Source organism: Drosophila subpulchrella, chromosome 3R (genome assembly GCF_014743375.2).
Source record: "Drosophila subpulchrella strain 33 F10 #4 breed RU33 chromosome 3R, RU_Dsub_v1.1 Primary Assembly, whole genome shotgun sequence".
NCBI classification, from domain to species: Eukaryota; Metazoa; Arthropoda; class Insecta; order Diptera; family Drosophilidae; genus Drosophila; species Drosophila subpulchrella.
In genome coordinates, this window is record NC_050609.1 from 2,436,612 (window position 1) to 2,568,812 (window position 132,201).

Here is a 132,201-nt window from a genome sequence, read left to right on the forward strand (position 1 = left end):
TTGTTGCAGGCAAAGGTGGCTTTAAAGCAATGGGGAAATTTACAAAATATTTTTTTTGGGTAATTTTACCATGTAAGGAGGTATTCTTTTATCATATTTAAATATTTTACCCAATTTTATTGGAAGCCCTAGAGCATCTAAGCTTCGTTTGTGGGCCTTAACCATTTTGCCATCTTCATTTTTAATGTTACTTTGCCAAGCGAAATGCTTAGCATTTCTTCTGGTCCTTCGGTTTTGACCTTCGGCCTGTCTCTTTTGGCTTTGCGCGGTTTCAGCCGCCTGCAGAATAATTAAAATTCAAAAGTTGGCAGCGGCATTTGTGCATTAATAAATTAGTTGAGCCGGTCTTCTTGGAGGCGGTCTATGGGCACTTAAAAGTCATGAAAATAACCAAATATGCAGATGAAGTTTGTAACAAATGGACGAGAGCAAGGGACCAAGTTTTGTTTTCGGCTTTCAGTTGGCCATTTTATGGCTGCTTTGGGACAGGATGCATTTGCATGCCTAATAATTGAGCTGGCCTTCCAGACTCTCCAGCCATTTAAGACCTTCATCTCCATCTCCTTCGAAGCATATTCCCTCTTAAACCATTTCATTCATTTTTGATGGCACCGAAATGGATTTGGTTATCATAAAAAATTTCGACGGCAACAATAAAGCGAAGCGAAACAATTGAAATCTGAGAGGCTTCAAACTGCTTATCGATTCGAATGCTGCCGTTGTCATAAAAAGCTGAAATTTGTGGCAACCCCTTTTTTCCCATCGGTGGGGAAAACCTGAACGGCGTCCAGGCGTGCGACCCATAAAGGAAACCCATTACATTTTTTATACTTAATGCGGGGCATTTAAAAAATAGCACACAATTTCCACCGAACCGAACCAGTGGGGGGAAAATGTGTGAAAGGATGTTTGAAGGTCACGCCTTGATGACCCCGCCTGCTCCACCTCGATAAGCAGATGCTCCCACTTATTGATTGACTAGGGAAATTAAGCATTGGTCTCGATAATTGAATAATTTAGGCAGAAAGACGTGTATATTTCACTTTGATAGGGCCATAAACATCATTATCGATGCAGTGCACCGGCAAGCGGAAGTTTCAGGTCCTTATTTTCAGGTATTTTTTTTCTTCTTACCTTTCGGGCCAGCCACGTTAAAATGAACATCAGGTGGGCCCTACCTTCACCTGTTCCGAACCCGCCGTTCTGGGGATCACATTAAATGATTTATTGGTCCTTGGTCTGGTCTGCGTGAGTCCCTAAAATTTCATAAATTTCAACCTGCTGGCAGCCTGCGCTTTATGGCAAGGAAAGTTTCTCGAGTTCCCCGAGTGGAGGTCGGGGATAAAGTCAATAAATGGAGCTGCTGTATTATATATTGTTTACTACAACAACATTGTTGCTTTTGCTGCTGTCCACCGCCGCGCCGGTGAAATGCGCTGCTTGGGTCTGTTTAACTTTGCAAATTGCTCCGAAATCAAACATCAAAGTAAAAAGTGCTTACTGTTGCCTTTTCTCTGTTTATTTTTCGCTTCAGCTTCACATTGTTGTGCCGGGCCAACGCTACGTATACTTCTTTTAACCGGTGGCCACTTTTTAAAGTCGGTCAACTGATTGAATATATGTATGCATGACCGTTGGCAGCGCTTTCCGGCATTTCATTTGATAACTGCGGATGGAAAATTTCATTATACTCTCAACCGGACGGAAACGAACGAATTTAATTAAATATTTGCGAGATATAATCGAATTTCAATTCGAACGCAGCATAAATTCCATTACCGTATTCACATGCCGATAATTGAATGTATATCAATTGTTTGCGGTAGCAAATGGTATTTTAATTACGTTATCATCTACGGAAACCAAGTGCGACAAGTATTTGTAAGCTGAGTTACAATGGCAAACCGTAATGCAACGTGTGGAAAATTGCAAATGCGATTCCATTCCCAGGAAAGGAGGGAGAACTATACTATATTTACTAGAAGTCAGGTATTCTATTGTGAGAAAGTGCAGCAGGCACTTTTCTGTAGATGGGGGCACTCCACCCCATCCTATCTTTCCCATCTTCTTTTATATTTTTAGAGCAATCAGACCTCTTTCTCGGCTTTTCTCCAGCGTCCTTCAGTCGGAAAGTTCGTTTCGCAACTGACCTGAGCAGCATGGTAAATTTAACGAAATACGAAAAGTTTGGCAGAAGCAATTCAAACTGGAATGCAGGTGGTCCAGATTCTTTCCAACTGATTTTATATTGTTTATATTTGTTGAGAATTCAAGATAGAAATTCATTTTATTGGAAAAACAAGTGATTGCAATCAGTGCCTTACAGATTAAATTCATTTATTACTCGACATTTAAAGCGATTAGTTCGCCTTCGTTTGATTAACTTGCACTTTCAAGAATTAGAATACACTGTTTACTCATGATAAGCCCGGGGATTACGATGCCTTAGTTTCCAGGGAGAACCGGGCTCAACATTACTCATACGCCCCGTTGAAGGTCTTAATAATTTTCCCTATAACACCCTCACTCTTTCGGTGTTTTTAAGCCTGCCTTCAGTCTCTGTGATTTATTTTCATTTGCCAGCTCCAAAACACCGTTAAAGCGGCTAACAGAGCAACATTTCTTGTGACAAATTCGTAATTTATGTGTTTTACGTTATAAATTGTAGAGCACAAGGAGATTGCGGTTTCTTTTTAATGCCCTGTTTTCTTTTTTCTTGGTTTTGGTGTGTGTGTGTTTGAGTTTCTGGCTTCCTGGATTTTCATTTTGTGCGAAAGATTTCCCCAGGCTTCATGACTTTCGTTTTGGTTTTCTCACTTTAATTTGCTTTGATTTTTCCTGAATTTTCATGCCAATTGGCAGTTAGGTAGCAACGCCCCCGCCCTCCGCGGCACTCCTCTTTTTCGGGCCCCAAAAACTAATTTGCTCGCTGCTAACACAACAGCGTTCTTTCTTTTTCTTTTCCTTCCTTTTTGACAAATTTAAATGCGGCTGATTTCCGCTTCCGTTTCCTGCGGCAGCCATTTTATTTAGACCTGCGGTTTTGCCCGTGTGTTCATTTAAGTCTGCAATTTCGGTTGTTATTTACTTTTATATTTCATTTAGAGAAAGCCACTGCCTTTTTGAGGTTTTTCACATTGTCATTTGGGCATTTATTCCGATTGAATTTCATTCAGTTCCGCGCCAAAGAACAAACGCTTTGCTGCCAATGGCATTTTTCCGGGGCTTAAAGTCGATTACGCTTCGGTTTTTCATTAAATTTCCGCTCGCAGCTCTTGTTTCAATATCAAGGTTTCCCTTTTTTTAAATGCCATCGAGAAATTATTAATGAAGCTATGAGAGCCGAAGGACGAATCAATAATTCACGTCCGATACGTGAGTGTGTGCTCGTGAGGGAGAAACTAATCGAATTTATTAGAACGGCAGCAGAGTCGTCTTACGGAATCGCCAGCGGCTGCGTTCTCTGTGTTCTCGGGTTAGTTATAGCAATGCCGGGCGATATGACCTGGCATGGTCCTCAACATTATTGCCAATATTTATGTTCGCCCCCAGTATGCGAAGCAATTTTCCGACTGCTGCGGCAGGATGGCCTTTGCCGACCTTAACCTCGTCATCATTATCATGGGTGAATGTAGCCATTCCACTTGCATTTCGACGCATGTACGTATTTTCCACGAAAACCCATTAAAGTTTGTCGACAAATTTAGTTTTCAGTTGAGAGTTAAGAGTTGGAAAGAAGTATTCTGAAGGGGACGGCAAAATAGAAACATTTATTATCAGTTTTGTTCTTTTGCCAGGGGTTAATGAGTTTTAAGTTATAGTTTATTGAAACCTTAAAATTTAGATGAATCAATACTTTTACTATAAATCGAAGTAGTGTGTAAAATAGTTTTTTAGATCATTGTTTAGGATATTTATCTAAGCCAATATAGTTTTACAGAGATAAAATCCATTCTGATTTAAAAAAAGCTTATGAAGCCAAATGCTAAAAAGTCCACCACAATCTATTTATTCTAAAATTAAATGATAAACGAAAAGCGAATCAAATTTATTTATACATATGACTACGGTCTAAAAAATGAACCGAATGAAACCGATTTATTAAAAAAACTAAGAAAACTTTGGCAGTTTCATCTATCGTGAAAAAATATATGACTTTGGGCTAATAAGACATGAAACTGTTCCACGTTGAACCTGAATTTTCACCAATTTTTCCTTGACGGATAAATATGAGAGCTTGGAAATCAAAGGAAATTAGTTTGTAGCTTGAGCCAGCGAGTTAGCACCGCATCCTTTGTTCTGTTATCCATTGAAAACTGAAAAACTAAATTGTCACAAGTGCCGCTCACACACACACACGCCCAGCCACTCACCAACACCAGCGCACACTCGCTGACACAGGCACAAAGCCATTGCCGTTCGTTGGCACAAAGCAAAACCACAATGGCCGAAAGGAGGGACATGGTGTGCTGTGGTGTGGGTTGGTGTTAGTTAGTGGGTCCTGTGGCGCGTCCATCACACACCGGGCATGTCCTGCCGTTCCATTGGTATTGCTTGTTTGGCGCTTTGTTCTTTTTGTGCCGCCGCACAAAAAGGACAAAAACTGGTGAAAGCATCCCAGGTAATTTCATTATTCAAATATGTGTATGTGAGAGCCGTGCTGACTGATTGACTGGCTGACTGAGTGACGGGCGACTTTTTGTCCTATGACTGAAGCACTTTGGAGGAAACAAAAAACCTAGAACCAAAACCAGAAGCAGGTCCAAAAACAAAGACCACTTCCGTTCATTTCGACTTCCGTGCCTTGTTTATTTGCACTTCAATTAATTACGCCTCCATTTCCCCCTCTATCTTCTCTATTAATGGCAAATTTCATGCATTCTTTATGGTAATTTGGCTTGGCCAGTTTCCGCAGCTTTTGTCAAATTGTTTTTCGTGCCTCATTAAGTGAGGCGGCCAATATTGCTATCTCTGTTCACGGACAGCCTGCGGCGAGGGCGTTTAATTTGTTTCAGATGACTTTTGATTATTTTAGCAATGGGATTTACGGCCGGCCATAAATAAATATATATTAGGTGCCACCAGCGCATTGTATTGGCTGTTGAAAGGCGTTTAATTTCGAATTTAACCATCTGGAAGTTGGAATAATTAATGTCAATAAAAAATGTAAATAAGCCCTACTATGGAGGTTGCCCCTATCTGTGAATTTTTCCCTAATTCAAGGACATGGCCTAACCATCCTGCCTAACCAATCGTAGCTGCTCACAAACCGCAAATATTTTAATCAGGAATGGGTCTTGCCGCTTGAGGAATTTCCTCGGCTTGGCCAGATCTCAAAAAATCAAACCCCAAATAAAGATGCAAACCCACTGAGTAGTTGAGGGCGGCGGGTCACTTCTCAAGGCATATGCCAAAGGTCACAACTCGTTGGGCAGCTTGCAATAAATTAGCTTCTTGGCCCAACGATTTTGGGCGTGCTTCTCGGGCCATTTTCTTTAATTTTCGCCTGCTGTTTTTGGCTGTAAGTTTGGTTATAAATTCTGCCGTTTAGCTTCATTTATCACAGATGTACATAATATGTCTGTAAGTTGCTTTGTGCGGGTTGAAAATCAATAAACATGTGGCAGTTTCCAAGTTCTCTTCCTAATTCCAGTTTTGACAGCAATTAATCAGGACCCGCGCTTGCGTGCAATTAGTGCTGCCATCAAACACCATAAATTGCTTTCTGCTGCCTACTAATGGGAACTCGAAGAAGAACCGGGGAACCCCTTTTACGAGGCGCGTGCATGAAAAATTCAAATCACTTGATTAGTGGCAATTAATTTGGCCAACGCCGTTGCGTAAATCACTTAGCCAGCGAACGTTAACAGTACCTACATATATGGCAACGGGCCTATCCGGTAAAGTCCCAAGGGAGGGGCGAAATACCATGTTTATGCGGGCTAAACACTGTGACTTTTGGTTACCTAGAACAAGTTAATAGTTCTTATCAACTGAGACAAAAAGGAAACTACCCTTATCAACGCTGTGATATATTGTTCCCAGGTCGAGAATTACCTTTGCCATATCGCGATATTATCATTGTATATTATTGCTGTTCCCCGACATTCTGTTTCAGAAACTCTTGTTTATGGTTCTAGTTATGGCGGGTGTTAATGGCTCGTTTGCGTGCCCCAACGCCACTTGTTTTGACCTTGCCCAAGTTCTGACTTTACACCATGAAATATATTTATTTTTTCCTTTAAAAATGTATTTTTAAAATGTTAGCATAAATATTATTTTTTTTAACATTATATAAAAATATTCAATTGATTTATTATCAAAGTATAAACTAAAATTAAATAAAATAGCCACTTTCCAAATTTACTTGTTTAAAATATATAACATTATTGAATAAAAAATCATTAATAACGTGAAATAGAATAATTATTTGAATAGAATAATACCTAGTTGAAGCAAATTAATAAAATCATATTTTTGTGGATCTACAAAATGGTAAGAAATTAGGCGCAAAATTACTAATATAAACTCATTCCGGTGTATCTTTGGGTATGGCTTGGCCGGTTCAATTTGTTACTAATAGGATTGTCACTCACATATCGCAGACATCTGTTGGATAGCGTTCTCCACTGCCATCCCATCCAGCTAGGGTTGGGAAAAGGTGCCATCACTCACCGCAACTGTGTTGTGTGACAAGTGAATTTGTCATGGGCTGCTCAAGTTGAAACAAAGCCAAGGCCGGGCAACAGAAAATGGCTTGTATTTTGTCCTCGAAAAGGAGTCTGCGGTCTGCGGAGAAATTTGAATTTATGTTAGGGGCCGCAAAAAGGGAAATACTTTCATTTGGAGCTGCCACAAAGCATTTCCGCTTTGTGGCACTCACATAATGCAGAATGTGTGTTTGTCCTTTTGACAATGAGTGATGTTTCTGTGAGTCTTGGTCAACACCAGCAGACACTGCAAACAAAAACAGCATGTGGCCGGGCATCGTGATGGATAGCCACATATTAACTGTCTAATGCATATTGCAATTACAAAATAGGTCGTCTATTAGTTAATAGCCTCTCTGTGTGTTTGCTGAAAATGATACTACTTCTGCAGAAGAAATTCAAAGGTTTTCAGCTAATTACTGGACTATCTTATCTTAAAATACCAAGCAGATAACGTAGTAAGATAAATTATTAATTAATTTTCATTGGCTGTTGAATTTTAAGTTTACATGTTCTACTTATTTCAATTTGTTTACATTTTAGTAGAATGATTTTAAATGAAGTTATAGAATAAAGTCAGAATTAATACATTCTCACTGCGCATGCGCTCCTGCGTCACTTCCTCTCATTCTCTCTCTCACTCGGCGTTCATTTCGAATGTGCCATTTGGCGGCGGCAAGAACGTGGCCTCTTTAGCTCAGTGGTAGAGCGTTGGTCTCGTAAACCAAAGGCCGTGAGTTCAACCCTCACAGGAGGCAACTTGGAATGATAAATTTTTTTTTTATATTAAGGAATTTTAAGCTTATCACTTTTTTAAAATAAGGTTTTGTTTGAGTCGCCTGCTTAGTTGTTGTTAAACTGTTTTTGCCAGTACAAAACCGCAAAGAACAAACACGCTTTGGTGTGATAAAGCTCAAATGCCAAATGGGAAAAATTCTAATCTAAACTGAATAAAACAAAATAATTTTGTTTTGTTTCTTCACTTTAATGTGCGATCACTGTATTTAGTATAACCATTTATTCATTTTAGTGAAATACAACACTTATTAAAATAAGCAAATGACTCACGATCGGTCACTGAAAATTCTAACAGCATGCTATCTCTTTCTTTAAACCGCTCACAGTGTTATAATGTTCAAGCTATTTGGCGGCGATCCCCTCGTCGCCTCTTTAGCTCAGTGGTAGAGCGTTGGTCTCGTAAACCAAAGGCCGTGAGTTCAACCCTCACAGGAGGCAACATCAATAAACCGATTTTTTTTTTTGAAAACCAAGGACAATAAATATTATGAACTAAATATTAAATGTATTAACAATAGGTAAGTATGTTAAACTAAAAGTAGGTTCTAAGATCTAGGCTTTCATTCGTTTCCTAGGACTAAAACCTAATTTTAAGTTTAACATTGAAAGAGAAGTCGATCCTGAATGGCTTTAGTTTAGTTTTATTATGTACTTATCTAATTCCTTAATTTGATTCCATCTTAATATCACCCGTTTGCGCAACAACATTTAATATAATCAATATAATGGTGCTACTTAATAATTTAAAATTTTTTATTGTTTTACGTTTCGAGCATTCACTGTATTGAGCACTTAAATGTTATAACAAAACACTCTTTTTATTTTTAAAAGAAACAATCTCACGATCTGTTCGCCTGATATTTCTAACAACCCTCTTTTGTTATCTTCACTTGCCGCTCACAACACAGCGTTGTTACCTATAAGCCATTTGGCGGCGCTCTCCGCATCGCCTCTTTAGCTCAGTGGTAGAGCGTTGGTCTCGTAAACCAAAGGCCGTGAGTTCAACCCTCACAGGAGGCAGCTGAACAAGGAAATTTTTTTTTTTTCCTTTTATTTATTATGTTTTAATGAGTTTATCCTGTATTTTATATATTAACTCTTTAAGTAGGTATACCGAGGAGAAAGGTTAAGTTTGTTTGATTTAAAGGGGCCTTTCATTTGGCTTTCAGGGTAGTAACTTGCGTGAAAGGCATGACTATAGTTACGTTGCTTTTCTTGGGCCCAAGTGATATTTTATGACTGTCGTACTAACACATTGCACTGTTCACACGCACGTGTGGGCCTTTAAAACTAACGGCAGTACGAGTTGTAAATAGGGTTTCGGGGCCTGTATGGTGAATGATGCGGTCATTATGGCCATGTATCTGCGTGGGATGCTGGGAGGGCGAACATATGTGGACGTGCAATGATTATGTACTGGTTCACACTTATGTACGTACGAAGCTTACTTGCCTGTTTGTGTTTGAGCGTTATTAGGGGAAATGTTTGCCAGGACATAAAATGCGGAAATAAAAATAAATTTAAGCAAATTGCAAATATGGCAGCCAATACACACGTCCATTGACCATAAGCACGCTCAACTTAATTACACTTATCTTCATTCGAGTTCCATTATTGGCACAGTATATCATTAGGAGCTCAAGATAACCGTAAATCAATAAATTGATTTAATCGACGCTACTTATTATGAACTGATAACTATGAACTTATGAACTTTGTTTATCTTCACCCATAAAACTGTCTGATAATACTCTTAATGACATAAGCTTTCCGCTCTTTGCCTAATGAATTTATGGGGCAGTACGTCTGTCGTATTTTATTATTATTAAAAGGGCAGCATTTGTATTTGTATTGAGCTCTGTGGTCTTAGAGGGGTTACAAATTAAAACTTCCCACTTAAATTATTTAAAGAAATGTGTGTTTGCTAAAGCATTTCTGTGGGAATCGTCCTGGTGGCCCTTTAACCTGAGTTAAATAACCCTTAAATAATACTCCCATTTAGCCAACCTGTGCTATGGTAATTAAGGTGTAAATTGGGCCCCATTAAAGTGAGCCACACTTTCCATTTCGCTCGGCAATAAAGGTAACCGTCGTGCACGAAACCGAGTTAAGCCTGAGAAGCTCAAACTTTTGCAACTTTTTGCATATTCGTCAGCAGACAGGATGCCTTATTGAGGACGGCTTTAAGTAATCTCGTCGCGACCTATGCTAAATTTATATTTATGAATTAATAAAGCACGCAGATGACACTTTTGTTGTATAGCCGCCAGCTGAGGACGGCTGGTTTGGGTACCGCCTTCCCACTTCGTTTCGGGACTAATTGAAAATGACAGGGTGCCTGCGCTTTTTGTTGCTGCCGGCGGCTGAGCACCGGGAAAATGTTAATCAACGGGGCATCTTGCCTATGGAAAAATCAAATCAAGGTAATTTACCGTAAGAGACAAAAAGGCATCATTTCATTTCCCAGGCTCAGAAATCGACAACACATCCGTCGCCTTTTCCACTCTGTCTTCGGGTGTGAGTAAGTGTTTCTGTCTGTGTGTATTTTGAGAAAAATGTAGATTATTTTATTTTAAATTAAAAAAAAAAAACAATTGAGTTTCCTTAAATAAATATTCTATACAAAACATTAGTTTGTTATCATACGCTTAAGTTCAACATCTAATATTTATTGATTCAAAAACAAAAGATGGATAAAGCAGGAAAACTATATAATTTGTGAAAGATTTCTTTTCTGACCAAAAATGTTACCCTATTTCTTTAAAATATTTATATTTTTCTCAGTGCAGTGTGGAGTTAGGAGGGCCAAGTATTTGCCCTGTAATTTATATGCGCACAGCAGATACGAAAAATTCACCGTCGAGTTGGCTGCTATCTTACCTCATTCTGGACCCCCAATTTGCATATTGTGTACATCTTGAGTTCGCACAGTCAATAACCGTCTTCCCCACGTCCTCCACGCAGACACTCCCCCACACAAAATGATATCCTCGCTGTTGCTTAGTATGCAGGTGGCACGTCAGCTCATCTTGGGGTCTTTATTCTGGGTCTGCTTTTGGGCACTGCATTTCCGATTGGCGCCAACTTTCGCCTCCATTTTATTGGTATACCTTTTCGGGCTCTGAAGCACACACTTCAACACGCTGAGCCCCACAAAACAGGGAAATTGCAAAATACAAGAAAGCATTTTTCCTTTTAATTTCAGCATTTCACGCAGCCACTCCCCCATTTTTGTGTTTTTTGTGTTTTGTGAGGCAGGTCCTAAGAGTCGAGTGAAATGACTGTTGCCTGCTTTGAGTTTAAACAAATGCGGAATTGTTGCTGCCGCTTTAATGCCGCCTTCATTCATCTACCCGATTTTCAGCTATTTATATTTAGACTTTTATTCCAGCCAACTTTTGGAGGCTGTTTTTTCCATGCTAACCCCCTTGCGCAAAAGTTCTGTTTGCCATTGTTTGTCCTCTTATTTTTGTTGGCTCGACTGGGTTGTTTGTTTTATTTTCAATGTATATTTGATTCCTTTATGATTGTGTTGGCATTTTTGTTTTTATTTGTTTAGCCGTCAATTTTAATGAGCTGTCGCTAGATGGGAGCTGGCAGCTCATAAATTTTACATTCCGCTATCAATGTCAGCGAATTTGGTTGGCAAAAAACCCATAATTTATTCATCGGATTTAATAATGCAGCGCACAAATTTCGTAGGCCACGGCCTATTAATTAGCGAAGGATAAGCAAATAAAAATAAGCAATTTACCCTAAAAAGGATCATAAAATGCACCTGCACCCAAATTAACTTCATTCGTTTTTGGTTTCTTTAATTTATTGTTTGGTTTTCGCTTTTCGCAAGTTATACCTCTTTACATACATATGCTTGCTTAGTCGCACTTTGATAGGCTATTTTAGCAGTTTTACTTTGCGCTTCTCTAAATACATTTTACATTTCGTTTTAGTTAATTTAAATTAGTTTCAGTTTAATTTAATTAATGATACAATACATTTCCGTCGCCTTGCCTCTGCAATTTGGATTCAATTACATATAATACTAAACATTTATAAGATACTTTCAATATCGACAATTGTTTTAATATATAATTAGGTATATATATATAGATATATGTGTATAACGATTCATATTATCTGTGTAAGAGCCGTGAACTCACATCGAGTCAGTAGTCGGTATATAATGGAGCCTAATAGTTTTCTCATGAATATTACCACGTTATTGCTGATGATTACATATATGTGTGTTTGCAGCACGCTTCCTTACACACGATTTAAAGAATTTATAGATTTATACAAATTTGTTCGTATAATTCATGGCTGTTTTGTTTCAATGTTGCGCATCGGCATTTTCATTTCAAATTTCCGCCCATAAATTCCCCTTCATGTGGACATGAATTCAGCAACAAACCTGCGGAAATGTCGAAAACGCGATGCGAGATATGTCAGCGAAAAACATTTTCATGAATTCGCTCCGTAAATGGATAAAATCAATAATAACAGAGGGGTTCCAAAAGTTCAGCAAATTTAGTTTCGTATGTGGTGTCGTATTCCCAACTTGATTCTGGAAGTCCTTGTGACCATTTGGTTTTTGGTTTTTGGCATTTCTCATTACAGTTTACTAATAAATCATACAATCGAATGGGGATAGTATCAATGAGTTTTCTCATTTGGCTTCGTCAAGTGATGAGTGGTAAATGATGATTGCTTTTCTGGCAGATGAAGGGGGTTATTTTATGAGTGGCTCAGCTATTTTCTAAAATTCACTATTGAATCATTTCCAATTGTTGCGCCAGGACTCTAGGTTTATCGCTCCTCAAAAAATGCCAGGCCAAATGTGGCCTACAAATCCGGCCATATGCTTGTCCCAAGCCATTTTGTTGAATCGGAAACGATTCAAGAGTTATTGCAAAAGGGCATATCTTATGACAGCCGTTGTTTGGTTTGTATTCATATTTGTATAGGGTACTTCACTAATATCGATTTGTGTTTGAGTTTTATGGATTGCAGGCTGCTTTTCAGCTTCGGTCAACATATATTTGGGGCCACATGTTGTTCGCCATTATCCTATTTCGCTATTTGTATATTCTTTACTTCAAGTTTCGACTTTTATTAGACTAATAAAACTTTAGATTTAGCATTTGCTTGAGTTGTTTGCTTGTGGTATCTGTTGCTACTATATTTCGTTAGTTTTCAAAGAGTAACCCGTATTTCAAATTGTTCAGTGTGATTTCAGTGTGATTGATTGACCACAAATACGTTTATCCAGCTGGCGAGGTTGCCCTTGCCTCGTTTGAGTTTATTTCATTGGATCTGATCTGTTTTATGTCTTCCTCTCATCTTGTTTACACTGCACTGCATCAACAAAAGTTGGGGCTAATAAAATGTTGGCATTGTTTTTGTTATTTTGTTATCTGCACTTGCCAAATTGTTTTCACTTGTTGTCAGCCAGTAAATCCAAACTCGTTTTTATTCATCAAAGAGCTGCTCGTAATATCCAATTTAATGGGGGCCCACCGTGATTTATAGATAAACGTAAAGCAAATAATTAAATACACACTCCCTCATTAAGTTATCCATGTATGTCAACAATTTTCTAGACTTAAGTGTGGATTGTTAGTTCAATTGTACATTTGAAATGTTCCCATTTGTATATCAAGAGGTGGGTTGAAACTCAAGCCATTGAATTCTGTGCGGCCTCCTTGTCTCGGCCATTAATAAAGGTTAATCCGTGGAATACTGATGGGTATGGCAAAGGAGGCTTATGTCGAAATGAGTTCCGCACAAATGAAAAATAACGATACAGAGCTGGGGTGTTGGGTGGGGTGCTCTCAAGTCGTAGTTCCCTAATCCCGGATGAAGACGAACTCGTTGTAGTGGTTCCAGCGATTCTCCTCGGTGTCCACACCCGGTTTGGGTTCCGCCGCCGAGCCGGCGGTTCCGGATCCGCAGCTTCCGGCCAGGCGGTAACCATGATCGTGCAGATTGTCGAAGGCCTGCTCGATATAGCAGTGCTTCAGGAAGAACCTCGAGGTATATCGATCCGTACCGCCATGATCGGGATCCCGAGACTCATTGAGAGTATCGCCAAAGACCTCGCGGCACTGGGCCACCCGTCCGCATACCAGGATGCGCGACAACTTCCGGAACTTCACATCGGCCAGGCCATCCTTGCCGAACTGGAAGCTGCCGCGGTAGCCGATGGTGATGCAGCCTGGCGGCCGGGCGTCCCGCTCCCCGCGGATGCACTCCAGCATGGCGGCCAGCTTGAAGTGCTCCGCCTCGCGCAACAGCCGCTGGCGCTCGCGGAATCCCTCGGGCAGGTGCAGCGCCTTGTCGCGCAGGAAGTCCAGGATGTAGCGGAAGAGGACGCCGTCACGGTCCAGGAAGTAGCGACCCTTGCTGTCCTTGGCCAGCGAATCGCGACCCTCGCCAAAGAGCTCGGCCAGCAGCGTGGTCTTGTCCGCCAGCAGAGTGGCCATTGTGGTCGTGTAGCTCACGCCGCCCACATTTAGCTCCACGATTTCGGGCATGATTTATAGGGTTTTACCACGGATCGGTTATAATGCCAATTTGATCTAAGCACACATACGGACCAGCACTCGCGCACACAGAGCTATCTGGGTTTGTTTACAGGCTCTTTTAAGGCTGCTTGTGTCCTTAAACGCGTCCGCACTCGTTCAGGTCTCGTGTCGAACTGAAAGGGGAACTTCTGGCCAGGCCAAAAGCAAAAGCCAAAACGCTTTTCACTCGCCCGTTGGTGTACATCTGTGTGTATGCATTGGGGAAGAGGCGAGATTTTCCTGAAAACTCTCTCTCTATATCTCTCAGTTTCTGTGGCCTGCGCACTCGCTGGCCATGTTATGATATTGGATATTATTGTTTAACAAGTGGTTAAATTTCTAAAATGTGCACGGTTACTTCTGGCAATATGTAGACGCTCGAAGGATTGCCCTTCTTTTGCCGCCCGCATGTTATTAATTTGACGAGGGTCCGCAGTGCGTATGCTTAATGGCCAATATGCTGGATTACTCGGTTCGAAACGGTTGTTTAATGCCAGTGATGCTGCCTTAATTTTGCAGCATTAGCATTCAGCTGGCGTAAAGTGGGTTCCCGCTTTCAGGGGGCAAAGTTCGCCAGTCATGTCATAACAAATTATGGCACATGGCATGCTTTAAGGCGTCGCACATACTTTGTGCCCCGGCATGCCAACTATCCTGGTTTATATTTTTTTAGGGCATGTGGTGGGGGGTGAAAGGCTGCGCCGAGTGGCAACAGGCGCTGACAATTTGACACCGTGACACTGACATTAACATGCCACAGCAAGCAATGCAACTGGTTGGGCTGGGCTGCCTTGGCCAGTTTTGGCCTCGTGCCAAATGGGCCACTCAGCCCTCGGTTTGGGCCACACCAGAATACCATAGTACCCGAATACCAGAATGCCAGACTGCCTGGCGGAGGGCTCACCTGTTTGCTGTTGCTGTGGCTGCCGCCCTTCGCTGTTAACATTTCGCAAAAAGTCCTGTTTGCCAGGCCCATGCGTGCCACTCGCTGCAATTGAATCAACAACAGCGGCAATAACGAATTCGCAGCTCTCTGGCCTACTCCCCCTTATAAACCCCTTCCTCAACAACTGCGTTAGCCCTTTGACACGGCCGAGAAGAGCTGGGGATACACACAGACACAGGCTGCGAAAAAATAACAACAACATGCGAAGTTTCCAACTCAATCCTTTTCTTGAGGTATCTGCGTTTATAATTGTGCGTTACTCATGAATAAGAATTATACTTCATTATCCAGAAAATTAAAAAATTTTATATTTTTAAAGGACTTATCGCTCGACATCTTTTGTTTACTGCCTAAAAATATTGTTCTTATAATATTATAATCTTGAACAAAATAATTATTTTCTAATTATATGAATTAAAACTCTAATAAAAATATAACTTAATGTTCTTATATAAGATGGTTTAGTTATTTGTATTTAGGTCTATTTATAAATCGATCCATCTACACCTTTCTTTCGAAATCTTCCCTTAATAAATCTTCAGGAGAAGTCATCATCGAGCAAGTATACCATGATTTTGCAATATATCTTTGATTTATATAATTTTAAGAAGCATACAACTTGAGTGAAGCTTCTATTATCTTTTAGGGACACGGATCTATTTAGCTTGGGAAATATAAGCATAAGTAAATGTAAGATAATTTGTTCTCTGTGTGCATACCAATACACAAGTCTACTGCTAATTGCAATGAAAACTTGGCTGTCGTGGGTTGGGGTATGGCTTTTAGAGCGTTTAACCCGCCCGAACCCCTTGAGTTTGCCGCCATTCGCTTGCTTACTCCGCTCATTTCCGTATCCGGTTGCGGCTGCTGCGGTCTCTCGCTCCCTCTCGCTTTCTCCCCCGCCGAGTATATATACCCGTCTCACTATCCAGCTAATGCTGCTCCTGCTTATCAGACCCCCGCCCTTTTTGCCTGCCCTTTAAGGCTTTCGCGGCCATGAATTGCGGTTTTTGGCACGCATTAAGATGGCGCAACACTTTACGCGCCATTACGCGCTGCATCCGTGTGTGTGTGTATCTGTGTGTGATTGTGAGTGCTTGTTCGTGTGAGTGGGAGATGGCATTACTCTCTGGCGGATTCCGTAGTTCCTTTCCGTTTCTGTCCATGCCGTGAATGCCCCTTGTTTGTCTGGCTGACTGGCGCGATTTAAATTGATTTTGTCTGGCGACCACCTTCACCCACACAAACACGCGCTTGCCACTTTGTATCTGTGTGTGTGGGGCTGTTTGTATCTATGTGTGCTGGGGCTGGAGCACTTTGTTTTGACAACGCGCCAAATTGTCGCCCCTCACTTAGCCAAAGCAGTTTGCATGCTATTTCTGGTTTGTTTGCCTGTTTACCTTTGGGGACTGTCAGATCCTCGGAACGCCAAGATGGGTTCTAATGGGTTGGGTGAGCCACCTAAGCGATAAGGTCTGAATGGAAGCCCTTCTAGGTATTGTGCCTTTTGAAGCCGCACACTTACGAACCTGTTATGACCTCGTCGCTACCATTTAGGGTTCTCGAGTTCCCAAAATAAACTTTCGCACTCCAAGGCTTTCCTCGTGCCAATCAGATTTCCAGTGCAAATTGTGCATTTGATTTCCCTGGATAAATTTGGCACATTGGCATTGACAGAGCAAACAAAATTGGCATGCCCCAAAATGCAAAACAAATGAAGTCAAATCAGCAAAAGCTTCAATCAACAACAATCGAAACATTTCACACCACCACCCCACCCAAAATTGGCGGTTTTAAACTGATAATCATATTAGGAGAATGGCCAATAATCATGTAGGTCAAGGAAAAATAAATCAACTGCCCTTATCAGCTATTGGAAATGCAGATACTCGATGAGGCTGAGATATTACATCATTAATAAATAAAATATAATACGTGTATGAGTTTAAGTTATAAATGCTGATTAATATTAATGATTATTTTGTAAGTTGTATGTAAATATCTATAAGATATTAATTTGGGAGAGACTTTATCTTTATAGGTTGTGAAGATATGTCACAATTAAAAAGTTGTAGAGGTTTTTACTTACTTTTAACTTTACTTACTTTTTAAAATGGACTCCCGAAGAACATTTATGATATAAAGACATTTATTTAATGATTTTTTCCACATGTTATATTGGTATGTTTCAAAAATCCTTTAACCAACGTTGGTCTATAGATTGGCCGCGTGTCTGAAATGGATTTGCGAAAGACTTGCACTAATTGCCACTAGAGTACTCAGCCCGAGCACTTATGCAAATGCACGCAGTAGTGCCCGTGTGGTTAAGTGAGCCCCAGGATGTGGGTCCTGGTATGCGTGTGCATAATGCCAGCGATTTGCCTAGCTTAAAATGCACGGCCAGGCACGCGGCGAGTGCCAGAATGTAGAATGCGGAGTGCAGAATGCATGCGTATCCTCAAGATACATTGACGCCGGCACACGGTTATGTAAATGCAAATGCGAGCGCATGGCTGCTGGGCAATTTAACACCACGCAGGTGGCAAAATTCAAGCTGCAGTGAGTGCAGGTTATAAACAGAAGCCCCAGAGATACCCTTACATATTCATCTATCATGGATATTCAACACGCTAAGAACTAATAAAGAGATTACTGAAAAGACTAAAGATAAAGTTAAAAGATCTTATCAATGAGGTTTCCTGGACCTAATATTATAGACACTATAGTCGTGTAAGCAATTGAAGTATAAGTATCCATCTTAACACCCAACCTTTTTAGCATCTTTTCAAAAAGAATGTGCAATCAAAATCCCTTGGCAACTGCTGCAAATTTTCAGCTTGACTTCAGAGTATAAATTCAAGTGGTGGCTTTAGTTTGAGTTGTCAAGCGATCGGGGATTCCCAGCAGCTTGGCAGGCGGGACTAGAGGTCGTTAATTTTAAATGCGCAGCTCGGGGATAAATGCATCCTGGGCGGCAGTCACGACAGGTGCCTGCTGTTGACGTAGACGTTGATTTTATTCACTGCTGACAGCAACAGTTTGCTGCTGGCGAACATGCCCGACCACGCCCCTCTTCCTTTCAGCCTTCGTCCTTCGACGGCATTTTATGTGTGTGTGAAGGACATGCCCGAAAGTGGGAAACACAAAAACCTTCCGGCATGGCATCGCAGTGTGTGTGCAAGAGCTGCTTTTTGTAGCAATTTTTACATTTCAACCCTACCATCATTATTAAAAATAAGAGATGCCTCCCCTGCTTTGCATGCTCTAAATGGATTATTCAAAGCCTGGCCCATAAATCGTGCTGGGCCTTCAAAAATCCACAAGTGGGTCGTACGTCCCTGGTTGAAGCAATAGCACTTTCAGATGGCATCCAACCATTTTACCACCCAACTATCCAAGTGAAATGCAATGAATTTGTTTACAACCATTGCGACAGACCCTCTTTCTCCCCCAAAAATTTCCTTTTATTTTTCCACCACTTATCGATGCTTGTTGCACGTCCATGGAGCCACAACAATTTCGGTGGAAAGCTGTTTTCAATCCCTCGGCCCCACTGCATTTGGCTATTTTCGTTTTCGCCTTGTTTATTTATGTTTCTTGCCACCCTATATACCCATTGCCATTCATTCGGCTATCTGGCATTCAGGGTCCAGTTCCATTAGCCATAGGAATTGTATGCTGCGCACGTTTTGTTGCCACGGCGGATTTATTTTCCAGTTACAGCACTGTCAGGTTTTTTTGTTCGTTTGGATCCATTTCAGGCTGCCCTGTTAAATTGGCGCTAAAAAGGTGGAGCTTATCTAATTAATCTGGCTAACCAGTGGCTCAGAGATTCAACTTCAATGAAGCTGAAGTAAGATTCAATTAGAGAAAGTTAAAGAAAACTTTTTGCCTCCGCCAAAAAAGACTTTCATTCAAGAAAACCTCTAAGAGGTTAAAAATACCTAAGGCGAATTTATCAGCTGATGCCGCATCTGCAGCAGATTGCTTTTGGCCGTATTTTTGTGCTCTTAGCCATTTCAATTCGCGTTCCCGGTCGCGACGTACAGCCTGCAGAAATATGCAAATTTAGTTCGGCAAACAATCGCGCAATTAATTGGAAATAATTGCGAAATTCTTAGTGAAGGCAAGCGGAGAAAATATTTATGAATTTTTGATTACATTTTGTGGTGAAGGCGTTGCGGGAAATGCAATTTCGGAGAATGATTCCAGCAGGAGCTAGTTTTCCACTTCAATTCATCCTAACGAGCTTGCTATTGGTTTTCCTAGAATGCCAGGGAGAAAGGACGAATGTGGGTGAGTGAAGTGCACTTTTCTTGGCATTACATAAGCAGGAATTTTGCAGCGCGGCATGCAAATGTGTCATGTATTTTTATGCCGCATACGCGCCGTTTGCCGATGGCAGCGGCGAATTTGCGAAATAAAAATATAAACAGAACCCGCTGAGCAAAACAGAGAGCGGAAGAATCGTGTCACTCTCACAAATGGATTCTTCTGCTTTCAGGCCTCGTCTACGAGAACACCGAACCGGATCTCGAGAAGATCTTTCATTTGGCCATAAGCAAGGCCAATGAGGAGAACGAAGACTTGCAGCTGCACGGAGTGTCCGTCACCATCGAGCCGGGAAACTCCTTCGAGACCTCCAAGAAGCTCTGCAAAATGCTAAGGGTGAGTTGGGATAGTAAGTTCTATTAATTACACACTGAAAAAAGAGTGTAATAGTATACAAAACAAGAATTTGAACAATATTAAGTTTCCTAGGATACTCTCAGCTTTAGGCACAGTATCTTTGTTTAATATCTAATTTTTGATAGCAGTCTAAAACCTACAAGGGAAATTGGGGATATAACTTAAGTTCCTGAAATTAGTATTTGTTAGGCTAGTATTCTAACAAAATATTATAAATCTTAAATGTTGACTATTTTCATAAAAATAGTCACTTCATTGAGAGTTTTAAAATAATAAGTTCTGATGACCAGAGTCATCTGAATATACCTTAAGTAAGTCAAGTTTTAAGATTGGGTGTTTGAATGAAATACGAAAATGTATAATCTAATAAAACATGTTTCATTTTGACTATTAATTGACATATTGCAGCTCGATGTAAATATGGAATATTTGCCCATATAAGTATTACAGAGTATTTTGTAAGTTTTTTTTCGAATCTCAATTAAAGGTGGTGTATAATAAAGCTACTTTTTCGCGTGTATTAAAATCATTACTTTTCACTTATCCCCAGCAAAATCTGGTGGCCGTGTTTGGGCCCACCTCGAACCTGGCCGCCCGTCACGCGATGAGCATCTGCGACGCCAAGGAGCTGCCCTTTCTGGACACGCGCTGGGACTTCGAGGCCCAGCTGCCCACCATCAATCTGCATCCACACCCGGCCGCCCTGGGCGTGGCCCTGCGGGACATGGTGGTGGCCCTGGGCTGGGAGAGCTTCACCATCATCTACGAGACGGGTGAGTATTTGGCCACCGTGCGCGAGCTGCTGCAGATGTACGGCACCGCTGGACCCACGGTCACGGTGCGGCGTTATGAGCTGGATCTGAATGGGAACTACCGGAATGTACTGCGACGTATACGTAATGCGGATGATTTCTCCTTCGTGGTCGTGGGCTCGATGGCCACTCTGCCGGAGCTGTTTAAGCAGGCCCAGCAGGTGGGTCTGGTGACCAGCGACTACCGCTATATCATCGGCAACCTGGACTGGCACACCATGGACCTGGAGCCGTATCAACATGCCGGAACCAACATCACGGGTCTGCGCCTCGTTTCACCGGAGAATGAACAGGTGCAGGAGGTGGCCAAGGCGTTGTACGAGAGCGAGGAGCCATTCCAGAATGGTAAATCAAAAAAAATATTAAAAAGAATAATGACAGTCAGACCCACCTGAAAGTGTCGTCGTGGCCCTGGGATCTAGACAATTTATGCAAATCCGAAATCCATTCGCATGAGTGAATTTAAATAATTGAATTGCACTGCCATGGCCCCGACGGAAAGGGAGGGGTGGCTGCGGGGCGGAAATGATAAACGACGTTATCCTTTATGGCTCTCGCCCACCCACAGTGTCCTGCCCCCTGACCAACAGCATGGCCCTGGTCTACGATGGCGTCCAGCTGCTGGCCGAGACCTACAAGCATGTGAACTTCCGGCCCGTGGCCCTCAGCTGTGGCGATGACAGCGCCTGGGACAAGGGCTACACTCTCGTCAACTACATGAAGTCGGTGAGTCGCTGCATCAAGAGAAAATATAATAAGAGATAAATATATTTCACACTAGAAAATATGAATTTGTTTGTCTAAACTTAACCATATTATTTAATATTCTTAGTTTATTAAGAGATCTGATTTAACTGCAGCGTAAAAAACTAGTTGTTCAAGGTGATTTTAACGAAAATACATGTAATATTGCTAAATACATAGATTATATTATTTTTTATGATACATCTTTACAATTCAATGAAGTATTTATATATCCTAATTGGTTTTTTTTATATATTTATTAAATACATAATATTTTAAGTATTTAAAACAAGTGAACTTCTGGAATACATTTAAACTAGTTATTTTCAAATACTTCAGCTGTAATTCATTTATTTATGTACACCCTTTTCTAAAGTATTATGTCTCTGAGTATTTTAATGTTTTTGATTTTTTTTGGTATCTATATAAGGTGTACATCTTGATTTTTAAAATATTTGATAAAGATATGCCTAAGATTTTACTGTGTATGAATAACTGGCTGGTTCTGAATAACCCATGCAACGAGTCTCGCTCCACAGCTAACGCTGAATGGCCTCACGGGTCCCATTCGCTTTGACTACGAGGGACTGCGCACGGATTTCGAGCTGGAAGTCATCGAGCTGGCCGTTTCGGGGATGCAGAAAATTGGCCAATGGAGCGGCGAGGATGGCTTTCAGGAGAATCGCCCGGCCCCGGCGCACTCCTTGGAGCCGGATATGCGTTCGCTGGTGAACAAAAGCTTCGTCGTCATCACGGCCATTGTGAGTGGAGGGCAAACGCCAGGGGCTAAGCTCCGACCTTGACTTTCTTTCTGTACTATTTCTTTTAATACCCAAAACACACAGAGTGAACCCTATGGCATGCTGAAGGAGACCTCCGAGAAGCTGGAGGGCAACGATCAGTTCGAGGGCTTTGGCATCGAGCTAATCGACGAGTTGTCCAAGAAGCTGGGATTCACCTACACTTGGCGCCTCCAGGTGGACAACAAGTATGGAGGAATGGATCCCAAAACGAAGGAATGGAATGGCATGTTAAGGGAGATAATAGACGGTGTAAGTTCGGTTCTGTTGAGAACATAAATCTAATCCACATCCTCTGCTCTGCGGCCATTTAAATCAGTTAGGCTATCCCCTGTTCGTCGTGTGTGGATATTGATTTACATTGAATGGCCATAAATGCTGTCATCATCGTTAACGCTATCGTCAGTACTCCCATAAACGGCAGACTTTTTTTCGAGTGCCTGTGGCTTCAATTGACTCAAATTAATATGGTTTATAGTTAACCGATTATTCTGCTTATGTCCTTGGGGAACAAGATAAATATCTTAATTTCATTTAAAAGCAAACTTTTAAAACATCAAGTCTAATAGGTACTTTTAACACATCATATTTATATTTATTAAGTTTGCTGGGCGTTACAGCAGTATGTTATGAATTCTTCATGGCAAGACAGTTGAGTTGGTGCCCCGGTTTGCTTGACCTTCCTGCTTTTGATTGAACAGAGATAATACATATCGGGAGCCGACTCTGCCCAAGAAATTTCCGAATATAGATCCAATTGTTCCTCCCTGTGGCGGTACTCCATCTATCAAAACAGTCCGGAATTCTTGGTAGTTATGGATGAATCTGTCAAATTGTTGCTTATCGCTATCGGACAGAGAAACAGCATTGGGGTAGCGACGATAAAAGGAAATCAGATCCGGAATATTTCTTTCTTTAGTTAAGTCATTCACAATCGGATTATGATAGATATCGAGTATACGATTTCTTTGGGCGTCATAATTTGGACAGTCTATGTCAGCACTGACTGAACAAACGATACTCAACATTACAACTAGCAGTATGCTAAAGTAAAACCCCATAGCTTGACTGATTGGTAAGAACTGAAATTTTGTTTCCCGAGAAATTAAATTTATAGGAAGTCTGGAATTTTTTCTAGAATTAATACAACATGAGGCATTTAAAAGTAAACAATTCCTCATAATTTAAAGTGATTAACAAATGCCATTTCATTTTATTTAATTACGATTTCCTGGAACAATAATTCAATAATTCAAGGCATTCAATCTTAATCAATATAGTGAATTTCCCATCTGAAGTGAGGCAATCATTGTGACTTTATTGAAAGCTTAAAATATATAACATTTTGTATTTTCTCTTTGTATATAAAAATGCATAATTCAAAGATTGCTCTATTACTACGCTCAATCGGGCGTATGCGCAATATTTACATATGCATTTAAATTTCTATTTATAAATGCATGCGTTCGTGCATGTAAAAAGGCCATACAATAATCTTTCATATTTAATTAGCGTGCTGACATGGGCATTACGGACCTGACCATGACATCGGAGCGGGAAGGTGGCGTGGACTTCACCATACCCTTTATGAGCCTGGGTAAGCGCACTAATAATACCGATGTTAGTTGACTAATTAAATAAATATTATACAAATTTAATATTAGCTTATCACAAATTTAAATAATAAAATGACTAAAAATGACTAAACCATTTTACAAAATATAAAATGATATTATCAAGACCAAATGCATTATATGAATGAATAGTTTATTCATATTTTCTGTTTCACAACAAATATTAAGTGGCTCCCAAATAGGCTAAGCATACGCAATCCCATTTTGAAATAATATTTATTATTTCCAGGAATTGGCATTCTGTTCCGCAAACCCATGAAGGAACCCCCAAAGCTGTTCTCGTTCATGTCACCGTTTTCGGGAGAAGTGTGGCTCTGGCTGGGCCTGGCCTACATGGGTGTATCGATCAGTATGTTTGTGCTGGGACGTCTTTCTCCGGCAGAGTGGGATAATCCGTATCCCTGCATCGAGGAGCCAACGGAACTGGAGAATCAGTTCAGCTTCGCCAACTGTCTGTGGTTCTCCATTGGAGCACTGCTGCAACAGGGCTCTGAACTGGCCCCCAAGTGAGCAATACATATATATATGGTTTTTATTATTTTTAATATTCCTTAATTATAGGGCTTATTCAACTCGGGCTGTGGCCGCTTCCTGGTGGTTCTTCACTTTGATTCTGGTCTCCTCTTACACGGCTAATCTGGCGGCTTTTCTCACAGTGGAGTCCTTGGTAACCCCGATTAATGATGCCGATGATTTGTCAAAGAACAAGGGTGGTGTCAACTATGGCGCTAAAATTGGAGGAGCCACTTTTAACTTTTTTAAGGTGAGATTAAACTTACAAAGTTATATATTATAGTAAGGGAACTGTCATATTTTAGGAATCCAATTATCCCACCTATCAGCGAATGTACGAATTCATGAGGGATAACCCCCAGTACATGACCAACACCAATCAGGAGGGCGTGGATCGCGTGGAGAACTCCAACTATGCCTTTCTTATGGAGTCCACCACCATCGAGTACATCACAGAGCGTCGATGCACACTCACACAGGTGGGAGCGTTGCTGGACGAGAAGGGCTACGGCATAGCCATGCGGAAGAGTAGGAAGATTAATATATAATGTAAATCTACTTGCTATAGAGATCCCCCATTCCAGACTGGCCGTACAGGGACACACTTAGCCAGGCCGTCCTGGAGATGCAGGAGCAGGGTCTGCTGACTAAGATGAAGACCAAGTGGTGGCAGGAGAAGCGCGGCGGGGGAGCCTGTTCGGTAAGTGACTTGGTTGATCCCAATCTCTGGCAGCTGGTGCATGTGTGGGTGTGTGCAGGATTCGGACGAGGACTCCGGCGCCGTGGCCCTGGAGATTAGCAACCTGGGCGGCGTTTTCCTGGTGATGGGAGTGGGCTCCTTCTTTGGCATCTTTGTCTCCCTGCTCGAGATGGTGTTGGGCGTCAAGGAGCGCAGCGATGAGAACCAGGTATCGGCCAGGATAAATTTCAGCTTCCCCGCCTTGCGATCCGATTAGATGGCCTGCTCACATAGCACAAACACACATGTACAGTGTACACTCGAAAACTTGCACTTAGATTTAGCTTGCCACATATCCTTCGAAAACCCACAGGAAGCCCCCGACTCGGATGCCTCCTCGCTGGGATTCGCCAACTTGGGCGGCGTCTACCTGGTCATGTTCGTGGGCAGCTGCTTTGGCAGCTTTTACGGCCTGGTCAACGTCGTGGTCAGCGTCTTCTTGCGTGCGCGGGAGAACAAGGTAACGCGGCAGGTGCTCTATAAATATTTACACCTGTGTCGTGACTAAAAATGGCGCTGAAAAGGTCGCCCTAATCAGAATAACGGATTCGTTTCATCAGCTCCCCAAAATCGACAGCTCGGAGCCAAAAATACATATACTACCTAATCAACTGTGTCGTCTTTAATATTTAATTCTTCTAATGTCATAATACTCAGTCTAACAATACCTTACTCACGAATGCTTTATGATAGATATCTTCTGCATGTTATTTTTTGTTATTTCTGCCTATAAAGAGTTATTTTAATTATATCGCTATTGTTTGGGCAGGTGAACTTCAAGACCGAGCTTATAGACGAGATTCGCTTTATATTACAATGCTCGGGCAATACCAAAGCGGTCAAGTATCCGAAGAACTCTTCGCGATCCAATGCGAGTTCCAAATCAAAGGGCTCTTCCATGTCCGTGGATTCGTTGCCCGAGGATCCTTCAGAGGATGAGGCTTCTGGCAAGCATAGCCATGCTAAGAAGTAGTTTCACAAAAAAGTAATCAACAAATAAAACCTATTATACCCGATATTATACGTTTTATAAAATAAAATTTTTAAGTTCAATAAACTTTGAATAGATCACGCAATGTGGGGTCTTAAGTGCTGGGCTATGGCTTCCCAAAGTTAACTTTACATGCAGAAAATATATTTTAGAGAGACATTTTCAATAATCAGCTTATCAGTTATTCGTTAGAGATGGATATTTCAAAAATCCTCGCCAAGGGCTGCCAGACCGTCAAAGTTTTTCTTCAATTCGCCGCGCCTCGTTTGAATTCGCTGGATACACCAGATGGCGTGTTGGTAAACGCTAGTTAGTGCTACCAGATCGTTAAAATTATAACAAGAGGAAGAAGAAGATGGAAGGCGCCTTTATTCAAGAATTTGAAAAATTTTGAGCTATTATAGCTTGATAATAATGGGAGAACGAGAAGGAATAATAAAAGAAAAGAAAGAAAACCACAGTTTATTTTCCTTTTGCATATCAGTATATTTATCGATTTTGCTCATATTATCGGGTGTCTTGACACATATTTTTACTGATACATCCAATATATTGGTAACTTCCTTGCGGAAATACATTTAATGCTTTTTGTTAGACACTGAGATGTTGAAAAGGTAAAATTGTACGAAGTTTTTGGTTTGTAGGAGTACGGACTGCCCATGTTTCCTCATGTGGGTCTGTATATGTTGTTTATCGTGTATAAGTTGTATAATAATACGAATACCATTGCCTCCGCAAGTTTTGCAGCAATATTGCCCCGACTTTTTTCATCCTGTATCCTATATTGCAATGCGCTAGTATTGGCCACATTCACGCACACACGCACATGCACACCTTTGTTAATTTATTTTGATTAAACTTCATAACTTTAATACCTGATCATTACAGTTTAGTTTTAATTAGTTTAGCTATAATTGCATAGTTGTATATTATCTGTTTTCATATTATATATCGAGTGTTTCGATTTTTTTTATCCCCTCGTCATACGCAAATTACGACAACATTTTCAAATTCAAATTTAATGCTCAACATTTAACTACACAAACAACGGAACTCATCGCTTAGACTTAACCATCTAAATGAAATTTTGTTAATTCACTCTAGAGTATGGATTTGCATAATTAATTTGCTATTTTACCAACAATTATCTATTTTTATTTATATATTATAAATGTTTTGCTGCTGATGCAGTTCTTTTTTTTTGGTTTGTGGTTGTTGAAAGGCTAGCGTTATCAAATGTTTGTAATACCTTCGCGATACTAAACGCTGGGGAAGGCAGGCAGATAAATAATATATATTTAAAAGCGTTCGTAATGACTGGGGTTAGGGGTAAATTAACCGGCAATCGGAGGCTGTGAAGCATATAATGGACAGGCAAACAATTGTTCGACTAATTTATGCACTCAATTGCACTTTCATTGATAGCTGCGGCTTTTCGAATCTGTTTCTGATTTGCCTATATTCAGATATGTATGCACTGTGTATCGGTGGGTGTGTCAGTAGAGTTACAGTGGAAAAGAAGGGCTTCTCCCTTTCAAATTGCCACCTTTTGGAGCAGTAAATAAAATAGATTTCCCATCGAAAAAGAACATAAATGAAAATTGTGGGTTTCTAGCTCTCGTAAAAAGTTGTAAGCTCGTCTAGGTTTTCCTTTGGTCTTTTGTATTCGAGTGTTTGCATTATGTCCTTGAGTCGGGGGATTACAAAGCTACAAGGTATGCACAACAACAAATCCATGAATACACACATCTCAACTGAATTTATGAAATACACATTTGCATTTCGGTTTGTTTGCGCGTTGCAGAGGACTTAAAGCTGAACGTTTCGATACACACATAAAGCATTTACTTCTTACGAATAGTAATGGTAATACTGGCCGAACTGGAAATCAACAATAGGTTGTAGGATATGGCATTTGGTGTTTGCTTAAAAGGTGTTGAGAGTTCTCGTATTTGCTCACATCGATTGGGAATATTTCCCGAATATTGTCTAACTAGGTAAGTAATACATCTAGGCGTGGGTCTATTTAATATAATCTGATACACTTTGGTAATTAGTATAATATTCCGCTAGTGGCTAATCGACCAGTTCTTTACTTCGGAAATTAATAAAAAATTGGTGGCAAAGTCAAGCCAAAACAGGGAGTTATCATTTTGTCATTAGCCATTTACATTCAATGCTCCCTATCAACTGCTGTAGATTAGTGTGGTTATTTCACTTTATATGTATATATATTTCTTGGTTTATATTGTAAGTAGTACATACAAATTACACAAAGTTTGATTTTCATTTGATATTTGTTCATCGTTCTTGAGCGCTTCGTTCACTATTTTACTTTTATAGGTAAATATCTTGTGTCTTGTATTTTGTATTTTGTAGGTTTTATATTGTATTCATCTCAAAAGTTCATTAAAATAAATGCCTTTTAGTTTGTTTTCTGGCATTTTAGTGCCGGAGAGTATTCAAGTGTTTGTATCTGATAATGTAGTGTAAATAGTTCCTTGTTCAGTTGGTGGTGGTAGGTGGGTGGTGGTAAGTTGTTGGGTTCTGGGTGTAGTTAGTTAGTTAGTTGATTAGTTTGTCTTGGCTTGCCGTTGAGTGTTGGCTAGAAGAAGGGCCGAAAGAGATTTGTGAAAGACACTGCCATCCACTTGCCGCGGAGGAGCTGCGAAGAAGCTGTTCGGAAATTTCTAAATCACTCCGGAACCACTCGGAAATTCGCATGCGAATTCAGCATACATGCATACACATGTCGAGGTCCCAGGTCCTTAGTCCTAGGTCCCAGGACCTGCCTTCGTGTACGCCGCTGTTTGTATTGGTATTGCTATTAGTTTTTGGGCCCTCTTAAATGACACTCATGCGACGCCTGCCATTTCCGGTGCCCTCGGCTCAGTTGGCGTTGGCCAGCGTTTCGTGGCACACCTCCATGTAGTCCGGATCGTGCATGATGCCCTTTATCATGTCCTTCAGCATTGTGTAGCGAGGAAATATCGGATACATCTTCGAGCTGCCGTACTCTTCCTGCGGGTTCGGATGGGAATAAGCAGATACAATGCAAAGTTTTCGTCGCTTTCACTCACCTTCAGCACTCGGATGAGGTGCCGCAAGCCCAGATACTTTTTTAGCAAGCGGTACAAGTCGTTTATAAGCTGCGTGTTCTCATGCTCGATTTGGGCAGTAGTCATATCTGTGTGTCATATTTTTAAAATGTTATATTAATTTTAAATATGACTAACATCTTATCTTAAAATGTAGTTGGCTTTAAATATTTGTAAACTAAATCATGCAACCTAATGTGCTTTTTCATGATAAGCCTTAAGTACAGTGTTTTAAGTATTATGTATTCGTATTTTATATTTATTTTTATATTTATATTTAATATTCAAAATTTTTGTGGGTGGTCAGCTGATTGCACTCACGTTCCAGTCTCTCCATCCGCTCCCGCCGCTCGGCCGCCTCCTCTGCCAGGCGGGCGGAAGTCTTCACCCCCTCGCCGGACTTCTGGGTCTTCTCCATGATCGAGCAGGCGCGCATAACGTAGGAGGGCACCGTTTCCTGCTTCTCCTGCCGCGGTATGTCCACCAGGGTCCAGTACTGGGTCTCCAGGCGGATGACTTCCTGTAGGCGATATGGAACTAAGTTATACAGATCCAACAATTTGAGGTACAATTTGATTTTTAACTAGTTAGCCCATTGAGTTCTAAGGATTTTCTACAAATAGGTTGAGGACATGAAATATCATAAGCTGAGCTAAAGAAACTTAAATAAGGTTAATTAAAATTTTGTGTTGCATTGAATAACAGTTCCTATCAGCTTAAAAATAAGCAAAAAACCATAAAAAACATAATAAACATCACAAGCACGAGGGATTATCAATAGATTGTCTTGCTTCCTCAAAATCGTATTTTTTCACAGTATCAATCCATCCGTGTACCTGAATGTGTCTTCAATCTGCTGGAGGTTTTTATTTACTGTGGTAAGCTTACGATTTTTATTGCATTTTAAAACGTCTACCTTACGTAAATTATTTTACAGAGCATGAGTTCTGTTCTTTCGAGTAATCATATTTATGTGAATGTTTTGAACATTTTGATAATGACAAGAGTGAAACAGACTGACAGCAGTGTCTACATTGACTAAAAATATAATTATGTATATTTCATATACCATAAATATAATAATGCTTATCAAAAGCTTTAGTATACAGTATTGATAAAAAGTTTTCTTTGTTTAAGAAGACAATTTTGAATACAGAAATGTTTCACCCACCTTTATCATCAGCTTGAGCATGGGATAGCGCTGGAAGATGTTGCGCTGGCTCTTCGAGTCGCCGTACTTGTTCATGAGGTTGATCAGGGCCTTCTTGGCAGTTTCGTAGGACTCCTCGAGACGCAGTCGCAGGGATCGCAGGCGCTCGTTGGTCTCGATCACCTCGTCCCGCGTCATTCCACTGGGCGCCCCCTCGTCCTTCACATCCTGCACGATTCGCCGCACACTCTGCGTGAATTTGCCCACAAAGTTTGTGGTTGCTGGGCGGCAAATGAAAAAAAAAACAATACAAATTAAACGATAAAATAATTATAATTGTACGGAAATTGCACGAAACACTGTCATTCATTATTCGAAATGTCAGTAGACACGCGCATTAACCCTTAATCAATCTGCGATTCATGCGGAAATTATTCGACTATGGGAAAGTCAAACTATTATGCCTTGATGAAATCGCATCGAGCAAGCCCTGCTCTACTCATCTTTATAAAAATTACATTTTCATATCGCCGACCGCGCTGGGACTCGAACTCACGACCGATTTTCGTTGCTGATTACGGGCGCAACGCGCTACCCGCAGCACCACGGCCTCTATCAGAAAATGGCTGTCTTATGTTCGGTTTGGTTGCGTCGCTGTTGATACATTTTTTTTTTGATTTAATTATTTTTAAAAATTATATAAATGGTATAAAATTTATCTGTTTTATTCAGAATATATTAGTATGGATATCATTTTGACAAATTTACTTATAAGTTCATTATTCAAAAGTCTAATTTAATTTTTAACTTATTAAATTTTTTTAAGATGATTACGTTTCATTTTAAACTAGAAGTTTCAATTCATTGTTATGTAATTAAAGTAAGTCCTTTCTAAGAATTTTTCTATCTCATTCTTAAAATTATGTTAAACAGTTTACGAATGTCTGCATATTCATAAAAAATTATAGGGTTAATAACAAAATTTAGTAAGAACCTAAGAAAATTTGCAGAAGTTTTTTAAGCCCCAATGGCATCATAAATTCTTTTCGAAAATTTTCATTTTAAACAGACAACAAAGTATGTAGGTTAATTTGCCTTTAAGTTTTTATTGGTCGATGGGTCTTCATTTTCACGACGCCAATAATTTCGTACCCTTAATGAATGGGAAAACTCCAGCATCAATTGAGCGCTGTTTAATGGCCTTTTCGTTGAGATGTTGAAAAGTGCAATTAGCATTCGTCATTGTCAGTCCGTTTCTGCGTCCGTAAAGTCATGGAAACGTGACATATTTCTGTTCCCGATTTGAGCTGTGGGTCGTGCCTTCAGAAGAGGCTCGCAGATGGCTTTTTCTGGCGGTGACTTAAAACACTGCGAATTAGTCGAGCGCTACATGTAAATGAACATTGTCTTTCAAGAGCGCCAATTCATAATTAGAAACCCAACCATCTGTGGATTCTGACAGAGACATTCCCTTGTGAGGAAACTGCACTGTCAGTTTCCTGCTGTGATTCATAAACGGGCACAAAGTACCCGCATTGTGGGTGTCTGGAAAGCTTTAATTGGTAGTGGAATTCCAACGCTCAAGGACCTTGCCCCCTGACGATGATCGTGACGTACTATTTGCAAACTTTGATCTTTCTGATAATGTTTTTTTAGATATTACATTGAGTTTCTTAAGAGAACTGCAAAGAGAAACGCCTGTAAACTCTCTCTTAGCTTGTTTTATTGTTTACCCAGTTCGGTTCGAAGTTTATACATATACTGCTATACCAGAGAATCTCTCATCAGTTGTATGTCGAAAATCTCTCGGTAAGCATTGCTCTGTGCCGATCCGCGGAAAAGCATAAAAGTCACTCAAAAATAAAATAAAAAAAGCCAAAAACTCATAAAACGTGAGCACAACAAATGAGAAATTCAAACAAAGAGGCGAATATATAAACTAAGCATATACACACCGCGCCAAAAAAGAATCGGGAAAGGCAAAGCGGCAATTGAACTGAAAATTATTCTGTTTGATTGCTGAAATTAACAGAAAAGAAAAAAGCTCTTTACGAACTGTTATATCGAGTGGATTTTAAAGTGAAAAGTGGGATCGTGAGATCGTGAAAAGGGGTTTCCATCTCCTCAGTCGGATTTATTGGCTGGGGCATGAGCATTATGTTGCTGTGCTCCTAATTGGTTTATTGGCTGGGCAAATTTAGCCGATGGCCATCGACTGGCTCTCAACCAGTTGGCCTTTTGCTCGACTGGACTTTTAGCCAATGCAGCAAAATTCCAGATAAAAATCGCAATTAATCCAATCCATGTTTGTTTTTTATCCCCCTGCTCGCCCGCCTGTGGTTTTTTCAAGTACGTCTTCATTTACCCTCCGTTTTTGCCCGGCTTGCATAAAATTTCGAATTTCAAAGAATTTTTTTTGTTCATGATAACATTAATTGCACTTTTACCCCCTGGAATTTCGCTCGCGCTTTTAATCTTATAAATATTTTTGTGTTTCTTGATAACAGTTCTTTAAGAACAACAAAGATTACCGGAATACGTTATCGAATAACCCATAAAGTCTTTTAATGAGAAAATTAATGGAGTTGAAAAAATATTTTAATTACTCTTTAGAAAAAGTTCTTATCTCTTTAAAGTGAACTTATAATATTTTTCAAAATGCTGTCATTCTTTAGTAATCTTAAAACACATAAATCATTTTTTTAAATATCATACATATATCTCAATTTATAATCTGGGGATTTTTTAAAATGCTTTCGTTCTTTATTATATTAAGTTTTAACAATTTAAAAAAAATTTAAATTAAAAAAAAAAAAAGGGCAAACGTTTTGGACATTTTTAAAAGCTTGACATTTTGAAATCAACTTATATAATGGTTATCGTTTCTTAATGGGAGTACAATGGCCATAAAACGGGTTTAAAAGTTATACAATAATTGATCTATTTACTCAGCTTCGCCTTAGTCTAGACAAAAGAACAAGTAACTGATGATCAAACAGCTCCCCAACAAAGTGCATACGTTCAAAGCTAACAAGGCGATATGCAAAGCAATCAACAATTGCATTTAAGTTTTTCACTTTTTATCACGATTGTCATTGATCAGAAAAGTCGTTTATAAGGGAAAAACGCCTTTTAGCCAGTTAAACTCGTTTCGTGGACCGTGAAAGTGCAGAGCTCAAGCTCCTGAGACAGAGTGTGGATCAAAAACTGGATCTGTCTCAGATCTTTACCCATATCCACTGGCAAAGGCAACCAGACAGAGAACCCTCCATAAATAAGCCGCTTGCTCTGCCTCACTTGATGGCCGACTGAACAGATGACAGTTCATACCGTAATACATCAGTGTTTAGTGGTATATGGGTTGATGGGTGGCTGGTTGGCTGGTTGGGTTGGGTTAAAAACTCTCTCGACCTTCCCGCTCATCCCACTGATATCAGCCAAAACGACAAGCACAGTTTGTTTGACTGCCGAGCGGCGGAGAGGCGACTAATGAGCAAAACGGCTTTTGTTTGTCTTTTTGGCCCCAAAGTTCCCCAGTCGACGCTCTTCGGGCTTCCAGCTAAGCAGAGTACCTGCGTAAACCAGTTTTTTGTTAATTTGACAAAACCCATAAGCAAAAAAAGCGTCGACATATGTAAGCTTTTTTTCGGCTCGAATATGCTGTTTGTCTTTGGGCTCTGGCTGCTTCTTTGAGAATGAGAGTGAGAATGGGACTAAGAGCGAGGCAAAACATCACATAATTTGGCCAACAGCAAACGAAACGTGTCGTTGCCGCTCATTGTTTTCATTGGAGCTGAAAGAGACTAAAAGTATCTGAAAGATACTTTTCGCTTCGCACATAATTAAAGCTCTGCACGTGTGATTGACCCGCGTGTGTGTGCCCTTTTGGTGCACAAATATTTCAAGTTCAACATTTCTTGAGCATGAGAAACCCCGGTTTTTGTTTGTTCTTGAGCCCCTATTTACTTCGGTCTTAATTGTTGATTTCCTTTTTCTCTTAATTTTGCCATTCTGCTGTTGGCCCACAAAGCCTGTTCTTTATTCTGTTTATCTGTTGTATTTGTTCGCATTCAGTCAGTGACGTCGTAGAACCCTTATCGGTTGTAGACTTAGGGAATTCCAAGATACCTGGTTTTACACCAAAAATTACTCATTGTGAAAACACTGGTCATGAATCCTAAGTTGAATGACTTGCCCATTGCTCATTGTGGCCACTTTCTAGAATGCCAGCGGTATTTATCAAGAAAATATTCATTTCCTAGGGCAGAGTGCGAAATACATTTTATAGCAACAATTTGCCCTGCAGTCTGACTGGGATTGAATTTCTCCAAGCCCAAAACCACAGGCACGCGCCGAGTATTAAGGTTGGGTGATCACATACTACATATACATTTCCCACGACTGTTGCGGTTTGTCACTCTTACTCTTACTCACTGTCTTAGAATTGCGGTTAGTGAAATCATAATTCCCATGATATACGGAAGCCAGGAAATTCCTAGTTTTATGCACTCTGAGTTCATTAAAAGGTTACTTTGCATGCAGTAAATAGTAATAACTATCAAACTATGAAGCATGATTTAAGCCAAGCAGTTGCTACTTTAGCTCTGACGTAATTGCATTCAAAACCAGTTCGGTTATTTGTATAGACCATTTAATGGCTAATTCTTGTTCATCTTTTTTAAGCTCTAAACATCACACTGTCTGTCAGCGACCTTCAGTTTTCAATCAAAAGATACAAGCCGTTTTCAAGCACCTTTGAAAATCGTCAATTAAAACTGGAGTCTCGCTTTTGTATGAGAGTAATTTAAACCAAGCATTGAAACAAATTACTGTAATTAAAACGACAAATTAATGGTTTTGAATGGGTGTTGAGTTAAAAGCTCAAGTTACGTCAGTAAGTTACTAAGTCGATCAACCGCAGGGTTAATACCCTAACACCTTGAAAATAAAAATTATGTATTCTCTGCTAGGCAATACACTCGTCTTATTTTTGAGCAATTAAAATTTGGTTTCCCACTTTAAGATCTTTTATATTTTTTTGTAGGTTTTGTTTCAGATTTTTTTTTCAGGTTTTTTTTATTGTATAATTATAATATCATTCAGCAAAGAGTAAAACCACTAATGAACTTCATTAAATTTCAATAGCATGTGCCATTTCAAAGTCAGATCTAGGTAGCGATTTATATATCCGCTGGCTAATGAGCATCAGTAATTGGATGTACATTGTACAGATATAAAAATGATTAATGGGTACAGAGTTCCAGAGTGCTCAAGAAAAAGATCATACACTTTTTGGTCATGCCCAGTGGGCACGATGGTTTTGAGGCGTGAATATGTCACGAGCATGAGATCATATTATATAATTTCCAAGAACAATAACTTTGCCAGCCTCTCTCTCAATTTTTCTTGCCAACCAAGCTCGTCGCAATTACCATAAGCCATTAGCCATTGTCTGCATTGGGAATCCTGGTGGCTAATCACACTAAATTAAGCTGAAATGCGAATGAATCATTCGGGAGCTTGAATTTATTTACCGATTTTTGGCAAACGCAATGCCTGCAAATATTTGACTTGTTTGTCACACTCGATTACCGCTGACCTTCCGCCAACGGACGTGGATTTGTATGCAAAGGGCGTGGCACCGCCTCGTCCATCAATAACCCGAACTAAATGTCTCGACCTCGCTAATCCTAGTGGCACGTGCTTATTACCACTCCCCATGGAAACCCGAAACCCCAAACCCCAAAACGCCCATCCCAAAGACCCCCAACCCATTCGCAATCCCTCATCCCAAAAACCATCGAGTTTGCTCAGCGTGTTTTAATTAGTTCGGGTTTTGGCAAGGACTAGCTTCGCAGTGAAAACGCTTTCTGTTTGACTAATTGGCCGCATTTTGTGAGCGCGTGTCTGTGGGTGCCTCGACCACGCCCCCTGCCACGCCTCCACCCTGCCTCCTTGCCTCCCCGTCAACGCCCCCATCAATCATCGAAAAGTCGAAAATTTCGACACGCCCCAGATTTATTGAAACCGTGCAACGTGCCCGTGCATTTCGGGCCAAGTTAAATGACAATTGCCAACTGCATTTCCCAGTTCACGGGGATGCGTCATTTGCATTCGGACACCTAATCTCTAGGTGTGGTCCATAATAAATGGATGTTAATTTAAGACACGACCTGACAATAATCCGCATTAGTCACCTCTATGATGTTGAGACAAATGTCACCTTAAATGGAGCATTGTTTATTGATATATTGTGGCTAATGAATGGGGGAAATTAGAAATGTTAAAGCTGTGTAAATGTTTTCCATGTAGGAAACAATTGGAATTACGCAATGTTTTTTACTCGAAAAGTAAATGAGTGAGTCTCACCTGGTCCTAATCCACCTTGAAACTCCAAGCTAAGTAGATTTTAAGCCAGCATTTTTAGCTGGTCATTCGGACAAGACCGCAAGTTGGCCGAAACACATCAGAATTGTGGGAGACTGGTGAAAAGTTTGTGGTCATCCGACATTGGACCACAAATACCAACTGAGTTCTGTGGCCCCTCTAAATGGCTCAATCAATAAGCAGCCACAATTCCAGGATATTTCCGGTCAAGTTTGGGGACTTTGATTTGCCCCATAAATTCCAGGGCCCAAATGGCAGCTAAAGTTTCTGTACAAAATGCCAATTTGTTGTGCTGTTAAATTGAATTGAAGCGTCGAATTGAATTAATATTTGAAAATCATCAGCCAGAAGTTTAATGGCGATGCCGGATGGCAGTCTTTTTTTATGCCCCAAAATTTAATATGCACTACGGGGCAATGCTATATAAGGCCACTTAATATTTAATGTATGAATGTTTTGGGGGCTGGGGGCGTTGTTTGCCAGAGCCTGGCATTTTCATTAAAACTTTAAGTCACTTTTGGTGCCGTTATTTGATGCTACTATTTTGCATTATTCAAGAAACTGCCGCCAACGCCGCAGTTGGGCAAACACAAGAGCTCAAAGAGGCAGGCCCAAACACACACGCACAAGCACATGAGGAGGCTGCAAATCCTTCGGATCCAGACTCGCATTCGTAGCCGTCCTTGTCCTTGGCAGGATTGTAGGCCCGAAAGGCAACACAAATAGACGTGTGCCAAAATACACAAACAAATGCGGGGCAAACCAAGCGAGATACTCGCAGGGCACACACATGGGACCCGAAAACCGGAGACAGGAAGATGGAATCGGGATGGTATGGATGGTATGGCATGGGATGAGATGGTATCCAGGAAAGCGGATCCACTTTACTTGGGTGGCTGAGCCACCGTTTGAACTTTGCCATTCAAAGCAGCCCGAAAAATGTGCCCGAATAGCGAACGAACTGAACCGACTAAACAAATGCGTAGGGACTTATCCCATATACAGGATAGTATGTATATGGAGGGAGTCCAATTGAAGCCGCAGTTTGGCAGCCGCACAAATGCGGAAGCGTGCGGCATCAGCAATAAGTAGTGGCCAACAGTGAGTAACGGCAACAGCGGCCATGATAATGGCAATCTGTCAGTTCTGGCCAAACTAAACAATGGCCACAACACAACACTATTACGAAACACCATACACACACGGAACGGACAGGATAACGCATTCAGCCAGCGAGACAAATTGACAGACAATTTAGCTGTCAATTGTGCGTTGCCAGCTCGGTCGACAGTTGAGCCAACATCCTGGCATTCGGCGAATGACATTATTAGTTTAGCCCCGAGGCCAGACAAAGGCTAGACCTGAGACATTAGTCCCGACCGAAAAAACCCGAATTTTATAATATACTCGCAATGCTAAAATGATTTACAAGGAATTTATCCCGAAAAAAATTATAACTCATGGTAACAGACTTTGTAAACAATTTTTAAGGATTCTGAAAAATATATTAACTCAAATGAAACTTTATATGAAAACTTAACAAACATATATAATATATTATTTCCGAATTTTGGATATATATATGAAACCGTTTTTTCTGGCGGTTAATTTTTCCGCTTTTTGATTATTTAGTAGTGCATTCTGAGAATTGTTATATATAATATACTTATAATCATAGGAGATTAAATTATTATAGGTATCTTAATATATATTTGGTTCGTTAAATTATCTTTAACTAGTTAAATAGTATAGTAAAAGAACTAGAAAATATATGAAATTAAATATGTGTTGCCTAAGCACTTTTTCAAGCAGTCACCCCATTAAGGCTTATTATATTTCTCAAGTTCACTAAGCAAACCAAAGTAGAGCATTAAATTAAAGCGTATAAAATATGATAGATAGTAGAATGAACTGAAGAAGAACTGTATATCTCCTTTAATCCGAGCAACAAATGCAAAGCACGCCAAATAAAAACGGCGATTTGCCGGATGACGGCTCAGCCGGTGGGGCAAAGTGCCTGGGGCGTAGTCGCCAGGACAAAGGATCTGCCTGCGTAAGTAGCTGTAAGCACAGCTGCTTACTTGGGGGCATTTATCATACGCCGCGTGGGCCAGGCGTTGACATAACAATTAAGCGAATTGGCCGTGCTTAGCAGGAGGGGGGGGGGGGGATGGCGAAGAGTATACCTTGGCAGATAATCTATTTTCAGTTATATTTCAGACCGACATCCTGTCAGTGACATTCCCCCCAGGGATATTTATGTTTTAGCCACTGCCACTTGGCCAAGACATTCGCATTCCGCTGGCTGAGTGCATATAATTTCACTGGCTTTGGCTTTTGGCCCTGGCTTTGCGCAACTTTTGCAATTAGAACTGCAGCCAAGTAGCCAAGTGGTTGCTCACAAAGTGCCATCAACTTTGGCGGCACTTCGAGTGGGTGGAGAGCACGGCCCTTGCAGACCGCAACTACGTAGTTCTCGGCAGACTGGCACTTGTTGTGCTTTTAACATGTTGATATTGTTTCCCCGGTCCACCCGTTTTCCCACCCATTTCCCAACCCCCACCCCAACTACTTTGCAATTTTCGTTTACTGTCACATCGCAAAACTCGGATGTTGGGCATTTCGAATGAAGCCAAGTTCCCATGAATGTGTCAGCCAGTCTGTTTTTGTTTTGCCTCGTTATTGTCCCTGTTTGCCAGCCAGGAGCAGAACATACAGACCAGATACAAAGCCCAATGACAGCTGGGAAACAGGCTGCACTGGCCGCTCCTTTGAGGGCTGACTTGCCTGACGGATGTTGAAGGGGCATATGATAACCAAGTTTTGATACCTCTACCTTGGCCAACCCACTTGAATCAGGCCAAAGGTAAAGACCCTGCTCACTCCTCCAGGGAATTGATCACTGTGAGGCAAAATACTATACCTCATTTCCTTTGGATAGATGTTAGAATATATAAGCAAATGCATATTGCAGTGAGCCGCCTCCATTTCAAGCGGAATGAGCAACAAAAACTTGACAAGAATGGAAGAAAACATTTTCCACTTGCATTGTTTCCCACTAGATGATGATGATGCCCCACTTTGCTCTGTGTGCGTGCCGCATAAATTTCATTTTGAACAATAATAAGAAAAGTTGGCTGCTGCCGTTGGCCTGCGGGGCAAAGCTTCCAGTCAGATCAAAATCACACAAGTAAAAACGGCAACAATGGTGCAGAAAAAAGTGTGTGTGTGTTTTGTGTGCTTAATGCAAAATAACAAAAAACACCGAAACAAAAAGAGTGTGGCGGAAGACAGGAAAAAAATAGGCGGCTGACAGCAGGCCAGGGCCATGTTACGTATACGCACCATTGAGCGGCCAAATCGCATTACGCATACGACATGTGGTCGTTTCAGCAAAAAAAAATGCCGAGCAGCTTAATTACAACCCCTTTGGACTGACCTACATTGATTCGGCATCGACAGGAACATCACAATTATGCAGTATGCCCAGGATTGGATGGGGTCTCATGTGCATGACAGCATTTGCATTCTGTTGCAGCTGCAACTACGTGACTTGCCTCGATGTGCGACACTTTGACACCTGAATCCGGCTGGGAAAACGCCCAGGATAACTCTGTCTTCGGCCATGTCAGGCTCCTAAGCCAATTAGGGGGAACAAAGGCCACCGCATCCAACGGCAACACCACGTGTTGCTCTGGCATAAACAATATATGAACGAATTTCGACCCACACCCCCACCTCACCCCAAAGAAAATACCATTAATGCCAGCGTAAACACTGGGTACATACACATTAAGCATTAAAACGAAATCTTTTCAAAATCACTTTCGGTTTCGGGGGATTTCACTTACAATTTTTCGCTGATCATCAGCAGCGCCGTCATGATGAGCAATACCAAGAAAAAAGCCAAGCAGTTTATTGCGTATTTTTAGGTCAGAGATGAGCAAACAGTGGATTCAATATGGCACGAGGGCAGCTCCGATTGAAGCATCTTCTTACCTCGCTGCATGTTTACCCCACTGTGTTTGCCTTTAATCGCATCTGCAATGAGTTTTCCGACTTTGATGAGTTTGCTCGCCCGGGGCCGGCAGCCGAATTTCCATATCAATTAGCACCCCTCGCTCCGATCGAACATTTCCTGCTGTTTGCGCAGCCCGTATCTTTAGCTATCTCCTTGTCTGTATCTGTATGAATAAAAAACTAATGAAATCCGATTTTCCGTGCCACTTTATGGCTTTGCCCGCCATTCGGTTACTGGCTCGAAAGGCAAAGTAACCGCAGGAGGAGGCCGCAGAACATGTTGCTTCCATGACACTGGGCAGCACAGCATTAGTTACATATCGATTCTTGAAAAATAACTTTCAGCTAAGATATTTTCATATTGGAAAATATTAATTTTATTTTTAAAAAATACTCAAAAAAAATATTTACATTTAAAAATGATATTTTGTTAAAAAATATGTGAAATTTTGTAAATATTCTGACGCTTTGAATTATTTATCCCAGAATAAATAATATCTCTAGAATGTTGACGAAATAAACCACATTCAGAAAAATAAAAATATTTTATTTCTATTATCTTTAGTTAATACAAGATTTTCGTTGAATTTTTTTTTGTATATAAAATAAAAAAAATGTAAATAAAGGATGGGTTGATATTTTTAAAAACTGATCTAGAAAATATCTATGGGGTATTTAAAATCATTTAATACATTTTTTTTTAAACCTAGTTTGTACATGTCCTTTCTGCAAAACACTTTTCTGTTGGTTAGTGTAATCGACCTGGCTGCCAGGTTGTATGCGACGGGAGGGGGGCTATGCTACACTTGGCTGCCCACATCATATTTTCGGGGCCTCAGTGTTTGCGACCAAATGGCCGCTCTTACGGCCAAGCGGCTCCGGGTTCCAGTGATTTTGGTTCCGGCCCAGGTCACAGTTCGCCCGGGTTCAGCTGGAGTCCAGCTGGCCATGGGCCATAGGCTAAATTGCACTCGCCCCGTTGCCGATAACTTTCTAATGAGTGGTAATCGACGTTCGGCTGCATGTGTGGACTGGACTGGCAGTACAGGATGTGCCCTTTGGGTGGATGTGGGTGCCTGAATTTGGGGCAGCTCTCTTTTGTGGCAACTGGCACTCTTCAAAATTCAATTTGGCTTTGTGAAGCGACACAGATGGTCGGTCAACTGTGCGCTGAGGTGAGAACTGCAAGGACTTTGCATACAATTATTAAAATTGTCAGTGGACAGCCATCGCTTTATGATTAATGCACCAACACATTTGGCTTAATTAAAAGCGTCATATTTAATACGGCTAATGGCCGAGCTATGGCATCCCTGGGTCACCTAAATTTCGATGGTTCATCCCACTCTTGATTACATCAACTAAATCCAATTAAGCAGAGCTGCCAGCCACACAGTTACTCAGTTTGCCGGGCAAAAAATGTACCTGCTGCAAACCCAATTAAAATTTCTTGCAGTTTCTGGCCAAAATGGGATTACCCAGGGTTAAAAAGATTTCAAAAATACAACACACATTCGGCAGTTCGTAATTGCCCGAAAATTGCGGTCACTGCTAAAATTCTCAAATTGAGAAAAAAATGGCAGAACTAAATATAGAATCCTCGCCGAAAACCAATTAAGAGCGGACTTTTTTGATCTTGTTTTCCACTGTGTCTGTGAGAATATTAAAATTGAATATTTAATGAGAATTCTATAAGCAGGATAGAGGAAAAAACCATAGGATTGGGGCAACATGTGATGCTTGCGAGTAGGAAAATGCTTTTATTTTCCCAGTTTATTCATATTCATGGTGCAGCGAATCCCGTTTATATTTCCTTTTTTTCTGGGAGTTTGTTTTCCATGCTCATTTATACATCGGCCACTTGTGGCACACTCGAATTGCCGTTGTTGTAGCAACAAATTGAGGGTTATTCCCCCAACAAACTTACAATTTCCGTCGGCTATTCACACAATTTGGGAATCGAGTTTTTGTGCTGCTCCAGGTCCTTATGTTGTTGCAGGTCGTGTCCTGACCCAATATTTTCAGCATCAATGAGCAGGATAACTTGTGTGGATTTTTGTACGAGTGCCTGTGTGGGTTTTCGAGCAAGCAGACTATATATAAATAGTTGCATCGGGGAATCCGTTAGCATACTTTTATGGGTACCAGCTGCAGTTGGAAGGAGGAAATGCATTTTGCCAAATTTATTTTAGTTGATTCGCATTTTCCCTGGCCCTGGTTTTTCCCATCTGATCCACAACGAAATGAAAATTCGCCAATCACCGCAAAATTGTTGCAGCAAAATATGCAAACCGATTGGTAATTATTACGTGCAAATTCAATTAGGTAAATCGTCAGTGAAGGAATTTTCAATTACACATGGCCAGCATAAAAATGGGATTTCCATGTTGTATATGATGGGGGCTCAAATGATTTATGATCTATATATCATGGTCTATGAGTTCTCTGTGTTTTTCACTCCCATTTCGTTCACTCTAATTTCCGTTGGCTCGTTTCCTTCGGTTTCAGATTTTCTCCCTGGCTGGTAATGCAATGCTTTTTCTTCTCTAATTGGTTGTCTTGTTAGCGAATAAGATTGTGCAAAGGAAAACTCAGCTTTATACGGCATTTTCCGGTTTATAAATATTGTGCTGCCATAAACAAATAACATAAAGTAAAATTAGATTGACAGAAGAGACTGCTTGTTAAAATTTTAGCGTTAGGCGAATGATTCAAAAACCAATAATAAAAACGAAAATATTTTGTAGAAATTGTCAAACTTTGAGACCGGAATCATAAAATAATATCAACAATTACCGTGTCTTAAAAATAATTTCAAATGATCTAGAAGCTTTTTGAAATAATACAGCTGACGGGAGAATCGTTGTGATATTGTCCATTCTGGTACTTTTCCTCAGAATTCTTACTCATTGTGCTGTCATTTAATGACGTATCTATACGATATCTTGTTTACCTAAAAGAAGGTATAGTGCTATCTCTCCGGAGGAAACGACACATTGAAATTCGTGGAAAACATCTGTTCTGACGGATGCATTTCATATATATTAAAGGCAATTTCGGGCAGTCGGTTCAGTTTGATTTTAACGACCAGAGAGTAAGGAAACAATCGGAAATATCGAAAATACAACTTGGAGTGGGATATTTTTTTCTATTAAGCAGTCGGTTAGATTAAGCTGCAGTAGGAACAGTGTGCTTACAGCATATTAAAATCCTAAAGTGCTCAGCCATTGTGTTTCGGTGTCGAACAAGTTTTTCCGCTTTGAAACGCTCAGCGAGCCCGCCCTCATTGGGTTATGGCTGGCAGCTTTTGACGTGCCAGGGACCAGAAAAAATAAGAATAAATAAAGAACACGGAATGGGGAATAAAAAGCATAGCAGAAAGCCAACGAAAGTAATTCAAAAGTTTGCCACAGAGCAGAACGGGCAACAAAAGCCAAGAAAAATTGAACTCAACTTGATGTCTAATTTAAAACAAACCCCAAAACCAAGCCGGGGCAAACCGAGCCAAGCCAGATCCTGATCCCGATCCCAGAAGCCAAAACAAAACCGCAACAAAATTTACAACTTCAAAACTTTGCCATCGGCGGTTGTCCTGCCTGATGTGTGTTTCGGTTTGAGTTTGAGTTTCAGGGGGTTTTATTTGTTATTTGTTTGCTTTTTTGTGGTGTAGGTTGGGGACGGGGTCAAGTACATAATTGAGATTGAACTGCAAGAACAAAGTTGAACTAATGCACAATCTTTGCTCGCTGCCAATTGCAGACCCGCCAGCCAACCGAAGGAGATGAATCGAACTGCGCTGTCCACTGGCAGCACCAGCCGCAGACTTCCGGCTCTCTTGTTTGTCCTGCTGCTCGGCCTGGTGGCCCAGACCACCGGTCGTCCTTCGCCGGAGGACGAGAGCGACTTGGCCATCATACCGCCGGATTCCGACAATGTGGAGGTTTGTGCCCGGGTCGAGCCTGAAATCCAATCCGGCATTACTTTACTTGCAATCTCTCTTTCTCTTGACAGATCCACAAAGTAAAGTTCGTGAATGGCGTCATGCAGAAGGATCACCCGGTGATCATGTACAAGGAGGATTTCGTCAGTGAGGATTATGGTAAGTCGATACCATAATTTAGGTCATTAAGTCTAAATTTTGATAGTTTTAGCTATCAAAAGTGGATTATTGATAATATTACTTTAAATTTCTAAAAATTTAATAAACCTTTAGCAATAAACTTTTTTTAACTAATATTTTTCTTAAGAAAAATAATGCTTGAATATTGTTACTTAAAGAAAAACCTACATATCTAAATTACTACAATCAACATGAAGTTAAAATCAATGTTAGTCCTGAACGATCATATCTTGTTTCATCTTGTTTCAAGAAACATACCTAAAAATATGTTTTACTCTTTCCAAAATACCAAAAAGAGGTCTAAAATTTAGCTGTTTTGTTAAGCTATACTATCGATGGTAGGCCGAAACCATCGATGCCTGCTAAATTGTACAACCATCTACCGCTAGCCATTTATAAACTTTAAGGTGACTGTTACAATTGAGTAATGTTTTTCATTATGATAATAATGAATGAATAATAAGTATAATTTTTTATTTCCTTTTTGGTGTAGATCCCACTAAAAACGAGTCAAATCCTGTTCGCCACAAGAAGCACAAGCGAACGCATCATCATCGTGTGGAGCCACAGCAGGAGAACGACGGGGATCAGATCCTTTTCGACATCCTGCCCGACAAGCCGATCGTGCTGGAGGAAGACCTTAAAGCTCCACTAGTCACTTCCATCGAAGTCGCCGAACTGGCGGGACCCGTAAAGAAAGAGGCAACAGCAAAGCATCCCAAGAAGTACCACAGTCGCCAGCGACGACAGACCTATAGACCTAGAAATGAATTAATCGTCCAATATTACTATCCCGAACCCAAAATAGCAGAGGTGCCAGTTTTAGTCTATTAGTAAGATCGACTCACACGTACTAACATAGACAAACCGAATGATACATTTTTTTCTAGTCAAAGGAACCGGCTTCCGGTGGCGGGTAAACTACCCATTCTGACGGGACCACTTAATCGTTATGATCAGAGCCCAGTTGTGGTTGACTCTAGAGATGATTTCGGCTTGGAACACAATTCAGATCCAGCACTGGCCGATTTATCCGTATATACCACTACCACGACCTCGCGACCTACAGGTAGGTGAAAATGAGAAACCCTTACTTTGATTCAATTCCAGTTATTATATGAAATATGATACCAAAATTACCTATAACCCATGGAATCGGAAAAAACCTAGGGCCTTGCCAACTAACCGCCTCTCTGACTATCGCTTTATCTTTAACTCGACCTGACCTATGTATTATCATCTTTGTGAATAGTGACCACAAGGCCGCAGCCCTTCCCGCCCGCTGGGAGACCTATTGCGATAGAACCCATCCGGAGGCCCCCCCAGGCGGTGCCCCCCCAGGCGGTACCCCCCCAGTCAGCCTCCAATGAGCCCAAGGTCAGCAAGTGCGTGTGGGCGATCGTGAACTGCTGCACCGGCGATAGCAAGAAGATACGGTACAACTGCTTCGAGACGTTCGGCTGCCATGGCGCCTTTTGGGGCATCAATCCGTGTGCCGATGAACAAGTGAAGGAAGGTGCGCTTACCAAGGTCCTGAATGCCTACCAATAGGCGCTGCTTACCGGTCCTGCTTCTCATAAAATTGCTCAACGTCTCAAATGCAAACTTAATTTATTTCAAACATATATTACATTTTAACTTTTGTAAATATACATATATATCTTTTTCCGCTTGGAGATAAAAACCAAATCATTTATTTTTTTGCATACAAAACTTTCATAACAAATTTCCGAGTCATAATTGTTTCATTAATAAATCTGCCATTAAAAAATGTACTTTGATGTTAAAGAGTTCCCAATAATAACTTTGTTAAAAATATCCGTTACTCGTATGGCAAAGGGGTTGTATTGCAGGTATACTTTAAAGTTTATGATCCCCAAACTGTCGTAATATATCATCTTTTGAAGGGAATATTTTTACATTGCCTATAAAAACCTATAGGGAAACTATGTCAGAAAACCAACTTATAGCTAATATATTTAAATTTAAAAAGACGTAGGTCAGTGAGTAACGGGTATTTCACGGTCGGATCTTTCGACCTTAGCATCCCTTTATGTTTTTATTCTTTTTATTTAAGCTTCCGTAATCCGGTGATGGACACAACACAACAATCAAAAATTTCCAGCTAACACATGGTTTGGTTACCAACTATTATTTGTTGCCTCATCTGTCAACTATCGCATGCATTTCATTTCATCCAAAAACCAAATTAAAATCACCAATTCACCACGGATACGACTTGAATATGTTTGTTTAATTGGCTGCCAATCGAGTGTCCAGACATGTAATCCGCTCACAATTCGATTGCAATTACACAATCCCTTCAGCCGTATCAATTAACCAACTGCCAGGAGGCAACTGGCCATTGATGGTCTATCTTTTAATTGGCCGTCTATAATGGGTCGCAGAACACAATTTACACCTGCAAAGCCAATGGCAGCTGCATTGCTCTGGTGGTTTATTGAGGGATAAAATTATGTTGTTGCACCATAATTGGCACATGTACACATAGAGAGAAAAATGGCAGTTGTTGACTAACAACAAATAATGTTGGTATAAAAGAATGGCAAACTTATCTAACAACAACATGAGATTGTATATGAATATAATGTATTTTCTGTTGCATAAATGGTACTAATTATATACCACACAATATCTGCCAGTGTAATGAACTCAGCTGCTGTTGTTCATTAAGGCCCGAACTCGAGGCCGTTGTTTATTAATTGAGTGAACAAACAGAGGCGCTCAATTTGGTGAAAGTGGGCACACATCCATACACAATCCAGCACCTACTAACTTGCACTTTAGCACCATGGTTTACATGCTGACGCCTCTTAATTGCAGGCGATCTGGTGCCCTTAGCCGGTTTCTCGCCCCCCGGATTCCCCCAATCCGAATCCCAACCAGCACCAGCACCAGCACCAGCCCCAGCTTCAGTCTCTGCCCCCCGACGTCCGTTCTCCAGGACAGGTAAGCTGGCTAACCGCAAACCCACAACCGCCATTCTCAAATATCCCGCATCCCTTGCAGATGGTTTCCATTTTCCACAGGACCTCGGCTACCAGGAGAACAGCACTTGCCAGCGGGCCTCGAAACTGTGCTGCTCCCAGAGAAATATTGGATCCCAGTACGAGTGCTTCCACCACCACGGCTGCAACGAGAGCATCTCGACCATTATATCCACCTGCTCCTAGGATGCGCAGGATAAGTCCCAATAAGTCCATATATGCACTGCAAATCTGTCTGTGACACGAGCCTCGCGTTTCAAAAGCCCCATTTGCAGCTTTATGTTTCCCAGATTACTAGCGGAAAACACATATAATATACCTATAATATCTAGTCGGCTTGACCAGAGGGGCTAGCCCAAATCAATAAAGATTTTTGTGTTTTAAACTAACCATATATGGTTCTTTTTATGCTCACACAAGTAATAACTAAATGAAATTAATCAACGTAAGTGTACTGGCATATCTATATATCTATCCATTTAAAGCATTTCAAGCTATCAATAAAATTTAATTAGTTGTTCTCCTGCCTCCTTGTTTGTTTTAAATTAAAGCAACGTGATGTTTACTCCGTTTTTTTTTATGTTCTTTTTTCTGTTTTGTTGTTAAATGTTTTTAACCAATTGACTTTAATTATTCAATTACTTAAAGCTTAATTGAAAATAAATTGTACAGACTTCTGAATAAAAATAATGAACAAATAGCCACAAAATTATAATTGGATTCCAATTTAATTCACACTGCGACCAATTGATAAAACTAATTTCCGATCCACTGATTGTCTAGGTTGGAGTTCTTCTCGTTCTTTCCTAATTTATTTTTTTTCATTTCAAGCTCTAGTCCTTCACCCCAACACCTTTCGAGGAGACGTCCCAGGAAACAGTCCTAAGCAGGACAGCGACAGCTTGACAACAAATCTCCGCTGAGTTAATTTGCCAGCCTAATGCCATTTCCCTTGGTATTCAGGGACCCAATCACAGGACATAAGGCGATTACGCAGTGTTCCGCCCACTGCCCCTTTTTCGAATTGTGTTTAACTGAATGGATCTGCGTTGCCCGTTGTTCTTTAAGTATTTTTTAGTGGGGGGATTCACTACACTTGGATAAGGTGGGTTTCCCAATTTTGGGAAATACATCAACAGCAACTTGATTCTTAAAATGTTAAACTCTGCCGTTGGGCATAATTTAAATATTCCTTTACACGAGTTTTGAAAAAAGGGCTCTTCGGAATTTTTAAGAATTCATGTGACATCTCATAACCAACTTTTTAAAAATTTTGAGGTTTAAACTTTTTTTTTTTAATGTCCCAAAAGAATGGTAACTTACATATATGGTCGAACGCCATTTTATTTACTGGACTTAAAGGAAAAGCAGAGGACTACATGAATTCAGGGAAAATATTAAATGTACTTCAATTTATATACTTTTTCTGTAAATTACGTTCTCAGTTACTGCCTGTAATACCTTTGCATTATTAAAGATTCTGGCAACTGTAGTATACCATGTTTCAGCAATAAGCCTTTGGCATTTTTAATCCCCTCCCAGATATTTGTTATTACGAAATTCTCGCAGTACATGGACTACTCACCGCTGCCGCTGTCGTAGGATCTGGTGGTGGAGCCACTGGTATTGGAGCGCTTTATCTCGCGTCGACCCATTTCGCTTGCGGTTGGCTGCTGGTCTTCCGGGCTTTGATGCTGGTGCTGGTGAATCTGGTGCTGCTGGTGTCGGGGGGAATCGGGATCGGAATCTCTGGACACGTGGCACGTGGCAAGTAGCGCGCAGGCTGTGGAGGCAGCCGCCTTTGCAACTGCCGAACTGTACTGACCACCGACGGTGGATTTGGATGCGGACGTGGACGTGGAGCCGGTGTGGTGCTGCAAGTTCAGCGAGGGCGTGGATACTGCGGTGCGACCGCTGTGGTGCAACAACGCCTGGCCGGGAACGGTGGGCGGGAACTCAAAGTAGTTGGCCTGGAGGTGATTGCCGAGCAAATTGATGGCCGGCTTGGTGGCCAAACCGCTCGAGTTTTCCGCGTGGCTGGTGTGACTGGAGGTGCTGCTGCGCCTGTGCTGGTGCTCCTTGTACTGCGGATGGTGCGGATAAGGATGCGGATGTGAATGCGGATGCGTATGCGGATACGGATGCTGGGAGTGGGGCGGAGTGCTGCTGCTGCTGCTGGCGGGGTTCACTTGGTGCGGCGTGGGCGGCGGCGGGGGACAGGCGTTGTTGATGCTGCTGCTGCTGGCGGAGGATGATTTGCGCAGTGATGATGGTCTCAACCCTTTGACAGGGTACAATGGGTACTATCGTCCGGCAACGCGTACCCAATCGCGGTGGTCACTGTTGTACCAAATACCTATAAGTAATGCCAAATAAATAATAAGTGAATGATTTAAATATTGCTTCTTAAATTTCTACATCACCTTACGGTTAAGTATATCACAACTTATCAAATATTATTTTAATATTTTTAAAACGTTATTGAATTTAAATGTAACCCAGGATGAAAACCTAATAAGGGTTGATAAATAAATTCAAAGTTGTCTACTGATAGAAGCCCGTTGCTCACCTAAAGGTGGTGTGAGGGAGATGGAGATAGGCATGCAGCAAATCGGCTGTTTCCGAGATTGCACACTTTGGCATGTATGTATATGGGTATTGATAACCAGAACAAAATAACTATAACATTAAATTTATAATAATTAATTTATACAACTGGTGGTCAATTCTTTTGATATTACAGTGTGCTTTAAATTGAAATAAAATCAAATCCTATTAGAAATAAATACCTCTAACTGCGTAAAAACCAATACAAATTTAACCAAAAATCAATGCGGCATCTAATTCCCTTCGGACAGCACCAAAAAGATGAGGCAAACTTGGCTGCGTAATCGCCATTGTAGCCCATCGATAAGCGGACATTAACTGCACACACACTGGCCGGATTGAGGGCAAAGTGCACTTAAAGCCAACTCCAGTGGCGACGCGTGTCCTGCATGACAACGCAGATTGCGCATACGCCCCGTTAATGTCCGCCATTAGCAACGCCATTTGGGACAGCACGGCCACCGCCGACCATCGGCGTCAATTTTGCCAAATATTTGGCACATGAAATCTTTTTGCGCTAATAAAATTGTACGCCCCTTGGGCCCTCCATTGATTTCCTGTAAAATGCCAGACCACAAAAACTGACCACACACTCGCCATTGGGCGAGTGCCCATCCCCATGAACAGCAACAACAACCGCATAGTAATCGCCTCTAATGGTGCGGCATTAAGATTCACAGAGAAAGACCATTAATATCTATGTTCGGGTCGTAAGTGCCAGGGATTAAACGCTGCTTGCCAATCAAAATTGATTAAGTCGCGGCAACAATTGAAAATTTAATGAGGCGAAGGCATGGGGGAGTCGTTTTTTTCTACAAACAAAACTAATTAGAGCCCTGCATTGGGAAAATGCAAATAAATATAAATTTGTTTATCGAGTTGGAAACTGATTTTTACTCCCTAAAGAGCACTTTACTTTTCCTCTAACAACACAAACATGACCAATCATCGAAGTAGAGTCGATGCAATAAGATCAAGACATCGGCAATAGAATCAATGCATATTGAATTAGATGGGGCAAGCACATCCGCAGTTGCCTGGCGACAGTTCAACAGGTTGTGCCAAGTCGACGAAGGTAAATCAATTGATTAACCGGCTGAGGAGAAGAAGCATCAAATCAAGTCAGCGACGGTTCATGTGGGTCCTGCCAATGCAAATGAAATTGCAGCTGCATTGGTGCGTTGCATTATTAAATTATGGCCAGCCTGTCAGCCTGGCAGACCCAAGTCCCAAGTCCCAGGTGGCAAATCAGCACGCGCAAATAGGGCAGATGCTCGCTCAAAGGCCACCCCATCCCATACGATCCGAAGCGAGCGGAATGCAATTTATCTTAATGGGATTTCTCGGGAAAAAGTCCTCTTCCTGGTCAGCACCAGCCGGCGGTTTCATGGCTATGTTTGTCCGCGCTCACACAAAGCAGATCCTCGGGCCACAATTGCTGTCATTCGCCAGCTCATTTTCCGTTTTCAAATGGAACTGCCTTTTGACAGTCTGTTGCTTTTGTTTCGGGTCAGAACCCATTAAAATCTGGGGCTTTAAAATTAAATATACATACGTTAAAAAAATTACATTTAATTAGTGTTCTAAAAATTATAACCAACTATTTTTGTTAAGCTTTTTTTAAAGCTCTCACTATGAATTTTTGTAAATGTGTCTAAACGTATGCAGTGAATAAAAAGTTTTCGGCATCTCTTTAAAAATCAAAAAAGAATTTATTTTCGGTCTTTTGTATAAATTAATCTGGGATAATATATATTCGTATTGTGGTTAAATATTATGTAATTTTTCATTACCTCCCTTATTTATTCAGCTTGAAAGAAACCACAAGAAAAAGAGTTGCAATGTATCGAGTTTCAACGGAGAGCTTCTTCTTCCACATGTTGCGTGAAATCGGCCTCGATGCGAATTACCATAATACGACACCAGAAAAGGACGCAAAAAGGCAGCCGGCACACAGATACATTCGCACACACGTGCCGAAGGATATCCATGCCAGTTTGAATGAATCTCAGCTTGCGCTTGGCCAACTGAAGCGTAGACAAGGAGCTGTTTGAGTTCAAGCCCCGCCACCCGAACCTTGGCTGCTGGAGGGACGGATTAAGGCGTCAAATTGTTAGACAAGTTCCTGGCCCGACCCTGCCTTTTTGTTCGCTCGTGGATAGATCAAAGCCCCGCTGCACACACTATATGCATACACACTCTTCTATATATATGGGACGTGTGTGTATTGTGCAGCGACGTGGCTTAAGCCCACAACCCTGACAATGCCTTTTAATCAATTCCCCGAGTCGCTCCATCAATAAGCGAGGGACGGCCCGGAAAATCTGAGTTTCCTTTCGGGCTGCCGGCGCGTGCTTTTCCTTTATTTTTGCCATTCGGCATTTTTCTTTTTGCGTCTGGGCAATGTCAATTTTTCTAATGAGTTGGCAGAAATAACTAAATAAAACTGGGACCCTTCTCTGCCTTTAATTTTAAAGGCTGTTGTACAAATGTTTATGATGAAAATGGTCATACAAAAAAAAACACTTTTAAAAGTTCACATTGTATTGGCTTGTATATCATTTGTCCACACAATTTTAATTTGTTGTTAAGGACAAGAAAAATATTTTTAACTTATCCAATTTAATCAAAACAACCTGTCTAATTTATAATAAATAAAATATTAAGTTCTTTCTCAATTCTCAAACATCTGTGAACATTTTTTTAAATTTAAAATAATATTTACAGATTCTTTTAAAATAGCAAATATTAACAGCAGATGTTTCTCTTTATCAGCACACTCATAGTACAATTATTTTGTATGTGCTCAATGAGCACTGCTCATATTATGGTTCCATTGGGAAATCCCAAAAGTTAGCGATAAGACCAGAAAATATAAAAAACAAAGCATTAAATCAATTTCAAGATAATATTAATCTTTTTTTAAGCCTTTCAATTATTCATGAAATATTTATTTTGGGATTTCCATAATTTTAAAGCAGTTTTATTCCAAAATCGAGAGCACTCGCTTCCGAAGTTCTACAACTGCGCTATGTGATTTTCCTAATGAGTTGGCAGAAATAAATAAACAAAACTCGACCTGTGCCGGCATTTAGCTTTAAAGCGTTGTTTAATGTGCAGGACTGGGGCTGCCACTCATGGAGCGCACTGTACGCCTGGCTGACCACAGACCACACCCTCACACTGACACCATGAAAGCCGGGCTAGTTGCCTGTGCATTAAATTTGATGGCTGCAAGTCCTCAGCTCATAATCACAAGCAGACGCCCACCTGCGAAAATGGAATTTAATTTGCTAATACGCTTCGTTGAGTGGCGACGGGGGAGGGGGAAAAGGGAATGGATGGTTCGGGAGGTTTCCAGAGGGTTTTCGGGACCAACTGAATTGAAGGTAGTCAGGTGAGACAGGTTGCCTATGATGGGTTTTTCGGGGCTGCCGGTTTTTTGTTGCGCCTGCGGCAGAAATTGTTCAAATTTCTTTGGAAATCGTTTCTCCATCCCTGGGCCAGTAATTCTCGGCTAAAACTTGGCTTTTACATAGTTGAGCTGGTCTCGGCGCTCGCATAGTTAAGCCAATGTAAACTTTTTTAATTTGCAATAATAATAAAAAATTCCGTTTTCGACTGAGAGGCAGCCGAAGAATTTCGAAAGCCACGTCCATGTCCCAGTACCGAATAATTCAACAAGTTTTATGCGCCATGCCTCCATCATCATCGTCATCGTCATCATCATCGCCATCATCAGAATGGATGTCCTCGTCCTTGCCACAGCGCTTAAAAAATATTTGCGGTGGCTGTTTGTGTTTTACGGCAACTGGCAAGCACATGAGTCACATCCTGCGGATGGGAACAGAAAGGCCGTCTAATCCCCGACCAGTAGCGTTGTTTAAAACCCCATTTTGATTTATGCTACCGGGAGGAAGGAGATGAGCTAAACCTGGCTGGCTGGTATGTTCAAACACCTGTTCAAAATTTATTGGGCTCTAAGCGAACTATCAGCCATGTTCAGCGAGCTGCGAGGCGATGATAATGATGATGATGATGTATTTACTGGCAGCGGAACTGCCAATTGGCGATAGCGGAATCAAATCAATAATAACACGAACTCAATCAAATGCAAGAGCCAGCCGTCTGTGCCAATTCCTATGAAATCGCATTCGGAATGGAAACGGAAATGGCAATGGGTATGGCGAAACTTAACTGCGGGCTAAACAAATAGTTGCATTGCCTAAGCCGGGAGCTTGACCCGGGATCGCTCAGTAATCTGGCAACCGTTTTCGACTGTTCCATTAGTCGCGCGCCCCTGCTGGTGGGGGGCAATTTAAGGGACTTGGGCCTGGCTTTCGCTCTAAACCTTGAGCAGACACTGCCGACGACATCGTCTGGGCATGGACGTGCGCGAAAAGGGGGTTTCATAAAATGCAACTAAGCACAGCAGCCTCAAATGCTCGACTTATGTTCGGGGAAAGTTCGCATCTTGTCTGAAGTATTTCCGGAATTTCTTATTTCATTTGGGCTACGTCACTGCCACGACAAAGAACTTGGTTATTAGAGAATCACTGAACAAAAAGGTCACTTAAACAAAATTATTTAAGACATATAGCTTTCAAAATAGAATTATAGAATTGGTTCTATCTTCGATATATACATATTTTGAAATTGATATTGAAATTTGTTATGAATAAATTCTAAATACCATCTATTTATATTAATCCTTAAAATAAGATGAGTTAAAATATTTGGTGGAAAATCAACATTTCATTGTACTCAATAATTAAAATTGGTAATCTAAAATTAAATATTTATTAAATTTAGTTCCTATTTATTTTTTAATAAGTCCAAGCTAACGTATTAGGGATGTGATTAAATGCATTTAAATTTCGTAATTGTCATATTTTATAAAATAAGGCCTTTATTTTATGAAAATCTAGGGAAAGCATAGAATACACTGTGATATTTTAATAATCGAGATGAGCCCTCACAGGTTATTTTGTAAACATTTTTAAATGAAATTTAAAGTTCTTTGGTTATCGTGTATTTTTATTGAATTTCCCATTGTACTAACCCTTTTTGCCAAGTGCAATTGCCGTTGCCGTTGTCGCTTCTGTCAGAGGATCTCTCGTTTGTCCCAAAATCGATTGCGACCCGGCAAAGGATAACTCCAGGCGCAGGACCTGCTCCTCCTCCCCCCGCCAGCAGAGACATTAAAGCAAGACGAGGGCAAAAACGATGGCAGCACACTGAGCGAAAGTGCCAACATGTGGTTAGATGTGCGAGGGGGTAAATGGAAAATGGGGAGCGACATTTAGCCCCAGGCGGCGGTATTTTTTTTTACTCCCCGATTGACGGTATCATTCTGAAGCCCCACAAAGGGCCGCTTGATTGAACGAGTGTCGGAGCACCGAGGACCGTGAGCAGTGGACAGTGGGCACCTGGCATTGTGCTGATAAGCGTCTGTTTCGACACGCAATGTCCACCTTTCCCCGCTGGGTTTTTCCCAGGTGAAAAACCTGAGTTTTTTGTGCACCTGCGGCCACTGACAGCTGCATCTGCGGATGCTCATGGCTCCTGGCCAGCCAGTCTGCTGGCTGTTTGTGTAAGCCGCATATGCAAACACAAACAAGACCCCTTTGCCCCTGTAAATATATTATACTATATACACATTTATCCTGCTTCAAAAGCAGTGGCGCCAGCAAAAAATATCCCCAGTATATGGACTGGCAAATGCTGTGAGTCTAATTAAAACTTAATGAAATGAAGAGCAATACTTTTATTGCCCATTTGCATATGAGGGTCAGTTGCTAGATGTTTTTCATGCATTTTTTTCATTGCATACAAGCGTAACCAGGTGAAGTTATGCAAACATGTCGAGCTGGCAGCTTCACGGCGTTGGCTTAGTGTCGGGCTTAATCAAATTAAATAATGCCGCTGGCATGGCAATGCAAACAACAAGTTGTGGGCGGAAAAGTGGTGAAAAGTCGGGGAAGGAGTTTGCCATGGCAACGCAATTAAAGCCTCGAATAAGCGCAGCGTTAAAATATCAGCTTTCGTTCGCAGAAGTTGATTGCGCAATAGATTAACATGCCGTCACCTAAATACATCACCTGCTGGGCAAACAAGTTAATTGAATTTACAAACTGCGTTTTCAATGCAGACATTCAAGCAGAAGCTCGAAAATTGCAAATGCAGCCAAAAGTTGTTACAATAATGGCGAACAAAATGACTTGAGTTTGAATGTTGTCCCTGAGGCCATGAATTGAATGAATTAAAGCAATAATTTATTAGGACTTTGTTTAAATTGCTAAAATAATTGCATGACATTATTGACATGATGGTTGAATATTAAAAGCGGTTTATATAATATGATGGTCAAACGATTAACAAGTAAAGACTTACATTTATTTACTTATAATAATAATAAGAGAAATTTTAAAGATGCATTGTCAAACAGAAATTGTAAAATAGTCGAAAAGCTTTTATCTTAGAATCTCAGACAATATTTAAAATCTGATGATAGCTTGACTTTGGTTTCCTTTTTACTTTCATTTGCAGTTTATGAAAGGACAAAGGTTGCCAGGGAAACTTGAAAACAAGGGCAGGTGTCCTTCAAAAAATGTTACCAATTTAATAAAAATTCCCTGGAAAAGTAAGATAGGAATTCACTCGTGAGAGCTGTCAAAATCGCATTCCCCTGAAGGTATGTAAATGTTAAATCCAGATTTTTCTCGGTACGTTTTATGTTCGCTAACCCCGCTGCGTACGACTTTATTTGAGCAGTTTAAAGTCGTTTACTTGCCAGGTCAGAAGTCAAATCAAATTTCACGCTCGATTTACAGACTCCACAGGAGCGTGAATTATTCACAGGGATAAAGACCCAGAGAATATACACTTGTATGCTTTATCCTGCGCGTGCGAGTTAATTACTCGCCGAATCGTAAGAACATATATATGTATATGGTACAATACCTGTGTCGGGTTCTCGGTTTCTGGTTCAGTTGGCAGGGCCTACACTTTCATTGCTGTTTGGCGGCCATTGCCGTTCTCGAAACCCTCCGTGCATTAACTTCATTATCACTGCAGAGCAATTTTAGCATACCTGGCCCAGTTCTTCTGGCGCCCTCCTCAAACATAAAATATAATGCGTTGGTCCCCCGTTTTTTGCCCTGCCTTGGCCCTGTACTCCACTTCCACTTCCGAGTTGTCCCTGGGAAAACAGCTTTGGAAAATTTGCACGTCATACGCACACAACGCTTCCCGGGGAAGCAGGGAAATTCCGGATTTTCCCGGGCAGGGGGAACTAACAACTGACAACCCTTTTTCCCCAGCAGCATTTTATGTGCATTTTAAGCGAACCGAGCGGAGCAAAGTTTTACGTTTTACGATGTGTTTTCAACAGTTGGTACGTGACTTTTCACTGAGCAGCGCAGTTGGTTCCTTCGATTTTTTCTTGTTTTTTTGGCTGTGCCGAGAGTCAAGCATTCGGCCGATAGGGTCAGTCAACAGTTGGCCAACACACACACTTTTGGCCAAAACGCACTCCTATTAATTGCATGTGTGACCGGAGTCAGCTTTGACATGAACATGGCAGTTGACATTGGAATTGCGAGGGGGTAACAAATTTTGTGTCTGTGTTCGTAATTGCTTTTGCGTTAAATGTCTAAACTGTGTGCCGCACACCCCACATTTCCCAAAACCCGGCCACTGCCACACGGAAAAAAATATAATCTGGGATTATCTCGATATATAATTTATAAATCATGACCACTAATATATGTATTTTGTGATATTATCAAATGTATTTTAATGTTGACAAATTGTTTTGATGCTTTTCTAAACATTCTAATGACAATTTTATCGATAAGTAGCACTAATAGTATTTATTTCTTATAATCATACGATCTATCACGGAATTAAATACACATTTTATTTAACGAAATAGATACAAATTTTAAAGAAATTGCATTATAAATATATATTTTCTTATCATCATATAATTTATATATATTTTTAAGGAACTAGTTGCTAATTTTATTTAAGGAAATTTAATCATATTCTAAACAAATTGAAAAAAAATTAAAGCAATAAAATGCTAAATATTTTGTATTCCCTTTCATCTACTAATGACTAAATTGTTATTTTCAAAGAGTAGTTAAGACCTTTATGTTTTAAAGCATAAAAATAGCCCTCGCACAATGCACTTAATTTTGAGTATTTTTTTTTCTTGCACCGCCCTTTGCCACACACATCGCATCGTTATCGTTCTCATTGCATTTTGGTCGACAGGCAAGAATTGACCCACTTCTGGGGGCGGGGATTTGGCGGAGAGGGCCAAATTGCAGGAAAGGAGTTGAGTGCACCACAACGTAAATCCACTTTCGGTGGCAAAGCGTGTAATTAGCCTCCGCCCGAGTGGCAAACGAGAACCAATTACAATTTCTATTTGCCGGTTATAAATCAGGGCTGCACCCAGAATGTAAAAACAAAATCTATGAAAGCCCAACCAGAAAAGAGGCAAATAAAGTGGGCAATAGAGCTCTCCAAGGATAACAAAATGTCACCGAAAAATCACAGAAAAAAGAAATTAAGGCGAACAAATGGCAAGCGTTGCAAAAACCGGGGATTGCCCACCAATGTATGCTATGAAAAATTTTCATTTCGAAAAGGACCAGAGGAAAAAAAGCCCGAAGAACAATGAAAACGGTGCGGGAAAAACGAATTGCAATGTTCACTTTCGCTATGTGTGTGTGTGTGTGTGTGTGTGTGTGTGTGAGGGGGAGAGTGTGTGAGTGCAGTTAACCATTTTGAGTGTGGCCAGCGAATCTGCGGCAATGTGAAAAGCTGAGTTATTCGGAAAATTCCCCATTAAAGACAAGCCGTGGGAAATGGATGCTATCTGCAGTTTCTTTGAAAGTCCTTTTTGGGGGGGTTGAAAAGTGGATAGAGGGAGTGGCAAAAAAGTATCAACTGCCAGCATCCGTGTCACTCCATCCGTACACGAGTGTGAGTGCGATTGTGAGTGCAAGTGAGTGTGATTGTGAGTGCGACTGTGAGTGTGGGCATGAACTTGAATGGCAACTTTCGCTTGAAAATGTCGCCATATAGGAGATATGGAACTGATGTAAGTAAACCGCTGCAATGCAAAGAATTTCTCCTAAACCGATGGCTTACAGCGCTTTCAATTTGATTAGGACTGTGAATAAACAAAAGGACTTTTCCGAAGCAAGCCAAATTGAATAAAGAAATGGAATTTAAGAAACGGCATGGTGGAAATGGAAACGGAATATTTTCAAAGAAAAATATGCACAATAAAAGCTTCTGACAAAAGTGAGAATATTTTCTAAGCTAAACAAATAAATATTGGAATGTTGATACTGTACGGTGCTTATACGTATGTGCTAACCTTTTAACACACTGAATTCTTTTAATTGCTGAACTGAATGTTAACAAATTGCAATTTTTATTCACTTTACTAGTTACAAAATAAATGTTGTACTGATTTTTGATTGAGCAAAAAGTATTATACATTTTATCGTTAAGCGGATTTTCCACATACTTTAACTTACATAATATGAAATGCTGTTTTATTCTCCGATAATGATGATTTCAACAAGCAATTGAAATATACCCATAAATAATAAAATATTTACATATTGTATGCACATGGTTGTTTAATTGATTCGCCACATTTCTGAGTGGATACGATGTATACTCATTTTTCCCAATATGTAACTATTTATTATGTAAAGTATTTATTAAGTGATTCCTCCCTACGAACCAAATGTATTTACAGATATTTTCCATATTCCATTCCCTTTTCCCGAATTGTGAGGGAAAATCGAGCAGAGTGCTTCATCCGTCGAGGAACCATCTCGAAAAGGAACCTTTAGCCGCTTTTGAAGACTATTTACACATGGCCGTCTGATCGCGTGAGTGTGTGCGTGTCCTTTGGTTTTCCTTAGAATTTCCCATCCAGGCCCACCACCCATCGGTTGTGTTTGCTTACAAAACTTCACAATTTGATACGGTGGAGTGGGGTGAAAAAAACCGATTTTTATTTTCAATTTTCTTTGTCGAACACATGACAAAGTGCCATCAACAAGCGAGCGAAGCGATGCGACGCGTTAAGGGAGCAACAAATGTGTGTATGTATGTGTCAGGAGGGGGCGGCGGGGGCCAAGGGGCGTGGCATTTGCCTGTTGAAATATTGCAACCGCTGCCAATAAGCGAGGAAAGGATAACAAAAATTGAGCGATGTGTCTGCCGCACCCAGGGCTACAAGTCTAATAAGGACAACTTGAATGATACGTATTGTAGACAACACATCGATACACAGATGGGTATCCCCCTTATAAGCGGGGACCCGATACTTGTATTGACAAAATGACAAATATGGCTGCCAACGTATTTTACTTGTGGATTGCCAGCGCAGCTGGGTCTTGAAATTCGATGAGCGGAGCCGCCGAAGGAAGTGGTTTGATTGCCACCACATCAGTGGCACCTCACTTCCTCTTTGGCAACCTATCACCCCATTTATCCCAAGCCCATCAAATTTGGGGTATTATTTATCAAGGAAACCGTCTTGGGTAGTGTGTTAAGCTTTATCAAAATAAGTTTATATCAACGATTTAGGTAGTTTTTTGCCTAGTATGCATTACTTATAATGATTATTTCCCAAAGTTTAAAATGTGTATGGTACTATTATAATTGTTATACTGGGGTGCCATTTGGCCTTAGCAAATTAAAAAAAATAATTAAAATTAAAACTAATAATGTAGTAGGACATTTAAATAATTTTAATCAATTGGATTTCGCTATGCATTGATTACTAATTTCGATTAGATGGCTTTAGTAAATTACATTTTGCACTATATTGAGATTTTTTGCAATATCTCCTTGATTTTTATGGTTGGTTTTCACTACCTCCCTTTTTGTTTTCCCTTGGCAAGCTGGTCAAATAAATAATGAACGAAAATGAAGGTTTAAAGTGTTAATTAAACATACAAAGCTCGTTTCCATTCTGATGCTGCTGCATAATTTGGAAACTCGCGGCCATTTTTTGTGTTTCATTTTCCACTTTTCCTGTCCATTTTCAACCCATCCCTCCACCATTCCACCCACCGTCATTACAGCTTGTAAGTGCTCATTAACATAAGCCGCTGATGTCGTTGGGCACATTGTTGCCGTTCCGGCGGCTCTGCGGACTTTTGTTTGCCCTTCGGCGAGTGTCCAGGACTCCAAGTTCGGGACTCAGGACTCGGGACTCACGCTGATTGTCGCATTTAAATTAATTTTAATAAAACGACACAAAGCAAGAATCAAGCAAATTATAGAACCAAAAGACACTGGCCCATAAAAGTAAACAGGCGGGTGGATCTGCCGAAAGCCCCGAATATAAAAGTTAAATTAAAAAATAATATCCGACGAGAACCACGACAATGAAATCGACGGCGGAGAAGGCGAACAAAAATGCGAATTACACATAAAAAGCCGCAATTGAGTTTTTGGACTTTTACCAGCACCCGGAGAAAGGGGAGAAAGTTGGGGGGAAAAGCGGTGAAAGGCATTGTCGAGTGGGTAAACTCCACACAGAAATATATGCGTAAATCTCGACGATTTCAGGCGACTGACGATTTCAATGGGCGTGGTAATGGGCGGTGGGTGGTGGCAAACAACAAAAACAGGAAAAACAGGAAAAACAACAACGAAATGTGAATCCAAATGAGCAGCACAGGAAAATAAAGGCAGAAGTGAAGCGAAAGCATGGGAAAACCCGACAAAGGATCTGGCGAAAAGCGGAAAGAAAAGCGTCTCTCGTAAAATTTCCACACACACACATATGAGCTTAGCTGCACAGCTGATGGAGGGGGGTGGGGTAAATGGGTTGGGGGTGTGGAAAATGTCTTAAAGCAACCGCTGCATTGTTTCATTAACTCCGTCCGGAAAATGTGTGTGCTTCAGCACCCCATTGCCCCGCTTTCCCCGCATCCTGACAACATTTTATGGCCCCTTTTTTAAACCGAGATCATTGAACGCTTAACTACACTGGAAAAAACCCTGCTACTGTTTGACAAACAACTGAAGGCAGCCACATGTAATAGTTTTTCATTCTCATTTGTTTTTATAAAACCAATCAAATGGCAACCACAACCGTCAACTGAATTTATTCAATGACTACTACCGATGGCCTAACCGGAATAAATTAAAATTTACTAGCGAACTGGGATTTAATTTACCTAAATCAATTATAAGGAAATGGGTTTGACATTATAAAATAAAACTTTGAAAAAGGTTTACCACATTTTCAATTTAAATTTAAATAAAAAAAATAAATTTTACAGGTTAGATGGTCTTTTATTTTGTGGAACAAGGGGTTTGTGGTAAAATTCTGGCTTAACAAAATGTTTTACATTTGTAGTACATTTTAAAATCTCTTAATTTTGGTTGTTATGGCTTAGTTTATTTAAAAGCATTTTATTCATTACCTTATCTCTTAAGCATAATTAATTAAAAGTATTTAGAAAATAAATATAATATGACTTCAAAATGATTATCCTTTTTCCAGTGCACATTGTTAACCTCTGACATTTCATGTGAATTACACCCAGCGAAATCCGTTTTAATTTTGTTTTTGAAATACAAAAATTAAAATATAATATACTAGACAGACTTTTTCTAGTAATCCGCCCCTCGAGGTGCAGAGATTGGCATTACTTTATTGCTAGGCAGACTTTTCTGCGAGTACATTTCGGTTAAGCTGATGCATTCCGAGTTGATTTACTCATCAATCGCTTAGACGAAAATCTCGTAAATTTCCTTAAAACGGGGAAATAAGTTGTAATTGTGAAATCTTTATCGCTACATGAAGACAGTAAACAGAGGGGTGGGTTCCACTGCTAATTAGTAAGCTGAAAAAGTGAAAACTGAGGCGTTCGCTTCGACTCATTTTAATGAAGTTTTCCAATTTACTTTTGGCCTGCTTGAAGCGCCGCGCTACGTACTACGTAGAATTTTGTTTTCAATGGGAAATCACCGGTACAAGGACGATTCCCGGACAGTTTCCCGGTCCATTTCCACCACTCCCCCAGTGCGATCCTCATTTTCAAGCACAATTACCGCACGGAGGCAAGTTTTCAAGGCCGCTTTTAGCACGTAAATTAATGTTGTTTCGCGATGTTTGTTGCCGTAGCTGTTGCTGTTGCTCGACTCAACTTTTGTTTAGAGTTTTTCTAGGCAAAGGAAACTTTTCTCGTTTTTCAACGCCGCAGTAAAAGCGTTCTTCTCTTTTCCTCGCTCGAAACTGTTGAGTGGCAAGTACACAGAAGTGTTGCCGTGTGTGTGTGTACATTTTTTCACCCAGTCTGTGTGCTTTGTGCAGTCATCAACACTCGCAAACACACAGTGCCGCGAAGGAAAGTAAATAGAAAGGACATTAAGTGGCGTTAAACAGACGCTCGTGCAACAGCCGCAACATGTGGAGTGGACCAGCGGGGAAGTGGCAAGCCACGACACCGGTCGGAAAAGGGGGAAAATGCATGAGGCAGCACCATTGCAAAGCACATTTATTAGCCCCACACTTGATTCAAATCGGTTTGCTGTTTGTCTGCGCATTTTGTATTTTCCGCTGCCATAAAGCGGAACATGTAGTTTCAAGAAAAATTGCATTTAAAAGGGAGTTTGACCTGGCAAAACCCCACTGCTAAGATGTTCAGAAATCCAGAACAAGGAATAACTAATATTTAATCACTCTATATGGATTTTATGTAACAAGCAAATGTAATCACTTTGGAAAACTCCCCTTTATTATTTCATTTCATTGGTATGTATTTGGTTATGTCGTTAAATATGTTACTTCAAAATACTGCATTGTCAAAAACTTGATTCCAAATTAAAATATATAAACATTTCTACTTCATTTTACACTTGTATGTTATTGCATTATTATTAATAAATGAAAAAAAATAGTATATAGTTTAATTTGGTTTAAGCAATTAAAAGTACTTTTTAATTGTTATTTATTTTTATAGGTTTAATTATAAGAAAGCCAGTTTGAGATTGAGGCATATATTCAAGGAATTTGCAACGATTTCTATGGGTAACACTTATACTTGGTGTATACTTTTCCCTGCCATTTCCTCCTGTGCACTTACTTATCATTTTATGCCGCTGGGCGGTGCGCAAATCCCAATGCTAGGATTAATCCGGCTAGCTGTGCTGAGGCCCGCGAAGTTCCGCCTTTGACTTTGACCGCACTCGAATCGAAAACTCGCGAATTGGTCACCGGGAGTATCCGGGAATTAAGCCACGAACTTTGAAAGGAGGCTCGCACTGCTCTGTTGCTTTTCCGGTCGTGCTGCTGCTGCTGCTGCTGCTACTGCTTTTGCTTTTGCTGCCACTCCTGCTGCTGCTTTGTGCGCTTTTGCCGCGTTTTCCACCCAAGGACCCAACCAGACGAGGACTGTCGACGAACTGTGCGTCCAGCAGCTGTTGCTGCCCGCTGTTATACGTCACGTAGCACAGTTCACACAGGCGGCAAGTCCCCAGGCACAGTGGGCCATTGCAGGCCAATTCACGCACACACGGCGTATGCGCAATGCCAAAAATGCAGGAGAGTCGGGCGAGAGCAGTAAAACCGAGGGAAAACTCACGCAGCGGCGGAGCAACAATTTGTTGACGAGCCGGGACGAACAGGACATTTAGCTATTTGTTATACGGCAGACAGGCAGCGATGTCCTGTCCAAAGGCAAAGGAATAAGACCGGAAGCAAAAAGTCAGCGCGATAAGCAAACGAGGGGAAGGGGAAGTACTCCCCTCTTACAGCTGCAAATTCCTGCTGTCCTTTTATTGGTAATACCGAAGGGCGAGGGCAGAGACCAGCTCACCTTTTGTTAACCCACCTGAATTTTCTTCCACCTCCTCGCTACCTTTCCTTCGACATTAGCATAATCGGCTTGCAGTGTCTTGGAAATTGAGTTGGAGCTGCCTGTGCTGCGCCAGAAACTTACTCCGTGGCACACGCGGCGTATGCGCAATGTGCGGCAACTGTTGCTTAGGCCCCCTTTTGGCTCCGCCCCCCTCAAAGGGGTTCACCATCCCCCTGGACTTAATAAATATGCATGAGCAGGCCAAGGGGTTTCAATTAAATTCACTCAAATTGCGGTTGACGCAGCTCCTTTTTTTTTTTGTGGACGAGGTCAAGAATTTGCATGCAAATATTTTCGGCATTTCCTCTCTGCAGGAAATTTATTTGTTTTTTGCATTTATTATGGGCATAAGCACACAAAAAATGGCGCAAATTAAGATGCCAGGACTGTGATGCGTGCCCGGGAAGTGTTAAATTGCCAAATGAACTTAAGTGAAATGAGTGGCGAGGGGAGCAGCTTTAATGGCCAGCATTCTGGTCTCTCCGCTTGGCTCCAAATTGGCGCCCAGGATGGGGGATTCCAGGAGCTTCTTGGCCGAGCAAACATGAACGAAAAAACATGGAACGTGCCCTGCCTGCTAAGGACATTCATTACGCAAGCAATGAAGCTGCCCTTTTCCCCAGCCAACCTCCCCCTTTTTGGCCAGTCGAGTGTGGGTAGAGTGGGCTAGCCACTCCTCCTATTGAATTATTCCAGTTTTATTTCTCGCCATTTGGCTTGGCCCACACACAAACACACACACACACACCCACCGAGGACCTGAACTGACTTCTTGCCGTCGAATCGACCCGGTTGTTGAACCACAGGCACACAAACACAAACACAAACACTAAACACCAGCTCGCCCAGAGTGGAACACCTGTTGATTGGACCTTTCAGGTTGTTTGAGCCACAGCCAAAGCCAAAGCCGAAGGCAGCGGCAACAAGGCGATTTCCTTTCAGCTTATGTGGGCTCAGTTTTGTAGTCGAGCCGGCTCCTTCTAATGGCCATGGGATATTGAATCGATTGACGGGCCCGCAGGATAATGGTGGGAAAAAGTGTGGGGGTACCCAAGGAGCTCCAGAGGCTGTGGGAAAAGTCATTTGGCCCAAACAACCACAGCCCGTGTTGGAGTTACATCCTTGTTGGCGCTCGTGTCGACAACAATTGATTTCAAAATATTAATTAACCGGATAAACCAATTGAAGTTTCCTGAGAGGGTAAATGGCAGGAAAAGGGCAAATAAAACTGGAGCAGTGGCTCTTAAAATGTGTAACAAATTCGGTACTTCCTTTGGATGGGACCGAAAACTGGAGCTGGTAGTTAAGCGATTAAATATGATTTAAAGTAAATATCTCAGCTTCGGTTAAAAATAATAATTTTCTCGGTTGATTTATAGCCACATTATTTTTAATAGAAACTTTTACAAGACGTTACTTAAAATTTTTCATAATATTGCTTGTTTTTTAATTTTATGATCCTGAATCACAAAAACATCGTTGTTTAAAATAAAAAATTTTATTCTTTATGTGTGGCCGAACTTATGACAATTCACCCTTAACGCATGTACTATTAAAAAGTAAACAAACCAATGGTAAATACGTAATTACAAATTGGTTAATTTATGGATAAATTCATACATTATTTTAATTTTTTAGAGTTATTCCATAGAAATGGCAACACGCCAAGTACCTAAATCACATAAAAAAAATACTGAGAAACTAAACTTCTTCACATATTATGTCTTGATTTTCCCTTAAGTGAGTTACAGCGAATTTGACCAGTTTTTTCTATCGAAATCGCTGTTGTAGATTTCGGTTGCTGTTGCAGAAGCACACCCTCTGTCTGAACAGGCTGAATCGATAATGAGGAGATATCGATAGATCGGGCAGTGTTGCATAAGTCATCAAACGGAGCTTCCATTACTTCTTTGGCAGCGGAGGTAGTCAGACGGTCCCAAATAAAGGCGGAGTAAGAGTAAAAAAAGACTAAGTGAAATAAAAGTCCAGCAGATGGAATTAAAGAAAATTTAAAATCTATAAGTACATTTGTACATTTATTTGTTGAAATCCTTTTTTTTGGTATCATACATGCCAGTAAGATTAGGAACATATCATTTTGTCAAACGGTATTATGTGTGCTCCAAAATACATTTCAAAAACACACATTTTCGATTAGAAGCCAATAGCAAGTAGACAAGGGTTTTCATCATGGAGTACAATCGCCAGCCGTGTCCCATTAGGATTGTAGAAGATTGCGGATGCGCTTTTATGATGGGCACCATAGGAGGGTCGCTGTTCGAGTTCCTCAAGGGATTCCGTAACGCACCGTCAGGAGTGCGACGCGGCCTTTACGGCGGCTTTGATTCGGTGAAGATGCGGACGCCAGCCATCGCCGGCAGTTTTGCCATCTGGGGAGCCACCTTCAGCACGGTGGACTGCGTCCTGGTCTCCTACCGCCAAAGGGAGGATGCCTGGAATTCAATTGCCAGCGGAGCAGCCACCGGCGCAATTTTGGCAGCACGTAGTGGTCTTCGGGCCATGGCCAATAGTGCTCTTGTGGGCTGTCTGGTTTTGGCCATGATAGAAGCGGCCGGTGCAGCAGTAGCCACCATCAATGCAGACGATGGCGAGACGGGAACACTCGTCGATCCACAGCGAGCTCAGTGGGACGTTTGTTGCAATGCATACAGGCGAATGGGCGTTTCCTCGCAAGATTTTGCTGAGGCGGAGTTTGAGCAAGTGCTGGAAAAATGTCGAGCGTACAGAGGTCGAAGTGTACTGCAGGATGCTCCATTCGGTTCCAGCGAAGTAAATAGTATCGACCGGGAGACAGAAGAGAAGCGGAATCACTCCCTGCTGGATCTCGTCAAACTGGCTGAGATCTTATAATTTCTCCTAGAAAAATAGCTTTATTTGTTTATTGTATCTTTTGTTTTTGTGGCCGCTCGTCCAAATTATTTGCATGTGCTAATTTTCTCTGTTACTTTGCTGATCGTACCAACAAATGAATATATACGTAGTCCAGTGTCCAATTAAGTCATAATTGCCTATCGTACTGAGCGCTCAGAGCTCGACAGTTTGCTGCATACAAGTTGGCATATAGGATCAACTTTCCATCTTTTATTTTATATCACTCATTCCTAATTGATTGATTGGTTGAATATTGCCTAGATCATGCCCGCGAATTGGTTAACATTTTCTACAGATGTCAAATTTTATACATTTAAGCTTTATTAATAGAGTTTAAAATAAATTTTTGTTTAATATGCGGATCAGAAAACAGTCGCATTCCCATTTCTTTATAGAGTAGTTATTTTTTGTCTACTTAAACACTACAATCGTTTTTCTTTAATTGTGTAATTTTTATTTTGCCTTTCCACAAGAAGAAACCACAAATAAATTTTTTTTAATTTATCGAATAAGCCTTTCCAATACCAGTTTATTAAATCGTGGCGACATTGCCGAACACTGCTCTTTTTGAATAATCGAATATTTTTTGATATGCGGAGAAAATGCGCAAAACAGAGTCAGGAAAATGCATCGATAAATATATAAGCTCGGCATGCTGATAACCTCTCATTATTAACAATTAACAATTAGTCCACTTTTAAAAATATATAAGTAGTCAAGTGTCCAATTAAGTCATAATTGACTATCGTATTGGGCGCTCAGAGCTCAACAGTTTGCAGCATACAAGTTGGCATAGGATCAACTTTCCATCCTTTATTTTATATCAGTCATTCCTAAACATTATGATTGACCATGGCCAAGATCATCCCGCGAATTGGTTAATATTTTCTACAGATGTCAAATTTTATATATTTAAGCTTTATTAATAGAGTTTCCATCTTTTATTTTATATCACTCATTCCTAATTGATTGATTGGTTGAATATTGCCTAGATCATGCCCGCGAATTGGTTAACATTTTCTACAGATGTCAAATTTTATACATTTAAGCTTTATTAATAGAGTTTAAAATCAAATTTTTGTTCAATATGCGGATCAGAAAACAGTCCAATTCCCATTTCTTTATAGAGTAGTTATTTTTTGTCTACTTAAACACTACAATCGTTTTTCTTTAATTGTGTAATTTTTATTTTGCCTTTCCACAAGAAGAAACCACAAATAAATTTTTTTTAATTTATCGAATAAGCCTTTTCAATACCAGTTTATTAAATCGTGGCGACATTGCCGAACACTGCTCTTTTTGAATAATCGAATATTTTTTGATATGCGGAGAAAATGCGCAGAACAGAGTCAGGAAAATGCATCGATAAATATATAAGCTCGGCATGCCGATAACCTCTCATTATTAACAATTAACAATTAGTCCACTTTTAAAAATATATAAGTAGTCAAGTGTCCAATTAAGTCATAATTGACTATCGTATCGGGCGCTCAGAGCTCAACAGTTTGCAGCATACAAGTTGGCAAGGATCAACTTTCCATCCTTTATTTTATATCAGTCATTCCTAAACATTATGATTGACCACGGCCAAGATCATCCCGCGAATTGGTTAACATTTTCTACAGATGTCAAATTTTATATATTTAAGCTTTATTAATAGAGTTTCCATCTTTTATTTTATATCACTCATTCCTAATTGATTGATTGGTTGAATACGGCCTATATCATGCCCGCGAATTGGTTAACATTTTCTACAGATGTCAAATTTTATATATTTAAGCTTTATTAATAGAGTTTAAAATCAAATTTTTGTCCAATATGCGGATCAGGAAAGAGTCCCATTCCCATTTCTTTATAGAGTGGTTAAAACAAACAAATAAGAAACTACAAATTAATTTTTTTTTATTTATCGAATAAACCTTTCCAACACCAGCTTAGTAAATCGTGGCGACATTGCCGAACACTGCTCTTTTTGGAGAATCGAATATTTTTTGATATGCGGAGAGAATGCGCAGAACAGAGGCAGGAAAATGAATCGATAAATATATTAATTCGGCAAGCCGATAACCTCTCATTGTTATTTTAATTATTTCGCCCACGAATTAACAATCAGTCCACTTTTAAAAATCGTTTCGAATGTTTTATTATAATTAAAGAAAATCATAAATTAATACAAAATTAAAAATTACACTAGTTGATGAGACAGAACAGAGCATAGGGAATTGGAAGGTTTTTACCAGGAAAAGAATCAGATGTCATGCAACAATTTGGCCAGAAAACTGTTTTTAAGACAATCGGAGAGTAGATAGTAGACATTGTTCACCGCTGCCGTTTTAGAGAATATCATTTTTGGTTTTAGTTGGAGAGTCGCTGGTTCTTCCGACCGCTCTCGTCCTCGTCCTTATTCTTATCCTCATCCTAAGCCATTTAGATGCGCAGATTTGGGTTCGTGTAGCGCACGTATTTCAGAAGGGCATCGTTCTCCTCGCAGACGAAACTCTTCTTGTGATGGCAGGCAACGTCGTGCCAGTTAACACCATCGTTGTAGAACTGGTTCAGAAGGGCGAGGCAATTCTCCTTCGCGCCGTTCTGTTTGTATTCGCGATCATCAGGCTGGGGCAGGCCGATTCCACCGGTGGGAGACCAATCGCCCTGGGAACGCTCAGTTGTGGGTGCAAGTTTCTGCAGGGTGGCGGTCCAGAACCAGCCGTTTACGTTCGTGGGCTGCAGGTCGGGGCGATCGCAACCCTTGAAGTCGCAAATGCGGCCGCTGGTCCAGATGTATTTCACCTGAAAAGTGATCGGATAAGTGGCGATATTAGAAAAAATATATGAAATTGGTAAATAAAAAATTACACTATATACACTAAAACTGACATTATCGTAAACGATAACCGGAAGATTCGATAGAAACTCGACGCTGTGCCAAAGTAATCGAAGTAATATCCTAGTGCTATTGAAAAAATACTACCATCGGAAAAATACCGGAGACCCCATCAAGACTCGGAGAGGATTCCACTTTTGCCCACCTCTAGTTCCCTAAATGACAATTTGACCACTTTTGAACAACCATAATCTTAAAAATCGTAAGTTATTGTCTGTTTGTTCTTATTTTGACAGTTTGACAGATTAAAAAGAAAAGTAAAGCGCCCTAATTTTATACCAAAAAATGTTTAAAAAGTCAATAACTCAATTTTCTCACAGTTCATTGCCCTATTCAGATACTTAACAAGACATATATTTCCCCAATCAGTAGCGCCTACGCACGAAAATGCAGCGTTGGCATCGAAAAAAGCGGTAGAAATTCCAGCTAGTAACTCTTATGGGCCTGTCACGCCCAAACAACTATTATTATCGCCGAAAGCGAACCGATTCCCATTCCCGTCCCAAGTCCGCGCCCTTTTAGAGCTGGCGCACCCGATACTGTCAACATTTCAAGTGAGCAGAAGCAAAAACAACGGCCGCGCAGCCGCAGCTAAGCGCTCATCAGTCACTTTCACCTGATGGGCCATAAAAATTGTTTTGTAAAGGGGGCACACAAAGACCCAGACTGCTCGGTTAGGCTGTCTGCCCTTTTGGAAAACTCCAATGAGCGTAAAGTTGAAACAAATTTATGGACATTGATTTCGGTTTTGTCGGTGGCGGTTTTTATATAGTTTCATTTGGGGGAGGTGTGGGGCCCCTGTAATTGTTAAAAACTCGGACAATGAATGCATTTGCCCCATGGCGGAAGCCCAAATGAATTGTGTTTGTACACCTGTCGGTTAAAGCCAGGTAAAAGTGAACTAAGCCTGTTGATAAGGCAGTAGGAAGTTTGTTGGGGGAAAAATGTAAGGAAAGATATGTAAAAATAGGTCATAACTATAGACAGTAACACATTATGAGGGCCTGCATTGAAATATTGAGAGAAAATAATTTCTTTATCAAAAATAGGTTATCACAACGAATTAAAAAAAAAAGTCTATGTATATAAAAGTTTCCTTCCATCTTCAAATTTATACCGCAAGTCGTTGGTTCGCTTCACAATTAAATCTGTTTGCGTGTTTGAAGTTTGCTAATTTGTTGAGTAATTTTGTTGAGTAGCTTTTCCGGCCAGGCTTTCCCATCGCACACATGAACTTTCGATTTCAATTTGGCCAACACTGCTTTCTCACGCCGCAAAAACAGAGACGATACGAGAGGTGAGCAATGAGTCGGAAGATGGCAGATGAGATGAGATGGGCCTGCCTGACCACAACTCTAAACTTGACACTTGTCCATCTCGAGAGTGTTGCGTAATAGCAGACGACTCCGTTCGTGTGCGAAATTACAGATGCAACCACTGGAAAGTTTTTTTTTTGTATATTTATGATTCGTTTTTTTATCTTTTCATTCGGGTTTTATGTTTAATTCCACATTGAACTTTGTAGAGCGATGTTAATGTCAGAGATTTCGCCATTAATTTTGTGAGTGCCGCAGCATCCTCAAAATTAAGGTCAGTTTTTTGTTAAGCGGTGTCCGAGCTGCCAAATAAAACGCGCTAAACAGTTCACACGCGGCTAAACGGACGTTATTTAACTCGCCAAACAAATTAAAAAGGTGACATAATGACAAGCCAAACAGGTGAAAAAATAAGGAAAAGATAAAACTGATAAATGCAGATACAATAAATTATTGGCAAGCTTTTGTGACTGTCTCCCACTTCGTCATTTGGATTAAATTTACGTCTGTAAGGACAGGTGTTTGGTTATGCGTTTATGATACCTTTCGCCGAAAAACACATTTATAAATAGTAAATGAGTTGCATATTTCTGTGTTATATCGATCATTTCTTTGATCTATCACAGCTAAAGTGCTTATCAAACAGGTGCCGTGAAGGTGGGGCCAATTTATTTGGGGCTTACACAAGATCTCTTTTGGGGTGGGATCAATCAATTTATTGACTTGACAAGATTATTGACTTTGAAAAGATTGTAGGTAAAAGGTATAAATAATTGTGAAAGCTAAGTCATGAAGATTTCATTTTCCCCAGATTGAACTACTTTGCAGTTTGTGGCTTAAGTCTTTTGATTTGCGTACTATATTCTTGTTAAAAATGTATGGGTTTATTTTTACACCAAGAAAGGAATTTATGGTTTACTTTTGGAGAGTCATTTAATTGACTCAATTTTTAAATTCTATTTTTTATGGAAATTTCTACTTACATTTTCGCGGACAACATACTGCTTGATCCACTCGTTCTCGAGACTGGTCTCCAGCGAAACGGAGTCCATGCAACGCCTGCGGCAATAGTTCCTGGCCGTCAGCCAGTCCTCCTCCACACCCTTCAGCTGAGGGTCGCGCCACGAGAAGAAGTAACTGCGGGGCAAGAAAAAAGAACAAACCTTATAGAGAAACCGACTTTTTTGGAGCCCACATCCTGCCGACTCACCCCTTGCCGTCGGGAGTCCTCTCGTGGATGATGCGCTGGGCACAGAGCTGCGGATTTGGTGGCTCCAGGCGTCCGTTCTGGAACTGAGCGGATCCCAGGCTCAGCACGCTCAACACACACACTCCGGCGATAATGAAAGCTTTCATTTTGGTATTGTTTCTCAACAGTCTATGCACTGGCACTGTCTAATGCGTTTTCGATTTTCTTTTCGGGCTCGCGACGCGCTTTCTTCTACCGACCGATCGGCTGGCAATGATCAACTGGAATGTCAAAAACATTGGGGAACCCCGCCTTATATACCAGCCGAGAGCCCCGTCGATCCACTCAATACGATGAGAGAGACAGACCCGACAGAGAGCATGAGTGATGGGTCTTTTTTTTGGTTTGTTGTCAGTTCTACACTCGAAAAAGGTTTATTCGATTTCTAGTTTTGTTTTGGGCAAGTTAACCACTTGTTTATAATGTTTAATAATATATTATTTGATTTTAGTTTACCCTTACCTTGACTTTTTTTTTTGATTCAGAAATGGTAAGTTAAATAAGGAAGTCTACTTTTCCAAGCTGAAAATTGTATACCCTTTTAAAGAAAAAAACATGAATTAGTTTAAATGATGTAAAGGGTTTATGAATAACTCATTTCTTCGGTATATATATTTTGAAGGCTAATGTAACCTTAAATATTATATTATTTAACAGTGAATTTCATAAAAATTTATGAAAATTAAGAACGGTATGAAACTAAAGTGCAAAGTTAAAGCTAGCCTACTTTAAAATCTCAAAAAAATATGAGATAACGCCAAGCTAACTTCTGAGTATGTGTTCGAGAAGATAAGCCTAATATTTTTAAAGAGGAGTATCGACCGTATATTTTTTAGGGCACATGGAAAATGGACTCTTCGACTGCGCCTGCTTTGCATGCAATCTTGAATGTTAAGTGGCCGAAATGGTGCTTTAAAGGGGCGTTCGGTGGGTGATAGGCGGTGGCTCTTTAGCTTGCGCATCATTTTGCACCACTTTGCTTTGAATGGTCGTTGAATGGATTGGCCTAACTCCCATCTAATTAGCTACACAAACACGCCACGACTTGAGCCAAAATCTTTTTTGGCACGGAAATTTCGATTTTTCTCTTTTTTTTTGTGGTGCGTCTCCTGTCTCTTTGCATAAATAAATGCATTTTGTGCTATTGTTTGCTTTGTTTCAGAAATATATATGTATTTGCCAGTGCTTTTGTCGTTTTGTTCATTGCGTAATCTAAGCTGAAGTGTTGATCAACAATTTAAGTCGATTGAACTCCGCAAGTGACATATAAATTTAAAAATACATTTTTATAAATAATAAGTTCTATCTGTATTTTAAGAGCTATGTTTTGGTTTTGGGAATTCACCATTTTACATGTGTATTTTATAAAAACATTACGTAATACAGTCATAAATAGCCAGAAGAAATATCCAAACACACTTGTTATTGCATAAGCATAAGAAATGATGCCGGCCCATCTGCATTATTTTCTCCATACAGCACAGCTTGGGACCCAGATCAAGGTCAGCCGCGATGAGTACGAAAATTTCACCAGTTGGAAGTGAAGAGTAAGCCCGAAAACCACGAAAACCCAACAACCCAAACCCAATTCACGCATTTCAACATGATCGCCTCGATAAGTTTTGACTCCTCTTCTCCTCTTATTTTTTACATCTCCACCTCACGTGCAGCCAAGCATGTCGACCCTACAAAACCCAAAATATCAGTTGGAAAAAATAAAGGTTTTCGCCGCCGTTAAATCGCACTTTATGGCAATTGGTTAAACGGCAAAAGTTACACGAAGGCAGGTGTCGCTCATTACCTGACACATGTATCTCGTGGGATATGCGGATTATGCTGAGAGCAAAGCCGCGCCTATTTTCGAGGAATTTCAAATTTTTTTTAGAGATTTTACTTTCAAGTGAAATTATTATAACCATAACCAATTGTGATAAAAACAAAATGCTTAGCCCAAATTTGTATTTACATTTTGCTTAATTTTTTTTGAGAATAGCTGACTGTCAAGCAATTCACACATTTACAATTACAAACTGTCTGGGAAACTCCAAATGTTTTACATTGAGAAATTCCAGATATGAAATTTGAAATTTATGGTTAGCAACGTGCAATGTTTAACAACAAAGACCAATAAAAATTAAAAAAAATTAGGCAATCCGTTTACATGGTCAGCACGTATTTATTTAAGTCATCTTTTGGGCAAGCATAATTTATTTAATTTGTGTAAGCTCGCAGCGTTACATGAAAAATATTATCATCATAATTTAATGATAATTTTTTGGGTAATATTTATGTGATAAGGAACCGGGAACTGGGCCCAACTGCCAAGAGTCGCGAGGCCTATTCGAAAATTACCGCATCGCATACCCACATATTTACGCAATGAGTTCCCAGACGGGATCGGGAAGGGGATAACTTATGGTACTGCGACCGAGATGAGACCGGGGCCTGGCCAATTTGTCGATGAGTTGGGTAAATATTAAAGGAGAAAGTGCCGCCGTCAGTGGGGCCAAAAGTTTTGTACTTGCGTTGTTTTTCTTTTTCGGAAATATTTTTGCACAAGTTACATATTGTTTAATTATTTGCACAAAAAGAGAGTGAGCTCAGGTGCAGTCGTCCCAATTTCATCAAGTGCCGATAATTTATGCAAATATGTTCACTAATAGTTATGCAAACGGACATTTAGCCATGTTTATTCATTTGGATTTCCCTTCGAGTGGCCTCTCAATGTCAGTTTTGGACTGCCCAAAATCAAAACCGAAATTATTCGGCTTAGCAACGACAATTATTCAAGTTATTTAATATTTATGTCAGCTGCACATGACAATAAAAACATTTTATAATTAAAATTTGCTTTATGCTCCAGCCGTGATTTGATTTCAAATATTAGCATTCCACTGGATCAAAGTCAGCACTATTTGATATTGAATCCGTGTTAATTTCGCAAACACTCTCAAGATCTAGGTGAACATGTTGACCCATAGACCTTGTTCATAGGATTGTTACTAGAAAAAACAACAGGAAGTATCTAATAGTCAAGTGTCCATGCCATGGATTCTTGACTGATATCTTCTGATACAATATATTTTGTCTATGGCATCTAATAAAATCTACAGAACTTGAACTTCTTTTTGGTCATTGGTGTAAGTGAAATTTTGTGAATCTTGTTGAAACAGGATTTATGTTTTTTTCGTACGATATTGAAGTAATGTTTCAGTTGCATTGCAATATTAAGAATTCTTGTATGCATTATTTCCCTCACATATTGTAAATTAGAGGCCAAGGCTCTATATATACTTTTTTTTGGCGGATGACCAAGCAGCAGGCGCCACACAGTCAACATTTTATGATGTTTCTTGCATGCTAATGACCAGGTGGAAAATTTTAATTACAATCTACTACAAACGTTTATTTCAGCACACGCACTCCTCCTTAAACTGTGGAAACAATGTTGAAACACATAATTCCAGAAGCATTTTCGTATTTCGTTTTTGGTTAACTTTTTGCAAGGTGTCTGTCTTTTGGCGAACGTGGTGACATGTAAGCCCATAGGTGTACATTAATTGCATTTCAAATAGGTTTTTGATGGCCTTGGGAACTGCGGTGTGCCGGCACGTGATCCTTTTTCGCCGAGCCGGGGAAATTTATGGGACGCTCACTTCGCTGAGATGCATAAACGCAAAAATTACTTGCACAATTTAAATAAAGAAAAAGGGTTTTTAGAAAATTCCGAAAAATTATTCTGAACTGACAGAGGTTAAGTTTCTTATTTACTGATGTCAGATTTAAAGAAACCATCATGTTACGAATGCTTTTTGCAATGTCAAAAGAATTGGAGTTTATCAACCAAGAATGTAAGAAAATCAATTTTATATATAAAATTCAAATTCAACCTGCAAATTTGAATTTTTTGAGCGAGTTGGCAGCTTAAGCGATATCCCAATTGGAACTATCGATAGCACCGTCTGTTTTTGGTAGTTTTGGTATTAAAATATGGTATTAAATAGGTATATTTTATGAAGCACACACTTACATACCTTTAAAATTTAATTAATGTCTAGCCTTTTTAAAATGAGGGTATTATTCCTTTGTAATAACAATTACAATATAAATATAGATTTTAGTCAGGTAAAATAAAATATTCGAATAGCCCTTTCACATCTGTGATTATAACGTGGGTTTTTCGAAAATCGATTAACGGGCACACTGGTCGCATAAAAACTATCGATAGATTGGACTGATATCGAAGAAGAAGACTTATTAGACGGAAATTTCGCGTCGGTTTTTTTTATTATTATTTCGTCACAAGCACAGTGAGCGTTTCCAGAAACCCACTGAAAAACCAATATAGCTACGTTTCGCTGAGCGACGAAAGGCAAAAAGTATTGCCATGGGCCGCCGCTGCTGCGTGGCCAACTGTCCGTCGACGTCGCGTCTGCTGGAGCACCACGGCGTGACCTACCACTCTTTCCCCCTGGACCCCATCATCCGGGCCATCTGGATCAAGAACTCCCGCATCAGCCTGGAGCGCCAGATCACTAAAAGCGTCCTGGTCTGCTCGCGCCACTTCCGCCGCCTGGACTTCAACACGATCCGCAATGGCAAGTATTTGCTCAAGCCGCGCGTCTTCCCCACCGTCTTTCCGTGGGGCAAGATGGACTCGGCGGAGATCGAGGCGGATCACCGGGCGCTGCAGCACGCCAGCGTGGAGGGCGCGACTGGGGCCCCGGGAACTGCACAGTCATCGGCCAACGAGGATGTGATCAAGGCCACGGTGGACCAAATAGTGGCGCAAATCCTGGCGGAAACAGCCGAACGCAAGGCCACCGAGGAAGCCAAAGCTGAAAAGGCGGAGGAGGAGGCAAAGACGACCTCTAAAGATGACGGTGAGGATGCCACCAAGGCAGCTGCAGAGGAACCCCCAGCTGCTCCTGGACCCTCCTCAGTCGTTGAGGCTACTGTCCCGCCTGCAGGCTCCGCCTCCAATTCCAACTCCCCACTTCCCGGCACTCCACCCAAGTACAGCAACCCACACAACCTGACCATCGGCGCCCGCTTGGAGGCCCTCAGTGTGGAGGGCAACTGGTTGCCCGCCCGCATCGTGGAAGTCAACGAGACGGAGCAGACGCTCCTAGTGCGCTTTGAGCGCAACCACAAGCTAAAGGTGTCGCCCTCGACGAGCGGCAGCTTCCAGGAATGGATGGCCATCAAGTCAGAGCGGCTGAGGCAGCGCCTCAGCACCCGAGTGCTGCCCGTCTTCGAGTTGGACGAGAAGTGCATGGCCCGCTGGTCGGGGCCGCGAAAGTTCCCGGGCACCATTCGCAAGCTGCTGGGCAACGACACCTACGAGGTGCTCTTCGACGATGGCTACATCAAGAACGTGCGCGCCGTGCATATGAACAAGATGCCAAAGCAGCTGCCCGCTGTCCAGGCAACAGATGATGTGGCGTCCAAAGCGCCGACTCCTGTGGGAACCCCAGTTCCTGCTGCACCTTTGGTTCCAAAGAGAGCCAGCACGGGCAGCGTGAGCGGAGCCAGCGGATCGTCAAGCAACAAAAAGAGCAAGAGCGCCCCACAGCGTAGGGATTGGCCCCTGTTGGATATGGCCAGTTTGGACATAGGTACGTTTGGCAAGTATACAATCTTAGGTTATAAATTAATTGAGCTTCACGTATTTTTATAAACAGCAGTCAAAAATATAAAACAATTAACATTCTGCTTTCTATACCTAACAGCTTCCTTAGGCCTCCCAGAGATACCGCACGACGGAGAGTGGACTTGTCATTGGGTAAATGACCAGCCGATTGGAACCGAGGGCTTTCTGATTGTGGGCGAGCACCAGAAACCCACTGTAATCGTGCAGGACTGGCGACTGCCTCCTGGCTGGATAAAGCACATGTATCAGCGCTCTAACGTGCTTGGCAAGTGGGACGTTATTCTGGTCTCGCCCAGCGGCAAGCGTTTCCGATCCAAGTCCGACCTAAAACTTTTCCTGGAGTCACAGGACCTAGTATACAACCCGGATGTGTACGACTTTAGCATCCACCGGCGCCGGGCCAAGGACATCAACGCCTATGTCTATACTCACGACTACAATCCGCAGCCACCGCCGAAGCCCAGGCCCATGGACACATCCATGGATTCCAGTCTGGACAAGAGCAACACAACGCAACCCTCGTTACCTTCGACCCCGATGCCGGTGAAAGAAAGCCAGTACATGGAAGCACCGGTTGCCTCGCTTATGCCGCCAGCAGAGCTAATGTCCCCACAGGCTCAGCTTACCGATGAGGCAAAGGCCAAGAAAACCCCAGAACTTCTGGAAGCCATTGAGGGAGGTGCTGCCCAACCGTTGTCAGGAGATCCTCCCCTGGTTGAGAATGGCTTTGGTAAGCAAAGATAAATTTTTTAACGATTCTTGTTAATCAATTATTACATGATTCAGCTTTAATTGGCGGTTTAAAAGTGCAACTCCAGGATAACCTGTATGTGTGCCCTCGCGAAGATTGTGGCAAGACGTATCGCAAAGAAGACTTTCTGCTCATCCACATGCGGCATTACCACAAGGAATTTGCCGAGTAAGTACCTCATATGCAAGGCAATCGAGAGATTAAACATACTTTGACTTCGCAGATACGTGAGCCACTGCCCAAAGATGCAGGAACTGGCGGTCAAACGCACACACCCCTCGTCCATCGAGCAGGGCGATGCGGTGCCCAAGAACCAAATACCAAACCAGCAATTCTTTGCCAAGTTGCACCAGCAGGATCTGCAGCAGTCGCGGTCGTTTAAACGTCAGACGCTCTCAACTTCGGGTACATCACCTGGAACGCCGGGAACACCATCTGGGATATCGCCTTCTAAGACCCTGTTGTCTCCCAAGATGGAGCCACCGAGCACGATAACGCCATCTGCTGAGGGTGGCATTAATCAGGAAGATGTTTCTCTGGAGGCTGGAGCTGCCGTCTCATTAAATCCGGCCTTAAGTCGCTCCTGCAAGCGTGCTCGCTATTCGCCAACAAAGCGCCCATCTGGCTCGCGGAAAAGCAACCGTCAGCGCTCTCAGCGTCGCGGCAATTTGACGGACAGCCCGGCTGGTCAGACTTTGAACGAAGACGCTGAGGAGACGCGGCAATCCTTTAACACCCCGACACCCGATGCACGCAGCGATTCGAAAAAACGTCGCGTTGGTGCCGCTGCAACTCCCATTAGCTCCATTGACTCACCAGCCACGGCAGATTCGGTATCCACGCCCTCATCTAATGACCAGGCGGATATTAACGCAGCTCTTGCACCGCCTCCTGCTGATCCTCTAAATAAGGCACCGCAGTACATTAAGGAGAACGGTGAACTGATACGAATTGTCCGAATGCGGCAGGAGGAGATCATTAATTGCATCTGCGAGTACGGAGAAGAGGACGGTCTAATGATCCAGTGCGAGTTATGTCTGTGCTGGCAGCATGGCGCCTGCAACGGAATTGTAAAAGAGTCTGATGTGCCAGACAAGTATGTGTGCTACATTTGTCGAAATCCACAGAGGGGAAGGGACTCCATGAGATTCAAGCATGACCAGGACTGGCTGTTCGAAGGCAAGCTGCCAGTGGCCGCGTACCACACTTCCAATCCACAGTCCACCAAGCAATTTGATATCTTAAAGCGCTCGCACACGCTGACCGGAAATTTGCTCGACGCCAAGCGATCAATGCACTCGCTGCTTGTGAAGATCAATATCGCACGCAATCGCTGTCACCCAAAGCTTTATTTGTGGGCTAAGAAGTGGGACGAGGACAACGTGGACGCCTCTGCCTTGACGCCAGTGAAGCGTCCGAAGTTGGAGCATCCTGACCTTCCGAACGTTCCGCAACCAGAGGCAGCCATCGACCCAGAGGAGTGCCAGTACCGCCTTATTGAGCATGTGAAGGTGCAGCAATCTTTGGTCCTTAATCGACTCAATGACATTGAGGCAGAAATGGATGGTGAGTATACCAAAGCTTAATGATATCTAAGAGATTGTATTAATTCCTAATTCCTTTTAGAACTTGAAAAGGAGGATAGCCTGGAGGACTTAAAAGATGGGGACATCTCCACCACCAAAGAGGCGCTTGCCACTTTCATCAAGGAGCTGGAGACAATGAAGCGCCTTGCCAAGATTAACCAAGTGGCAAATCGGAAGCAGAGCCTTAAAGACTCTGCCACTAACCAGTAACTTAGTCATTTATTACGTTAACAAAGTGTTAAAAGTAAATCCATTTCCATTAACTGCGAATTAATATTGCTGGGTCGCCTGTAGAGTTTTCAATAATAAAATGATAAATAGTTTTTGAATTGCTATTTCTGGATCTGTTTTCAAATGTTACTCCTCTTTATTAAGTTGCTGAATATAATACCACTTTTAATCCGAGTAAAAACCGCTTATATTTTTAGCTAAGCAAGAGTACAGAAAATTATAATTTCATGGTTTTTTAGTTAGAAAAACTGCTGTAGAAAGCTAGACCTAGCCATGGTATTCAAACCGGGACGTGGTCGCAGTCATGTGTCTTTTGAGATCTCTTTGCCTGGCATCTTTGTTCACCGTGCTGTCAGCCGGCCAGGATACGGTTTCCGACTCCCCAACTACGGTTATTGACGCCCCAGAGACGAGCACGCCTCTGGTGGCAAAGTCAATTCTTAACCGCTCTCGCTATCCTTATGTCGTCTCCATCGGTACCAACACCAAAGGATATTACAAGCACCTCTGTGTCGGCGTGATAATTTCGAATGAATTCTTGCTTACTGCGGCCCACTGCATTAAAAGACTGCCGAACCAGAAACAGGCAAAAAAGTTTGTAGCCGGTGGCGACGATTTTCTCGGCAGCCGGAAGCAAACCCGGTTCTTCGTCGTCCAAGTGCAGTGGCATCCCCAGTTTAAGTTGCTCGGCGGCCACGATATTGCCGTGGTCAGGGTCTATCCGAAATTTCCGCTCGATGATAAGCGATTCCGAAGTATTAAATTCAAGAGCAAACCGAGAACGGACAGTGGCGAGAAGGTTTCTATGCTTGGCTGGGGACGGGCGACTGTCGGCAGGATCAAAAAGATCCAGGAGACCCCCTTCAAGACAATGCGAAACGATATGTGTAAGCAGAAGCACCGATTCGTATTCCTAACCAAAACTGACATCTGTGCCTTGCACTTAAAAGGACCTCAAGGCGCCTGTGACGTAAGTTGATCGAATTTGTATATATTTCGAAAAATGATAATCGAATAGCACACAGAAATCTCTGTGGGCTAATTAAAAAGGGTCCCCGAGGAGAAAGTATATTCTCATTGTGGTCAAATTTCGGAATGAAAATTAAACTTTTCCAAGAACTATTAACTAACAAGAACTATTTGCTTATCATTTAAAAATCCTTCTAGTTTAAATTTTGTAATTTTTCCCTAGAACTCGTTTATTGAAAGTGCTTTTCAATAGAATTTTCAAATCGAAAAACCTAAAAATCTTACTGAAGTAAATTAACATTTCACAACTTAAAAACTGTTTAGATGATTATTATTGAAAGATACAGTTTCTTATGATCTTTAAAAAAATTTGTGTTCCAGGGAGACTCGGGAGCCCCCTTGATGGATGTGGCAAATGAAAGGCTCGTTGGCTTGCTTTCGTATGGTAAAAAAGCCTGCACACCATTTCAGCCGTATGCTTTTACTCGTGTCAGCGATTATTCGAAGTGGATTCAGCAAGCTATGGACTATATGGACACAGTTATAAGTGTAGCTAATCGAACTATTTGGAAAGATACGGGCAAGGGTTAATCTGTGATTGTGATTGTTATTTTTATATTCAAACTATAAAAAGCAACACATATTTTTTAAATAAAAAGATAGTTTTTATTGAATAATTTCGTTTTCCATTTAAAATTAAGCTAAAAATTGTGCTATATTTTAAACATAACTATATCTGAAGTAGTTGGGGAATAGTTACATTTTTCTTAATAAGTGAGAACAAGTTAAATGGTTCTCCATGATGCAGATGCACACGTAGTGTGAAGTAAGCTTTAATCGGTTTCACATTTGCGCCGATACTTCTATTCGTGCTATCGATATAAGCTTTGTGCCCTATAGGTGGCGCGGTTATGGTACTCCATCTCTAGACGGTCTTTATCAGCACAAATCAAAACAAAACGCGAGCAACAATTGTGTATAAATAAGAGACTTTTGGAGCCGCATTCTTATTCCGTAAGTGTCCGCTGGAGTAGAAGTCCACCTGATTAAAATGTATTCCAAGGGTATAGATCCTAAACGTCGCTCTTCTTCTAGCAACACGATGCAGAACTTACCGGCCAGGAATTCTGAGCAGGCTGCACTCCAGTTAAAGAAATTTGGGTACGCCTTTGATGAAGGTAAGTGATGTTCAAATATCATCGCTATGATGATTACAATTTCGATATTCTCCTGCAGAAGGAGTTCTGCGCAAAATCGATACCGCGACAGGCGAGCCCGGCAAGGAGCCCTATTCCTATAACGTCAAAGGCGATCCCGACGAAAACGAGAGGCACTACCAGAATGTGGCAAAAGTATGTACCGGAATTCTTCATAAATGTGAAGGGATTGGCATCTTTTCTTAATCCTCGGATTCCACATAACTATTTTTATCTTTAAGAAATTAATTGGTAATTTTTTGGTTACATTCCAATATAATATCATTTTGTTTTCATTTTTGGTTAGCAAATCCCGGAAATTGTCTATGATCTGTTGGAGAAAAACGGCCTTAGCCGCACCTACATTCCCTCCGGCGAGGCTGAAGAGCGCTCAACGTTCGTCTTTTCCCAACCGTCGAAGCTGTTGCAGTCCAAGAAGCTGCTAGTCCTCATTCATGGTTGTGGATTCGTTAATGCAGGACAATGGGCCAGAAGGTGTGTATGATCCCATTTCAAAATCATTACATTTTTTGTAATCAAATTTTTGAAACACTTTCATTTTTTTAAACCCTAAAAAAAAATGCTAAACCTTTATAACCGTCAACTGAGTAAAACTTTGAATAGATTTAAAATCATTTGGACAATCAATTTAGAGATTAGAATTTTCGTTTATTAGCTCTTGGGGAAAAACTACAGCACGTAATGTTTCCCCTAGGACAGCAAACCATTAAGTAAATTAAGCTCTAGGGCATGGCGAGGCATATTGCATTTATTGATTACTCAAGATCTAAATTTTAAAAGAATTTTATTAGTTGTATTTTTGATCATAAAAATGTTTCCATTCAGTTTAATTATTAACAACTCGATGGACCACGGCTCGCAGCTTCCTTACGTGCGAGAGGCGCAGAAGCTCGGGTACGATTTGCTCATTACCAATGCTAATGATTGTACGCGATTCTACAATGGAAAAGAGAATCCCATCAAAGGCGTGGAAAACTCCAAAGCACACATGAAATATGTTTGGGAAAATATAGTAATGCCCTCAAAACCGGAGAGTGTGGCAATTGTGGCTCACAGCTATGGTGGCTGTCTCACTCTGGGTCTGGTAAGGAGACCAAATTAAAGATACATTTCAGTATCATATTATTGTTTTACCTTATTAGGTGAAGAGCCATTCGAAATTCTTTAAGGAATCTGTTTTTGCCATTGCCTTTACCGATGCGGCTATGGGATGTCCCCAGGCGGAGAACGGAGATTACCTGTCCAAAGTGGCCTGCGATTGGGTCGCCAGCAGCTTACCCTTGGACACTCCCGTCGCTCAGTCAAATAAAAGCATCCGGAAGGTTTCTGCTGGACACACCAAACACGAGTGGACTTCGAACTCGGCCATCGATTCTGTATTTCAGTTTATAGAGGAAAAGTATGAGCAGCGGACGAATAAGAAGTGACAGCCTCTGGTGAACTTGTGAAAGAATTTTTGTACTCCCCATATTTAGTACATCTCTTGGAGATGTGAATATAAATTATATTTTTACCGCCTGCACACATCTGACACTGATCCCTTTTCTCAGAGGACAAACACAAACTATCGATTTGCAATGCATAAATCAACCGAGTGGACGCTGTCCGTACATGTCACTAACACTTACATCAGGGCAATTTAATTTGATTTTCGGCACTTTGGCACATTCCGTTTGAGTTAATCATATTGATGGCTGATGTATTGGCAGCGATAAAACAAAAGTCTCCCGCTTGGCTTATCAGTTCGGTAAAAAACCAGCTTCCGGACCAAAACAAATTCCCTTAACGACGGTCGGATAAGGAAGGGCTGTCAACTTGGCAGCTGCGTCAAATTCCTTGGGGTTGCCTCTACAGACCGCTTTCCATGGGATGTTTACCCCTGCTGCCCAGGGCTTTTCTCTGGTCCATATCGTTTAACTAAGTGCGTCATAAAAAGTGGCTGGACTGGCTTTTTCTCTACTCAATGTAGATAGTTATTGAGGATTGCCTTGTATAGGTGATGTAGAAAAATAATATAGAGATCTGTAGAGGTGTTTAGAATTTAAAACTACTTTTGAATAGTTTTTCATCTGAAATCTTGTTCCAAAGCTAAAAGTTAGTGCAGTAATGAAAGGTGGTCAGCTGATTAATTATGTGGGAACCATCTTAATCCCCTTTGTGCAACTTTAAAGACTTTGCCTCACCTTCACCCGTACGGTTCTCATTTGGCAGGCGCACAAAAAGTGCAACCAGGATATAAATGAAAGAGATGGAGAAAGGTGCGTTGAAAGAGATGGAGACGTTTGCCTTTAGCCTTAAAAGGAACTGAATACCCACAAAGTGAACCAGGAGCCAAACTCAAATAGCGAGAAAGCCCGGGACCGATGAGAGTGGGTGGACAGAAGGTGGGTTTTGGGATGCGACCGAGTCCTGGCAACCCTACAACTGCGCCAGGACCCACCTACACTTTTGCCTCCCCACAACCGTATACATTATCGCTGTCATGGCCGCAGTCATGGCTTCTGCTCCACCTTAGACATTTTTATATGTATTCAACATCCTTGTTGCCTCGTCCTATGGCAGCTTGCTATCTACACTTTGACTCCACGGCACCCTACACACACAGCCGACAAGGATGGCATCATGTGGCTTAGAGCGAGAAGGCAGAGGTTCGTGGCGCCGTCGCCAGCAAAAAGCTTTGCACGAGTTCAGGAATGGGTCATGCGCCTGGAGCCCGTATCTAACATATATAACTCGGAGATATACCCACAGATAATACATACATACCGACATACGACATGGCAGTAAATAAGTCGAAGTCGCCTATGTAATCGCGTTGGTTAAGTAAATAAAAGCAAATAGTCTCAGCTTTGGCTATATTTCACTTTAAAGTCGAACCAAAATTTGCACATAAAATAACCCATACCGTAGGGTCCTTTCTGTCCTCAACATCCCACTAAACAATGTCTAGCAATTACTTAAAATAATCCTTTTGCTTGTCGTTATTTGATCAAATCTTAAACGGCCACGCATCCCTTACATGTTTCAAATGGCCAAGGACTTGAACCCCTAATCCCGAACCCTTTAACTATTGGGTTTCTTGCGCATCAATTGCCTGAAATAAAGTTGCTTAAGATTTTCATTTTAGATTTCATCGGAATTTATTTGTTTGGTGTGATTTTCTTAGTCTTAAGATCTTGAGATATGACTTACCATGCTATATGACATTTGTTTTCTTACAACATTTCAAAAAGAGTTATAGTTAGTTTACGTTTAAATATTAATATTTTTAAATATTTCAAGCTTTATCTATATCGTGTCCAAGGTCAGCTAAAGGTAGCTTAAATCGAAGAGACGGTACTTATTTTTTATGCTTAAAGTCAACTATATTATCGACTCTGGTATATTAAAAAAGTTTTTAAAATGATTCTAATAATTTCAACTGAGAATCCAAACCTATTAAAACATTCTACAAAGCTTTCCGAAATAAAGACAAGCACATCGCCATTTATATTAATCCCCCTGGTTGTAAATCTTGGTTGTTTAACTCAATTTCGATCAACCGAACTAATGAATATCTTCATAAATCAAAACTCAAAATTTTCCTTCTTCTTTTTCGTTTTTATATAGAAAAATTCTGCGCTTGCAATTTCCGTTATAAGGAAATATTATTGTACGTTACTTTATTGCTTGAAAAGTTCAAGCGATGTCATTCAAAAAGCCATAAATAATAATGTTTTCCAATAAAGGTTCACATGTGAGTGGGCACACCAGGCGAGTGAGTTGGTGGGTGTGGGTTAAAGCATTCACAGGACGAGGACACACACATGCCAGGATCGCAGTCCCATTCAATGCCTCACAGGAATGACCGTCCATCGTTAAGCCTTGGGTTCACTTCCCGCAGGATTTTTCCAGACCCACTGTTAAGTCCGGCCCCCCATAGGTCTCATAACTTACAAGGTCATTTCATTGCACGCAACCATTAAGAATTTTTGCAGTTTTTTCAGCAAAGATATTCTGGCTTTTTTCGTTATATAATTTAATTCTCTTGTGTGACGAATTTTTATGGCTGACAAATGATTGATGCGATTCTCCCACTTCCTGTAAATATCGTTAATCATGAGTTTGTGGCTGAATTCTCTAATAATCCAAATTCAAATTTTTCTTTTAAACGCAATTTAGTTAGTTTTTTCCGTATTTCTAATGGTTTTCAGAATATATCTTTTAAGCGGGGGTCGAACTTTTAATCTATTTTCATGTTCGATTTTTCCGTATATCCAATAGGGACCAGAATGGGAACCCAAAATCTGCACTTTTAGATTCCATAACTTGAGTTATAGAACCCCGATTTACAAGTGGGATACCTCTCTGAATTTGTAGTTAAGTTCTCTAACAATCTACATTAAAATATATCTTTAAAGCTAGGGTCGAAATTTTAACGCATTTTCATGTTCGATTTTTACGTACTTCCCATGGGGTCCAACTTGGGAACCCAACATCTGAAGTTCTAGATTCCATAACTTGAGTTACTGAACACCGATTTACAAGTGGGATACCTCTTTGCATTCGTGGTTGAATTCTCTAAAATTCTACATTAAAATATATCTTTAAAGCGAGGGTCGAAATTTTAACCCATTTTCATGTTTGATTTTTTCGTATTTCCAATGGGGATCAGAATGGGAACCTAAAATCTGAACTTCCAGATTCCATAACTTGAGTTATTGAACACCGATTTACAAGTGGGATAGTTCTTTGAATTTGTGGTTGAATTCCCTAACAGTCTACATTAAAATATATCTTTTAAGCGAGGGTCGAAATTTAAACCCATTTTCATGTTCGATTTTTACGTACTTCCCATGGGGTCCAACTTGTGAACCCAAAATCTGAAGTTCTAGATTCCATAACTTGAGTTACTGAACACCGATTTACAAGTGGGATACCTCTTTGCATTCGTAGTTGAATTCTCTAAAATTCTACATTAAAATATATCTTTAAAGCGAGGGTCGAAATTTTAACGCATTTTCATGTTCGATTTATACGTATTTTCAATGGGGTTCAGAATGGGAACCCTAAGTCTTGACTTCTAGACTCCATAACTTTAGTTTTTGAACACCGATTTACAAGTGGGATACCTCTTTAAATTTGTGGTTGAGATCTCTAACACTCTACATTGAAATATATCTCTTAGGCGGGGGTCGAAATTTTAACCCATTTCATGTTCGATTTTTCCGTGTTTCCAATGGCTTTCACTATGGGAGCCCAAAACTTCACTTCTAGATTCCATAACTTGAGTATTTAGATTCCGATTCTTCATTCATATCTTTCATTTCAACGAGGGTCAAATTTGTAACCCATTTTGTGTTAGTTTTTTCCGTATTTTCAATGTCTTTCAGTATGGAATTCCAAAAGTGCCCTTCTACATTCCATAACTTGAATTATTGGCTCCCGATTTATGATGATGATTAGATTCCTTGATTCGACTCTGTGATTCGATTCTATGATTCGACTCTATGATTCGAGTCAAGGCAAAGGGCTTACTCGGCGGAAGTTTAAAGTTACGTCTCCTTGTTAAGGACAACAATTGCCCGGCCATTGTCAAATGGCAAAGTGCTGAAATGCAGGGTTAACGCAGAAATAATTTCAAATAAGATTAGATAGCATTGTGTCTTCGAGCAATGTCCTTTTGGCGCTGAGGTATTGGTGAGGGTGGCTCAAAAAGAAAAACAAATAATGTTACAAATTGCAGCATTTGCACCCCTTTGGCTGGGCAAGCTCACAAGTGCCGTAGTACAACGAATTTCATGTTGTTGAGAAAGTCCAGATCACATATTAAAAATATTTTATTTGTGAAACATAAAATACTCATGAAAAAATATAACAAAAATCTTTTTTTTTGTACAACTAATTTTATTATCTTGATTTTCTTTCTTATCACACATTTAAAAATTGTTATTTGTGATGTATTAAATGGTTAAGAAAAAAACTTAAAAAATTATATGTATGTTGTACCAAGAATTTTATTTTGATTTTCTTGCTTATCACATGTTCAAAGTATTTTATTTGTGGCGCACAAAAAAATTGAGAAGGAACTTGAATTTTTTGTGGTTATTATGTAAATTGATTTTCGTGCTTATCACATATTCAAAATATTTTATTTGTGGCGCACGAAAAAATTGAGAAAGAACTTACATTTTTTTAGTGGTTTATCACATATTTGAAATATTCTTTTGGAGACGCATAAAATAGTTGAGAAAGAACTTAAAATTTTAAGATGAATGTTAAAAAAGAATATATATATAAATATTTATTTTTTTTTTTATTTATATAATGCTAAATAAATATATTTATACCATTTCATAGCGCTTTGCTTCACTGTGCTCTGAAGGCGGCGGATAAAAATGTAAAATTCAAACTCTTCCGCCGCCCCGAGAAAACACAAATCACGGGCAAATGCAATAACAAAGGGAATCCCTCTGGCCGCAGAGTGTTCAAGTTATTTGCGGTTTATGTCCTTGTTGCTGCTCCTTTATTCATGTCGCTGAGGCGACAAAAAGGACCTTAAAGCCAATAAAACGATTTTTTCGTCTCTATCTATGAATTGTAAATGCCTTGCCGAAAGAGGACAATTGAAGTGGCCGCGTCCGCTGACAGCTTCGCATGGGTCTCAGTCTCAGCTCCTTTCCCATCGCGATTTAAGATAATAGTATCATCAACACCACTTCAGTACACCCCACATCCTGTTTTTAAATGCGGACACGCAGGGCAGGATTTGTCTGGCTCCAGGGTCTAAGGACTTACTGGGGCGTAGGCGTTGCTTGGGTCCTGTCCAATGGCTTCGGGATTTGGGTTCGGGCTTCGATGATAACAACTTTGGCGGCTAATTTGCATCAGCGTTTGGTAGGGGGTCGCAAGGAAAACTTTAAGCGTTTTGAAGTTCTTCGCCGTCGAGTGACAGATTTTTCACGCACATTTAAAAAACATTTAAAAAACCATTAAATGTTTTTTCCACTTTTTTCCACCTTTTTTATTTGTCTGCACCCCCCATTTTTGGGAATTCCTCCTTTTTATTTTTTTATTTGTTTTCTGGGCTTTTCACAATGTTTCATTGTTATTGTTGTGGCTCCAGTTGTTGCCTTGGCGGTGCTCTCTAATCTTTGCGCCATTTATTTACACTTGATTAACACGCGACTGACATTTGTTTGACTTTCGCTTTCGCTCTGTTGAAATTAAAATGCGAAACCCGCATTGTACAAACAAATTTGAAAACAAATGGGGGAATACCGGTCATTAAAACACTCTTACCGAGCGATTTGATAAAGTTATAATAAAATGCTAATAAAATAAAAATACATATATAATATAATAATATATTAATAACATAATAATATAAAAGATCCTATAGGAATGTTATGATAAGACGTTGGATTATATGTAATATCACTTATCACACATGAATACAATTTCTATTAAAATTACAAATTATAAATACAAACAAAATTTCTAACATATTAAGTATCACCTCAAATTGGCTGTTAAAGATGTATTTTACTTATAAACAGATTCAAAGCAAACCGTTGAAGTTTGAATAGAAACATTAAACATTATATTACAGAAACTGGAAATATTTTGTATGATAATATATTTTACAAGAGATGCAGACATATTTTTGCACAAATTTTTTATTAGGACCAACAAATTGTTTTGCCATTGGCTGCCAAAGCTCTTCTAAAAATAATATTACCCAGCTAAATAAAAGTGTATAAAAGCAAGTCCCCTTGTGTGACACATTTTCTGTGTGGGCTTGCCTTTTTGGCTTCTGCTTCATATTTTCTGTTGTACAAAAATTATTCATTTGTGGAAAATTGTGACGATGGTCGGACCATGGCCGCAGGCCAAACTGATTAATAAACCAAACGTCAAATGCGCACAATGGCCACGCATCACCGGAGTCAAAGTTTGAGCCGGGGCAAGAGCCACCACTCCGTGGCATCTGGACCAGAATCAGGATGCGGATGAGGATGTGAGTGAGGAGGAGGACTATTTACCAGGACAACGGCGACCACAGCTGTCAACCGCGTGTCTTCCGCAAATGTGGCCGAAAAGGGGATATACAGATATTCATAAAATGAGGCGGAACTTCCTTACAAGTGCAAGTAGGCCTCGGATGGCATTGTTCTCGACTTGACTTTTTACAGAACCCGGCGACTCGCATTCCTTACGGGTTCCGTTCGAGGGCGTTGGCAGTGTCATTGTCATCTGCCGGGTCACAGTTGGTTGCTATTTGGCCAGCAAATTATTTGCATATTACAAAAAATCTCTAACAATGCAGATTTGATTTCTTTGTGAGACATTTTTGAAGGGAAATTGAAAAATATGGATAGGAGCATAAGGTCAATGTTTATTTTTTAAGCGGGGGCATGGTAAACATATTTTGCTTTAAAAAAAATACAAAGAAGGCGAAAATATTGCCAAGTAAATCTATACAAATAATTAACTTTAATAAATCCCCAGGCTTTAACACTGCTAAACAAACACCTAACACATAGTTGTATTTATTTTTGCAATCGTAGCCCCCAAATTTCCGCGATATTCCCTGGGGGCACCGAATCGAGTTCTGATTTATAAACATGAAGATTTATACCATTACGCCCACATACTCAAGGCGGCCATAAAAATGATAAAAAACTGTGTTCTGTATTTTATTTTGACTTCAGAAATTCCCTCCACTAATGGGGGCACATTTAATGGTTTTGTTTATGGAGTGTTTAGTGATTTTTTATGCCGAAACAATATAGGAAAAAAGCAATGTTGCCTGGGCTTTAAGAGGCGGTTCAGCCAAATGTCCTGCAGGCTAGTTTACTGGTCAAACAACTCGAAGCCCTGACGAATTGCCAACTTCCGTGCGATATGATGAGGCAGAACGATTGAAGGATCATTTATCATTTTTATGGCTTCATTTTTGGCAGGGGTAAAAAATAGTTCTTAAAGAGTACCCAAGCAAATATTATTCAATATTCTCTGCCCTTCCATAACCCCAATACCAAACAATATTATTCAAAAATGTTGCTCAATTCTCTTATTCAATTTGTCAATCATAAATTTCACGCTCTCTTAAAATAAATTTGCAGGCAATTGAAAAATTTCAAGTGCCTGTGTCGAACAAGGTTTTCCTTTCAATGTGTTGAAACATTTTGGTTTTTTGCCACAATTTATGGGCAAACTTTTCGGGGCTTGGTCTGTCAGAGTTAAGCATCGGCCTCTGCTCTGACACATGACTTGAATGTCAATGGGCAAAGGACACACACCCCCAATGAACTACAAAAAATAAAATAAGGGGAGGATCCAATCCGAGAGTCCTGCGTCCCAGACAATGTCGCGTTAAATTTGCACAACTTGACGGAAATTTTGCTACTTTGTTCGCTGCAAATTCAAAACTTCTGTTTCGTTTATTTTAGTTTTCCGAGAGAGGGGTTTCCTCAACATTTCCCGCCCACACACCCCATTCACCACATAAATAACAAAATTTAAGGACAAAATATCAATATCCACTTTGCGAAACGCCAACTGCATGCGAATGAGTTTATTTTTGGCTGTGCAAAAGTGTCTGGATCTGAATTGGACACCGCCTGAGCCAACATTTCGCAATGCAAATGAAATTCTGTTTCTTACTTTTGTTCTCCATTTTTTCTTTCTTGTTATTTTTGCATAATTTCAATTCACTTCTGGCGACAACATATTGCAAAGAAGTTGGCAAGCTGCAAATTTCGACGCGTTTAAGTTAGCTGAATGCAAAAAAACGCAGCTGAACTTAAATAAATTCCCAGGGAAAGTTTTGAAGCTAAAAATAGCTTTAACAAATAATTTATAAGTTTTTTTTAGCATTTGAATCCATTGAATATTTTTTATATTTATGCTATACAAAATAACCATTATAAGGTATTTATGAAGAACCTTTATATCCAATTAAGCTTTTGTACTTCTTTTTAACAACTGCAAAAACCTTGATGACGTTGACATAAAAGCTTAGAGCCATAAAATGGTATGTTTTTTTATTTTTGAAGCTGCTGGCCAGCTCCATAAGCCAAATTTAATTTGTTCTCATATGACATTTACGGTCATATTCAAATAACTTCGTTTGTCATACTTCACTGGCTTTGATGTCCTTTTGAACAGGGGTTGAAGCTTGTAGCAGAATGGAAGAGGTTTCGCTAGATTAATTTGGGGTCATGCATATAATATAATTTTTTATGGTGGGAGTGTAGATGGAATGGGGGTCCTTTCAAACCGCAATCAAGTGGTATAAGAAAGGTTTTTCATATGAGGAAATTATTTATGGCTGAAAATCTCTTCAATGTGCCTCGAAGTTTAAAACCCCAGCGATATGGTGGAAAATGATTTGATTTATTGCCATGTCTCTGGGAACATGTGTTCTTACAAAGTTTTCCTAATTAGGGGTAATAGATCTTAATAACTATTTGAGATGGATATGACGAGGGTGTCGGAAACGTATGCTGAAAAATGTAAATTAAAAATCTGATATAACAATTTATTAAGCTTTAGGTTGATCACATGAAATTGTATGGTATAGGATCCCTTTTAACAATTTGGTGTTCTTCTGGATGAGGATTTTTCCTTAATATGAAAAGGATTTTTGGTTCGTATTTAGGCTGTTGTAAAGAATCCCCCATTATAGGGTTCGACCTGAAGAAGTCAAGAAGGCGTCTTGCAAATCCATCCGTATGTTTACTTTCGTCATTTCCTGGGATTTCGCGGCTTACGGTTTTTATGTTGAAAATCCTCATAAACCAGTTTTCAGATTTTATTTCATTTTCATTGGAGTTGAAGTTATGTCTTCTGGATATATCGTGGACGTTATAAAAATCTCGTTGCTGATTATCCAAACGCGGTTCTACGAATGGAATTCCCTTATTTCGCGCTGGACATGTTTTACAATCTTCATGGTTTTCTATGAGCCTGTAGTTATAACCCAAGCTCATACTACATAAGAGTAAGGCAATCCCGAAATGACGGCGCGTTGACATATTCACAGTCGAAACTGAAGTGTTTTTAATTCGAACGAAATATTTATATAACATAAAAACTGTTTATTAAACCTTGAACTTGGGACCGGCTAAGTAAACCTGAAGGTACATAACAGCTGGACACGCTTAAATGAGTTTCAAGAAATACTGGTTTTAATTGCAATATTTACATCTGCGGATATATAAAGATATATTCTTGTCGGAGGTTGTTTCCCCAATTTTTTCGAGCCCAGAACACGTAGATGCCATTTGTGGTGGATAGGCTGTCTTCTTTTCCTTAACCTTTCCCCCGGGGGATCCCATTCCCATTTCCACATCCATTCCTAGTGAATCACTGTAAGTGACACGCGTGCCCCTCCACACAATCACCCGCCGCGAATTTGTGAATTTCGTTACCTCATGAAACCGAAACTGACATGAATTCGAAAAGCGTTTCGGGGCGAACATTAACACATTTATTTTTCCATTCCATTCCGGAGGTTGTCCCCTGTCGCCGTCCCGTCAAGTGTGGGCTGAATAATTTTTTAAGTGACTTCTTTTATTTGCATTTAGAAGCGTTTAAAAAAAGTCACCTGGGACTTGTGGGTGCGTTTATGTGAATACATTAACCAATTTTTAGGAAGTTTTGGGGAGCTCTCATGGTGGTGGATTAAAGGTTCTATATGACCGGTTGAGGATATTATTTTTTTCTAATCCTCGTAGCCTTAGTTCGTAGTACTCGTATTAATTTGGCTATAAAAGTATAATGTATATATAAGTATATAATATTAATTAAATTAAATTTAGGTTATACTATATAATATATAAGTAATCTTATTCCATATTTTCTGAGATCTTAAGATAACTTTAAAAAAAACTCCTGTTGCCCACATCATTTAATCAGCAACTTTGTGAAAACTATTCGATTCTGACACTTCAGGAACCAGGAATCAAAGTCTCCGTTAGTCTCTTCCATTACCAACTTAGTTGGAATTGTTTCGTGTGCATTGAACATGATTTATTATGACACATAAACAACAGCTTAACTTCCGGGTAACTTACCCATATGTCCGTAGTGCTAAAAAATGAAGAAAAATGGCAAAATGCCTGAGATATTGACTAAAAGCCCTAGCAGCAGCCACATCAATGGCACTTACCTTTTCCGCTTAAACACCCTCAACCTGGGCATAATGGTGACCTCCCCCGGGCACATTTTTGGGATCCCCTCCGATGCATTTGAAACAGGTTTGTCCCCGGGTTTCCCTTTCCTGTCCATCCTATTTTTTTTATTAGCCAGCAACTTGTTCCTTGGCCGTAACGCTGTTTTTTATGCAATAGAATGATGGTCCATTGCTTGGGCGAATGTGAATGCTCACCCGTGCGTCCAGTGGTCATCATTTTAGCTGTCCCCCTCCCTGTGGTCACCGCCCCTCGTTGGCCTTACAATGAGTAGTTCCATGTACAAGTCCTCCTTTTTTGCTGGCCAGCAAAAGGGAAATTTATTGTTTTCGCCGGCAGTTTGAGTCAAATGTCCCGAGTGCCTCAGCCTCATCAGGTGCACTGGACAAAGGCCAAAAAGCTGGGGCGAGCTGGGTGTGCTGGGGTGTCACATTTGACATTTAAGATGCCGCACAATGGCCTCTCGATGGCGGCTCTAATTTATACGCATCGCCTGTATGTGACACCGCTGGCAAGTTCGAGGGCGCATTTGTCGTGCCCAAAAGTTTTTGCCATTTTTTCGCTCTCCCACAGCCATCCATTTGCAATTCCAATGATTTTTACGTCCTCCCACAATTGTCCGGAATGAGAAATGAGCAAAAAAAACTGTTGCATTGACAAATCTAATAAACAAATGGCAGCCAGACAACCGGACAACCCATGTGCAATTGATCGGCGAGGGCTAAATTGCAAGCACATGTTGCGGTGACGAGGGAGAAGCAACTAAGTTTGATTTCACTAAATGGATTGACATCTGGAATTTGTTAAGAAAAGGGAGGAAAAACATTAAAAGGCATTCAAATTATATGGATTTAATTTAATTAATTATTTATCTTAGATATTATAACAATTATTAGACTAGATAAATTTGAAAACTAAAAAACTATCACTTAAAATCATAATCGTAATATATTTTATCTAACTGAATACTTGAACTAATCTTAGGATTGATCTATAACTCTTTAAATAGGCAAATAAAGTTTATTATCAAGTAATTAAAAATATTCTAGATCTCAATTATTAACAGGTTGTAATTTTCAAGGGAATTAATTTCTGAAGTTCTTATTTTTTCTTAGCTTACCACAAGCCATTTCAATTTCTCAGCTTTTCTAGGTAAATAAACGTTTATGATATCAATAAAGCAGTTAAGCGCCCTCTCTTAACGCTTTCTTCCTTCGTGTAAGGAAGTCAATTTCCTTGCCTCGTCTCGGTATCATCTTTATATGGCCTTTTATGATGCCTGGTTGGTGTGGCAGGTTTCTTGGTTAATTGCTTGCTGCACATTGTTCAATTGTTCTCTGGTTCATATGCATCTCTCTCACCGACACTCACTTTGCCTAATTGGGTCGCTCATTATATAAAGGGTTTTGGGGAAGGAAGAAGACTGGGGCTGTCAGTCGAGTTCAGTCTTTGGCAGCATCGTGCAACGCTCCAGTTTCAGGGTTTCTCTTTTTCAGGACTGGGTAGGTAGACTGCCTTATAAGACTTCTCTTTGATGTTAGGAACATGGTAATATTTAATTGCTTGATAACGTATTCTTTCAAAACTAAAACAATTATTATATTTCTGATAAAACATACCATATACATTAAAGATGAGAATATGTAAAAATACATATTCCTACACTCTATAAGGGTATTTCAAACTTCGTTTTCCGCAAACACATCTTCCCACTGGATGTCTGTCAAGAAAAGACAACCATTTGACAGCTCCTTCTGTGACGCTTAACTGCTTGAGGTTTTTTGGTTAAATGCAGCACCCTTCCCGTTTTCAGCATAAGCCATTAGGGCTAAGTGATTTGTTGTTGTTCCCAGGCTGCGCTTAGCACCTTGCAAATTGCCATCCGAAAGGCTGGGGGGAATGGGTTGTGTCGACTTGCCAGGGAGCAAACTAATTGTGCGGAAGCGCAGGACATTTTCCTTCGCCTGAAAGCAGAAGTCTGCTCCAGTTTTTGGTTCTTTGGGTGTTTTATGAGTATATATATAAGTATGCACCTTACCCACATTGCTAGATGTGCTTGCCAATGCCCAAGTTTGAGGCTCGGGAAGCCAAAGTGTCAAAGTTTATGAAAATTCAGTGCATTCTGCATTGTGGTCGTGGTCGAAAGTTTGCACAAAGTAAGCAAACTTTGCCCACTCAGATACCAAGTTTCCATTGAAAAGTTTCATGTCTGCCAGGAGTGAGTGTGTCACATGGATATTAAACATTGCATATAAGTAAGTATGGACATATCTGGTCATTGTTGGCAGTCTGACACGCGTGACATTCGACTGATGAGAGGGAAATCAGAACCCTCAGTGTCAGGAAAGTGTGACTCTGATCCGAACACGAACTTGCTTGTTGATGGTTGATAAGCGAAGGGTTGGTTCATGTCACGGTCAGATTTTATAGAGTGTGGTTCGGGCGAAACTAAACTTTTAAAAATATACATTTTTAGAAAGAATAAGGATTTTAATAAGAGGTTTTTTTACGCATTTTGTGGAACTACATATAAAATCATTATGATTATAACATAATTTCTATTCCCTTTTCTGTTCCATTGTTAACCTGTGGTTACCCTCAAATTGCTGTGAGGTCGCTTCACCCACCATAAAACTAATTGCCAGTTATGACCTTAACTGGCGGTTCATGTTCAGACCATCCACCACCAACACCGCAGCCTCAAAAGTCAAAATGCAAATGGAAAATCTTTTCCGGTTATCCCCTCGACAAGTTTTCCTAATCATATGCAAACGTAAGAATTAATCAATGATTTACAAGAACAATACGTGTGCACATGTCGCCGAGTGGGAAGAGTGGGCCGAATGCCGCGGGGCAGGGCGTTCCGGAGTCACTCCCAGTGGAAAACCAGAGCCCAGAAACCCAACCGAACCCAATCTGAGTCCGAATCTGAATCACAACACCCGCTTGTTAGAGGTTGCCCAAGCTGGGCCACCCACTGCCCAAGGGCCTTGGGTTTTTCGGCAGAGACAGGTCAATGGGAGGGCAGGGAAGGGCTGGGATTCGGGGTCCGGTGCAATGAGCAAGAACACAAATAAGGCGTCGGCACTGATCCTTGTCAACCACCGAACAACAATAATTCCAGAGAACGAGCCAGGGATTCAGACAGCCCGGCATCCCAATATCCCAGCCTGCTAACCCGCTAATAATTCAATTAGTTGCAAACTCTGGTGGTTGCAGTCACAATCCGCACAGAAGTTTCTCTGCAGCTTGCAGTGGAATCGGGCCTGGGCCTGCGATTCGGGTTCGCGTTCGGTTCAATAATCAAAATGCCGCCGGCCAAATATCGCAGCAGTGCATAAATTTTACCAGGCTGCAGAAAGTGTAAATGTGCTGGAACCGCTGGACTGAGTGGGTATTTGTGGACCTGGTGGTGCCGAGGTGGTTGCGCCTGGCATGGGGTCCTCCGATTTGGGACAATGTGTTGTGTGTGCTTTATATAATTGCTCTCGGCTTATTGTGCAATAAATACAAACGGAACGGACCGCAGAGGGCCAGCCAAATGTGCGAATTAAGCCAATCCATAAACAAATCGGAAAGAGTTTCATTTAAATGCAAGCAAAGAGATTGTACAAAATATTGTTAAAATACGATTTTTAATAAATAAGAACGGAATATTTGAATATTTATATTTTCCAATCTGGTTGTCCCATAAGATACAAAGAGATTGTACAAAACGATGTAGGAATGTTAGCGATGTTATGATCTTAAAATTAAAATATTTATTTTTTCCAATTTATCTATACCATAAACCATACCACAAACTGATTTTAAAAGAAATTAAAGAGCTGGTATAATACTTTGTTCAACAAATGCAAAATTATAAAAAAAAAGGGAAACCATTATGATCTTAATATAAGAATATTTATTTTTCCCAATCTATCTATCGCATAATCCACAGCCCAAACAACTTCTAAGATAGATTCCTGAACCTCCATCCAACCTTTGGGTAAACAGTTTACCCGCCACTAAACAACATGGCAAATCCCCAAGCTAAAACCGAGTAATTGTGATATAAATAAAAGTGGAGAAGGGCAGGCCGGGGAGAATCAGCATATCAAGATACAAGGCGAAGGATGTTGTCGCTTGTACGACACCAGGGGGGCGTGGCAAGGAGGGGCACAGGCAGTCTGAAAAAGTTGGCACATGTAAATTGTGAAATTGTAAATAATCGTAAATAACGCAAATATCGCCTCCCAAACCAGATTTTGGCCAAGGCGGCGACAAAAGGTAAGTCAAGATACGCCATAGAAGATTCGAGGTGGATCGCTGGGTGTGAGTTATTTATCCACTCACACTTGGTGTAATCCCATAAGCCAGCAAATCAGTAGCTGGGAAATGACTGAGCTGCCGCGGGCTGTACTCCGAAGTTGGATTCCCCCAGTCAGAAGCTTGTAGTCGTTAGACTCTAACAGATTTATAGGGCACAACACCGTTGAATTCGTGCTCTCCACTCTACTCTGCAGAATGCAAAGTGAATTTATTGAGTTAAAATGCAAATTCACCAACCATCGGTGGAGGAGGCAAAATAAAAAACGATTTAGCAAAGATTTCCAGCATAACACGATGCGTATTTCAGTTTCTTCCTGCTCTGACAGATTGCCCTCTGAAGTATCTGGCAAAGGGGGATGGGAACATCCAGTCGACTGACGAAGGCGTACTATTTATTTAAGCTGTCTGTACAAGTGTCTCGGCAATTTGTTGAAGATTAAATGCCATCTTATGTGCTGACAATTTGTTATTCTTGGGTGTGATGGAGGGATTTTATAATTTGCAGAGCAGTTCTTTCCGAGGAAATACGTCTAAATTAAAAATTGTAAGACCAGCTGATATGAAAGGATCACTAATATATGGTCACCATGAAAGAGAGATAGATTAAGTATTGTCTAATGTGTCTGCATCAGTTTAAAGAAGTTAAGCCAGGTAACCCTACTTCACCTTCATCTGTGACCCCAAACCATCGGGAAAACTGCAGACTTTCCTGGCGGACAGGAAAACCAACGAAATAATTCAAATCGAGGCGCGCTTATCTCACGCTTTATCCTCGAACAACTGGGAAAACTTTACACTTTCATGGGGCAAACACGAACAAAATAAACAGTGAGCGAAAGAGCAGCATGCGAGTTGTTTAGTGGCAAAGTAACCTTTATTTGTTTTGTGGCAAGCCACAACCTTCCAAGGATATCCGCCGCTGATAAGGCAAAGCGCCAAAAAAGCCATTAAAAATCCCCTTTGTCTTTGGATCCTTTTCGGGGAGAGGGATTGGGTTGGGATTTGGTTAGAACGATGTAAACAAGTGTTATGAATGTGGCTAAGAAATTAAGCGTGTCAACATTGTGGTCGCGGCTTGCCAAAAATGCCGAACTTTGTTTGGCCTGAAAACGTACAATGTGTGTGTGGCGGGTTGCGGGCAATAAAGCAGAAGCCGCAAATTATAATTTTAACCTTTTTGGCGCCCGAGCAGGGACCTTGGCAGTGGGTTCAGAAGTGGCTGCACACATACATTTCTATATGGCTAGATGGGTGTGTAACCACGATAAGCGGCCCTGTCGGCCCTCTAATAGAATTAAAATCCGAGAACGGAAGTGCTCCCAGCCAAAGGTCGTGCTGGCTTTTTAATGCTTACCGCTCAACCCTCGTCCTCTGGCCCCTTTTTAGCACTCCCCATATGAGTGAAAATAATAATAACAGTAATTTGAATGCTCAACTAGAGGCGTAAAGGTTGAAAATTCATATGCAAATGATTCGGAAACATTTCCGGAAGCGTTCTCGGGGGAAGAGGAAAGCCTAAGAGCCCTTTTAATTGTTCGTTTGGCGAGCTGTTGGCCGTAAATTGAAAATAAACCATTAAGCATCTTTACTACTGCCAAAAATAATATTTCAGGATTAGTCGCAGCCCGTTCGCCCCCTTTCTCGTTTTCACACATTGCGCCAAGGTTAATTACGACACTCGACCAGGTCGCCATGGCCAGGAGATAACGTAATCGTTTCTGAAACAGTGTTTGGAGCTAGAAAAAGGGTTACAAAGATAGAAAAAGTGAACATATTTCTTGATGCTAATATTATTACAGTAGATTTAAAATGGATCTTCAGATTACTTAAATATTTTTTAAATTAAATAAGAACTGCCAGTTTGGTATACAAACAGCTCTATAAGTAATAGTATTAGCAACACCAACATGACACAACGCCCACAACTTCTCGCCACTTTGTTGTTCACTCATTAGCACCTTCTTTGACTTGTAAACACTTTGGAGCCAGCTCAATCAAATTAAATGCAAATTTTGCAACTTTCGAATTGTACGCAATCAGTTGCGACACCCACGCAAAAACAAACAACGACAGCTGCAACAGCAACATCGGTTGCAACCACGGCAGCAACATTTGGTTTAGCTGGTTTTTGGTGGTTTCAGTCTCAGACTGCCAACAATCTAGCCACTGTCTAGTTCCATCCCAACTAAACTTTTCCTCCCAACCACTTTCTGTTAGCACTTCAAAATCCTTTTCGCTGACACCGCAAATTATTTTCAGAAGCATTCTTTGAATGAAACCAACAATCCGGCAAACCAACAAATCAACGGACTAAATCTGAGGACAGACAAATGCTACCACAAACGCAAATAAAAAAGTTAAGGAACAGAATCCGCAAAAAAATAATACTGAAATGGTCACACAATATGGGTAAAAAATGTTTGTAGATATGCGGTTGCTACTGTTTTCATAACTGCTAATGAAATGTGGCGCCAAAGTAATTGAAAAGGAATTTGTTTTTATATGTATAGAGCTTTAAATTTATTTTTGCTGTTCATTATATATTCTTGAAGGAAGAGTTAAAATCAAATGACTTCCTTTGGTGTTCTAGCAATATTAATTGCATTATCCAATCTCAAAGCACAAATAAAATGTTCACTAATTAAACCGAAAGTGTCTCCCTTGGAACTCGAAATTTAAATAATATCAATGACTCGTGAACAGAAACCGCACAAAGAGCAAAAATTATTCACGCTACATAATTAAGACAAGACGCTGCCAAAAAGCGAGCCGAGGGTAAAGGGTTGTGTCCTGGCAACCTCAAAGTAACCGCAGACCATCCTCCATCCTTTGGCCACAAGCCACCACCCACACCACAACTCCTTCTCCAGCTGTCTGTCTACAAAGTGTTGTCATTTGTTTTACAGAGTTGGATTTAATTACACACAATTACCGGGTTTCACAGGGCGATCCATTTACCCAGCAGCAGCGGTTTTGGAATCGAAGGCCCGGGCAACAGGTAAGCCTCCCCCATTTCCCAATCCACCCACTAAAATTGGACTCCCGCTTATTAACGCCATCATCTGTGTGGAGTTTTCCAACGAATTTTATGCAAATTGTAAGCGGAAACTCTTTCAAAGAGAGCTAAGCCGAGGTAGAAGCGAAATAGCAGCGACTGCTGCCATCGTAAAACAAAACCGCTCCCCGGGGTGTGGGTCCTTCAATTTGGTAACTCTTCCCCAATGTTTCGCGTTAGTTGAGTTATTATTATTGTAAATTAATTTCTGTTCATTAGATTTTATAATGTCACAAAGTTAGCTGTCATGCAGCTGCTACGAGGTGCTTCTTTTGGAGGGCAATGCTATAAGAAGATATAATGATAAAACAACGTGTTGCCGAAAGATCAAAAAACTCTAAGAAAAATATTACGAATATAGATGTCAATCTACCAAATATTAATTTTTAAATAAGTAAAATAGGGTTTACAAACAACTGCACGGAATAAAAAAAAACCACATCTTATTATATTCTATTTGAAATTTATTTGTAGAAAATAAGTGTTTTCAATTTTAGTTTTTCGAAATTCATTTAAGTTCAGTGTCCTATCAAATGTGACAGCTTACTTAGGGAAGCACACACAGATCAAATACATATAAGCACAGGACTGTGGTAAATAATCCTTTTTGAAATGGCGCACAAAACCAAATTAATTAATGTGCCACACGGCCGGAATTTATGGCTTGAATAGACACCGAACCAGAAGCACAGGGCACACAGATGTTATAGGTGATTGTGTGGGGGGAAGGGAACTGGGGTTCTGGACTCGTTGAGCTCATAATTACAGCCACACAGAGCCACAGGACTACACATCGATGCGATTGAAACTTTCAGCAGGCAAACAATGTTTTTGCATATTTTAGTTGGTAAGTTATGGCCTGGAGTTGGCTTCTAATTGAAAGTACACACAGATATGGGTTGGAAAATGAGTGGGGCGGTGGGCCATTATGAACTCGAACTTATTGATTCCGCAGCGATAAAAGTGCGGAAATTTTGAATATGAAAATGTTTGTTATTATTATCATTTGCGCACACGGGCTGCTGTCGACCGAGATGACAAAGCATAATAAATTGCCCGATTTGGCTCCGGTCTGGCCTGGCTTTTGCTCTCTTTCATGGCCGCAGTGCAGTGTTTTAATGAATTTTTAATTAGTAGCAATTAATATGGTAATTTGTTCAAGTTCCAATCGCTGAGTGTCATGAATACAACTGAGCCATTTCGTTTTTGCTATTTCATCTGATTTGCCTAGCTGGTTTATGTTTATTTCATAGCAAAGTCATTTCAAAAAACTTTTAAGGGTTGTTATTATTATTATAATTCTCATGATTTTTAGTTATAACTTTTAGGTTATTGAAATAGATCCTTAAAATAATCATAGTCACATTACCATTTGGATTAATTTCAGTTTATAAAAATTTGACACAGCTCAAAGTACAGTCGTCATATCAACACCGATTTCTTACCACTTTTGACTAAAGACTTGTGTACATTTATACTACCTTTTAGCCACCAGTCGCAATGAAGCGCGTTCATATAGATAACTATGCCCCAAAGTACTACAGCGGTAAGTGGTCGTGGGATTCGGCGAAGGACTGCCTCCACTTCGAGGCACATAACGATCTGGAGAACGCCCGGGAACGGTACATTACCACCAACGGCTACAAGTTCCTGCGCACCATGGATCAGGAGGAGGAGCTCATCTTCCGGCAGGAGTATGTGCGTCAGAAAAGCAACAACAGTGATGTCATAGTAATCTCAGATATTAGGAACTTGGTGCTATACCTGATGCCCAAGGAGTTTCTATCTTACAGATTCGTGGAATTCATGCACGAGCAGGAGGTGCTATACGTGATCCATGCGTTGATCATATACTTTGAGTACTATTTACGTCTGGTTGAGTTCGTCCTGATTCGACGTGATGAACTTGCGGGTTCGATGGGTCAAGTTCAGAGTGAGGAGACTAATGAGATGAAGCGAACTCTGTCCGTTTATCTAAGCCAGTATCGTATGCTCGTGGCTAGGAATTACTGCCTCATCATCGGGGGCGAGGGCAATATGGCCAAGTTCTATCACATGAAGCCCATTTCCAACATTTCAGCCACAATCCACGACAAGTACTTCCATGAACAGTTTTTGGCCGTGGCCATCCAAATAGTCTGGATATGCATGCATCGCAGGGCGTACTATGTCATTGAAATGGAGATGAATCGACTTTTCCGATCGGAATACTTTGTTTCCGCAAGGCCTGAATACCTCACCTTCACGGAGGCAGAGCGCAGTCTTCTCTATGGGAGAAACAAGAAGAATCGGAACTACCGAATCCAGGAATCTCCACTGATCCAGGAGCTGAAACTCGTTCCGGAGGAGGATCTACCCATCTTGTGGATAGGGGAGCGGAAGTACAGGGGTTCCGATCTGCGCATCGCTACGATGGAACTGGAGTATATTGTCCCAGGATCGCAACTCTGCCTGATTGACATATCCCATGGTATCCTTGGACATCCTAAGGAGCTCTACAACACTCTTCTGAGCCTCGATTGGCCGGCTGTTCGTTTCTCTAATTTTTCGGAACAGTACGATCCATACCATATTATCAGGCGACCTCACCTGGATATCCCCAAGATCGGTGAGCTGCAGTTGCGGAAGATGAGCGAGACTTATGAGTCCTTCTATGTGCTCAGTGGATTTTTCGAACCATACACCCACCATGAAATTTGCAAGTGGGTCAAACGAGAAATTAATATTATGTTCTATCGGTCTGGAGGTCTGCTCACGAATGTAGTTTCGCGATGTGAAAAGGAACTGGCAAGCACCTCTTCGGGACCAAGAGTCGATCTGATCATCGCTAATTACTTTAAGATGATGTCCAAAATACGCAAGGACGACAGAGACAAAGAGGATAGTTTAATCCACCAAAGTGTTGCATCGCGCTTTAGTTTACGTAAGTCGCATAGCAAATATTTATAACGTTAAGGGTTACCCAATCCTTTCTTTTAAGTTTATAAAAAATTAAAATGTTTTTCCAAATCTCAAAAATATGTTCCAATATGGTATCAATTTAAGTTCCTCATATTTTCAAACAGGAAATGTTTATATTTAAAAAATGATTGTCTAAAAAAGTTCTGTAAAAGCTCGATATAATAAAAAAATTGAATGTCAAAGATATATTTTATTATTAATACACATGAAGCACTCACATGAACAGGGATATTTGCGGGCTTGTCTTGTTTCTGATGTCTCTGCTTATGGGCTTAATGAATTCCTTGATTAGCAATAATCTCAACTTAATCTTAACCATTTATTTACACTCATTCCCCGAACGGGGAATACAAGTGCGCCCCCAAACAACTTTATCAAGTGCAGCCAAAGGAGTACCGAGTCTTGTACTCAGCCAGCAGATTAATTGCATTAATTAATCGCCTAAAAAGGAACACAAAAAAATGGATGGCAAGTACTAAAGTAAACAGATCTCCAGACAGGCTCGCCCTGTACAAATGTAATAGCACGCAATGATTCTTGGGCAGGGGAGAGAAGTCCAGATGATGATGGAAAGCAAGTGGATTTCCGGTTTTCATTAAGCTCAGAACTGTCGAAATTGCTCTGTCTGCCATGCAAAACATTCTTTGATATAGCTGGAGAATTACTTGTTTACCCAGCTAACCAGAGTCCAGAGAACCGAGGCGCAATTTCATAATTAACATTGGGCTTCTCTGTGATTATAATGGAACTGGAAACTGACCGTGCTCAGTCAGCCAGAAATGGCATGAAAATTCGTCGTTTTCCCGGGACTTGATTGATCATTCCCAGCGGGCGAGCCGGTGCCTGGCCACCCGTCGAACTTGTAATGTATCCTGTAATCGAGTGTAATCCTGTAAGACCTGCACAAAAGTTGCCCAGCTGGAGGTCGTCTCTTTGTTCGCGTATCCCTGCTTTTGCCAAAATCAAAAATCGGTCTCTCATAATCATCAACGTCTCGGTGAGTGTTCACATTGTGCAGATGGTATTAGCTTTTGACGGTTTTATTGGTCAATTGAAGAAGCTTCGGCTATTCACTTTGACTTTGAATGCGGATATGGCTCAAGTAATTAATCTGCCTTTGTGATGCTCTTTGTTTGAAGTTTTTATGGGAATTGAGATTATTATTGTTTAAATACTCTTTATATTTGACAAATGCTAGTCTTAACATGCATTTAAGAACTCTTTCAAAATATGTAGCTATAGTGGCGCCTACTAAATCATATCCTATTACAAATAGAATTTTTGTCATATAAATACAATGAAATTCGTAATACAATATTTATTAAATAAAAATCCAATATAATTATATAAACTTTGGTAATATTATAAGTCTTAACTATAAATTAAAACAAAGTTGTTAATTTGAAGTGCAAAGTTGTATCTACTTATCCGTTGACATCAAAAGTCATCAAGTCCTGTACTATTCAACTTTATGTGCCAGATCTCGAACACTGTCCCCCTTTCCATCAAAAGTCGTCTGTCCCATGAGTCGAAAAAAATCAAAATCAAATGCCATAGCAAAGTGGATTTTCCACCCTTTTTATTAGCAATTCCTCACCGACCAGGCGCAACGCGTTGGTGGTGCGGCCTCCGAGTTCCGGCTTTCCACACAGGGTGGGGGTGGGTTTACGAGTTTTGGACTTGGGTGTGGGTTCGGGGTCTGCGGTAATCCCACAATGAGCTACCATAATAGATGGCAAGCAAATTGAAGAGCTTTGTGGCCTGGCTGCGGTTGTCACCGTGGGTTCGGTTGGTTTGGCTTGGCTTTTTGGGGGGGTTGCGGAATTGACTTGTGTGTTGAGTTTAACATTTGCGGTTTCGCACTTTTGCAACAATCCGAACGCGACGACGCGACGGTCGTGTGGCGTCAACATCGACGAGGGAGATCCAGATCCAGATCCATCTCCACCTACATCCCATCCGTATCCGAATCCGTCCGGGTTTTCGGTGTCCTAGCCATTGATTGTACGCAACAGGGTGGAAAGTTGAAGTGCATCCGGGAGTGGTCAGCTGCGTCTGTTGTTTGCTCTTCACCAAAGTCGGCTGGCCAAATTACCGGACTGCCAGGGGAACGGGAAGATGTTCTGTCATTATGCGAATTATGAGTGGTATAAAAGGCATTAAACAGTTCATTTTTCATCGCTTTTAGTGGCTGGGTTTTAGGCTAATTGAAAATGGGGTGCTGGGTGGGGCGCAGGTGTATTTGTTATTTGTAAATTAAAACTTCTGGGGATGTTCTATTTCAATAGTTGACTGTTACTGGTTGTGCGGCCCAAAAGTATGCCACATGATTTTGATGATTTTTTAGAACTTCCTCATCTAACCCAACCGAAACCTATTTCCAGCTTATCAGTTCTTCATGCTTGACATATTTCAACACGCATACGTATGTGAATTATCGGGAGTTCTTTTTTGTACATGTCAAATTTTGTGACATTTTTTGGAATTTCAATTTTGACAGTTGATGAGCAGTTACATAAGGGGGAGTGTTTTCGGAAGGGGGCTGAGCTCTGGGGAGTCACCTGAATTTATGGGCAGCTTTAAGCTCTGGAGCACACATCTGATGCTCTTCCCAGCTGATGTAATTAAATTTGTGCCTGTGACAATTTCATTTGCCCTACCACCGCTCTTTTAAGGCATGACCAACCCTTTTGCTGTTTGAAAAACCCATTTTTTTCTGCCTTCGCCAAGAGGTTGAGTGTTGTTACATTATCATCGACATCGGAAAGGGCGGGCCCAGCTTTCGAGTGCGTGTCCTGCGAATTTCCCGACTCCTGCACATCTCCGCGGCAACTGTTTTGTAGTCATATTATGTGTCATTTGCTCTGCAAGTGGTTTCAAATGTGCTGCTCTCCTCCTTTTAAGTGATTTAATGGATTTTGCATACATGAGCAGCCGGGCAAGTTGTTAATTGCTGGAGGCGACTTCAATTAGTGGCATAGCCATGATACGGGAAATGTCGCATGGCTTGTCGAGGGTCCTGCAAAATGCAATCAGCCGGAACTGACTTTCTGGCGAGTTGAAATCTCTAAAGTGCCTTTCAATGGCAAGATGAATAATGAATATTAATGTGATTTCTGGTATCGTTAGCTACTAAAAGTATGCTACATGAATCGCACTTTAAAAGAATATTTTTTTAAAACTCCGACTAAGCTCATTCTTGACAAAATTAATCCCTTCCAGTTGTGCATTTTGTTTTTTCTCCGCCGGGCAAATCGTTTAATTAAAGAATAACAAAAGTCTGAAAAATCGACAATTGGCAGCCAGGGAATCGTTCCATCAAACTGTCAATAAGCAATTCATTTGCAAATGCGTTTCTCGTCGGGGGGAGAACCACAAAAGCGAGTTGAGATAAAGGAAAAATGAAAGCCAAGAAAACTCTTCGCAATTGTAGGTGAGTCGGTCCATGTCATTGTTTGTCAAAAAGCCATTTGCAAGTGTATCGAATTTCGAGCGAAAAAGTTTTTCGAAATGGACCACAAACCCTAGATGAATACGAATGGGAAATGCTCTGTGATATATTTTGAACAAAATATTTCAAATGATTTTTATAAGGTATTTAAATGGTGAAAAATTTTGAAGACCATATTTATAAATCTGAATCCTAAATATCAATGTAAAAATTGGTCTTTCTTGGGTATTTTGAATGTTGCTCTTCTAAAGGATTCGATTAAAAATATGAATTTTTGTATGATAATATATTTCTGATATTTTCTGAAAAGGCATAGCTATCATATTAGCGAGTGTCTAAAATATTTTTAAAGCTATTGTGTTTTTAAAATAATAATGAAAAATTGTCCATTAATGTTAAATTAAAATCTGATTTATAAACAAGTGTATAGTTCTTATTTTGTATACTATACAATAGTATAATACATAGTGGAATCTACTTCAATGTAGATTTCCTGCTTGGATGAAAATACCACCCAAGTAAGAGCATTCAACTTCCGGGAACTCTTCGTAACCAGCTCTCGTGGGACTCGGATGTCGATGCGATTCACCGGGGTGAAGGTGGCGCCGTATTCCTCGACAGCCGCAACCTATCCAAGTATCGTAGCGCCCCCATCTAACCGAAGAGCCCTGACATTTGCGCCTCCTCACTTCATGCACAATCAACGACTCGATTTAATGGAAAAAATGAATTTCACTCTTCTGCGCCGGCTCTCTGCGGTTCCGCCATTGTTCCAGGGACAAAGGACTGACGGCGAACGAGTAAAACGAGTGTGTTTGAGTGCCAACCAAAATAGAGGAAAAAGATAGCTCGGTTTGGCTATAAGGAGAGCGTTTAATGAACGTTCATTGGCAGTGGGAATCCTCTTTTTCGCACAACAAATCGAAAAATCGTAATTGAAGCTTTGCACTGCCAATGTGAAACTTTTTACTAGAATACTAGAAAAAAAGTGTCAATGATTTTTTTGCTGTCAAGAGCGTTTGCCTTGATTAATTGTGGTTTGAGGTTTTGTGTACAACATATGCGGTGAGAGAAATCAGTTTAGATATCCGCTGGGCCAATACTTGATTTAAATTTAAAATCCTGCTGCCAGCAGTAGGGCGAAAAAATTGGCAACAATTTTTTTCTGTCGAATTTGAAGCACAATGCGAACGCGATAAGCAGAGTGAAGCGTATAGGAAATTAAATTTTTTCCAATCAAAAACATTTCAATGGCAGTTCACACTCGCCGATCGCTGGGGAGGTGGAAAATCTGGTGAAAAGTGGGAGTTGGGATGGGAAACAGAGATGTGCAATCAGCATTCTCGGTGGCCTGGAGTCGGGGACTTATTTGTTGCCAATTGTGTCAATAAACTGGCAAAAATGTATAGCCACATATATAAATCGATGCCCAAAAATGATAAGCGAAAATCAATTTGAATGGAACCTTTCGATTGGAAGAGGTAATAGTTTAAAAATGGCCACTGGTTTATTAATAATTTTGGTTCCAGTCTTCTCATCTTACTTTTAATAAAGTAATATCCCATCTTCCGTATTTTCTGCTAGCGTTTTGGGGTGCGTGGTCGATGGGAAAAACAATAACATTAAATCACTTAAAGTGTCAACATAGCCCTGGTCAATGTACCAAGTGCAAGTCCAGATGGCATCGTTCATTATCATAATCTGCAACATCATAAAGCAATTTGGCCCCTTTGGAATGAGTTTGTTTTGCGTCTCGCCACGGATGTGTGCTGGCTGCTCTTGGAAATCTTAATTACCGGCCCCCTCTATTTGGACCAGAACTTGACCCCCGGACCAGGACGAGTGTGGGGTGTTAAGAGCTGTCCCTCAGCTGACCATAATGGGGGTTAATTGGTCTGTGGTGCGCGACACGCATACATCTTGGTAATTAACAAGTGGAGCGAGTGAAAGGGCGTCCAGGTCCGGCCATATGGACAGGCTTTCTAGGGGGACACTTACTTTCACTCTCCCTCCCAAAAGATAAATATATATCTTTTGGCTGGGAGATCTGTTAGAGGCCAGGGCATCAAGTGCATTTCAAAATTAATTTATGGGGCGTTGCGTTAATATTAATTTCGCATGCTTTCTCTAGAAATATTTTCCCCCACTGGCATTTATAGAGCAGTGTCATTGGACTTTCTTCAACTAGCGCAATTTATGGTTTCATTATGTTAATTATTGGCAATTGCTGTATATTGCGCCCTTAAATGAGAAATGCGATAACCTCTATGCACTTTCTTAATTTAGAAAGGTTTCTAGGGAGTGAGGTACGACGTACACACTATGTAATAGATCCGAAACCACAAAAGGCTGAGCAACAATGGGGCACAGACCATTAGGCACTTCTATCCACCTGCCAACGAAATATTTCATATCCCAAACTGAAACTCATTGTTGTGGCAGCCAAAAAAGCAGGGAAAAAAGCTGAAACCCACTTTGAACAATGCAACAAAGTGCATGTAGGATAATGGACAGGGAATGAATGCATAATGAATGGATTTTGCAGAACCCAACACTCCCGAATTAAAGAGAAATTTAAACTGGAAAAAGTAGAAATTTTAGAAATCTGTGCAATCATTAATCAAGTTACGTCACATCCTTGGACACTTTCACTCCCTCGGATTTTCATTAGCCAACTGTCAGCCGTCAAACGCTGTTAACGATTCCCCTGATCCCGATTCTGATTCCCAATTTCTGGTTCCCCCTCCTGCCGGGTGGGCGTTGGAGTGTCCTTTCCTGAGGGTGCTTTACTTGTTGTTGGCCTGGCCCTAATTGTTTTTTGGACAAATTGTTTTTCGTTAACCAGCCAACGATTAATGATGTGGTCAGCCCTAGCTTTCTCCAGGGGGAGGTAAACCATAAACCGCATCGGTTGTCTAGAAAATTTATAAGGGTTTCCGCAATTAAATCTGTACTAATTACCAACAATAAGACAATTAAGAAAATATGCCGTGAATCTCTGACTGAGAGAGTTAAGAAACTTGTAAAAATGTTAAGGAAAATACCCTGAAGGGGGAGGGGTTAATGTAAATTTGGGGAACATTTTATGGGGTATGCTACAGGATAATAGCAATTATATTTTTTTAAGCAGATGAAAGGCGTGCCCTTTACACTCTTTAATTATTAAGGTTTAAATACAATTAAAATTAATTCTTTTAGATTGGACATATTTTAAAAGACCAGAGATAAACCAGTGATAAATATACTTTTATATATAATTTTTATGGGCTAAAAAGATATAACACCATCAAGTTTATAGGGAAAAGTTCTATCAGAAAGTTCTAAAAATAAAAAACTTTTGATGGGTTATATTGAAATGGTTGATAATGACATCTTGCTTTTATTAAGCGAGTTGAATTCCAATGAAACAGGCTATTTAACCGGCGATTTTTGTAATTTTCTCCTGCCTGGCATAGAACTCTTCGTCGGGCTCGAAGATTATGTAAGTAAGACGGGGATGAGTGGTCTTGATGGGCGGCGAATTCATCTCCAGGGCGGCCGCCACACGCTCGTAGGTATTGAACTCGCTCACCAGGTCCACCATCATCGAATATGAGATGCGAAGCTCGCGGGTTCCCTGGTCGCGCCACGAGCTGGTGACATCGTAGTTTTCGTTCAGCTCGTCATCAGATCCCGAGAATAGATATTTCAGACGAAAGCCACCAAAGCCACGTAACTTCAAATATTTTACAGATTTCAGGGGCTCAGCAGCTTCTGGCTTCGGTACTGGATCAATGCGTTTCATTGAGTCATCGCCTGTTTGTGGATTAAGGCTGCTGCTGCTTGTGTCGCTCAATAGTATATCGAAGTCACTCTCGCTGCTGGTGTCGTTCTCTATGGGCAAATCAGCATTGGACTTCATCTCCAGGTCGGAAGTGTCCAGTTCGGAGCGCAGAATGTGGATTTGTTTGCTGTCCATCTGCAGGTGCAGGTGCTGCAACTGACCATCCGGACGCACGGTCTTGAGGAAGAGGCGAGTCTTCTCCATATTAATGGGGTCGGCGTCGTGCAGCAGGCGGATCATTATTTGGGTGGGTGTGATGTGGCCAAAGATCTCCTTGAACTCGAAAGGAGAATCGGTGGTTACCAGACGCAGTGCATCCGCGTAGAGCTGCACCGCCACACTCCGGCCCAAATATTCGCCCACTAATTCGCCCACTAATTGCTTGCAACGGGAGCACTGAATGGTACCATAATCCTTGCTGGTGGTGACCCCGATGCCCAGCAGATCGATGGAAATGACCAGGTAGTTAAGGCCATAGAAGAGCTCCTCCTCCGTGGGATACACTGCGAGCTTGTTGCGGGCGCAGAAGTAGTTCTGCGGAATCATGGTCGTCATGGGAACCTCCCTGATCTGGAGGTACTGCCTCTCGCCAATGAGCTTGTTCGCACAAATGCCGCAGTGAATGGAGCACGGCGTAAATGGGTCAATGCACAGGAGCAGATCCTTCTGCTCAACATGAACAGTGCGCTCGTCCAGAGCCCGGTGCCTAATGCGCCGGAGAGAGAGGCCAAAGGCCAGGTTGTTGCCCTCCTTTTCAACCAGGTTGAAGGGCACCTCGCCGTCGTCGTTCCTAATGGCAATGTCGAATATGTCATTTACCATGATGCGGTACTCCAAGTTCTGCTCGCTCCAGCAAATCCCATTGGCACTGACCACCAGCTGCTCGCTGGGACCTTCCACCAGGACAGGCTGGAACAGATTCATCGATCTGAGCAGCAGGACATTGATAAAGTTGCGGCAGCGTCTGTACGAGATGATCACTTGGTCCACGGGCATTGTGTCTATTAAATTTCGCTGAATTTCTAGTTTTAAATTTTTGCGATAAAGCACTTGAAATATTTTTCGCTTGTAATTCTCTTTCTGAAATGTCAAGTAAAAGTCGATAACTGTAATCGTATTGGCCATCTAGTGATGGCATTTGTATTGCAACAGGGTTGCAAAATGAAATCCATAAGCACACCTCTATCGCATCCCAATTCCCTTTCAATTTAATTTGAATAAAAGGCGGCAGCTGACCTTCTTTCGATTAAAAGTTAATCCTCGTTTTTCATTCTCTTTAAGGAATTATCCTGTAAAATTGTCCATTTATTCGATTTTGCCACATGAGCAGATTTTGTGTCCTTTGAAGTTGCGCTAACTGAACATTCAGATTACCCAAATTGTCCTGCTCTTGGTCCTGCCCACCTTTTAAAGCTCTTTATCGGGGGCTTAACTGGGAAAGGTTCCAGTTTTGTTTTTTGATTTCCCGTCGAGTGGGTGGTTGGGTTTACGGAGTATCGCTTTTGGCGGATGCCAGTCGAGACCCCTTGGCTCTTTTGGACAGGAGATAAAGCGAACGCGTTGCTCTGCGGCCGGAAAAAAGTTTTGCGTCATAATAAATAATTTCAACGCATTCGTCTGGAAGGATTAAGCGAGGCAAAACCTGTTTGGGTTTGCCTAACCATTTTTTCAACGCTTTAAATTGGAGTCTATGGTTAAATAGAGAGATGAATGAGATAGTAATAGAGGGAGTTACAAATCATAGCATTTCATTATTAATTGTTATCACATATTTGACAAATATTACATTTATGGAAATTATTAAAGACCCGCTATCTTTCTTCTGCACTAAAATCAATATCGTAATTCTAACTTAATTTGCCAAGTGCAATTTGAAATTTAAAGTAAAAGTTAGATAACAAATATTTTTAAAAATTGAACTACACTTAGATGATTGAACAGTGTTAAATGAACATACAGTACCAAAACATTTTCATAATCAAAACTTGATAAGGTTCGAATACATTTTATCTAAACATCAGTCCATGAAGTATGCTGTGATAAGATGTAAAATATTAAACATTTCTGACTGATATGGTAACTAATATTTTGGTTATTTTTCAGGTAGTTCATGTGAGCCTCTTTAGCTCAGTGGCAGAGCACTGGTCTTGTAAACCAGGGGTCGTGAGTTCAATCCTCACAGGAGGCATCAAAATGGATTTATTTTATTTTTTGTACACTCATTTAAGCCTGTTTAATTTAAAAAGCAGACCTTGTTAGCCCCCTCAAAGCGCAAAAGCCAAAAGGGAAATGTCACCCACAAATGTGTATTCAATTTAGATACCGCCAAACAGTTGACAAAAGTAAATGTTTTACATTTTTAATTAGAAACTCACACAGACCGAGGGCACAATGTGGCATTCACCCAGGAGCAATCATGTGTGACATTATCGCTGACAGGACATCGGTTCACCACCAACTCTATGGGAAAAGCTTTGCGGGTTGGGTAAACACTGGGAACCAGAGTGCCGCGATATGCTCAAGGACTCGTCAAGAAAGCGCCAGCTTAGACTATCGGTTGACATCCTTGTGTCGGGGGTAAATATTGACACAAATGTTTTTGAATAAAATTCGACCCTCCAGTGACTTCAGAACATTGCCTGCTCTTAATTATTTGTTTACGCTAGCTGCGGCTTCATTGCCCTCTTATTTGTTTATAATTAAAGCGCTGACATTTTTCTGTACGCATTTATCTTTGGCATAAATCACTTTAATTTTGATATTCATTCAACTCCTTAATTAAAAACCAACAAAGTGTTCCGCCGCGGCAACAGACAAAGCGGCTGCCTTGTTGTTAATTAATTTGGCCTTAACTTGTGGGCGGAAGGGCACACGCAGTGGGTATTAGCCAATAAATCACACATAATCTGCAGTCACCGAATAATGCTTCTTTTATGATTGACGAGTTGCAGTCGCATTGTCCTTGTATTGTTAAGCTGTAAGAGAATTTATTGAACAAGATATTCGCATTCCGAAAGTGTCGCCGAAATAACTCTACAACTGATATTTCAGGATAACCCATCCCTATTATTAAATTAAATTCATGAAATCAATAAAATAAATGTTTAAAAAATCATAAAAGTTACCAACCATTTTTTAAACATTTCTGCAGTGCGTCTTAAAGTTGACTGAATTTAGAACTAATAATTTAATTGGGTTCTGTTGATGAGTAATACTATATATTTTTCTTCTATAGACTTTCCCTTCAATCCAGTTAAGACTTATAAAGATGTTGTACAAATCAAACCAAATTGGCTGTAATCAAGCAGGGCCCGAAAGTATGCAACACTTTGCTGACTCAGCCAGAAATTTCGCTAAAAGCCAAGTGATTTTGACCAGGGGAATGGCAATTTATCATTTTAGACTGTTGAGCAAGTGTTGACTGATGAGCCCCAGGGGCGGGGTGGTGGGTGGCGATTTTAGGGGTGGCTAAAGCCCCTTTCGCCCCCTCTTAACTTTTGAGCTCAGCACAACACAACTGACAATTGGCCTTGCTGCTCGGCTGCCTCCAGCTCCTTTGGTAATTAATTTTGATGGAGGACACATTGCGCTTAGTTGGCTTAGTTCACCCGCAGATGCGACCAGGTAAGGACAACTTTTTTGGATAACTTTTTTGGGCGACTTTTTTGGGGCCGGGCGTTAATCTGCATCTGGCCAGCAGCTGTGGCAGAGGACGGCATTTTTGGTGTTTTAATTTTCGCCGGTGTTTGCCTGCTGGTCCATCAATGTCTGGCCTGGTCTAGAGCTACATAGAAGCCAAAAGCTATTAGGGGAATTAAAAATGCATGAAGCCAAAAATGGGTTTTTGCTCTCAGCTTTTCAGCTGAGTCTTCAAGGTGCGTGGCACTTAGTTAATTAGCCACAGATGGAGAAATGGAGGAGTGGGAGGGGTTGTTCCGAGGTGGCTGCCCCACTTGACTGTGGCATTTTGCTTGACTTAAAATATTTCATAATTCATAGATTCAATTGTTTCCCGAGTCGAGTTAAATTGCATGTTTCTTTGACTGCAATTACGCGGGGCAGACGATCGCATTTAACTGTTTGTGCACTTTGCCTGCCACGGAGGTGGGCGTGGCCGGTCGGACCACGCCCCCAGTTCAATCTCGCCTCCGCGATCTTCTTCTTCCTCTTCGGTGAGCGGCGCACACACAGCCACCCGCACCCTTTTCTAATTTCTTGGGAATTAGAGTTGAGAAATTATGAACTGGCAGCCCATCTTGCATTCACCCATTCATTCACTTATTTATTCATCTGGCTTAATTGCCAAAGACAATAATGATCGCGGAGATCATTATGCTGATGACGAAGACGCAGAACAAAACTCTTTTATTTAGCTATCTTTTAAAGTCAGTTCCGCATGCGCCAGTTATACCCTCTAAAAATGGTTCATTTGGGTATAGTTAAGATCATTTTGGTTAAAACAAAGGCGGTGAAACTTTCATAAATCAACTATTGATCATAATGATCAGTATTTATACTTTTCGGTTATATGACAGAATTGTAATTATTGTTGTATTCTATTTACTTAAAGTATAGAATTCCTAAAAAAAAGATTTTTTAAGCACGAAAATAAAAGTGTGACTTAAAAACTTTTACTGTTAATATATTATAATTCTTTTTTTTATTATACCAAACATATTATATTATTTACCGATGAGGATTTTTTTATATAATAGTGTATTCAGAATTCGACGTCCTCAAAAATTGTAATATTCATCTTCGACATCTTTTTGTTGTCTCCTTCTAAGCTCTCGCTTTGTGGTTGCACTTTGCGGTTTGTGTTTGTTGTGTTCATTAATTGTTCTATTAGTTTTAATTGATGGTGGCACTTGCAAATGCACAAAGTTGAATTGCTGTGGGACAGATACGAGATACTTGCCCAAGCTTGAGGGAACTAGAGAAGAGAGATAAGGAAGCAGACCTTTTCTTATCATTTTTGCTGCTTTTGTTAGCTCCTTGAGGTATTCTGTTATTTTTGTGACCAACCTCAGCATATTGGTCATCTATAGGTACGACTTATTGATGCTGCAGATCAGATAAGTGTGGCACAGTTGCCGTTGCCGGCTGTTTTGGCTCGTGATTATCTCCTTTGCATGTTGGGTCAGCTGCCGATGTCGAGATGCCTTCGATGCCTCGATGCCTCCGATCCATGAGATGCATCTCGAATGGCTCGCGACAACGATGACGTTGCATGTTGCCTGTGTGACACTTTTGCCTCGACGACAACGTTGTCCCCGAGACTCAAAAGTGCTTCCTCATCCTTGGAATTCCTTGAACTTTCCTGAGTGTTGAGTGGGAATTATGGCGATAAGCGATAAACGATATGCGATAAGCCACCCGCTGGTTGTATCAGCCCAGAGTTACTTGTATCTCGGCACGAGAAGAAGTTGTCGCCGCAGTTTTTGCATACTCGTAACTTTCTTGGCAGCTGGATTGGCCTAAAAACCCACAAATTACGTTTTGACCGGCCAACGCCAGCCTGGACAATCCGATTATCCGCTCAGTTGGCTGTCCATTTGGTCAGAGGACAGTACAGGACAGAACATTAAGAAACCGAATATAATCCACCCTCATGGTCTGCTAATGTCACACGCCTCTCAGTTTCTCAGTTTCAGAACCTCCGGCCCTTTGTCCTTTGTTTCTCTAACAAATTGATTCGGCAAAAACTGGACAAAACGGAACATCTTGCAGCATCTTACAGCCAGCAGCCTGCGATCTTGGCTCATAGATTAGCCCAGGGTCCAGTCCGGGTATTGTCATGGAAATGGTATTGGCATTGGCATATTGGTAGCAATAGTAGCCATAGCTACCCAAAATCGGAGGCTAATTCGGGGGCGGGGGCTCAAAACAAACCAAACGCATTGTCTTGAATTTGTATCGCCTTTCTGAAATCTGTTTAGCACACAATGGCGTTGAAATAGTCTTATTGCTTTTTGAGTGCTATTTGCGTAAGATTTATGGTTTGATTCGAGTGCTGGCCGTACACATTTTCAGAATCGCACTTTCATAACTCATCGTAGCATCGCAGCAGAAAGCCAGCTCATTATGCGAAACTTTCACCGTTTTTTCCATCGGGCTCAATTACCAACTGGCTGACAGATGGGTTCAACTTCGTGATTTTGCAGATTTTCGAAACTCAATTTAGGCAACAAAACGATATTCAAATGTTGTCAAAGTCAAAGTCTTCGATTATTCCCGGCAGAGCTTTGACTACCGTTCCGAGAATGCAGACGGGCAAACAAACAGACACCCACCTATAGCGAACCCAGGGATCTCAACACCTTGGATGGCCAGGCATCCATCGCACCCACTCCCAACTGGCCCGATAAATTTCACAAATCTCTCAAATCGCCAGTTGAAGTCGCGACTCTTCAAAGCCCCGAACGATGTTTCGCTGGAAAAGCAGAAAGCTGAAAGCGGGAAAACCGAAAACCGAATACTGCAATCCGAAAAAGAAAAGAAAACTGCTCGGCACAGAAGGCGAAGAAGCAACCACTGCCTGTATTTATGGCATTTGCATATATTTTGCATAACGCAATCGATGGCATCGACATGGAAAATATGTTGGCCTGGTCTTGGGGTTTCTTTTGGGTTTGGGTTTGGGCTTGGGTTTAGGCCTCGTACTAAGTATTCTGCTATTCTTAATTCGGCTCGGCTACAAAACACACATTTGCATAGAGATGCGCATAGATTTGCTGGGAAATGATTGTGTGTGCAGTTACTGTCTAAGTTTAAGTATAAGATTCGGTGGCATAGTATAGTTGCCATTTCCCACCGGCGAAAGTTGGCCAAAATGAGCAGCAACAGCAGCAGCGGCAGCGAGCCGCCCTCAATAAGCTCGAACCCGAGATAATGTATTTATGTATTCGCGAAAAATGATAATTAAGTCTACTTGTCGTCTATCTGCAAAATAAAATCTAAACAAGATATTTTTCATGTTCAAAGTAAAACTTTTCCGCTACAACCAAAACGTGCTCGCCCTCAAAACCGAAAAATAAAAAGAAAACCAAATACCCAACCTAAAGTAAGGCCCAAAAAGTAAAGTCAATGGGGGCGGGGCTCTGTCGCCAAGTATCTGGCTGAGATATTAATATTTAAAATTCAGTAGCAAACTTTTGGCACGTTATTGTTTGACTCTAGAGCATTTTTGCTTTGAGATTGTTATCAAAACAATTTCTGTTTGCTGGCTAAGCAAACGTAGCTGCAGATGCAGATAGCAAAATAAAAGATTTTTGTTTGGTTTGCCCTCGAATGGGGGTTTTTGCGATTTTCGGTTAAATTCAGTAGCCGGCAGTGGCTTGACCCGGCAACTGAACTCAAATTTATTTTTTTTTCTCCTGGCAAATTGCACTGCAGCCCGGTTGATTGTCTTCGGCCAGAAAGGCAGTCGTTCAGCAGCCGGCAAAAGGCAATAATCAACGACAGCCTGCCACCGAGAGCAAATAAAATAAAGTCATGTTGTTCAATTTGTTAGCCAAACAAAGTAGACATTAATTGAACCCGGAATCGGTGGCCGGCGACTAAATGAAGTAATAAATGAGGCCGGTTTTAAATGGGGCTAAGCCAGTCCTAAAAATTCTGGTCTTACCTCACGTTGCACACGTTGCAAATGCAATAATTTGCAGCACGTTCGGCTGACCATCATCATCATCTGGGATCTCTTGGATACGTCGGTTATAGCCCGATGGCATTAACCAGCGGCAAAATGCAAAGGAGGCTGGGTGCCGAGGAGGGCAGCAATCAACACCTGTCCGCGTTGTAAGCATCCCTTTTGGCCAGAACCACAGAACCACTCGAACGCATAATTTAAGCCGGCTCTATTACACGTTGCTTCTCCGTTGGTAATCCGTGACGATCGATTGCCTGGTGATATCCCCGGTCATGCAATTAAGTAATGTTGCTCCCAGCCAGATATATATATATATGTATACCTCTGTATACCAACCATGAAGCCCATCTGTGGCGACTGGCCAGTGCGGCAAATTCAAATTACATTTATTACGATCTGCTTTAATCTGGTTATTTAGTTCACTTATCGAAATCTGCTGTGAGCAGTCGGGCAAATTTGTTAAAAAGATATTGGCATTTATGTTGTTATTAGGTCTTATTAATGGTTGCGAGTTCGAGCTTTTGATAAGCCCTGACACCGCACATCCCCAATCTACTGAGGGTCATTTTCACGTCGCGCAATCCCGGAATCCCATTTCCAGCTAACAGAGATCCCCAGTCCGAGTGCACTTCTGGCTGCAATCAGAGTTAGTGATGATCTCGTGCGATTTCCTTATATCAGTTAAGAACTTTGTAAATCTTGAATTGCAAACAAACTAAGAGTTCAAAATAAAGTTGATTCTTCAACTAGTTTTAAAACCAAGCATTATTTATAATAATAATGGTATAACTAAAGCTATACAATTTGATAGTAAAAAAAGATAAAGATTTATGTATATGGATATCATAGATATCATGGATTATTTAGTTATATAAAAATTACCAAAACGATATAAGTGTTTGTCTGAATAATATCTAATTAAATAATTTTATTTGCAGAACCCTTTAAAATATGATCTTTTCCTTTCGTGTCACGACACGTGGTCATATTCGATCGCAGTTTTGGTCGATATCGTTGCGCAGATTTTCTGGGTTCTTGGGTTCCAGCTTTTCAGCATTTTCCTTCGGTCTCACACAGCGCGCACAATTGACGCGTGTTGGCGATTGCCATTGCTCGTACCTTTCCATTTAATGGTGTCCATATGATTCACGGCCCTCCGTTCCGGACTCCAGAAAGCCAGCAACAACCACAACAACAAGAGCCACGAAAAATTCGTTAAATACAATTGGATTTTTTTTGCAGCTTTTCTGCTGCACTGACGACGTGGCTGGGGACGTTGATGATGTGCCTCTGCCACCACCTCCTCGGGATCCAATCCCTCCGTGGGCCAGGGAATCGTGCAATCGCTGGCACAGGCACTTGGCTTTAACTTTGGCACTGGGACTGGCACTCCCCCGCGGTGTGGCCTCCTCCTTCAGCCCCTCCGCCGCCTGGATTGCCCCTCCCTACCCTTTACAAAAACAATTGCAATTTTCAACTAATGCTTATTGCTGGAAATCAGTTTAGGAAAAGCCAAAGGAGTCTGCTTCGCCGAATATGTGTGTGCACTGGAAAGAAATTGTGTGAAACCCGTTTTTATGTTCGATTTTTCCGTATTTCCAATGGAGTCCAGATAGGGAACCCAAAATCTGAACTTCAAGACTCCATGACTTGAGTTATTAAACACCGGTTTACAAGTGAGTTACCTCTTCAAATTTGTGGCTGAATTCTCTAACACTCTACATTTAAATATATCTTTTAAGCGAGGGTCGAAATTTTAACCCATTTTCATGTTCGATTTTTACGTATTTTTAATGGGGAACGCAAAATCAGCACTTCCAGATTCCATAACTTGAGTTATTGTATCACGATTTACAAGTGGGATACCTCTCTGAATTCGTGGTTGAATTCTCTAACATTCTACATTAAAATATATCTTTAAAGTGAGGGTCGAAATTTTAAGCCATTTTTATGTTCGATTTTTCCGTATTTCCAATGGGGTCCGAATGGAAACCCAAAATCTGAAGTTCTAGATTCCATAACTCGAGTTATTGTATCCCGATTTACAAGTGGGATACCTCTTTGAATTTGTGGTTGAATTCTCTAAAATTCTACATTAAAATATATCTTTAAAGCGAGGGTCCAAATTTTAACCCATTTTCATGTTCGATTTTTTCGTATTTCCAATGGGGATCAGAATGGGAACCTAAAATCTGAACTTCCAGATTCCATAACTTGAGTTTTTGAACACCGATTTACAAGTGGGATAACTCTTTGAATTTGTGGTTGAATTCCCTAAAATTCTACATTAAAATATATCTTTTAAGCAAGGGTCGGAATTTAAACCCATTTTCATGTTCGATTTATTCGGATTTCCAATGGGGTCCATAATGGGAACCCAAAATCTGCACATCCAGATTCCATAACTTGAGTTATTGCATCCCGATTTGTGATACCTTTATGAAGTTGTGGTAGAAATTTCTTGAGTTAAAAATGATTTTTCCCAGTGTATGGCTGGATTAGGAGTTGGAGCTGGGGTTCGAAGTCATCGACAGAGTCACCGTCACAGTCACCTGGGCTGAACTCTGGCCGAACTCTGTGGTGCTCGCAGAGCAGAGCACTGTGAAAAGCCGAGTCCAGTCCACTAACAGTCGCCCCTTTGATGAAAACTGTAAATTTACGAACTTTACTTTAATCACCAAACATGAATCGCGCACAGCATGGAGCTGCCGAGGCCCGATTCTGATACCAATCCTGTGGCCCCCTGCCCCTCCATGGAATCCCCCCATATAGCATATCCCCGGCTCTGGGCCACTCTCTTCTGCTTCATAATCATCATCATCTCCATCGTCTTGGTCCTCTGCCTCCGCGATGTGGTTGCCGTTTTTTGCGGCTCTCTCTGTTTCTGGTTACTTGGGTTTTGGGTGTCGAAATCTCCCGTCAGACTGTGGGCAAGTTATTTAACTTTTGTTGCTTTATGAAATTTAATAATTTATATTGTAGATTAATTGGGTTTAATTAAGTGGTAACGATGCGAAATCTTCGAGGGGTTATCGGCTAAGAGAAACGGCAAAGTTGAAGTGTTTACGTAGTTATAAGACTTAAAGATTTTCTTTTTGCTAATGGAAATTCTCAATATTCACTACCTTATCCGCAACCCCCACAAAACTCCTTCGCCAAGCACAAGCAACTCCATAAACTAAGTTGAACAACTTTAGCTGTTTGCATGTTTCAGCTGGCTGAGTGAAAATATTTCTTAGCATTTCGACGCATGTTCAGAGTTTTGTTTGCTGTCGTTGTTTCCATGTTTTGATTTGCAACACGCCGGGATCCTTTTGTCCTCTGGTCAGCAGGAGTAGCCCAGGGAGGGGAGGGGGCAGGGAGTTGGCCAGCAGGCGATAACAGGGAGCAGGAAGGCGCTCATTGACTTTGCCCTCGAAGTTGTCATTTGTGCGTCTGCTGCTGCTGCTTCCGATAACCAAGGGCAGACACGAACTCTACACATTAAAAAATACTTCCTTTTAAAAATTATAAAACATTATTTTACAGCTCATTCTAAAATGTAAAGCTTTTTGAGAATGTTTTTATGTAAAGTATTGAACCAATTTCGAAGTGGAAAAGATCATATAAGTAAAAGAGATTTAAAATATAACAAAATAAGGACAAGTGACTTATCAGAATGACTTTTCTTTAATTTTTAAAGATTGTTTTAAATGAGAATAATTTAAGGTAAACATCTAAGCGTTTTACAAGTAGTTCGACACATGGAAATTTAAGGATCATGTTTTTGAGCTAACAGCAACCAACGCCAATTTGCAAAAATTTCTAGGAAAGTACCATATTAATGAAGACCATATTACATTGTACAGTCTACAACTTCCTGAAATTAGGGAGGATTTTTTCGCGGTGTAGACCACATACCCATGGATATGGGGCTTCTCTGAGCCATTCCGTGTCGCAGCATGTTGTCAGTGTTTATGTCCATGCTTTTCGGGCATTCTTCTGTTCATTCTGCATTCTGTGCAGCCTCTCGATTTGTTTTGTTTTGCTTCTGATTCTGGTACTGGGCTCGATTCCGATTCTGATTCCGATTCTGGTTTTTGTTTTGGTCTTTTGTGTCGTCAATTGGTCGAGTGCGTGCTTTGTTGCCATCTCTGTCTCTGTCCGTCGAGTGTTTATGCCTTTGTTTTGACTTTGGCTTGGACTCGATTTTGTATCTGATAATTTATTGCCCGGCTTGTGCCAAAAAAAAAGAAGAAAAAAAAGAGGAGACAGCCAGAAAACCAAAAGGGAAAAGGATATGGATATGTCGTGTGCCCAGAGAGATGCTCTCGAACCCGAAGATATGCGGGACTCCCGATTGCGGGTCCTCAGAGGGCAATGGCAACACCTTCGCATCGAGCATCTGTTACTACTTTGGTAGCCTCTGATTTTGGTCACTTTTGCAGCCGATGCTGCTGTTGTTGTAACAACTTTGTTGTGTCCTCTGTTTATGGGCTGCTCCTTATCCCAAACCCCCAGTCCCGAATCCCGATACCCGTGAGGGTCCAACAATGGCCACAAATGAAAAATCCACTTCGACTCATTGTGTCGCCTGTCACCTGGAATTAGTAACTACAAGTATGTTAAAAGGTTCATTCATGTTGTGCTTGTTTTGACTTTTGTTTCGCGCCATCCTCTCAGCCATCCACCTCCGAAAGACATTTGTAGTTCTCGGTTTGGTCTGGGATTCGTTCTGTGTTCTGGGGTCCCCGACATCTCGCCGTATCCATGGTATCAGTTTCGCTCAGCGGCTTCACGGTGTCCCCTTGTCTGTAAATTGATAGCCAGCCAAAATAGTCCGCATATTTGCCATGCACAATTTGTGCTCAAAAGCATTTTTCGAGTATTGCACTTTAAACTGTTTTTTATTTGAACGGTAGGATGGGTGAAATTGATACATTGCTCCCATTCTTTAGGTTACTACATCTAGAAAATGATACATAAATACATTGTAGTTTTCATACAAGCCTTTAAACATTAAATACATTAAATTTATTTATGTAGTCGGGGTTCATTTAGTTTGTATTATCCGTTTTCCATTTTAGGTAGCTTCAGTTTGTATGACTCCTCTCCCTTACCACACGAGATTTCTCGATTATTAGATATTTATCTTTTTGTAGATAGGGTCTTCTGATATACTGGGCGTTATAGTTCTCAAAATGAGTAGCTTTACGACTATACTCCGAAGATCCGCAAAGAGCGAATGCCAAATCGGTGCGTTTTTGGGAAATACTTATGACCTGAAATAGGTCGCTTGCCGTGCTGAGGTTAGTGGGAGCCCGGGCCTTAATCGCATCCTTTAGGGAGTCAAAACTGTTTTCTTGAGTCTGGTTAATTACAACTACTTCCTTATTCAGGGAAGATAACTTAATAATTGAAGTCTCGGTTAGATTTCTGACCAAAGGAACGTTTTCCAGTTCAGCAAGTGAATTGACTTGGGATGTATTAAGGATGGCAAACGATTCCTTTAAACTATTTACTTTCGGCTCGACAGTATATAGAAGTAGTTCCCTGACAAAGTTGAGTTTGTTATCCAATCTTTTAGAGGTACGCAGGATTTGGCCTTCGGTGATGTTTAGTTTAACCCCAAGATCCTTTACTCGATCCAGGTTCTCTTTTTGCAAACTAAGCAATTGAGACGCGGTATCGATTGTACGATTGGCAAATAAGTCAATCTTTTGAATTGAGGTGACTACTCCTCTAAGAAATTTGGCTTTCCAAAATAAAAGTTCTTGTGTTTTGTTTTGTAGGAGCTTTTTGGTGTCTTCAACTAGGTCAAGGGACTCGGAATGACTGTCCAATTCTTCGTCTATATTCCAAATAAATGTGCTGACAGTATTGAGCAAAGTATTGGACACAGTTTGAGCTGCTGAATTTTCAGCCAGGAGGGCCAAAATGATTTCCTCTTCTGTAAGCTGTTCAGCGGTTGTGGTGGGAACAGTCGTGGTGGGATCAGCTGTGGTCGAAACAGTTGTGGTGGGGACAGCGTTGGTGGAAACAGTTGTGTGTGTGGAATCTTTTGCAATTTGAGTAGTCGTGGAAGTCTGAGTTGTAGCTGGAGAAGTACTAGTAGTACTAGAATCACTTGACGTTGAACTTATAGTTTTGAGAACTGTTGAAGGTGAACTGATTGGTGATCCTTTGGACGTAGTTGAAGCCATCCTGTCAGTGTCAGAGTTGTCCTCAAAGTCTGCGTAGTCATCGACGCCTGCCGCCTGAGCCAAAACAGGACCTGCGGCAAAAGCAGTCACCAGAAAGAGCAACAGGAGAGTAACAATAGGAAGCCTCATTTTAAGAACACACTCTATGCTTGCTATTACAAAAGAACTGGAAGTTCAACTGCCATTTTGTGGCCTTTACCCCAGCTTAAATACAATTTACATTGTCACCCACATTCCCGTTTCGGTCTTATGTGCAGGTGTTCTATCTGTATGCGCTTTCTGATCTTTAGCACTTCTTTCTTCCGCCATGCACTTTTTCCTATTATCGGTTGTATGCTGTGCTTTATAGGTCAGCATGTTCATCACGAGCTTGATGTTGAAGAAGCTTCCGATTCTGGTTCATTGTACATGCAAATGCAGACAAAGAAATGTAAAACAAAGAGACACATGGCTAGATTTCCACGAGCCGCAATTGCGGAATATCTGTCAATGGGAAGGCTAACTATTAACCACATAAAAGTCAACGCCAGCCAACATGGGGGTCACACTCAAAGTCAAATTTTAATGAAAAAGTGATTCATCATTTAAGCGGCTGCATCAATTAATGGCCAACGGGGTGAGTGGGCCGCAGAAGGGCGGGCCTCTCAATAACCGGGTCAAATTAGAATAAATAGTTACACAAACAAGCAGACCCCTTTGCTCTCTGTGGCTCGGCGGTGTGGGGTGGGGAATTATTGCAACAAATCAAAAAATTAAAAATAAATAAAAATGAATTGAATAATTTAGGTCACCAATATGTGGCTCTCTCCCTGAAATGCACAAAGTCGATGAATGAGTCGAGTCAAGATGATGGTGGTCGATGCCAGTGGTTGTATGGGGATTGGGTTAGTTCGGGTTGGTTTCGATATTCCTTATTAATTAATTGCCGCATAATTCATGTATTGCATGATGCATAGATGTACATAAAAAAAAGTATGTTTATCTGCTGGCAGATTAAAACTATTAAATATTTTTATAAGGACTTTATATTACGTTTTTATAAATAAGTAACAAACAATGTTTAATATTTTCATTTTTTAGAAATTCCAATATCATTATATTTCTACATTTTCTTAGATATTATTATCCATAACATCGATACATTTTTTCCTGAGTGTATAGAAACAAATTCGATTCCTATGCCGTTTGTCTATTGAAAAATATGAAAATATTTAGAAAATGGGGACTTACTTTCGGGTCTGCTCTTATGCTGGTTGACACTTAAACCCATTTCGATCGGAACCCAGAACTGCAGATCTGATCGGTGGATGGGGAGATGGGAAGATCGGCAGATCGGAAGAGGAGTGCTTGGGAGCATGGCATGCAATTATGCATTCATCAAGATTATGACACGACATGCAAGTTCCTCTTGTGTCTTTAGCAGCAAATGAATTTGTACTTCGGCTGTGGGTGCTGTTCTTGTCGCTGGGTTCTTGCTCTAGCTGCTCTGTTTTGATAGAACAATTTTGCCGCGGGCTGCAGCTTGTGGTGGCAGCACACGCGATTTGGAAGCGGCGCGTAATTAATCGTCAAATGAGTTTAATTGTTTATGTCTCTCGCTCGCGTCTGTGAACTGAACGCGGTGTCTTTAGATGACTTCCAGATAGGAGAGCAGAAAGAACAGCAACACATCAAAATTTGGCTCACAAGCACTTAACTAAGAGTTTAACTAATGGCTTGAGCTCTAAACAAACTGTGCAGCGAATAAACTTTAATATTTATATTATTTATTTATGGATGCCAGGCATTTTGGTATTTCCTAATGATTGGTATATACTTTTTTTCAGAACAAAATATTCCCATTACAAGCTCTATTAGTAAGGGAAATTAAAAATTGTGAGCGAGCAGAAAGAAAATTAGAAAAGCATTTAGGAAAAAACAATTTCTGCTTTGGGGTTCCAGGGAACCGACCCCTGATTCCTGGTTCCTGACATACGCCGGGGTTCAACATTCATCACCATCCAAGTGCAACCGCCGTGGAGGTGGAAAATGGTTCTGTGGCTTCCCGCTGATTAAAACAAAAACAACAAAATTAACAGAAAATTTGCATTTTAATACAAAAATTTTGGGTGGATAAAAATTGTTTCCCCACCCGATTCCGGTTTTTGTCACAGGGGCTGAAACAAAAGGAGAGCTAATAATTTTATCAGCGACAAACAGTTGACAAAATCAGCAAAATTCTTTTTCCAGCCAGGTCCTGCATCCGTTTCGCCTGGAAACTTAAATTAACTGTGAAAGAGACCACGCAGCCAAGACATTTGTCTTTTCCCACTCCTGGCCAGGATTTTTCCGCGGTTAGTGGGGGGAGTTCTTGAGAGTCAGAGTCTGTCTCGGAGATTATTAATCATCTTTTGTGCGCATCGCATCTTTCGGCTTTTCGTATGCCTCATTGCAGGTCTTTTCCTCCTTTTGAACTTTCTGTCTAAGTCTGAGCTCCCTTTTCCCATTCCTTTTTTTAGGGTTTTAAGAGGAAATCCTTTTCTCAGGAAATTATTTTGTTTTTTTTACTTCAGCGATACTTTGTATAGTGTTTTAGACTCTGGCTAATGAATTTCTCTTGATAAAGAACTTCATGAATTTTCAACTTAATTAAGCTGCCCCGCTTGTCAGTTGGCAGCTTAGAACGTGAGAGAGACTTCTGCGTGTATTTCTTTAAAAAGCGGGGGAAAAACTTGGTCATGATGATATGAGGGTGCTCTCGTGGATTGATTTACAGGTGTTGCAGCCAATTAAGATTGTTATGATGGTGATTAAAATGTCAGTTATCACCAAGCATATGTCTTCTTATTTTAGGAGATGCTTTTATAACTGGAAGATATCCGTGAATTCAGTATTGTATCCGGAAATAATGTGGATTGCTAATTTTGGAGCACATTAATCTGATATATTTTAAGCCTCCTGGCCAATTGTAAATTTATTTTAGTTGTCGTTTTCAATTTAACCACATTTTCCTCTAGGCTGCCATTTTCCGATTTCCCAAGCTCTAGGAAATGATCAAAAGAAATCTCATACCCCAAGCTTGATCTCCTCTTGTTTGGGCTTAAAGCGTTAATTCGTAATTTATGTGTCACACAAATCGAAATTGAATGCCAGGCGAAATTATGGAATATTTATCATTTCGGGGAGCAAAAAGTTAGCCACCAGGTAAAAGGCGACCGGGCCAAGAAACGTTTGTCAATTCGAATTACGAATTACGACAAAGTGCGCTTAAGTTATGTGCGTGCTTCGTTGGCCGGGGAGAAAGGAGTCTGGCCATAAAGTTGGGGTCCCTTTCAGAGTGTTGTGGCTGCTAACCGTAAACCCTGCACAAAGAGTGAAATATTTATAACGTTTGCATACACACAACAGTCGGGAAGAAATGAATGCAACCGCCGGCGGCCGTTGGCCAATGTCCAATGTCCAATGTCCAATGCCCATTGCCTCGAAGTCCCTGCAGCGGTGGCAAGTGTTAATTGGAATCAATTTGATAATCTCCTCACCCGATCCAGGGATATTCGAATTCGAGTGGTTATGGGTCCGCAGCTCGGACTGCTCTGCTGAGTTCATGATAATTTCGCGGATGTGCGATTTTGATTGAAAATTACGCTGTGGGGGGCTGCTGGGTCTGGCCGAGTGTTTCCCTTTTATCGCACAAAGAACATAATTCAAGGTGAATTAATTTAAATGCCAATTTATTGCCAAAACATTGCCACAGTATGTGTGTGTATCTGTGTTAAATGGAGCAGGCAAGAACGGGTCAAGAATAACTGTATATGGATGCGACAGATTGATCATAAATATGGCTTTACTGGTCGCGAATCTCTTGCGAAATGTTTCCCTTAATAAATTTACCTTGGCCTTATTCGAAATAAATTGTAAAAAATCATGTTTACTTTAAAAAAAATTGTAAAAAAGTAAGAGCTTGCTGTGAAAAGTTATTCTGAGGACCATTTTTACTTACTTTTTAACATTATAATATTTTAATTGACCTCTTTACAACGTATTTATGAAGGAAACAGAAAATTGTTCAATATTCATGTGTTCCTCTTTTAATAGAGGATCTATTTTTTAAATAAACTGAAACTTATTTTCTTTCCTGTGTTTCCTTTAAACTAATAGTAGCTGATCTTATGTTCCTTAAGACTGGTAAACAATTTAGTAATATTAAAGATACTTTATAAAATTCAGATTTAATAAAATATATTTATTTCAATTGAATATCGTTTGTCCGGAACGTTTACATTTATGTATTTAGACAATGATATATCCATGAATTGTTAAAAAGAGCAGCGAATAAGACCAACGAGTTCTGATTTCCAGACTTCCCCTTTTTCGCTGAACTTCTAATTAAGTCAGAGGTGGGGTTCGACATATTCCCATTCCACTCGAAGCACCACCCACATTGCGGCCAGAAACCACCCGCGGGCTGACATGTGGCTGATTAACATATTATGCGACAAAGTGCCACTGGACACACCGCACGGATAGAGGCACTGTGGCAATTCAACGCCTGTCACTGGCTGTTTGCGCAGATAATTCACGCCAACGCCAAAACAGAGCCAACCCAAAGGGGTTGGG

At 40.8% G+C, this 132,201-nt stretch overlaps 14 protein-coding genes and 4 non-coding genes across 21 annotated transcripts; 11 read left to right on the top strand and 7 right to left on the bottom strand.

Moving 5' to 3' along the window:
* Positions 1-7,396: 7,396 nt before the first annotated feature.
* On the top strand, positions 7,397-7,468 carry Trnat-cgu. Its single transcript has one exon. It is a non-coding gene; the product is annotated as a tRNA-Thr (tRNA).
* Positions 7,469-7,874: 406 nt separating this feature from the next.
* Positions 7,875-7,946, top strand: Trnat-cgu. Its single transcript has one exon. It is a non-coding gene; the product is annotated as a tRNA-Thr (tRNA).
* A 510-nt stretch (positions 7,947-8,456) lies between these two features.
* Positions 8,457-8,528, top strand: Trnat-cgu. Its single transcript has one exon. It is a non-coding gene; the product is annotated as a tRNA-Thr (tRNA).
* A 2,788-nt stretch (positions 8,529-11,316) lies between these two features.
* Positions 11,317-14,195, bottom strand: LOC119561077 (BTB/POZ domain-containing protein KCTD12). Its single transcript, XM_037874937.1, has one exon. It carries the CDS (start codon positions 14,039-14,041, stop codon positions 13,355-13,357), a length of 687 nt encoding a protein of 228 aa, XP_037730865.1. The 5' UTR covers positions 14,042-14,195; the 3' UTR covers positions 11,317-13,354.
* A 4,855-nt stretch (positions 14,196-19,050) lies between these two features.
* Positions 19,051-25,983, top strand: LOC119562962 (glutamate receptor ionotropic, kainate 2). Of its 2 annotated transcripts, none has more exons than XM_037876137.1 (13): positions 19,051-19,313; positions 19,522-19,685; positions 20,257-20,863; positions 21,087-21,244; positions 21,802-22,023; positions 22,108-22,314; positions 23,575-23,659; positions 23,926-24,202; positions 24,258-24,459; positions 24,515-24,737; positions 24,794-24,909; positions 24,968-25,117; positions 25,718-25,983. In XM_037876137.1, the coding sequence occupies exons 1-13, from the start codon at positions 19,205-19,207 to the stop codon at positions 25,919-25,921; spliced, it is 2,724 nt and encodes a 907-aa protein (XP_037732065.1). In that variant the 5' UTR covers positions 19,051-19,204; the 3' UTR covers positions 25,922-25,983. The 2 variants fall into 2 exon arrangements, with proteins under 2 accessions (XP_037732065.1, XP_037732066.1); XM_037876138.1 differs by lacking the exon at positions 24,968-25,117 and adding an exon at positions 25,262-25,408 and having other exon boundaries at positions 25,718-25,921.
* LOC119562963 (protein Turandot X) lies at positions 22,633-23,143 on the bottom strand. The gene has a single exon (XM_037876139.1). The coding sequence runs from the start codon at positions 23,121-23,123 to the stop codon at positions 22,701-22,703; it is 423 nt and encodes a 140-aa protein (XP_037732067.1). The 5' UTR covers positions 23,124-23,143; the 3' UTR covers positions 22,633-22,700.
* A 446-nt stretch (positions 25,984-26,429) lies between the features above and the next one.
* LOC119551913 lies at positions 26,430-50,773 on the bottom strand. The gene is made up of 6 exons (XM_037861531.1): positions 50,660-50,773; positions 49,308-50,025; positions 30,209-30,468; positions 29,359-29,557; positions 29,020-29,126; positions 26,430-28,960 (listed from the first exon to the last, which is right to left on the bottom strand). The coding sequence occupies exons 1-6, from the start codon at positions 50,771-50,773 to the stop codon at positions 28,829-28,831; spliced, it is 1,530 nt and encodes a 509-aa protein (XP_037717459.1). The 3' UTR covers positions 26,430-28,828.
* On the top strand, positions 31,927-48,111 carry LOC119551140. Of its 2 annotated transcripts, none has more exons than XM_037860334.1 (8): positions 31,927-31,996; positions 44,354-44,534; positions 44,606-44,693; positions 45,208-45,547; positions 45,605-45,783; positions 45,967-46,230; positions 47,559-47,684; positions 47,745-48,111. In XM_037860334.1, exons 1-8 carry the CDS (start codon positions 31,980-31,982, stop codon positions 47,906-47,908), a joined length of 1,359 nt encoding a protein of 452 aa, XP_037716262.1. In that variant the 5' UTR covers positions 31,927-31,979; the 3' UTR covers positions 47,909-48,111. The 2 variants fall into 2 exon arrangements, with proteins under 2 accessions (XP_037716262.1, XP_037716269.1); XM_037860341.1 differs by having other exon boundaries at positions 31,971-32,079.
* A 16,554-nt stretch (positions 50,774-67,327) lies between the features above and the next one.
* LOC119559838 (probable mitochondrial import inner membrane translocase subunit Tim17 3) lies at positions 67,328-68,272 on the top strand. Its single transcript, XM_037872935.1, has one exon. It carries the CDS (start codon positions 67,438-67,440, stop codon positions 68,116-68,118), a length of 681 nt encoding a protein of 226 aa, XP_037728863.1. The 5' UTR covers positions 67,328-67,437; the 3' UTR covers positions 68,119-68,272.
* A 1,982-nt stretch (positions 68,273-70,254) lies between these two features.
* LOC119554907 lies at positions 70,255-73,801 on the bottom strand. Its single transcript, XM_037866010.1, has 3 exons — positions 73,550-73,801; positions 73,323-73,476; positions 70,255-70,929 (listed from the first exon to the last, which is right to left on the bottom strand). The coding sequence occupies exons 1-3, from the start codon at positions 73,693-73,695 to the stop codon at positions 70,567-70,569; spliced, it is 663 nt and encodes a 220-aa protein (XP_037721938.1). The 5' UTR covers positions 73,696-73,801; the 3' UTR covers positions 70,255-70,566.
* Positions 73,802-77,822: 4,021 nt separating this feature from the next.
* On the top strand, positions 77,823-81,913 carry LOC119560955. The gene is made up of 5 exons (XM_037874703.1): positions 77,823-79,206; positions 79,321-79,971; positions 80,028-80,160; positions 80,216-81,558; positions 81,619-81,913. Exons 1-5 carry the CDS (start codon positions 77,976-77,978, stop codon positions 81,786-81,788), a joined length of 3,528 nt encoding a protein of 1,175 aa, XP_037730631.1. The 5' UTR covers positions 77,823-77,975; the 3' UTR covers positions 81,789-81,913.
* Positions 81,914-82,103: 190 nt separating this feature from the next.
* Positions 82,104-83,452, top strand: LOC119561372 (chymotrypsin-2). The gene is made up of 2 exons (XM_037875060.1): positions 82,104-82,779; positions 83,160-83,452. The coding sequence occupies exons 1-2, from the start codon at positions 82,114-82,116 to the stop codon at positions 83,367-83,369; spliced, it is 876 nt and encodes a 291-aa protein (XP_037730988.1). The 5' UTR covers positions 82,104-82,113; the 3' UTR covers positions 83,370-83,452.
* Positions 83,453-83,662: 210 nt separating this feature from the next.
* On the top strand, positions 83,663-85,521 carry LOC119563334 (FAM172 family protein homolog CG10038). The gene is made up of 6 exons (XM_037876679.1): positions 83,663-83,792; positions 83,874-83,956; positions 84,015-84,130; positions 84,282-84,469; positions 84,821-85,079; positions 85,138-85,521. The coding sequence occupies exons 2-6, from the start codon at positions 83,881-83,883 to the stop codon at positions 85,420-85,422; spliced, it is 924 nt and encodes a 307-aa protein (XP_037732607.1). The 5' UTR covers positions 83,663-83,792; positions 83,874-83,880; the 3' UTR covers positions 85,423-85,521.
* Positions 85,522-94,539: 9,018 nt separating this feature from the next.
* Positions 94,540-95,016, bottom strand: LOC119545794. Its single transcript, XM_037851674.1, has one exon. The coding sequence runs from the start codon at positions 95,014-95,016 to the stop codon at positions 94,540-94,542; it is 477 nt and encodes a 158-aa protein (XP_037707602.1).
* Positions 95,017-104,928: 9,912 nt separating this feature from the next.
* On the top strand, positions 104,929-106,622 carry LOC119557476. 2 transcript variants are annotated; one of them, XM_037870255.1, is made up of 2 exons: positions 104,929-105,234; positions 105,289-106,622. In XM_037870255.1, exons 1-2 carry the CDS (start codon positions 105,041-105,043, stop codon positions 106,487-106,489), a joined length of 1,395 nt encoding a protein of 464 aa, XP_037726183.1. In that variant the 5' UTR covers positions 104,929-105,040; the 3' UTR covers positions 106,490-106,622. The 2 variants fall into 2 exon arrangements, with proteins under 2 accessions (XP_037726183.1, XP_037726176.1); XM_037870248.1 differs by having other exon boundaries at positions 104,930-106,622.
* Positions 106,623-113,297: 6,675 nt separating this feature from the next.
* LOC119559433 lies at positions 113,298-114,847 on the bottom strand. The gene has a single exon (XM_037872534.1). The coding sequence runs from the start codon at positions 114,769-114,771 to the stop codon at positions 113,368-113,370; it is 1,404 nt and encodes a 467-aa protein (XP_037728462.1). The 5' UTR covers positions 114,772-114,847; the 3' UTR covers positions 113,298-113,367.
* A 1,044-nt stretch (positions 114,848-115,891) lies between these two features.
* Trnat-ugu lies at positions 115,892-115,963 on the top strand. The gene has a single exon. It is a non-coding gene; the product is annotated as a tRNA-Thr (tRNA).
* A 10,337-nt stretch (positions 115,964-126,300) lies between these two features.
* On the bottom strand, positions 126,301-127,771 carry LOC119556273. Its single transcript, XM_037868326.1, has one exon. It carries the CDS (start codon positions 127,732-127,734, stop codon positions 126,496-126,498), a length of 1,239 nt encoding a protein of 412 aa, XP_037724254.1. The 5' UTR covers positions 127,735-127,771; the 3' UTR covers positions 126,301-126,495.
* Positions 127,772-132,201: the final 4,430 nt, after the last annotated feature.

Coding starts and splice junctions, on each gene's coding strand:
- LOC119551913 (XM_037861531.1), bottom strand. CDS start 50,773: ATGGCGTTGCTAATGGCGGACATTAACGGGGCGTATGCGCAATCTGCG. Junction 30,469..49,307: donor ATCCTACGACAGCGGCAGCG/GTGAGTAGTCCA, acceptor TTTGCCGCCCAG/CAACCACAAACTTTGTGGGC. Junction 29,127..29,358: donor GCGGATGGAGAGACTGGAAC/GTGAGTGCAATC, acceptor TATGACACACAG/ATATGACTACTGCCCAAATC.
- LOC119562962 (XM_037876137.1), top strand. CDS start 19,205: ATGCAATTTCGGAGAATGATTCCAGCAGGAGCTAGTTTTCCACTTCAA. Junction 21,245..21,801: donor TCGTCAACTACATGAAGTCG/GTGAGTCGCTGC, acceptor CTCGCTCCACAG/CTAACGCTGAATGGCCTCAC. Junction 22,315..23,574: donor TAAGGGAGATAATAGACGGT/GTAAGTTCGGTT, acceptor ATATTTAATTAG/CGTGCTGACATGGGCATTAC.
- LOC119561372 (XM_037875060.1), top strand. CDS start 82,114: ATGTGTCTTTTGAGATCTCTTTGCCTGGCATCTTTGTTCACCGTGCTG. Junction 82,780..83,159: donor GACCTCAAGGCGCCTGTGAC/GTAAGTTGATCG, acceptor TTTGTGTTCCAG/GGAGACTCGGGAGCCCCCTT.
- LOC119561077 (XM_037874937.1), bottom strand. CDS start 14,041: ATGCCCGAAATCGTGGAGCTAAATGTGGGCGGCGTGAGCTACACGACC.
- LOC119556273 (XM_037868326.1), bottom strand. CDS start 127,734: ATGAGGCTTCCTATTGTTACTCTCCTGTTGCTCTTTCTGGTGACTGCT.
- LOC119545794 (XM_037851674.1), bottom strand. CDS start 95,016: ATGTCAACGCGCCGTCATTTCGGGATTGCCTTACTCTTATGTAGTATG.
- LOC119559838 (XM_037872935.1), top strand. CDS start 67,438: ATGGAGTACAATCGCCAGCCGTGTCCCATTAGGATTGTAGAAGATTGC.
- LOC119554907 (XM_037866010.1), bottom strand. CDS start 73,695: ATGAAAGCTTTCATTATCGCCGGAGTGTGTGTGTTGAGCGTGCTGAGC. Junction 73,477..73,549: donor AGGACTCCCGACGGCAAGGG/GTGAGTCGGCAG, acceptor CTTGCCCCGCAG/TTACTTCTTCTCGTGGCGCG. Junction 70,930..73,322: donor AGTATGTTGTCCGCGAAAAT/GTAAGTAGAAAT, acceptor ATCACTTTTCAG/GTGAAATACATCTGGACCAG.
- LOC119563334 (XM_037876679.1), top strand. CDS start 83,881: ATGCAGAACTTACCGGCCAGGAATTCTGAGCAGGCTGCACTCCAGTTA. Junction 83,957..84,014: donor TGGGTACGCCTTTGATGAAG/GTAAGTGATGTT, acceptor ATTCTCCTGCAG/AAGGAGTTCTGCGCAAAATC. Junction 85,080..85,137: donor GCTGTCTCACTCTGGGTCTG/GTAAGGAGACCA, acceptor TTACCTTATTAG/GTGAAGAGCCATTCGAAATT.
- LOC119557476 (XM_037870248.1), top strand. CDS start 105,041: ATGAAGCGCGTTCATATAGATAACTATGCCCCAAAGTACTACAGCGGT.
- LOC119559433 (XM_037872534.1), bottom strand. CDS start 114,771: ATGCCCGTGGACCAAGTGATCATCTCGTACAGACGCTGCCGCAACTTT.
- LOC119560955 (XM_037874703.1), top strand. CDS start 77,976: ATGGGCCGCCGCTGCTGCGTGGCCAACTGTCCGTCGACGTCGCGTCTG. Junction 79,972..80,027: donor CCTGGTTGAGAATGGCTTTG/GTAAGCAAAGAT, acceptor TACATGATTCAG/CTTTAATTGGCGGTTTAAAA. Junction 80,161..80,215: donor TACCACAAGGAATTTGCCGA/GTAAGTACCTCA, acceptor TTGACTTCGCAG/ATACGTGAGCCACTGCCCAA.
- LOC119562963 (XM_037876139.1), bottom strand. CDS start 23,123: ATGGGGTTTTACTTTAGCATACTGCTAGTTGTAATGTTGAGTATCGTT.
- LOC119551140 (XM_037860334.1), top strand. Junction 44,694..45,207: donor TTTCGTCAGTGAGGATTATG/GTAAGTCGATAC, acceptor TTTTTGGTGTAG/ATCCCACTAAAAACGAGTCA. Junction 46,231..47,558: donor CGATGAACAAGTGAAGGAAG/GTGCGCTTACCA, acceptor TCTTAATTGCAG/GCGATCTGGTGCCCTTAGCC.